Genomic DNA, 129,761 nt, shown 5'->3' with positions numbered 1-129,761 from the left:
TTCCCTTTGTCCCCTTACTTTTTCCTTCGCCTCTCCATTGTTCTGCTGCTCGTATCTTTGTGGGGAAATGGTACACAGTTTGTTCCATTTATCTCCACCCGAGTGTCCCGCTTTCTCTTCCTGATCTGAAACACCACCTGGACTCCTTGCCGGAGCCTGTGCTCCTGCTGGGTGATTTCAATTGTCGTCATTCTCTTTGGGGTGATGTTCTGACGAATACCCGAGGTCGCCTTCTTCAGCCGTTTATCCTCTCTTCTTCCCTGTCTCTTCTGAATTCTGGTGAGCCCACTCATTTGGACTCTCGGACTAGCACCCTTTCCTGTCTTGATCTTTCTCTTTACTCTTCTTCTCTTTACTTAGATTTCACGTGGCAGGTTCTTGATGACCTCCATGGCAGTGACCATTTCCCCATCCTTATTTCCTTTTTCTCTTTTCGTCCTTCCCTCTCCTTCCCAAGGTGGCAGTTTGCTAAAGCGGACTGGAACCTATTTACCCTCAGTGCTGCTCTCTCTGACCTCTCCCTTCTGCCTCTCCCTTCTACCTCTCTCTCGCGCTCTCCTCCTTTTTCATGACACTGTCTTCGAAAGCTGCCCTCCGCTCTATTCCTCGCTCTTCCTCTCGGGGTCAGCGGAAGTGCGTTCTCTGGTGGAATGCAGACTGTGCTCGAGCTGTCCGCTGTAAGCATGCAGCCTGGAAGAGGCACCGCCGTCGGCAGACGGCCTATTCTTTTCTTTTCTTTCAGAGAGCGAGTGCGGTGGCCCGTAGGGGCCACCGCACTCGCACTCTCCGAACTCGTGAGCCCAACATTCACGTTTAGCCATCCGTATGGCTAAACGTGAATGTTGGGCATCTTATGTCTCCACAATTACGTCTGAAACTCCGCTGCCACAGATCTGGAAGCGTATCCGCAAGATAGCGGGTAAGTTTGTTCCGGATGTTTCACCGGTCCTTCACCTCCTTGGTACTCTTGTGGCGGACCCGTTGCAGGTCGTTACCGAACTGGGTTCCCACTTTTCCTCTGTTAGCTCTGGTCTTCATCTTCCCCAATCTTTCCTTCTTCGTAAACCTGTCCTTCAGTCTCGTCCTTTAGATTTCTGCACTCGTCTTCGACTTTCCTATAACGATCCCTTCTCTCTCTCTCTGAACTTCGTTCTGCCCTGGCCCTCTGCAGTTCAATGGCGGCGGGCTCCGATGGTATTCATTATGAGATGCTTCGCCATCTCCCTCCGAGCACGTCTCAGTATTTACCGAGTCTGTATAATCAGATCTGGGAGTCGTCGTCAGTCCCTGAGGACTGGCTGGATGCTGTTGTCCTCCCTGTTTGCAAATTAGGGTCTCTAGGAACTTCCCCTAAAGACTTTCGCCCTATTGCCCTCACAATTTGTGTCTGCAAACTCTTTTGAACGTATGGTTAACGTTCGTCTGATGTGGTTCCTGGAACACCATCACCTCCTCTCCCCTTCTCAATTTGGTTTCCGCAAGTGCCGCAGCACGACAGATGTCCTGGTGAACTTGGAGGTCTATATTCGTACGGCTTTTGCTGCGAGGACCTCCGTTGTTGCCGCCCTTTTTGACCTGGAAAAGGCTTATGACATCACTTGGCGATATCCTATTCTATCCCAGCTTCATTCTTTAGGCCTTCGTGGTCTTCCCTCTTTCTCCGCAGCTTCCTCTCTCGTCGTTCCTTTCGGGTGCGCCTTGGTACCGCTCTCTCTGCCTCTTTTCATCAATACGTAGGTGTGCCCCAGGGTAGTGTTGTGAGCACTACACTTTTTCTGGTTGCCCTCAATGGTCTTCTTTCCTCTCTTCCTTCTGGTGTCTTCTCCGCTCTCTATGTCGATTATCTTACTGTTTGCTGTCAGGGTGAGGATTCGCCTCTCCTTCAGTGCCGGCTTCAATTTGCGATTGATGCCGTGTGTTCTTGGACCACCGATCATGGCTTCAAGTTCTCTACTACTAAGCCTTGTGCCATGACTTTTACTCAGAAACGGGTCGTTCTTCGTCACTATTTGTCACTTTATGGTCATCCCCTTGAGTATAAAGATTCCGCGAATCTTTTGGGGTTATTCCTTGACACTTGTTTGTCTTGGTCTCCCCATATCTCTTACCTCCGTGTTGAGTGCTCTAAGGGCCTTACCCTCCTTCGGGTATTGTCCTATACTTCTTGGGGGGCGGATAGGCGCACTCTCCTTGCTTTACATTCCTCTCTCGTCCTGTCTAAGCTCGATTATGGTTGCCCTGCTTACTCGTCTGCTTCTCCTTCTACTCTTCGCCGTCTTGATGCTTTGCACCATACTGGGTTGGGTCTCAGTTCTGGTGCCTTTCGTTCGACTCCCGTCTTTAGTTTGTATGTTGACACTGGCTTCCTGTCTCTCCAGGACCGCCGTGATCGCTACCTTCTTTGCTATCTTGCGCTGTCCTTACAACATCCTTCCTCTCGCCTCTGTCGTGCTTTAACTTTTACCCCTCCTGTGGTTCTTGTTCCTCTTCACCACCTCCCTCTTTCTGTCCGGCTATCTCGCTTACAGGATTCTCTTTCCGTTCGTGTTTCCAATGTTTTTCCTCGTGTTGTTCCTTCTTTGTCCCCGTGGAGTCCCCCCCCCCACCCCTTCTGCAATTTTGTACATCCTTGACCCGCATCACTAAAGCTTTTACTCCTCCTACTGTTCTAAAACGCCTTTTCCTTGAGCACTTTTCTTCTCACTCCCGCTCCGTTTCTGTCTTCACCGATGGGTCTAAGTCTGCGGACGGTGTTGGCTACTCTGTTGTTTTTCCTGGTCGCAATTATGTGTCGCTTATCTCCGGAGACTAGCATCTTTACAGCGGAGCTTTATGCTATTCTCTATGCTTTTCAACTCCTGCTTTCTCGTTGTCAGTCTTCCTTTGTAGTTGTTGTTGACTCTCGTAGTGCCCTCATGGCTCTTGGGTCCTTTAATCCGGTTCATCCAGTAATTGTCGAGATCCAGCATTGGCTGTTTCTTGTTCACAGTAAATTTAAGTTGATTGAGTTTTGTTTGGTTCCCAGCCATATTGGTGTGTCTTTAAATGAGCGTGCGGATGCTGCCGCCAAGGAAGCTGTCCACTCTTGTCCCATCTCTCATAAAGGTATTCCATATTCCGACCTTTACCCGGTTATCTATTCCTCCATCCTTACCCGTTGGCAAGCTTCTTGGCCGTCTGTTGCTGGTAACAAACTACGTACTCTTAAATGTTGTTTTTCCTCGTGACCGTCCTCCTATCACCGTAAACGGCGATGGGAAACAGCTCTGGCGAGGTTGCATATTGGCCATACTCACTTAACCCATGGTCACTTGATGGAGCGCCGCCCTGCTCCTTATTGTCCTAGTTGCATTGTCCCTCTTACGGTCGTGCATGTCCTTCTTGAATGTCCTGACTTCCAGGACGAGCGTGTCTTGCTTTCCGACCGCCCCTCGCGGTCGCCTGTCCCTCAATAGAATTCTTGATGACTTGGATACTTTTGATATCGTTCGCCTTATGCATTTTTGTTCTCGTATTGGCATCCTTGGTGATATTTAACGCCCTCTGATTATTCCACACATTTGATGGTGCTACATAGCCTTCCCGGTTTGGTGCCTTCTCTTGATAATCACTTATTTACTTCTGCTAGTTCCAGGGAATCCCTTGCTTCAATTGTATAATATGAGCTATGTAACTGGGGAGCTTCCAAAGTCATGGACCAACAGTCTTTTTATTCCCATTCCTAAACCAAACCAGCCGAGTGCTTTTCGCCCAATCTCATCCCTCTAGTTGTCTGTCTTGAGAGGATGGTTCTCAACCGTCTCCTTTACAGAATTAGTGACATGTTGTCTCCCCAGATATATGGCTTTACGCATGGAAAGAGTGTACATCACTGTATTACCACATTCCTCACCCTTCATACTGATAGGTCATATACCACTTTCCTAGATCTTAAGTCAGCCTTTGACATTGCTAACCCACACGTCATTCTGAGCGAACTTGCTAAAATGAATGTTGGAGGATGGCTTCTACGGTGGATAAGAGGCTATCTATCCAACACGAAGTCATCTGTACTGTTCCAAGGGCATAGGAGTGTAACGAGAGATTTTGAACTTGGCACTCCACAGGGAGGTGTCCTCAGTCCTTCTCTGTTCAATGTCTTAATCAATGTACTTTTAAACTTAGTAACTAGAAGGCCCAGATCATTAGCTATGTGGATGATATACTGATCCACACCAATAGGTATACCAACACCCAAAATGTTCTGAACTTTGTATTGTACACATGTCAGGAACTATGCTTAGTCATCTTAGTAGAGAAAACAAAGATCCTGAACCGACGCCCACCCAGACGAGGTGGAGCCGTTCGTAAAATGCAGTTGCATGATGGCTCTCTGCTCGAGTATGTAACCAGATACAAATACCTTGGTCTTGAGGTTCCACTGTACCGCAATGTTGTAGCCAGACTGGGTCGCCAATGTAGAGAGAGGCTTCGTGCTCTCAAGGCTGTGGCAGGCTACCATCCAAGCTATGGCGCAAATGTGAGAATTGGAAAAATGACGTATCTCTCATATATTAGGTCTCTGATTGATTATGCTGCACCCATGCTTGCTCTAGTGTCTGAGAGAATGCTTGAAGGGCTGGAAAAGATGCAAAACGAAGCCATGAGGATAATCCTCGGATGCCCCCGTACAACTAAATTACTAAATTTGAGGAAGGAACTGAATATTTCATGTGCAAGTGATCGTATCATTGAAATTAATGCATTGATTGGTATCAAGATGCTTAGGCTAACCCACCCTAACCCTTGCACTGAAGCCCCCCAAGCCTTCTTCCTTGAAGGTCAGCATCCCTCCAAATAGATTACCAAAACTGTCATTATGCTGAGAATGTATAATATTCATCACCTCTACCAAGAGAGACAACAACACTACTTTCTTGCCCCATTGGAGATCACTCCTTTCGAAATTACTGTCCCACTCAAGAAACTGATTAAAGAACAAGCCTTGCTTCGACAAGAAGCAAAGTACAATGCCTTAAGCCAAATTGATGTTTTAGTCAGAGAGCGCTCCCTTTCCCAGATTATTTACACTGATGGATCCTTGCATCAGTCCTATGGTGCAGCTGGAAGTGCAGTTGTTGTGACAGGGAGAGATGGTTCCTTCTCCCATGAGTGTGGAGCGCGTCTCAGTAACTGGGCCTCCACTCTGCATGCAGAATTTGTTGCCATAATCCTTGCACTCGAGCGCGTATATGAATCCAAAGTTGACACGCTAATTGTAAGTGACTCCTTGTCATCCTTGACTGCCCTCAGCTCCCCAAGGCATAACTGTGACGTGCTTATCTCTGAAGCTAGACACAGATATAATGAAATAATCAATGATGGAAACAGAGTCCTTCCCATATTGGTCTCCGAATGCATGATAGAACTGATGAGTTGGCGAAGATTTTTGCTCATAAAGAGGGAATTGATTACCAACTTAGACTGCCCCTGAGCAGCCTGAGGGCAGTAATATTCCGGGAACATCAACTGAATTTCGGAGACTTGAGGCAAAGTGAAATTCACACCAGTTTCTCCATCTATCATCATTCTATTACGCAGGATGTACCGCACGTCTATGGGCCATCCAATAAGGTTAGCAGACTTCTAGATGTTACCACTGTTAGGTTTAGGCTCGGCTACAAGTACCTCTGGGAGTTTGTAACATCTGTTTATGTAGAGCTGACTGAATGTAAACTCTGTCAGCGGAACTACTCGCATACTTTGCATCATTATATAATGGAGATAACACCATCAATGGTGTACAAGAAATGTGTAAGTGCTTCATTCATAATGATGTGCTGCCCGAAATCCGAAATCTTAGCGAAGTATCCAAAATTTGCTTACTGTAAGTAATGCATGCACATGACTGTAAAGCTGCCGCCCAGTTACCTGGTACCTGGTTGATACCTGGTTGATGGCGTTCTGGGAGTTCTTCTACTCCCCAAGCCCGGCCCGAGGCCAGATTTGACTTGAGAGTTTGGTCCACCATGCTGTTGCTTGGAGCGGCCCGCAGGCCCACATACCCATCACAGCCCGGTTGGTCCGGCACTCCTTGAAGGAAACAATCTAGTTTCCTCTTAAAGATGTCCACGGTTGTTCCTGCAATATTTCTGATGCGCGCTGGTAGGACGTTGAACAACCGTGGACCTCTGATGTACATACAGTGTTCTCTGATTGTGCCCATGGCACATCTGCTCTTCACTGGTTCTCTTCTGCATTTTCTTCCATATCGTTCACTCCAGTACGTTGTTATTTTTTCTGTGCAGATTTGGGACCTGTCCCTCCAGTATTTTCCATGTATATATTATTTGGTATCTCTCTCGTCTCCTTTCTAGTGAGTACATTAGGAGAGCTTTGAGACGATCCCAATAATTTAGGTGCTTTATCTCGTCTATGAGTGCCGTATATGTTCTCTGTATTCCCTCTATTTCAGCAATCTCTCCTGCTCTGAAGGGGGGAAACATCATATTATTTTCTGCTGCCCAGTAGAAAACTTTGTTAATATCTGTTTGTGGTTTATCAATGACTTCAGCAAAGGTAATTTTCATGCTGATTTTTGTATCATCTGCAAAGGATGACACGAAGCTGTGACTTGTTTTTGTCTATATCTGATATGAGAATTAGGAACAGCAGTGGTGCAAGGACTGTACCTTGAGGTACAGAGCTTTTAACTGCGCTCGGACTCGATTTTACTTGATTGACTGTTACTCTTTGTGTTCTGTTCGACAGGAGATTGAGTATCCAGCGTCCTACTTGACTAGTTATATCCATTGACCTCATTTTGTGTGCAATCACTCCATGGTCACATTTGTCGAATGCTTTTGCAAAATCTGTGTATACGACGTCTGCATTATGTTTTTCCTCTAATGACTCGGTGATTTTGTCATAGTGGTCAAGTAGCAGTGAGAGGCATGATCTTCCTGCTCTAAATCCATGTTGGCCTGGGTTGTGGAGGTCATTGGTTTCCATGAATCTAGTGACCTGACTCCTGATCACTCTCTCATACTTTTTTTTATGTGGGACGTTAGCGCAACTGGTCTATAATTCTTTGCCAATGCTTTGCTCCCTCCCTTGTGTAGAGGGGCAATGTCTGCTACTTTAAGTGCATCTGGTATCTCCCCTGTGTCCAAGCTCTTCCTCCACACTATACTGAGTGCCTGTGCTACTGGCACTTTGCATTTCTTTATAAATATTGAATTCCATGAGTCTGGACCTGGGGCCGAGTGCATGGGCATATTGTCAATTTCTTTCAAAATCTGCCACGCTCGTGTTGATATCAGTTATATTTACAGGTGTTTGAGTATCATTCATAAAGAAATTGTCCGAATCTTCCACTTTCATGCTGTGTATCGGAGTGCTAAACGTGTCCTCATACTGCTTTTTTAGGATTTCACTAATTTCTTTGTCACCCTCAGTGTATGAACCTTCACTAATACGAATAGGTCCAATACTGGCAGTGGTTTTCGCTTTTGATTTAGCATATGTGAAGAAATATTTTGGGTTTTTCTTTATTTCTTGAATTGCTTTCTGTTCTAGTTGCCTTTCTTCAGTCTGATAGGAATGCTTCAGTCTCTGTTCGATTTCTTCAAACTCCCTGTTTAAATTATTTCTTCTTTGTATGGAGAGTCGTGTCTGCTTAAGCATTTCCGTTAATTTCTTCCTTCTTTTGTAATGTCGTCTGCGTTCTCTTTCTATACTTGACCTCTTTCTGGCTTTCCTCAAAGAAACATGTTTCAGACAGACTTCATACGCTTCAGAAGTCAGTTTTTCTATTCCTTGTGTAGGATTTTTATTTCTTAGAACATTTTCCCAGTGAATGTTTGTAAGTTCCCTGTTTATTTTCTCCCAGTCTATCCTCTTATTATTAAAATTGAATTTATTGAATAACCCTTCTCGCTTGTTGTTTCTCTTGGGCCTATTACCGTTATTAATGTTAGTTTGTACGTCAATGACCTTGTGGTCCGAGTACGTAGTGTCTGAGAGAGTAATGTCTCTGATTAGCTCCTCATTGTTCGTGAATATCAAGTCCAGCGTGTTTTCGTTCCTAGTTGGTTCTGTAATCTGCTGACTGAGCGAGAATTTGTCACAGAATCTCAGTAGTTCTCTGACCTGTGGTTGGTTATTTCCAGGTTGATTTCCTGCTATAATGTTATCGTTTACTATTCTCCATTTTAAACTGGATAGATTGAAGTCTCCGAGGAAGATGATATCTGGTACTGGGTTTCCTAGGTTATCAAGGATATTCTCCAGTTCGGTGGGTGTGGAGCACATGACTGTAAAGCTGCCGCCCAGTTGGGTGGGTGTGGAGGACACGACTGTAAAGCTGCCGCCCAGTTGGGTGGGTGTGGAGCACATGACTGTAAAGCTGCCGCCCAGTTGGGTGGGTGTGCAGCAAAACTAGTAACTGTGTGACTCACCATAGATGTAATGTGCCTTGTATAGTGACTGTTGTGAGCCTCTTGTTGAATCACTTGTGATACAAAAGATTATTGATGTGTGCATTTGTGTAGGTGATTGAATATGTTTGTGTATGTATATATATATGTATATGTATATATATGTACATGTATGTATGAGTATGTGTACATGTATATATAACATTAATAATTGTGAAACTAGCGTCAAAAGATTATTTGCTTAGCTCAACGAACTAGAGGGTTCAGTTCCTGAACCGATTATGTGCCTCTGTAATCCTTTACACCACCGCCCACGGGATGGGTATGGGGTGCATAATAAAGAAAGACATTGAATTGTAACTTACCTTATCTCTTAAATGTCAACATGTCAGTTCAGTTCATGCTATTGATCTCAATTAGTCTTAAGTCTTAGTTTTTAAGGTTTTTCCCAGATCTTGCCCAAAACGCTGTGCGTATTAGTGCTTTAGGCATTGTATATACTTGTTCTTTCTTGAAATTCAACATTCTACTTGTAACCCCCAACCACTCCCAACACCGCGTGGGAAGTAGTGGAATTCATATCTATTCTTGAGCTGTAGTTGACCCCATACCCTATCTCGTGAGCTGTAGTTCCCCCCATACCCCAGCCTGTGAGTGATAGTGGACCCCATAGCATTCCTGTGGAAGGGAGTGGACCCAATATACTCATCGTGTTGGTGATAGTGAACCCCATGCCCATCCTGTTTGCGGTAGTGGACCCCATACCAATCTTGTGGGCAGTATTGGACATCATACCCATCCTGTGGGTGCTAGTGGACCCCATCCCCATCTTGAGGGTGCTAGTGGACTCCATACCCATCAAGTGGGTGGTAGTGGACCCCATACCCATCTAGTGGGTGCTAGTGGACCTCATACCCATTTAGTGGGTGGTAGTGGACCCCATACCCATCCTGTGGGTGATACTGATCCCCAAACCCATCCTCTGGGCGGTAGTGGACCCCATACCTATCCTGTGGGTGATAGTGTTCCCGAAACCCATCCTGTGGGTGGTAGTGGACCCTATATCTATCCTGTGGGTGGTAGTGGACCCACATACCCATCTTGTAGGTGGTAGTGGACCCCATACCCATCGTGTAGGTGGTATTGGACCGGATACCCTTCCTGTGTTTGGTAGTGGACCCCACACCCATCTTGTGGGTGCTAGTGGACCCCATACCCATCTTGTAGGCGGTAGTGGACCCCCATACTCATCCTGTGGGCATTAGTGGACCCCGTACCCATCCTGCAGTCGGTAGTGAACGCCATACACATACTGTGTATAGTAATGGACCATATACCCATCCAGTTGGCGGTAGTGGACCTCATACCTATCTTATGGGTAGTTATTGGGCCCAGACCCATCATACAAGTGGTATGGACCCCGTACCCACCTAACAGGTGGTAGAGGACCCTATATCCATCCTACAGTTGGTAGTAAACATTATGCCATCCTATTTGCAGTAGTTTACCCCATACACATTTCAACACAACATCGTTTTCTGTTGACATTCCTTTAAATACATTCTTTAAAGATTTTTAAAGCACAAACTAGTGTATATAATGTTGATTGGTGAAGCACTATTAATTTTTTTTTGTTTTTTGAGATATATACAAGAGTTGTTACATTCTTGTAACAACTCTATATACATAATTATTCTATGTAATAATTTATAGTGCTTCTTATAATTTACTCAGAAAAACTAATATTTCTTAAAACAAAACTACGAGCCTTCAATAGGATGTAGCTGGTCTGTAATATTCTAAGAGCATGGACAATAGCAGGTAAATTTCACAACCCATGTGGAACCTGAAAACTACAATTTTCATTATAATTGAACCAATCACGACTATTTTGCTGTCTAAGGCGATGGACGGGTACTGTGAGACGTAAATTGGTATATGAGGAAGAGTTTGGGCCTTGAAAAAAATGTAACTGGGAATATACCACATAAGTACTAATTCATATTCAACATATTGACTTTAAACAATAAGTCATAAATGTGCTGTCATGTGCAAGAGCGGGTTGAGGAGTGACCGTCGCTCACAGTATCACACAAGTGACTCTCTCTCACAGTACCATAAGGGGTGACTGTCCCTCACAGTACAACAAGGAGTGACTGTCCCATACAGTACTTCACGGGGTGCCTCTCTGTCACAGTACCATAAGAGGTGACTGTACCTCACAGTACCACAAGGGGTGACTGTCCCGCACAGTACCACAAGGGGTGACTGTCCCGCACAGTACCACAAGGGTGTGACTGTCCCTCACAGTACCACAGGGTGTGACTGTCCCTCACAGTACCACACGGGGTGACTGTCCCTCACAGTACCACACGGGGTGACTGTCCCTCACAGTACCACACGGGGTGACTGTCCCTCACAGTACCACACGGGGTGACTGTCCCTCACAGTACCACACGGGGTGACTGTCCCTCACAGTACCACACTGGGTGACTGTCCCTCACAGTACCACACGGGGTGACTGTCCCTCACAGTACCACACGGGGTGACTGTCCCTCACAGTACCACACGGGGTGACTGTCCCTCACAGTACCACACGGGGTGACTGTCCCTCACAGTGCCACACGGGGTGACTGTCCCTCACAATGCCACATGGGGTGACTGTCCCTCACAGTGCCACACGGGGTGACTGTCCCTCACAGTACCACACGGGGTGACTGTCCCTCACAGTACCACACGGGGTGACTGTCCCTCACAGTACCACACGGGGTGACTGTCCCTCACAGTACCACACGGGGTGACTGTCCCTCACAGTACCACACGGGGTGACTGTCCCTCACAGTACCACACGGGGTGACTGTCCCTCACAGTACCACACGGGGTGACTGTCCCTCACAGTACCACACGGGGTGACTGTCCCTCACAGTACCACACGGGGTGACTGTCCCTCACAGTACCACACGGGGTGACTGTCCCTCACAGTACCACACGGGGTGACTGTCCCTCACAGTACCACACGGGGTGACTGTCCCTCACAGTACCACACGGGGTGACTGTCCCTCACAGTACCACACGGGGTGACTGTCCCTCACAGTACCACACGGGGTGACTGTCCCTCACAGTACCACACGGGGTGACTGTCCCTCACAGTACCACACGGGGTGACTGTCCCTCACAGTACCACACGGGGTGACTGTCCCTCACAGTACCACACGGGGTGACTGTCCCTCACAGTACCACACGGGGTGACTGTCCCTCACAGTACCACACGGGGTGACTGTCCCTCACAGTACCACACGGGGTGACTGTCCCTCACAGTACCACACGGGGTGACTGTCCCTCACAGTACCACACGGGGTGACTGTCCCTCACAGTACCACACGGGGTGACTGTCCCTCACAGTACCACACGGGGTGACTGTCCCTCACAGTACCACACGGGGTGACTGTCCCTCACAGTACCACACGGGGTGACTGTCCCTCACAGTACCACACGGGGTGACTGTCCCTCACAGTACCACACGGGGTGACTGTCCCTCACAGTACCACACGGGGTGACTGTCCCTCACAGTACCACACGGGGTGACTGTCCCTCACAGTACCACACGGGGTGACTGTCCCTCACAGTACCACACGGGGTGACTGTCCCTCACAGTACCACACGGGGTGACTGTCCCTCACAGTACCACACGGGGTGACTGTCCCTCACAGTACCACACGGGGTGACTGTCCCTCACAGTACCACACGGGGTGACTGTCCCTCACAGTACCACACGGGGTGACTGTCCCTCACAGTACCACACGGGGTGACTGTCCCTCACAGTACCACACGGGGTGACTGTCCCTCACAGTACCACACGGGGTGACTGTCCCTCACAGTACCACACGGGGTGACTGTCCCTCACAGTACCACACGGGGTGACTGTCCCTCACAGTACCACACGGGGTGACTGTCCCTCACAGTACCACACGGGGTGACTGTCCCTCACAGTACCACACGGGGTGACTGTCCCTCACAGTACCACACGGGGTGACTGTCCCTCACAGTACCACACGGGGTGACTGTCCCTCACAGTACCACACGGGGTGACTGTCCCTCACAGTACCACACGGGGTGACTGTCCCTCACAGTACCACACGGGGTGACTGTCCCTCACAGTACCACACGGGGTGACTGTCCCTCACAGTACCACACGGGGTGACTGTCCCTCACAGTACCACACGGGGTGACTGTCCCTCACAGTACCACACGGGGTGACTGTCCCTCACAGTACCACACGGGGTGACTGTCCCTCACAGTACCACACGGGGTGACTGTCCCTCACAGTACCACACGGGGTGACTGTCCCTCACAGTACCACACGGGGTGACTGTCCCTCACAGTACCACACGGGGTGACTGTCCCTCACAGTACCACACGGGGTGACTGTCCCTCACAGTACCACACGGGGTGACTGTCCCTCACAGTACCACACGGGGTGACTGTCCCTCACAGTACCACAAGGTGTGACTGTCCCTCACAGTACTACACGGGGTGATTGTCCCTCACAATACAACATGGGTTACTATCCCTTACAGTACCACACGGGGTGACTGTCCCACACAGTACCACAAGGGGTAAATGTCCCTCACAGTACCACAAGGGATAACTGTCCCTCACAGTTCCACATGGGGGTGACTGTCCCTCACAGTACTACACGAGGTGACTGTCCCACAAAGTACCACATGGGGTGACCCCTTCAAAGTCTCCCCGTGTTAGCGTGTATTAGTATTCATCAGTACTACGGCTTATCTTCAGTGTTGTATGTAATGTTGGTGTTCATGTATGGTATATACACACACCCCTGACAGGCGCCTGACAGCTGGGTGGACAGAGCTTAGGATTCGTAGTCCTGAGGTTCTGGGTTCGATCCCTGGTGGAGGCGGAGACAAATGGGAAAAAATGTATCTTTCACCTTGATACCCCTGTTACCTAGCAGTAAATAGGGACCTTGGAGTTTACCAGCTGCTATGGGCTGCTTACTGGGGGTGTGTAACAAAAAAAAGGACCTTGTTGAGGACCGGGCCTCGGGGACGCTAAGCCCCGAAATTATCTCAAGGTAACCTCAAGATAACCCCGTACTCCATGTACAGAGTTTATGTTTGGTATACACTAGTTGTTGGGATGAAGTGCCAGCTGAAACAGATTTTTCCAACCCAGTCACTGCTGTCACTTCGGGTTTCCTGATAAATTTTTCTATTATTCTGATTTGGAGTTAACGGGTTCTTATGGCAGAATTTGAAAATAATTTCAAAGTTCATAGAAGTTTCTTGTAGAAAAATTCAGTGGCAAAATCTGCTCCCGTCTTACTGAGAATAAACTCTATGGTCATAAACAGATATTTTAGACTGTAGGCTTTTAATTCAATTCTTACACACGAGTATATTTCTATATAAGTAAAAAAAGATACCATTACCCATTCCCTCTATTCTCCGCTCCACCTGTTCCGACCTTACCTCGCACCCCCTCTCCCACTCCTTTGCCAGACGCCGCCAAGCCTACCTCACCCTTGCAGGTGTCACCACTACAATCCTAACTTACCATCGCCATAGTATCAGGCCCGCTACTCCCCCTTCCTGCTTTTCCTATTCCTACCTTACCTCTCACCTCGCACCTTACCTACCTTACCTCGCAGGGAGCCGGTCGGCCGAGCGGACAGCACGCTGGACTTGTGATCCTGGGTTCGATCCCAGGCGCCGGCGAGAAACAATGGGCAGAGTTTCTTTCACCCTATGCCCCTGTTACCTAGCAGTAAAATAGGTACCTGGGTGTTAGTCAGCTGTCACGGGCTGCTTCCTGGGGGTGGAGGCCTGGTCGAGGACCGGGCCGCGGGGACACTAAATAGCCCCGAAATCATCTCAAGATAACCTCAAGATAACCTCACCCTCTTCCTCCCTCCCTCCATTGTTCTTGCATATTTTCGTACAGCTCTTTATATCAATCTACATTTTAGACATCGTAATGTAAGTTCCTTTTACACCAAAACATATCAAACGATTCATCAGAGCTGTGTTTTACGCAGGTGCAGACCATGCGAGACATCGTTATCAATATGTCCCTCAGGCTACCTGTCCCGAGGCCTTCAACACCTGACCCATTAGGCTACCTGTCAGCAGTCAGTCATTGCCAGCATTCAGTAGTGTATTCATTTATATATTCAATAGGAATTAATAAAACGTATTTATTTATTTATGAATGTATTCATATAATTTTAGTTTACACAAGATATAAAACAGTAATAATAAACAGTTCTTTTATCCTGAAGTTAACAGCTCTCTTCAATCCGCGTGTATAATAGCCATCTTGTTCAGTCCTCATCTCTGCAAAATAGAAGAATAACAGTTTAGATAGTGTTTACACCGGTACAATATTCATCAAACGCACAAAATCTCAAAACAAAAGTACTCACCATTGAAAGATAGTTATTTCATATGTAGACTCATTTAGCCTATCATCTCCGAGCACATTTTCTGGCAACTATTGCTCTTATCGTTACGTAATATTTCATAGCAGTTCGGCATATTTTCAAATATAGCATAAGGTAGTTTCATTACGGTCCTATCATTCTGCAAATAAGATCCATAAGTTAAACTAGCTTCAAATAGCTATAATGCATCTTTTAGATCCTTGTTAGAGAGATGAAACAGAAAAGTATCGCATATAGCCCTCATACGTATGTATTTAGACTCTGGAGTCATTCTGTAAACGTATATGCATTGCGGTCTTTATAATAATTTTAAAATCTCCGAAATGTAGGGCGAATAAACATTTATTCCATAAGAATCTAGTGTAAATATTTTCCTTTTAGATTTGTACCCCCCTCCCCATCCGGCCCGTTGGCGCCGTGAGGGGGGCTTAGTGGACGGCTGCTGGAATGTGATGCTCCGTGGGACAGTCCTCTGTCCTTTTGTGGCCTTGCACTCCTGCTGCTGTCTAATCTAATTATGCCGGATCGCTTTTCCTTTTCCTTTTGTTTCGTTTTTCTCCCCCATCTTCTCCTATCTGCCCCCTCCCCGCTCAGCTCGTTGTTGCCGTGTGGGGGCTTAGTGGGCGGCTGCCGGAGTGTGATGCTCCTTGGGACAGTCCTCTGTCCTTTTCTAGCCTTGTGCTCCTGCTGCCGTCCTCTCCAATTCTGCTGGGCACCTTTTCCTTTTCCTTCTGTTTCGTTTTTCTCCCCCCCTCTTCTCCTATCTGCTTGCCGTTTCCTGCCGACCTTTTGCTTGTTCTGGTTCTTCCCTTGGACTTCTATTTTGACGTCTGGGTGCTTGAGGAGGCATACTCTTGCACCCGTAGAACAGTAGTACCCAACGTCTCGAGCGAGGGGAACCTTTTATTGTCAATCTCCCTTTCGTCGCTGAACCCGATCTCGACGGACTGACGGTTCTTAAGGTGGCGTTTGTGGGGCGTATACTCACGACGCACCCCTAGGGGGCCCTGGCATGATCGGCGATAGCTTCCTGTTGGGTGTCCTGCCTCAAATTGTGGCTCCATTGTGGGTATGGGGGCACATTCGTGGATGAATTTTTCTCTTCGTTTCTATGTCGTTGAATGTTTCCGTTGTTCCCTCTCAGGCTCGTGGGGTGGGCGACCAAGCCCCCGAGTCGGCCTGTATTGGAAGACCAGGCTCTGTAGCTCCCGCTGCGTTGGGCCCCGACCTTGCTCCTCCTTTGACCGTCCTGACTTCTTCCCCCAGCTCCCCTCCTTCCTCTGTGGTTGGGTCGAGCCTCCAGCCCCCGGTGGTGACCACTTCGTCCCTTGGTGCGGCTAAGTCTCTCGTTGTGACTACTGCGCCTTTTGACCCCTCTCTCTCTAGGGGTTCTCAACGCCGTTCGCGCCCCAGCCGCACTCGCTCGATTCCTTCCCGTGCTGATGCGTATCAGGCCTTGTTTGGTCCTGCTTCATGGACCAAATACTTTGATCTCCTCCCTCTTGATTCTGCGCCTCCTGACGATTTCTCCCTCCATCGGCATCTTGTAGATTCCGTGGATGCGTCTGTTACTTTCAAACCCACTCGTCTCGCTACACGTGTCGTTGCTGCTCCTTCTCAGGATGCAGCTTCCCGTTTGGCTGCCTTATCTTGGCTTGGCGAGATCCCTGTTCGGGTCTCCAATAACGTTCAGATGAACGCCAGTGTTGGCACTATTCTCCTACCACCCCATGTTGCAACCGGTGTTCGGAATCTGCAGGATTGCCACGATGATATTCGGCATATCCTTGATGCCCAAGGCCATTCTGTCCTCCAGGTCGATTCGTTTACTCGTCCCCCTCGTGGTCGTCGCCGTCAACCCCATCGCGTTGTGAAGATCACCTTTGATGGTAGGACCCTTCCATCCTCGGTCATTCTTGCTGGTGCTAGGTGCTCTGGCCAGGAGTATATTCCTTCTCCTCGACATTGTAACAAGTGCTGGAGGTTTGGGTATGGTGCCCTCCGCTGCTCTGGGACTGTCTTTCTCTGTCCTTTGTGTGAGGGTGAAGGTCACTCTAAGTCGGAGTGCACTTCTCCCCAAGCTCGCTGCCTCAACTGCGGTGAGGCCCATCCTACCTTCTCCCGTGCCTGTGTCCATTACAAGCTTGAGGCAGCCGTCCTCAACCTGAAGCACCGGGAGCGTTTATCTTTTCCTGAGGCGAGGCGCCAGGTTCGCCGGCTCCCGCCTTATACTAACATCTCTTATGCTTGCGTGTTGCGCTCTTCCTCTCCTCGTCCTTCCCTCCTTCCTCAGACTCACAACCGTTTCCGGGCCTTGGACCCTGATACGCCCACTGCCCCCTCCTCTGTCCCGAGGGGTCCCCCTCCTGGTCCTCTGTCTGGGGTTCCCCTTCTTTCTACCCGGTCTGTCATGTCTCCTGTGTCTTCTTCCTCGTCCTCCTCCGATCCTCCTTTCCATCCTCTTCCTCCATCTATCGGCTCTCCCCGCCGCCTGTCGGTGCAGGCGGATGTCCATCGCTCTCCTAACGGCCGTCGTGTGTGCTGTCGTTCAGCTTCTCCTGTTGAGACACTGGAATCCGTTACCCGGTACGTAGTTGCCAGGACACCAGTCTTTTTAAGTCAGAAGCGTTAGCCTGGCTCGTCCTCTTCCTCCTCCCTGGCAGGTAAGAAGGCTTCGCTTTCTTCCTCAGCTCCTACTTCTGGCTCTTTTGCTCCTTCCCCTCCCGTTTCAGTGATTGCACCCCCTGTTAGTGCTATGGAGGTTTCTTTGGCCCCTGCTTCCCTTTCGGTTGCTGCTCTTGCTGGGGTGCGCTCCCCTCTTTCTACTGCCCCTCTTCCTGCTGCTGTCCTTGACTGCTCCTCTCCGTTGTCTCCTCCTCTTCCTCCTCCTCCTCCGGACCCCGCCCGCCCACCTCTGATCTGTTCTCCTGTTTCCTTCCCTCCGTCTTTGCTCAATTTACCCATGCCCCCTAACCCTGACTTTGCTGACCCTGATCCCGACCCTGATATTCTTTAACGTGCTCTGTTGCTCTTTTGCCTTTGTTTCTTCCTTGTTCTCTGTTTTTGTCCTTTCTCTTCTCGTCGTTGTCCATTCTTCAATGGAACGTTCGAGGTTATTATGCCAATTTCCTCGAACTCCAACTTCTGATTTCGCAGTTTTCGCCCCTTTGTGTCTGTATCCAGGAGCCGATGCTTGGTGCTCGTTCTGGTCGTTTTCGTGGCTATTCCTTTCTCTCCCCCCCCCTCCGTCCCCGGCTGTTGCTGGGGCTCCTAATTCTTCTGCTCTCTTGATTCGTGCTGATGTTCCCTTTGTCCCCTTACTTTTTCCTTCGCCTCTCCATTGTTCTGCTGCTCTTATCTTTGTGGGGAAATGGTACACAGTTTGTTCCATTTATCTCCACCCAGTGTCCCGCTTTCTCTTCCTGATCTGAAACACCACCTGGACTCCTTGCCGGAGCCTGTGCTCCTGCTGGGTGATTTCAATTGTCATTCTCTTTGGGGTGATGTTCTGACGAATACCCGAGGTCGCCTTCTTGAGCCGTTTCTCCTCTCTTCTTTCCTGTCTCTTCTGAATTCTGGTGAGCCCACTCATTTGGAATCTCGGACTCGCACCCTTTCTTGTCTTGATCTTTCTCTCTGCTCTTCCTCTCTTTACTTAGATTTCACGTGGCAGGTTCTTGATGACCTCCATGGAAGTGATCATTTCCCCATCCTTGTTTCCTTTTTCTCTTTTCGCCCTTCCCTCTCTTTCCCAAGGTGGCAGTTTGCTAAGGCGGACTGGACCCTATTTACCCTCAGTGCTGCTCTCTCTGACCTATCCCTTCTGCCCCTCTCTCGCGCTCTCCTCCTTTTTCATGACACTGTCTTCAACGCTGCCCTCCGCTCTATTCCACGCTCTTCCTCTCGGGGTCCACGGAAGTGCGTTCCCTGGTGGAATGCGGACTGTGCTCGGGCTGTCCGCTGTAAGCGTGCAGCCTGGAAGAGGCACCGCCGTAGGCAGACGACCGATTCTTTTTTTTTCTTTCGGAAAGCGAGTGCGGTGGCCCGTAGGGCCATCCGTACAGCTAAACATGAATGTTGGGCTTCTTATGTCTCAACAATTACGTCCGAAACCCCTCTGGCCCAGATCTGGAAGCGTATCCGCAAGATAGCGGGTAAGTTCGTTCCCGATGTTTCACCGGTCCTCCATGATACTCTTGTGGCGGACCCGTTGCAGGTCGCTTCCGAACTGGGTTCCCACTTTTCTTCTGTTAGCTCTGGTCTTCATCTTCCCCAATCTTTCCTTCTTCGTAAAACTGTCCTTGAGTCTCGTCCTTTAGATTTCTGCACTCATCTTCAGATTCCCTATAATGATCCCTTCTCTCTCTCTGAAGTTCGTTCTGCCCTGGCCCTCTGCGGTTCTACGGCGGCTGGCTCCGATGGTATTCATTATGAGATGCTTCGCCATCTCCCTCCGAGCACGTCTCAGTATTTACCGAGTCTGTATAATCAGATCTGGGAGTCGTCGTCAGTCCCTGAGGACTGGCTGGATGCCGTTGTCCTCCCTGTTTGCAAATTAGGGTCTCTAGGAACTTCCCCTAAAGACTTTCGCCCTATTGCCCTCACAAGTTGTGTCTGCAAACTCTTTTGAACGTATGGTTAACGTTCGTCTGATGTGGTTCCTGGAACACCATCACCTCCTCTCCCCTTCTCAATTTGGTTTCCGCAAGTGCCGCAGCACGACAGATGTCCTGGTGAACTTGGTCTATATTCGTACTGTTTTTGCTGCGAAGACCTCCGTTGTTGCCGTTCTTTTTGACCTGGAAAAGGCTTACGACACCACTTGGCAATATCATATTCTATCTCAACTTCATTCTTTTGGCCTTCGTGGTCATCTCCCTCTCTTTCTCCGCAGCTTCCTCTCTCGTCGTTCCTTTCGGGTGCGCCTTGGTACCGCTCTCTCTGCCTCTTTTCAGCAATACGAAGGTGTGCCCCAGGGTAGTGTTCTGAGCACTACTCTTTTTCTGGTCGCCCTCAATGGTCTTCTTTCCTCTCTTCATTCTGGTGTCTTCTCCGCTCTCTATGTCGATGATCTTACCCTTTGCTGTCAGGGTGGTGATTCGCCTTTCCTTCAGCGCTGGCTTCAACTTGCAATTGATGCCGTGTCCTCTTGGGCCACCGATCATGGCTTCAAGTTCTCTACTTCTAAGACTTGTGCCATGACTTTTACGCGGAAAAGGGTCGTTCTTCGTCCCTCTTTGTCACTTTATGGTCATCCCCTTGAGTACAAAGATTCCGCGAAGCTTTTGGGGTTATTCCTTGACACTCGTTTGTCTTGGTCTCCCCATATCTCTTACCTCCGTGTTTAGTGCTCTAAGGCCCTTACCCTCCTTCGGGTCTTGTCCCATACTTCTTGGGGGGCAGATAGGCGCACTCTCCTTGCTTTACATTCCTCTCTCGTCCTGTCGAAGCTCGATTATGGTTGCCCTGCTTACTCGTCTGCTTCTCCTTCTACTCTTCGCCGTCTTGATGCTTTGCACCATACTGGGTTGCGCCTCAGTTCTGGTGCCTTTCGTTCGACTCCCGTCCTTAGCTTGTATGTTGACACTGGCTTCCTGTCTCTCCCAGACCGCCGTGATCGCTACTGTCTTCGCTATCTTGCGCGGTCCTTACAACATCCTTCCTCTCGCCTCTGTCGTGCTTTAACTTTTACCCATCCTGCGGTTCCTGTTCACCACCTCCCTCTTTCTGTCCGGTTATCTCGCCTACAGGACTCTTTCCGTTCGTATTTCTAATGTTTCTCCTCGTGTTGTTCTTTCTTTGCCCCCGTGGAGAGTCCCCCTCCCGCGGTTTTGTACATCCTTGACCCGTATCACTAAAGCTTTTACCCCTCCTACGGTTCTAAAACGCCTTTTCCTTGAGCACTTTTCTTCTCACTCCTGCTCCGTTTCTGTCTTCACCGATGGGTCTAAGTCTATGGACGGTGTTGGCTACTCTGTTGTTTTTCCTAATCGCACTTATATGTGTCGCTTACCTCCGAAGACTAGCATCTTTACAGCGGAGCTTTATGCTATTCTCTATGGTCTTCGTCTCCTGCTTTCTCGTTGTCAGTCTTCCTTTATAGTTGTTGTTGACTCTCGTAGTGCCCTCATGGCTCTCGGGTCCTTTAATCCGGTTCATCCAGTAGTTCTCGAGATCCAGCATTGGCTGTTTCTTGTTCACAGTAAATTTAAGTCGGTTGAGTTTTGTTGGGTTCCCAGCCATATTGGTGTGTCTGTAAATGAGCATGCGGATGCTGCCGCCAAGGAAGCTGTCCGCTCTTGTCCCATCTCTCGTAAAGGTATTCCGTATTCCGACTTTTACCCGGTTATCCATTCCTCCGTCCTTACCCGTTAGCAGGCTTCTTGGTTGTCTGTTACTGGTAACAAACTATGTACTCTTAAATGTTGTGTTTCCTCGTGGACGTCCTCCTTCCACCGTAACCGGCGGTGGAAAACAGCTCTGGTAAGGTTGCGTATTGGCCATACTCGCTTAACCCATGGTCACTTGATGGAGCGCCGCCCTGCTCCTTATTGTCCTAGTTGCATTGCCCCTCTTACGGTCGTGCATGTCCTTATTGAATGTCCTGACTTCCAGGACGAGCGTGTGTCTTGCTTTCCGACCGCCCCTCGCGGTCGCCTGTCCCTCAATAGAATTCTTGGTGACTCGGATACTTTTGATATCGTTCACCTTATGCGTTTTTGTTCTCGTATTGACATCCTTGGTGATATTTAGCGCCCTCTGATTATTTTGCGCATTTGATGGTGCTACATAGTTTTCCTGGTTTGGTGCCTTCTTTTGATAATTACTTGCTTACTTACTTACTTCCGACCGTCCCTCGCGGTCACTTGTTCCTCGATAGAATTCTAGGTGAATCGGATACTTTTGATATCATTCGCCATATGCGTTTTTGTTCTCGAATTGGCATTCATGGTGATATATAGCGCGCTCTGATTATTTTGCACTTTGATGGTGCTTCATAGCCTTCCCGGTTTGGTGCCTTCTTTTGATAATTACCTTACCTTACGATGCGACGACGTTCGGGAGGGGGCGGGGGGTTCTACAGTGTTTCTGGCTTGGGTTGGGGGTTCCTGGTTGATGGACCAACAACAGTACGGGCAGGCAGTAGAACCATGAACTGAAATGAGAATATCATATATAAAATGTCTGTCTGTCTGTATACATGTACGAATGCATGTACATTTAACTAACCAGATACATATCTATAATAGTTTATTGCACATATGACAATGTAAAATACGAGAAATTGATGAGGTACTTACGGTTTGCACAATAAAGTTGTCCGCATCTAGCGCAGGTAACGTCGAAATGTCCTGGTGGATTTGATCCATTACATTGAATGCAATATACGCGGCATTCTTATAACGGGTTTATGGATATTGCTGTTGAACAGGACATGCAACGAGTTTTACACAAGTGCACTCTTTCGCTGTTTAGAGGCAGGAAACAGAGAGCATTGATCCATGTTGAAGGGAGATGCGAACAGGTTGAAGAATGTATATTGACTGAGAGCAGAGGTCTCGTAGATTTGACTTAAGCGGACTGAGGTGCCCTGAACAGGCATAATAACGTTAGTGCGCTGGAGTGCCCCTGAGCGAGTGTTTTGGATGTTTTTCTATTATTAGCAATATTGTGTGGTAAATACTGGGGATTAAAATACTGTAATATACTTGTGTAAATTAATATTAGATGAATAAATACATAAATAATAAATAAATAAATAAATACATTTTATTAATACCTATTAAATATATAAATGAATACACCAGTGAATGCTTGCAATGACTGGCTGCCGGTAGGTAGCCTATGGGAACCTAATTCGTCAGGTGTTGAAGGTAGCCTATGGGAATATGTAGTATATGTCTACATATGTATGTATGCCTAGGGGTATATGTCCCCTAGGCTACCTGTGGACAGGTAGCCTAGGGGACATATTGATAACGATGTCTCGGATGGTCTGCACCTGTATAAAACAGAGGTCTGATGATTCGTTTGATATGTTTTGGTGTAAAAGGAACTAACATTAAGATGTCTGAAATGTAGATTGATATAAAGAGCTGTACGAAAATATAAAAGAACGATGAGGGAGGGAGGGAGGGAGGGAGGGGGTGTGAGGTAAGGTCGGAACAGGTGGAGCGGAGAATAGGGGAAATGGGTAATGGTATCTTTTTTACTTATATAGAAATATACTCGTGTGTAAGAAAGAATTTACTTAAACAGATATTTTAGACTGTAGGCTTTTATGAACATAGTTTATTTTAAAGAGACGGGAACGGACTTTGCCACTGATTTTTTCTATAAGAAACTTCTATGAACTTTGAAATTATTTTCAATTGCTGCCATAAGAATCCGTTAACTCCAAATCGGAAAGCTAGTAAATTTATCAGGAAACCAGAAGACCCAGCGCTGACTGGGCTGGAAAAATATCAGTTTCAGCTGGCACCTCATCCCTACTACTTACTCACCACGTGTACAGTGTTTTTATATATATATACACTCAACCTGTGTACAGTGTTCATGTATGTATACACCCACCCCCGTGTACACTGCTCGTGTATAATATACACTGAACTAATTACTGTCCGCTAATACTGAGAACAAATATAATAATAATAATAATAATAATAATAATCCATATTCACAAGAATGTGTGTACAAAGAAAATGAGAGTAAAATACAATTGTAGGGAGAGGAGTCACACATACGAACGAAGCCACTAGTACACAAAGGGTTTCCTGCAAAACATGAAATAAATACAACAAAAAATTACCTAACAGTGAAAGGGGGTAAAAATCTTAAAGCTAAATGAGAAGTTAATAAAATGTGTACGTTCATGGAAAATTACGAATGATTGCAAAATAATAATAATTAAGGAAAACAGGCAGATACTATTTCAGTTTGTCGTTATCATATACATGTTAACAGCAGTAAATTTAAGAGCAAGATACCACTCACATGTAGTAATGCATTCTGAATTAGGTGTAATAATTCTAAACGCAATATGAATCTCTTGTTAACCTCTAGAGGGTTATTACGGCCACCACTGTAACATATTAAACTCTGTGTATATCAAGATAAATTCTCAGAGTATATTAAGGTAAACTTTCAGTGTATATTCACCGAGAGATACAGTACAGGTTTGGTTGTACCGCATTCTAAGTGCACTTCCCCCACTCCCCCTGCTCCTGTGGGTGATGTGTGGCTCTTCACCTCAGTGAATCTTAGGTCCTGTTATCATGATACAAGTGTTCAAAAATTTCATATTATAATACAATAATTTGTTTAATAAATGCATGAAATAGAATTTGTTGAAAAATGTCAGAATAATGCCGGACTTAAAATGATGACAACTCCAAAACTAGTCAATTAAACAATTACAGATGAGTATAAATGCCTGTTATGATTAGATGTATAACTGGATATTGCCAGATTTATTATATATAACGTATATTATGTGTATACACTATGTTAGACCGGCGTATAGCTTGTCTGTGTGCGCCACTCACCCGTCTGTACCCCCCCCTCACCCATCTGCATGCATCTGCTCACCCACCTATCTCTCTGTGCTCCTCACCCACCTTTCAGTTTCCTTTACCTACTTGTCTGTATCTTTTACCCACCTGTCTGTGTCCCTTGCTTCACTTGTGTACCTCACCCACCTGTATGTACCCCCTCACTCACCTGTCTGTGCCTCTCACCCACTTGTCTGTACCACTCACACATCCTTCTCTACCCCTCACTCACCTGTCTGTACCCCTCACCTACCTGTCTGTGCCTCTCACCCACCTGTCTGTACCCCTCACCCACCTTTCAGTACTCCTCACCCACCTGCATGAACCCCCCTCACCCACCTATCTGTGTGGGAAATTTTACCCACTATAATATTTTTGTCTAAGATACGTATTATTTCTATATCATACCAGAATTATATCGGAATCACTACAGATTCATTATATCCTACATCTGGATCCTACATGACAATGCCACGTATGATCACGTACGCCATAGGGTCTAAGGTCTCTAATTGACTTGGTGGATGATTTCTCAAGGATCTAGAAGCTTCTGGAAGAATATCATAATTAACTGTTGGAACAATCAATCGATTTCCGGTAAGGAAATCAAATCCTTAATAAGAATCAGTAGTACTATCAGGTTCTGCAAATATTCTTTAAATCCTGTATCTAATTATATTATAATCACATCTTATCTCAATCATATGTCTAGACAGTAAAAATAATCAATAGGCATTGAAGGCTACCTTGCTCAAGAAGAAGGTGGAGCCAACTCGGGAGTAAAGCGACCTACGGGGCTCCCCGAGACGGAAAGTGTTTGTTTACAAACAGAGTGAACAAGTGTGACTGTGCCTTGACAACAATTTTCGGTATAGGACACCATACTAAATTATCTTTATCACCAGTGATTACTCTCTAGAACTGAGGGAGTACCTTGACTATATCTATAAGGAAAAATTCCTAGTACTTTATGTAAATAAGAGTGTAGAGTGAAGCATACCAAGTGACGCCGCCTCTACCTTCACCGCCAACTTCATCGTATCCTACAGCAAAGCTATTAAGGGCATAATCAATTAGCTATGCTACCAGAATAATAAACAGCAAAGCTGTGACGTAAAATATAGTGCCTGAACTCTACAAGAGAGTTATCAGTCTGGCAACTTGTCAGTGGGCACTCAGACATAAGTATATTGAGTTATTTTGGTGTGTTAATTGGATAACCTTGATATATCAAATAAGTCTGTTTGTAATTACAGGGTGAGGCAATGCCTCATATTTCAGTAGGTTTTTATTAATCTTTAAGTAACTGAACCCTTTCAAAATATCTAGACACTCATGAGTTCCAATATCAGTCATTGAAAGTCAAGCTTAACTGAAACTCATAATATAAATTTAATATATATCTATATATAATTGATCATATACATTAGGTAACAATTGTTTGCTCAGTTATCTTTAATTTATCATATATGTTTATCATATTGAATTTAATCTCTTGTACTTAGTTACCAGAACATGGACCACATTTAAGGTCACTTGATTACATATTCACAAATATCATACCTCTATAATACTAATTGTTGTGTTTATTAGTATATGAATATTGACTGTTATAGATACGGTGCTAGGCAGGATTGTGTACATGTTCAGATCCTTGATTTAAACAGAACACGTGTTCAGTTATAGAACTGAGTTTATTAAATCTTGTCCTTGTATTAACAATACAAGCTGATGTGTTGAATTGTCTACAGGTGGATTGTGGATCTTCAATCAACTTCGCCTTTCACCCTTAGGGACCCCACCTGCCCATTACAGCCCACAGTCTGTCATTAGGAAAAGAGGAGCTAGGATTTATGACCCTAGCTAGGGACTTTAGATGAGTTAATTTTGCATCCAGTAATATTTTGTATTTAGTACAGTACAAGTCCCTAATAGTTTTCCTCATTGTATCAATTCCAACAATTTTCCCACAGTCTGTGCCCCACACCCACCTGTCTGTGCCCCACACCCACCTGTCTGTGCCCCACACCCACCTGTCTGTGCCCCACACCCACCTGTCTGTGCCCCACACCCACCTGTCTGTGTCCTTCACCCACCTGTCTGTGCCCCACACCCACCTGTCTGTGTCCCACACCCACCTGTCTGTGCCCCACACCCACCTGTCTGTGCCCCACACCCACCTGTCTGTGCCCCACACCCACCTGTCTGTGCCCCACACCCACCTGTCTGTGCCCCACACCCACCTGTCTGTGCCCCACACCCACCTGTCTGTGCCCCACACCCACCTGTCTGTGCCCCACACCCACCTGTCTGTGCCCCACACCCACCTGTCTGTGCCCCACACCCACCTGTCTGTGCCCCTCACCCACCTGTCTGTGCCCCACACCCACCTGTCTGTGCCCCTCACCCACCTGTCTGTGCCCCACACCCACCTGTCTGTGCCCCACACCCACCTGTCTGTGCCCCACACCCACCTGTCTGTGTCCTTCACCCACCTGTCTGTGCCCCACACCCACCTGTCTGTGTCCTTCACCCACCTGTCTGTGCCCCTCACCCACCTGTCTGTGTCCTTCACCCACCTGTCTGTGCCCCTCACCCACCAAACTGTGCCGCTCACCCACCTGTCTGTGCCCCTCACCCACCTGTATGTGCCCCTCACTCCACTTGTCTGTTCCCCTCAGTCCCCCTGCCTGTGCCACTCACCCCACCTGTCTGTGCCCCTCACTCCACCTGTCTGTTCCCCTCAGTCCCCCTGCCTGTGCCCCACACCCACCTGTCTGTGCCCCACACCCACCTGTCTGTGCCCCACACCCACCTGTCTGTGCCCCACACACACCTGTCTGTGCCCCACACACACCTGTCTGTGCCCCACACCCACCTGTCTGTTCCCCTCACCCCACCTGTCTGTTCCCCTCACCCCACCTGTCTGTTACCCTCAGCCCCCCCTGTCTGTTACCCTCAGCCCCCCCTGTCTGTTCCCCTCAGCCCCCCCTGTCTGTTCCCCTCAGCCCCCCCTGTCTGTTCCCCTCAGCCCCCCCTGTCTGTTCCCCTCAGCCCCCCCTGTCTGTTCCCCTCAGCCCCCCCTGTCTGTGCCCCTCAGCCCCCCCTGTCTGTGCCCCTCAGCCCCCCCCAGTCTGTGCCCCTCAGCCCCCCCTGTCTGTGTTCCTCACCCCACCTGTCTGTTCCCCTCACACCACCTGTCTGTTCCCCTCACACCACCTGTCTGTGCCCCTCACCCCACTGTGCCCTTGACTGTGACTGTGTGTGTCCCGCAGGTGTACGAGAAGGGAGGAGAGGGCCGCGCCCCGAGGAGCCACTCTGGAGTGCACGTGGTGGTGCTGGAGTCAGGTGGGGGCCACACCATGCTGGCCCGTCACTTCCTCACTCACCAGCCGGCCGAGCACCGCAACCTGGCCTCCTGCCTCCTGGCCCTCATGCCTGGCCGCGTCCTCATCGTTGTTGCCGTCGTCAGTCTCACAACACATGGGGCACCATGTTACCTTTATTGGTTCTCTCATGTATACATATGTTTCACATGCTTATACACTGTTTATAAACAATGGCAAACATATGTTTATGTGGGTGAACATGTTTTCATTTATAACTTTACATGTATGTTGGTAAACTAATACATGCACACACGCTTGCGACTTCACGCAGTTAAAGAGCCGCAATATTTGCAATATATGATGCATTACTGATGCAAGTAAGTAGATGTGCCTATGGGAGGGTAAGATTTAGGTCATGGGCCTCGCTCTCTGAGTAATGGCTGGTGCCTAGTGTAATGCCTGACAACTTCCTCGCGGCGTGAAGGTGGCTTCCAGTCACTGCTCTACACGCTGCTCACTCTTGTCTGTGCTTCATCTTGAGGGTTCATGCCGTGAACGTCTGCCCCACCTTTTTTTTTATTAATACATGAGGTACATCTGCATTTGTGCAGCTACCCTAGACTATATGAAGTGGAGTACAGTGCGTCAAAAAAGCTAGCTACGTGGTCCTAAAAAATCTCCATCACACAGGATGGTTAGTCATTCAGAGGCATGTGATAGGAAGACTGTACTGGCAGACTCCGGATGCATTTTGAGGATATCTTCAACACAAGAGTGAATAAGGTAGCAGTGGTAATAAAAGTCCCCATCTCGCAGGATGGTTAGTCATAAGGAGCCGGTCGGCCGAGCGGACAGCACGCTGGACTTGTGATCCTGTGGTCCCGGGTTCGATCCCTGGCGCCGGCGAGAAAAAATGGGCAGAGTTTCTTTCACCCTATGCCCCTGTTACCTAGCAGTAAATAGGTACCTGGGTGTTAGTCAGCTGTCACGGGCTGCTTCCTGGGGGTGGAGGCCTGATCGAGGACCGGGCCGCGGGGACTCTAAAAAAGCCCCGAAATCATCTCAAGATAACCTCAAGGGCCATATGTTTACTAGCCTGCACTGGCAAATTTCGGGTACACTGTGAGGATATCTTCAAGAACACGAGAGTGAATAAAGTAATTGCAAAGCTCCAGGTACCTCATGCCAACGGGTCTGAATGGTCTAATAACCGGGCAATCGGTGATGTAGTGTGGGAGATCGTGCCGCAGTTCCTGCTCACAGAGTTTGCACCTGGGGTGCTCAGGATTGGGAGATCCGTCACCTGTAGCCACCTGCCACAGGTAACGGTAACCCAACCTGATCCTGGCAACCACTGTGTCACACAGTCTGGTCGCCGTTTTGTTCTGCCCATATATATGTTTCAGATATGAACAAATCATAGGTTTTTATACTAGTACTTTCAGGTCGTTGGAGTCGGTTATTTCTTTCCTATCAGACCTGAGTGTTTGGACCAATACAGTTTTTACAGCAGAGATGGGTTACCTAGATCTAATTCAACTTCATCTTTGTTGCAAATTACGTCTCCCCCCCCCCTCCCCCACAGCCCGATGCGGTGGCCTTCCTGGGTCAAGACGCGATGGAGCAGCTGGAAGTGATGGGGTCCTCCATGGTCCGTAACCTGGCTTCCTTTGAGGCCTGGGCTATGGTGGCCCAAACGCCGTCCGCCACTCCAATACCTGCCACAGCCCACCACCCACGCCCTCTCGCTCACACGCCCTCAGCCGCCCACATGGTGTCCAAACACCGCACGCCTTCAGGACACCGCCGCCCTCAACCACACCATCAGGTACATCCTCAATGATAAGTGATTTCTTCATTATTTATTAAATATTACAAACTTGATCCTTGACTTCAGCCTGTCTATGTCCTGCTAGTACTCTACCCTGAAATACATCCACGTGTGTAAAGTTGTGTAAAGTGAAGGAATGTGTAAAGTTCATATGTTGGCAACAATTTGTGTATTTACTATTCTTGTGTCAGCAGAATCCAGCTATTAACTCTTGGACCCCGATTTTCTAACCGAACTATTTTTCTCTTAAATACACACACACACAACTCCCCAGGAAGCAACCCGTAACATATGTCTAATTCCCAGGTACTTATTTACTGCTAGGTGAACAGGTGCACCAGGGAGAAAGAAACTCTGCCCATTTATTTCCGCCTTGGCCGGGAATCGAACCCGGGCCCTTATAATTACAACCCCAGAACGCTGTCCACTCACCCGCGAGTGTGTGAGCGTATTCACACACCAACTGTGTGCAACTCACCTAATCGTGGTTGCTGGAGATATTTGGTCCCGCCTCTCAATTCTCTCATTCAATTGGTGTACAGATTCCTGAGCTTACTGTGCTCAATCATTTCTACGTTTGAAACTGTGTATGGAGTCAGCCTCCACCACATCATTGCCTAATGCATTCCATTTGTCAACTACTGATACTGAAAACGTTCTTTCTAACGACCCTGTGGCTCATTTGGGTTCTCAGTTTCCACCTGTGTCCCCTTGTTCGCGTACCACCCGTGTTAATCAGTTTATCCGTATCTATCCTGTCAATTCCGCAGAAAATTTTGTAGATAGTGATCATGTCTGCCCTTACTCTTTTGTCTTACAGTGTCGTGAGGTGCATTTCACGCAGCCTTTCCTCGTAACTCATGCCTCTTAGTTCTTGGACTAACCTAGTGGCATGCATCTGAACATTTTCCACCTTCGTCTTGTACTTACAAGGTACGGGCTCCACGCTAGGGCCGCATACTCCAGGATTGGTCTTTCATATGTGCTATACAAGGTTCTGAATGATTACTTACACAGGTTTCTGAAGGCAGTTCTGATGTTAGCTAGCCTTGCATACGCCGCAGATGTTATTCTTTTGGTGTGAGCTTCAGAAGATAGGTTTGACGCGATATCAAATCCTTGATCTTTCGCTCTGTCCAGTTTCATGAAGGACTTCACCTCCCATTCTGTATCCTGTGTCTGGCCTCCTGTTTCCACCACCTAGTTTCATTACCTTTCATTTACTCAGGTTGAACTTTAGTAGCCATTTGTTGGACCATTCATTCAGTCTAAGTCATCTTGTAGCCTCGTACTATCTTTCTCTGTCTGAATCCTACTCATAATTTTTCCATCATCAGCAAATGCAAACAATGAGAGGAACGATTCTATACCGTCTGGGAGATCATTTACATATATCACAAACAGTGTAGGTCCAAGGACTGACCCCTGCTCTCATCATTTTTTCCTCTAATCTATTGTGTGGTACTGTGTCAAAGGCTTTCTGGCAATCCAAAAATATGCAGTCCGCACACCTCTCTCTTTCTTGCCTGATTTGTGTTGCCTGGTCGTAAAATTCATTTAATCCTGCGAGACATGACTTACCATCCCTGAACCCATGCTGATGTGTTACAAAGTTCTTTCTCTGCAGATGTTCCACTAGCTTTTTCGCACAATTCTCTTCATTACCTTGCAAGGTATACAAGTTAGGGAAACTGGCTTGTAGTTCGGCGCCTCTTGCCTGTCACCCTTTTTGTATATTGGGACTATATTAGGTGTGTTCCAGCTTTCTGGTAGGTCTCCTGTTTCCAGTAACCTGTTATACACCATAGAGAGTGGGCCACTTCGTGCTTCTGCATCTTTTTTTTAGTATCCTCGGTGAGATTCTGTCAGGCCCAACAGCTTTTTTCCCATTCAGCTCCAACAGATTCCTTTTGACGTCATCACTGGTGAGGTCAAATACCTCCAAGGTTGCTTGGTTTGCCTCCTCATTTAGTGTAAGGACTTCTCCTTGTTCTATTGTGAAGACCTCCAGGAATCTCTTGTTGAGTTCTTCACACACCTTGTCATACTCTGTATATCTGTTCTTCCCTTTTCTCAGTTTCATCACATGTTCCTTCACTGCTGTTTTCCTCCTGATGTGGCTGTGGAGCAGTTTTGGTTGGGTCTTAGCTTTACTTGCCATGTCATTTTCATAATGTCTCTGTTTCTCTTCTCACTCTGAGGTACTCATTTCTGGCCCTCTGGTATCTCTCTCTGCTCTCTGGTGTTCTGTTATTGCTGTAGTTTCTCCATGTTCTTTTACTCACTTGTTTCGCTACCGTACATTGAACCATGATAGAACCACGGATTCTACTGTTAATTTCCATTTTTCTCTTTTTGGACTGGGATAAACCTGTCTGCAGCTTCCTGGCACTTCTGGGTGACATAACCCATCATATCCTGTACAGTCCTTTCTCTGACTTCTGTTTCCCATGGTATTACCATTAGGAAGCTCATCATCTCGTTATATTTTCTTCTTCGGTAATTTAGTCTTTTCCCTTTCAATCCCATCCTTGGATAGATGATCCCAACCTCTACCAGATACTCAAATGTCAATACACTGTGGTCACTCATTCCTATGGGAGCTTCAAATTTGACTTCCCTTATTTCTGACTCATTCAGGGTGAATATCAGGTCGTCTTGCTGGTTCGTCATTCCCTCTCATTCTTGTTGGTCCCTTGACATGTTGGCTCAGAAAGTTCAATGTTGTCACTTCCAAGAGTTTAGCTCTCCATATATCTTCACCTCCACATGGGTCCCCATTCTCCCAGTCTATCTTTCCATGGTTGAAATCGCCTATGATTAAGAGTCGGGATCCATTTCTGCAGGCAACTGAAGCTGTTCTCTCTATTATATTATTGGTTGCCATGTTGGGTCTGTCGAACTCCTGGCTGGGTCTTCTGTCACTTACTGGAGGGTTGTAAATGACTGCCACTATTATCTTAGCTCCACCCATTGTCATAGTTCCTGTTATGTACTCTCTGAATCCATCACAGCCCGGAATTTCCGTCTCTTCAAAGCTCCAGTCCTTCCTTATCAGGAGGGACACTCCTCCTCTCCATTCCCTCTCTTTCCTTACTATCTAGTAGTCCTTTGGAAACACGGCATTTGTTATGACTAATGACAATGTTGTTTCTGGGAGTCCTATTACATCTGGGGTTTCTTCCTGGGCTCTTTCTGCCAGCTTACTTGCTTTGCTGGCAATCCCATCGATGTTTGAGTACATTACCTTGAAACTCGCTTTCCTATATGCATTTTCACCCACCCTCTCCACGAGAGTAGGAAGCTGTTTCATGGGCATTGCTACTTGAGTAGGCTCTTTTTTCCTGTGGGGTACTTACCAGGGGTTCGGGGAGAGGTCTCGGGGAGGTGGGGGGGGAGGGTCTCAGAAATTGTTCAGACTTGTTTGGACCAGGAAGAATTCCTTGGGGTGTAGAACAGGGAGTGCTCGGGGTTGGGGGTGGGGGGGCAGGGAGGGCTCAGGGTTGGGGGGGGGGGCAGAGAGTGCTCGGGGTTGAGGGGCAGGGAGTGCTCGGGGTTGGGGGGCAGGGAGTGCTCGGGGTTGGGGGGCAGGGAGTGCTCGGGGTTGGGGGGCAGGGAGTGCTCGGGGTTGGGGGGCAGGGAGTGCTCGGGGTTGGGGGGCAGGGAGTGCTCGGGGTTGGGGGGCAGGGAGTGCTCGGGGTTGGGGGGCAGGGAGTGCTCGGGGTTGGGGGGCAGGGAGTGCTCGGGGTTGGGGGGCAGGGAGTGCTCGGGGTTGGGGGGCAGGGAGTGCTCGGGGTTGGGGGGCAGGGAGTGCTCGGGGTTGGGGGGCAGGGAGTGCTCGGGGTTGGGGGGCTGGGAGTGCTCGGGGTTGGGGGGCTGGGAGTGCTCGGGGTTGGGGGGCTGGGAGTGCTCGGGGTTGGGGGGCAGGGAGTGCTCGGGGTTGGGGGGCAGGGAGTGCTCGGGGTTGGGGGGCAGGGAGTGCTCGGGGTTGGGGGGCAGGGAGTGCTCGGGGTTGGGGGGCAGGGAGTGCTCGGGGTTGGGGGGCAGGGAGTGCTCGGGGTTGGGGGGCAGGGAGTGCTCGGGGTTGGGGGGCAGGGAGTGCTCGGGGTTGGGGGGCAGGGAGTGCTCGGGGTTGGGGGGCAGGGAGTGCTCGGGGTTGGGGGGCAGGGAGTGCTCGGGGTTGGGGGGCAGGGAGTGCTCGGGGTTGGGGGGCAGGGAGTGCTCGGGGTTGGGGGGCAGGGAGTGCTCGGGGTTGGGGGGCAGGGAGTGCTCGGGGTTGGGGGGCAGGGAGTGTTCGGGGTTGGGGGGCAGGGAGTGCTCGGGGTTGGGGGGCAGGGAGTGCTCGGGGTTGGGGGACAGGGAGTGCTCGGGGTTGAGGGGCAGGGAGTGCTCGGGGTGAGGCCTCGTTCTCCTGTGGTGTAGTTAACAGGGGTTTGGAAGGGGGTGGGGTGGGGGATGGAGAACTTAGATCTTGCCGGGGCCTGCTTGGGGCAGGAAGAAGACCAGGGGATGGGAAGGCAGGGGGTACCCGGCATAAGGAGAGAGAGGTTAGTTTGGGTAATATGGTGGGCATTGTGTCGGGACAAGGAAGGATTTGTACTTGGGTAATTTGTGATTTGTGTGTGTGTGTGTACTCGCCTATTTGTGTCTGCAGGATCGAGCATTGACTCTTGGATCCCGCCTTTCGAGCATCGGTTGTTTACAGCAATGACCCCGGTCCTATTTCCCTATCATACCTAGTTTTAAAATTATGAATAGAATTCGCTCCACAACCTATAAGTGATTCCATTTTTCCACTACTGTCACGCTAAAAGAAAACTTCCTAACATCTCTGTGACTCATCTGAGTTTCCAGCTTCCATTCATGTCCCCTCGTTCTGTTATTATTACGTGTGAACATTTCGTCTATGTCCACACTGTAAATTCCCCCGAGTATTTTATACGTTCCTATCATATCTCTGTTCCTATATATGTACGTTCCTATGTGTGTGTGTGTGTGTGTGTGTGTGTGTGTGTGTGTGTGTGTGTGTGTGTGTGTGTGTGTGTACTCACATATTTGTGCTTGCGGGGGATGTGCTTTGGGTCTTTGGTCCCGCCTCTCAACTGTCAATCAACTGGTGTACAGATTCCTGAGCCTACTGGGCTCTATCATATCTACATTTGAAACTGTGTATGGAGTCAGCCTCCACCACATCACTGCCTAATGCATTCCACCTGTTAACTACTGACACTGAAAAAGGTCTCTCTAATACCTCTGTGACTCATTTGGACGCTCAACTTCCACCTGTGTCCCCTTGTTCGTGTTCCACCCGTGATAAAGAGTTTGTCTTTGTCCACCCTGCCAATTTCCCTGAGAATTTTGTAGGTAGGTATCATGTCTCCCCTTACTCTTCTGTCTTCCAGGACGTGAGTTTTAGTTCCTTTAGCCTTTCCTCGTAACTCATACCTCTCAGTTCCGCGACGAGTCTTATGGCATACCGCTGAATCATCTCGAACTTTGTGCGTGTGGGTGTGTTTGTACTCACCTAGTTGTGCAGAGGGTTGAGCTCTGGCTCTTTGGTCCTGCATCTCAACTGTCAATAAACTGGTACTTACCTAGTTGTGCTTGCAGGGGTTGAGCTCTGGCTTTTTGGTCCCGCCTCTCAACGGTCAATCAACTAATGTACAGGTTCCTGAGCCTATTGGGCTCTATCATATCTACACTTAAAGCTGTGTATGGAGTCAGCCTCCACCACATCACTTCCTAATGCATTCCATTTGTCAACCACTCTGACGCTAAAAAAGTTCTTTCTAATATCTCTGTGGCTCATTTTGGCGCTCAGTTTCCACCCGTGTCCCCTAGTGTGTGTGCCCCTTGTGGCAAATAGCCTGTCTTTATCTACCCTATCAATTCCTCTGAGAATCTTGTATGTGGTGATCATGTCCCCTCTAACTCTTCTGTCTCCCAGTGACGTGAGGTTTAATTCCCGTAGTCTCTCCTCGTAGCTCATACCTCTCAGCTCGGGTACTAGTCTGGTGGCAAACCTTTGAACCTTTTCCAGTTTAGTCTTATGCTTGACTCGATATGGACTCCATGCTGGAGCCGCATACTCCAGGATTGGTCTGACATATGTGGTATATAATGTTCTGAAAGATTCCTTACACAAGTTTCTAAAGGCCGTTCTTATGTTAGCCAACCTGGCATATGCCGCTGATGTTATTCTCTTGATATGAGCTTCAGGGGACAGGTTGTCTGGCGTGATATCAACCCCCAGGTCTTTCTCTCTCGCTCTGACTCTTGAAATATTTCATCTCCCAAATGATACCTTGTATCTGGTCTCCTTCTCCCTACAACTATCTTCATTACATTACATTTGCTTGGGTTAAACTCTAATACCCCATTTGTTCGACCATTCCTTCAGTTTGTCTAGGTCTTCTTGAAGCCTCAAACAGTCCTCTTCAGTCCTAATCCTTCTCATAATTTTGGCATCGTCCGCAAACATTGAGAGAAATGAATCTCTTTCAGTACCCATGGCGAGATCCCGTCTGGACCAACAGCCTTTCTAACATCCAGATCCAGCAGGTGTCTCTTAACCTCCTCTCTCGTAATTTCGAACTCTTCCAAGGCCGCCTGGTTTACTTCCCTTTCTCCTAGCATAGTGACCTCACCTTGTTCTGTTGTGAAGACCTCTTGGAACCTCTTGTTGAGTTCATCACACACCTCTTTGTCATTCTCTGTATACCTGTCTTCGCCTGTTCTAAGTTTCACTACCTGTTCGTTCACTGTTGTTTTCCTTCTGATGTTACTTTGGTTCGGTCTTGGCTTTGTTTGCTATATCATTTTCATAACTTTTCTCTGCTTCTCTTGTCACCCTGACCTACTCATTCCTGGTTCTCTGGTATCTCTCTCAGCTTTCTGGTGTTCTGTTATTCCGGAAGTTCCTCCATGCCCTTTTGTTCAGTTTCTTTGCTTCCATACATGCCCTATTATACCATGGATTCTTCTTTTGCTTCTCGGATTTTTCCTTTTGGGCCGGGATTCATCTGCTTCCTGACACTTTTGGGTGACATAGTCCATCATATCTTGTACAGACTTATCTCTGAGGTCTGTGTCCCAAGGTATTTCCCTTAGAAAGTTTCTCATCTCCTCATCATTTCCCTTTCGGTATGCCAGCCTTTTGTTTTCTAGTTCTTTTTCGGGGTGGATAATTCCTAGCTCTACCAGGTACTCAAAGTTCAATACACTGTGATCACTCATTTCCAAGGGTGCTTCTATCTTGACTTCCCTTATATCCCACTCATTTAGGGTAAATATCAGATCAAGCATTGCTGGTTCATCTTCTCCTCTCATTCTTGTTGGATCCTTGATGTGCTGGCTTAGAAAGTTTCTTGTTGCCACGTCCAGCAGCTTAGCTCTCCATGTTTCTGGTCCTTCATGCTGGTCTCTGTTCTCCCAATCTATCTTCCCGGCTACAGGGAGCCGGTCGGCCGAGCGGACAGCATGCTGGACTTGTGATCCTGTAGTCCTGGGTTCGATCCCAGGCGCCGGCGAGAAACAATGGGCAGAGTTTCTTTCACCCTATGCCCCTGTTACCTAGCAGTAAAATAGGTACCTGGGTGTTAGTCAGCTGTCACGGGCTGCTTCCTGGGGGTGGAGGCCTGGTCGAGGAACGGGCCGCGGGGACACTAAAAAAAAAAAAAAGCCCCGAAATCATCTCAAGATAACCTCCCATGGTTGAAGTCACTCATGATAACTACTCCAGATTCATTCCTGCTAGCAACAGAAGCTGCTCTCTCTATTATGTTAATGGTGGCCATATTGTTTCTATCATATTCCTTTCTGGGTCTTCTGTCATTTGGTACTCGCCTAATTGTACTCACCTAATTGTGCTTGCGGGGGTTGAGCTTTGGCTCTTTGGTCCCGCCTCTCAACTGTCAATCAACTGGTGTACAGATTCCTGAGCCTACTGGGCTCTATCATATCTACATTTGAAACTGTGTATGGAGTCAGCCTCCACCACATCACTTCCTAGTGCATTCCATTTATTAACTACTCTGACACTGAAAAAATTCTTTCTAACGTCTCTGTGGCTCATCTGGGTACTAAGTTTCCACCTGTGTCCCCTTGTTCGTGTCCCACCCGTGCTGAAGAGTTTGTCTTTGTCCACCCTGTCAATTCCCCTGAGAATTTTGTAGGTGGTAATCATGTCTCCCCTTACTCTTCTGTTTTCCAGGGATGTGAGGTTCAGCTCCTTTAGCCTTTCCTCGTAGCTCAATCCTCTCAGTTCCGGGACGAGCCTGGTGGCATACCGCTGAATCTTCTCTAACTTTGTCTTGTGCTTAACTAGGTATGGACTCCAGGCTGGAGCTGCATACTCCAGGATTGGTCTTACATAAGTGGTATACAGGGTTCTGAAAGATTCCTTACACAAGTTTCTGAAGGCAGTTCTTATGTTGGCCAGTCTAGCATATGCCGCTGATGATATTCTTTTGATGTGGGCTTCTGGGGACAGGTTCGGTGTGATATCAACCCCCAGATCCTTCTCTCTATTTGATTCTTGCAGGATTTCCCCTCCCAGATGATACCTTGTGTTCAGCCTCCTGCTCCCTTCGCCTAATTTCATCAGCTTACACTTTCCAGAGTTGAACTTCAGCAGCCATTTTCTAGACCATTCCTCCAGTTTATCCAGGTCATCCTGTAGTCTCTGTCTATCTTCATCCGTCTTGATTCTTCTCATAATTTTTGCATCATCAGTAAACATTGAGAGGAATGAGTCTATACCCTCTGGAAGATCGTGGTATATTGGTGGTGGATTATATATGACTACGACTATAATTTTTTGCCCTCCAGTTATGGTACCTGCTATGTAGTCACTAAAACCTTCGCATCCCTGAACAACCAACTCCTCAAAATCCCAGCCTTTTCTTACCAGCAGGGCTACACTACAGGGCTGCGTGTGCGTGCGTGCGTGTGTGCATGTGTGTGTGTGAATGTGTGTGTGTGCATGTGTGTGTGTGTGTGTGTGGGCGTGCGTGTGTGTTTGTGTGCGTGTGTGTGTGTGTGTGTGTGTGTGTGTGTGTGTGTGTGTTTACTAGTTGTGTTTTTACGGGGGTTGAGCTTTGCTCTTTCGGCCCGCCTCTCAACTGTCAATCAACTGTTTACTAACTACTTTTTTTTTTTTTTTTTTTCCACACCACACACACACAAACACACACACACACACCCCAGGAAGCAGCCCGTGACAGCTGACTAACTCCCAGGTACCTATTTACTGCTAGGTAACAGGGGCATTCAGGGTGAAAAACTTTGCCCATTTGTTTCTGCCTCGTGCGGGAATCGAACCCGCGCCACAGAATTACGAATCCTGCGCGCTATCCACCAGGCTACGAGGTGTGTGTGTGCGAGCGCGCACGCGCGCGAGCGAGTCCGTGTGTTCTGTCGTGGAATAATGAGTGCTCTTAATGTTAACACCTGAGTATGCCGGGGTGGTGACTACCGTCGGTGTTCAGTACACCGATGGATGGGGTCTACGGTGTTCAGTACACCCATGGATGGTGTCCATGTATGTATGTCCACTGTGGAGGGATCATAAGTGCTGTACCACTCTCACACATGAACAACAAAGTCTTCACGTCGAGCAGGAGGAACACTGAGCCGTTTGCGTTTAAAAGTCTCACCGGGCAGGACGGTATTTCCGATACTGTCGGGAAACCGACACACACACACAAATAACACAGTCTCCCCTAGTCTATACTCCCTTCAGGATGGAAAATGGGAGACTCCGTGACGTCATCGACTCCGTGACGTCATGGAAGTCATCGTATATTTACATTATGAAACATTGTTAATAGACTAGTTTAGTCTCTAAAGTTAACAAAAAAGTAATCACTAAGAATGAATATAATTATTTACATCAAATAGTAGCTAGGTTCCCTTGTTAATGTAAAATTACTTTGAGTGAAGAACCAGAGCATAAGAGCGTCACCCGGAGAGGAAGGCGTCCATACTACACACAATAACAACAAAACAGGGGATCAGCATACCACGCTGTCTTAACTGGTGTAATCAGCTAGACACCCCATTTACGTGTCAACACCAGCCACACAGCCTAACAACATCACAACAACGACTGTATCCGTCTACCAAGTATTGTTTATTATTCAAGTGCACTGATTAATATAAATAGGTAGATGGTTATATCGTAGGACATCCCCAAATACAATGTACGTGTACCCCATTACAGCCCTCACAGTTCATGTCATACCTGTAATTGATATGTTTAGGGAACTTTGATTAATTCCTTGCATCCCATACAGGTAAATTGTGAGAGGAGCATCAAGAATCTGTGCAGACAGTTGGTTCATACACATAATTAACTACTTGTTTGCCAAGCCTTGCCCTTCCCACCAGCCGCCATTACGTGGCACAAAGAGGCAGGGCCACACCCATTCTGAGGCTACACCTACACGCCTTACTAGGCCCATTCTACTGGCTCAGCTAAGACATTTTTGTATAGCAGTAGCAGTAGATATAATTAATTACTTATAATGAAGTAGATTAGACCACTACATGTGAAATAACTAAAATAACAGTTTTAAAGGTAAACAATTGGTAGTTTAAGAAGGAACCATAACAAAGTGGTTTAGGCTACCAATTGTCCCTCCCAATGGTGTGTAAGAAGATTTCAGGCAGTTTACCAGTACATACAGTCCACTTAATTAATACTTACTAAGAAAATAAATAAGACATAACTTTATTTTATTAAATCAATTTGAAAAAGAGAGATTAGCTGCCTGAAATTTTCCCCACAGATACATAGAGAAGTCAATCTAGGGTAATGACCTGACAACAAATGTGCACCAGACGTGAGACATTGGAACCAACACAGAGGTCTAGAATGCCTCCACAAATATGCGTGGGTTCAAGGTCGCCCACAATCTGCACATCTTGGTGACTATTTAGTAGCGACAGCAGTTGATTCCCATTACCGTTACTGAAGCAAGAGCCACCAATGTCCTTATGTCTAGCATTGTAGTCACCAAGAATGATGGTGGGCTCAGCTTGAGTGCTGGCTGGAAGATCAATATAATTTAACTTTCCTGCTGGAGCATACAGATTAAATACATTGAGGATAGAGTTGCCGACATAGATCCTCACATCGTCCTGTTTGTCCAGTTGTAATCGAAAAAATACATAATATTCTGAATTATCATCATCATTACAGCAATTATTAAAATTAATATCTTCGATCCTTATGTATTTCATATAATAATTATTTCATATTGCCTCGAGCCGATAGGATGTCCAGCAGGCGAGGCGAGGGTGGGTGTGGGCCGAAGCCGCCGCCATCATCCGAACACCTCAAGGCGTGGAGAGTGGGCCGCTCCATATGCACGCCCAGCTGCCCCGCACACCAGGTACGTACTGGGCCCAGCTGCCCCGCACACCAGGTACGTACTGGGCCCAGCTGCCCCGCACGCCAGGTACGTAGTGGGCCCAGCTTCCCCGCACGCCAGGTACGTAGTGGGCCCAGCTTCCCCGCACGCCAGGTACGTAGTGGGCCCAGCTTCCCCGCACGCCAGGTACGTACTGGACCCAGCTGCTCCACACACCAGGAACGTAGTGGGCCCAGCTGCCCCGCACGCCAGGTACGTACTGGGCCCAGCTGCCCCGCACACCAGGTACGTACTGGGCCCAACTGCTCCACACACCAGGTACGTGCTGGGCCCAGCTGCTCCACACACCAGGTACGTACTGGGCCCAGCTGCTCCACACACCAGGTACGTGCTGGGCCCAGCTGCTCCACACACCAGGCACGTGCTGGGCCCAGCTGCTCCACACACCAGGCACGTGCTGGGCCCAGCTTCCCCGCACGCCAGGTACGTACTGGGCCCAGCTTCCCCGCACGCCAGGTACGTACTGGGCCCAGCTTCCCCGCACGCCAGGTACGTACTGGGCCCAGCTGCTCCACACACCAGGTACGTACTGGGCCCAGCTGCTCCACACACCAGGCACGTGCTGGGCCCAGCTTCCCCGCACGCCAGGTACGTACTGGGCCCAGCTGCTCCACACACCAGGTACGTACTGGACCCAGCTGCTCCACACGCCAGGTACGTACTGGGCCCAGCTGCACCACACACCAGGTACGTACTGGGCCCAGCTTCCCCGCACGCCAGGTACGTACTGGGCCCAGCTTCCCCGCACGCCAGGTACGTACTGGGCCCAGCTTCCCCGCACGCCAGGTACGTACTGGACCCAGCTGCTCCACACACCAGGTACGTGCTGGGCCCAGCTGCTCCACACGCCAGGTACGTACTGGACCCAGCTGCTCCACACGCCAGGTACGTACTGGACCCAGCTGCCCCGCACGCCAGGTACGTGCTGGGCCCAGCTGCTCCACACACCAGGTACGTACTGGGCCCAGCTTCCCCGCACGCCAGGTACGTACTGGGCCCAGCTGCTCCACACACCAGGTACGTACTGGACCCAGCTGCTCCACACACCAGGTACGTGCTGGGCCCAGCTGCTCCACACACCAGGCACGTGCTGGGCCCAGCTGCTCCTCACACCAGGCACGTGCTGGGCCCAGCTGCACCACACACCAGGCACGTGCTGGGCCCAGCTGCTCCACACACCAGGCACGTGCTGGGCCCAGCTGCACCACACACCAGGCACGTGCTGGGCCCAGCTGCACCACACACCAGGCACGTGCTGGGCCCAGCTGCTCCACACACCAGGCACGTGCTGGGCCCAGCTGCTCCACACACCAGGTACGTGCTGGGCCCAGCTGCCCCGCACGCCAGGTACGTGCTGGGCCCAGCTGCTCCACACACCAGGTACGTGCTGGGCCCAGCTGCCCCGCACGCCAGGTACGTTCTGGGCCCAGCTGCTCCACACACCAGGCACGTACTGGGCCCAGCTTCCCCGCACGCCAGGTACGTACTGGGCGCAAGCCACGACGGGAAGGGCTCTTCAATATCTTATGTCAGGTTCCTTTGACCTAAAACATAAGTGTATTTCGTTAATAAATGTTAAGATGGTTTAATAATTTTTAAGTTTTGTAAAAGTTAACAGACTTGTACATACTTTGTCTATGCCCCTCATGCAGCCACCTGTCTGTGCCCCTCATGTAGCCACCTGTCTGTGCCTCTCACCCACCTGTCTGTGCCTCTTACCCACCTGTCTGTGCCTCTCACCCACCTGTCTGTGCCCCTCACCCACCTCTGTCCTCCTCACCCACCTCTGTCCTCCTCACCCACATGTCTGTGCCATCTTATAAGAGTTAATAAGCGTATTATGAGGTTAAACGTGTTTTATAAGGGTTAACAAAGGTTATTTTTATTAACAGGGTTTAATAAGTGTTTTCAGGCTCACATAAGTTGACAACGATTACTTAATATTTGTAAGGTGTTGACAGGTCAACAGGTGTTTGAATGGTGTTGACTGGGCATATATTTGGTGTTGACAGGTGTACGGTGCAGCTGGCACGAGGACCCAGCGATGAAGGAGCAGCGGGACTTCTGTAACACCTACGAGGGCTACCTGCAGCTGTGCACCTGCGCCTCCCCTCTCACTCCCGCCCTCAGGCACTCTGCTGTAAGTCTCCACCTTAGTCACAATAGTGTGTGTGTGTGTGTGTGTGTGTGTGTGTGTGTGTGTGTGTGTGTGTGTGTGTGTATGTATATATATATATATATATATATATATATATATATATATATATATATATATATATATATATATATATATATATATATATATATATAATATGTCGTACCTAGTAGCCAGAACGCACTTCTCAGCCTACTATGCAAGGCCTGATTTGCCTAATAAGCCAAGTTTTCATGAATTAATTGTTTTTCGGCAACCTAACCTACCTAACCTAACCTAACTTTTTCCGCTACCTAACCTAACCTAACTTTTTCCGCTACCTAACCTAACCTAACTTTTTCCGCTACCTAACCTAACCTATAAAGATAGGTTAGGTTAGGTTAGGTAGGGTTGGTTAGGTTCGGTCATATATCTACGTTAATTTTAACTCTAATAAAAAAAAATTGACCTCATATATAATGAAATGGGTAGCTTTATCATTTCATAAGAAAAAAAATAGAGAAAATATATTAATTCAGGAAAACTTGGCTTATTAGGCAAATCGGGATATGAATAGTAGGCCGAGAAGTGCGTTCTGGCTACTAGGTACGACATATATATATATATATATATATATATATATATATATATATTTATATATATAATATATATATATATATATATATATATATATATATATATATATATATATATTTATATATAATATATATATATATTTATATATAATATATATATATATTTATATATAATATATATATATTTATATATAATATATATATATTTATATATAATATATATTTATTTATATATATATATATATATTTATATATAATATATATATATTTATATATAATATATAATATATATATATATATATATATATATATATATATATATATATATATATATATATATATATATATATATATATATAATGTTGTTGAATATGACCGAAAGGGTAAGATTACGTTAATCTTACCCTTTCGGTCATATTCAACAACATATTTTTACAGGAAAGACGCCTACCAAAATACAGTAATATATATACAGTCACACACACATATATATATATATATATATATATATATATATATATATATATATATATATATATATATATATATATATATATATAATGTTGTTGAATATGACCGAAAGGGTAAGATTACGTTAATCTTACCCTTTCGGTCATATTCAACAACATATTTTTACAGGAAAGACGCCTACCAAAATACAGTAATATATATACAGTCACACACACATATATATATATATATATATATAATATACAATATATATATATAAATATATATATATATATATATAATATATATATATATGATATATATATATATATAATATATATATATAATGTTGTACCTAGTAGCCAGAACGTCGTACTCGGCCTGCTGTATTTGAAAATATAAATGCTATATATTTTCTCTAATTTTTTTCTTATGAAAAGATAAAGCTACCCATTTCATTATGTATGAGGTCAATTTTTTTTATTGGAGTTAAAATTAACGTAGATATATGACCGAACCTAACCAACCCTACCTAACCTAACCTAACCTATCTTTATAGGTTAGGTTAGGTTAGGTTTGGTAGGTTAGGTTGTCGAAAAACAATTAATTCTTGAAAACTTGGCTTATTAGACAAATCGGGCGTTGCATAGTAGGCTGAGAAGTGCGCTCTGGCTACTAGGTACGACATATATATATATATATATATATATATATATATATATATATATATATATATATATATATATATATATGTATGTCGTACCTAGTAGCCAGAACGCACTTCTCAGCTTACTGGAAAAGAAGTTCCTGTAAAATAGTCTAATAGGGGGTATAGGTGTTGTGTTAGTTGTCTCTTCAGAGGTTGCATGGCGTAACACAACAACTAACACAACACCTATACCCCCTATTAGACTATTTTACAGGAACTTCTTTTCCACAGCTCATAAAACGGAGGAAAGGGTCCTGAAAGATATTGTCAGTAGAAACGTTATCCCTACAGACAAAAATCAGAAGATCAACTGACGATTTACTATAAAACCAGAAAAACGGCCAGCCTACTCATGAGAAACTCTCCAGACACAAAGCAGAACGCTTTAAAAGAGACCAACGTCTTCTATGCCTTCAAATGCCCTCTTGGGGACTGTAAGCCTCAAAAATACCAGTATATAGGCAAGACAACAACATCTCTTTCCAGGCAACAGGACTCCATTAAGGAACATATAATCTCTTCCCACAAACAAACCATCACCAGAGAAATCCTAGCAAACAACACAGAAATCATCGATAGATACAGCGATAGCAGATGGCTGGACGTCTGCGAGGCACTACACATCAAGAAGTCAACACCAGCAATCAACAGCCAATTAATGCACAACTATATTCTACCCACTTCAAGACTCCGCTCCAATATAGAAGCATCAAGAAATATGGACCAATAGGCTTTCTACAATTACTTCCATTCAATACCCATTGTTTCGTGTTCTGTCTTGTGTTGGAATTTAATACCCATTGTTGAAAGTTCGTTTTTCACCTCATCCACCTCACCCAAATGTAGATATAAACCTCGATGTGTAAAGCTCTATTCAGTTTCAGTTGTGTGTTTGTAAACTAAAGTCTTTGAAAATGTAATAAGTTTTACGAAACGCGCTCAAGTGTCGCGTCAGACTAGAAATAAAAATGAATTTTGGAGGATTGATCTTTGAATTACCATCAACAGTGAAAAGAAATGTAAGAAAGATAGAGAAAATTCGTGTTAGAATTATTAATCTTACTTTTTCGGTCATATTTAATAATATATGTCTACAGGAAAGACTGCTACCAAAATATACTAATATATATATATATATATATATATATATATATATATATATATATATATATATATATATATATATATATATGTCGTACCTAATAGCCAGAACGCACTTTTTGGACTACTATGCAAGGCCCGATTTGCCTAATAAGCCAATTTTTCCTGAATTATTATATTTTCTCTATTTTTTTTCTTATGAAATGATAAAACTATCCATTTCATTATGTATGAGGGCAATTTTTTTTTATTGGAATTAAAATTAACGTAGATATGACTGAACCTATCCAACCCTACCTAACCTAACCTAACCTATCTTTATAGGTTAGGTTTGGTTAGGTAGCCGAAAAAGTTAGGTTAGGTTAGGTTAGGTAGGTTAGGTAGTCGAAAAACAATTAATTCCTGAAAACTTGGCTTATTAGGCAAATCGGGCATTGCATAGTAGGCATAGAAGTGCGTTCTGGCTACTAGGTACGACATATATATATATATATATATATATATATATATATATATATATATAATATGATGCAGGTAAAGTAGTTCATCAACCATACGCGTCAGTTTCACATACTCATATTTTTCCCTGTTGACCTTGTTTATCACAATGTTGACCTTGATTATCCCCCATGTTAAATTGTTTATATCTATATACTCTGACCTTTTCCCCTGGTGCCGCCCGCCTGCAGCCGGAGATCAAGATGAGGGAGGTCATACCTGTGGCTATGCTCACTGCCGTTAAGCCGTTTAACTTCTACAGGTCAGTAACCGGTCCGCTACATGTACCAAATATATAAATACTTCTTATGTTGTTCTTCACTTGGGAAGGAAGTTGAAAAATTAACTCCAGAGGTTACCAATGTGCATGTAAAGTAGGCGTACACGGAGGACATGTCAGCACTGTGGAGCACATCACTTTCCTCCTCCCGGCAAACGAGAAAAAAAGTTACCACAAAGTGCTCTCGGCGTTTCGGGCGATCGATCGGCAACACTGAAAAGTGTATACTCTTTTCACTGTCCTGACCTTAATTTTCGATGGACATATTTCATTTTTGTACCAATGTGTTCGCAATAGAATGTTCTAGAAGAACATATGTATAAAATGTCACACAAGGATGCGTTAGACCGGCACCAAATATAGAAACTTCGTCGATTACTCATGTTGTGTCAACAATACAATCGTTTTACCACGAAGATACAAGACAATTCCGTTCTCCCAAATAGGCTATGTGGCTATTAGAGAAAACGTAAATTTCATGGCAAACATCTTCATACTATACCCAACTTGATCGGATAAGAATTGAATATTATAGAACTATTTGTTCGTCAGACATAAAAATATGTCGCGCGCTCACATTCAAGAGAAAAATAGTTGTCCCGTTTTTGTGTCCGAATGGGAGGAAAGTGCTAATTAATAATTAGGCTTGCGATTAGGGTCACTTGCGATATGTTAGTTCCATAATTTCTTAAAAAAGAAAGCAAGCTACTAATTCAGCTGTTGTCTTGACGGCAATATGATGTAGTGTTTGAGCCATCGCAGATCTTATCTATTGTAATTTTTAAAAAAATAAATAATAATAGGTCTCTGACAACATGATCCAGAGACGCAGGTATGATTCGGGATGATTTCTTCTGAAATATATATAGCCTGCTCTTTTCCACGACTCGTTTATAAATGTGCTTATTTGTGCTCTTTCTCGTGCAATTATCTTGAGTGTTGTCTTTAGTTTTTGTGTATCAAATTTTGTCTGTTATATTTTTATTAGAATATAAATATATGTCATACTGCCCCTGATGCCGCTCCCACAGACAGCTGGTGAACCTGTTGGAGACGCCAGGAGCCGCCCAGACCCCCATCCTGGTGATGGTAGACGGACCCAACACTGAGATCCTCAGACTGGCTCGCATCTTCGGGTAGGTTCCAATAGCCTGGTCGGTGGGTTGCTAGCCTGGTTGGGTGGGTTCCTATAGCCTGGTTGGGTGGGTTCCTAGCCTGGTTGGTGGGTTCCTAGCCTGGTTGGTTGATTCTTAGCTAGCTGATCTTGCCTAGTTATTACTACAGCAAGATACCTGGTACCTGGTTGATGGGGTTCTGGGAGTTGTTCTACTCCCCAAGCCCGGCCCGAGGCCAGACTTGACTTGTGAGAGTTTGGTACACCAGGCTGTTGCTTGGAGCGGCCCTCAGCCCCACATACCCATCACAGCCCGGTTGGTCCGGCACTCCTTGAAGAAAACAATCTAGTTTCCTCTTGAAGATGTCAAGATAACAATAATGTCAACCTAGCGGTGTGCCGTTTTATCTGTATGTATTGTCAGTGTTGCAGGTGCTGGTGCTCCACAAGAGTGTTGCAGGTACTCCAAAAGAGTGTTGCAAAGGCTAGTGCTCCACAAGAGTGGGTTATAATGTTAGATAATGTTACCCCCGGACGCGCTCCTGAGGGTGGGACACCTTCCTGCTGTCGTGTTTCTTATTTTGGGTGTAAACCACATCATGAATAATGTATTTAGCAAATACTTATCCAGGTATATGGTCTTCAGGTGTTGTCTTTTCACTCCGGCTCTTTTTCTTTGTTTGATTACTCACCAGATAATTTTCAAACGGTCTCTTCATACTTGAAGAGTAGGGACACAAAATTCTTCTCCACTTACTCATTTTGTCTAAGTAACAGTTAATAACAGTTGTTAGTAAATACAGTTTCCTCAGGTTAACACTGGGTAAGCCACCCTGAAATATCACTCAACTTTACTGAGAAATGATGACCAAACCACAACTCAGAATATGGAGAAGCGACGATGTATCGGTCCGTCGTGTACCATTATGAAGTTTGCAGAGGCAAAAAATTACAGACCGATAGCACTAACATCGCACATCATAAAAAATTTTGAGAGTGCTAAGAAGTAAGATCACAAAATACATGGAATCACAGCATCTCCATAACCCCGGACAACATGGTTTCAGAACAGGGCGCTCTTGCCTGTCGCAGTTGCTGGACCACTATGATATGGCATTAGATACAGGCATTTACACAGATTTCGCAAAGGCTTTTGATAAATGTGACCATGGTGTTATTGCACATAAAATGCGTTCAAAAGGAATTACCGGAAAAATAGGCAGATGGATCTACAATTTCCTGACCAACAGAACCCAATGTGTAATAGTCAACAAAATAAAATCCAGCCCATCAACCGTGAAGAGCTCAGTCCCCCAGGGTACTGTGCTTGCTCCAGTACTTTTTCTCATCCTCATATCGGACATAGACAAGAATACAACCTATAGTACTGTATCATCCTTTGCAGATGACACTAGGATCTTCATGAGAGTAGGCAACATAGAGGACACGGCAAACCTCCAGTCAGATGTAGATCAGGTCTATGGGCTACAGAAAATAATATGGTGTTTAACGAAGATAAGTTCCAGCTCATGCGCTATGGAAAAAATTAAAATATAAAAACGGAAACCACGTACAAAACTCAGGCAAATCATAACATAGAACGAAAAGGCAATGTAAAGGATCTGTGTGTACTCATGTCGGAAGACCTTACCTTTCAAGAACACAATAAAGTAGCCGTCACAACTGCAAGAAAAATGACAGGTTGGATAACAAGAACTTTTCACACTAGAGATGCTATACAGATGATGATACTTTTCAAAACGCTTGTGCTCTCTAGAGTGGAGTACTGCTGCACAATGACAGCCCCTTTCAAAGCTGGAGAAATTGCTGACCTGGAGAGCGTGCAGAGATCCTTTACTGCTAGAATCCACTCAGTAAAACATCTAAACTATTGGGACCGACTAAAGAGCCTAAATCTGTACTCCCTTGAGCGCAGGCGGGAGAGATACATAATAATTTACACGTGGAAAATATTAGAGGGGCTTGTCCCAAACCTGCACAAAGAAATAACATCGCATGAGACCAGAAGACATGGCAGGAAGTGCAGAATACCCCCGTTGAAAAGCAGAGGTGCAACAGGTACTCTGAGAGAGAGAACTCTATCAACATCAGAGGCCCGAGACTGTTCAACACGCTTCCGCTACACATAAGGGGCATAACTGGCCGACCCCTCACAGTGTTCAAGAGAGAACTGGATAAGCACCTCCAAAGGATACCTGATCAACCAGGCTGTGACTCATACGTCAGGCTGCGAGCAGTCGCGTCCAACAGCCTGGTTGATCAGTCCAGCAACCAGGAGGCCTGGTCAACGACCGGGCCGCGGGGACGCTATGCCCCGGAAGCACCTCAAGGTAACCTCAAGGTGTTTGACGTCATCACACGACTTGATAATGGTCCACTACGGACCGAAACGTCGTCGCTTCTCCATCTTCTGAGTTGTGGTTTGGTCATCATTTCTTCTGCTCCGTTATTGTGACTCCGTTATTGTGACTCATCGTCTTCAAGTGGGAATTTTACAGTGGGTGTGCCAGAAGTAACTCTGCAAATTGCTATCGAGACTGAGTGAGAGTCTGGCCAAAGGTCAACCTCAGGCAAGAAACCTAACACTTCTTCATATCAGACTCTACTCAAGGAAAGACTTGCAATAGACATAAACACCTGTGTCATTTGACTGTCATTTGATCGTCTCTTCCAATTCAAAGTAGTTATTTTAGTTCATTTAATATGCACCATGACCATCTTGTGGATAGTAATGGGAAAGATCACAGAGGCACATAATGGGCTCAGAACCTTCAACCTTGACATATGTAGCATATGACTAGTCCTACCCACTTGGGTGAGGTAATATATGCAGATTTACGACAACACAGCTAACTTGCTTGATATTCTTGTATTGTGACGCCAGACGACAAGTGCATCATGTTATCACAGCCCTTAATGCTATCATGTTATCACAGCCCTTACTGTTATCATGTTATCACAGACACCTCCTGCACATTCCTTCCCTCCCAGACACTTCCTGCAGTCTCCTCCCTCCTGCCTTCACAGACACTTGGACTCTCCTACCCTCACAGACACTTGGACTCTCCTGCCCTCACAGACACCTGGACTCTCCTGCCCTCACAGACACCTGGACTCTCCTGCCCTCACAGACACCTGGACTCTCGTGCCCTCACAGACACCTGGACTCTCCTGCCCTCACAGACACCTGGACTCCCCTGCCCTCACAGACACCTGGACTCTCGTGCCCTCACAGACACCTGGACTCCCCTGTCCTCACAGACACCTGGACTCTCGTGCCCTCACAGACACCTGGACTCTCGTGCCCTCACAGACACCTGGACTCTCGTGCCCTCACAGACACCTGGACTCTCGTGCCCTCACAGACACCTGGACTCTCCTGCCCTCACAGACACCTGGACTCTCCTGCCCTCACAGACACCTAGACTCTTCTGCCTTCACAGACACCTGGACTCTCGTGCCCTCACAGACACCTGGACTCTCGTGCCCTCACAGACACCTGGACTCTCGTGCCCTCACAGACACCTGGACTCTCGTGCCCTCACAGACACCTGGACTCTCGTGCCCTCACAGACACCTGGACTCTCGTGCCCTCACAGACACCTGGACTCTCGTGCCCTCACAGACACCTGGACTCTCGTGCCCTCACAGACACCTGGACTCTCGTGCCCTCACAGACACCTGGACTCTCGTGCCCTCACAGACACCTGGACTCTCGTGCCCTCACAGACACCTGGACTCTCGTGCCCTCACAGACACCTGGACTCTCGTGCCCTCACAGACACCTGGACTCTCGTGCCCTCACAGACACCTGGACTCTCGTGCCCTCACAGACACCTGGACTCTCCTGCCCTCACAGACACCTGGACTCTCGTGCCCTCACAGACACCTGGACTCTCGTGCCCTCACAGACACCTGGACTCTCGTGCCCTCACAGACACCTGGACTCTCGTGCCCTCACAGACACCTGGACTCTCGTGCCCTCACAGACACTTGGACTCTCGTGCCCTCACAGACACCTGGACTCTCGTGCCCTCACAGACACCTGGACTCTCGTGCCCTCACAGGCACCTGGACTCTCCTGCCCTCACAGACACCTGGACTCTCGTGCCCTCACAGACACCTGGACTCTCGTGCCCTCACAGACACCTGGACTCTCGTGCCCTCACAGACACCTGGACTCTCGTGCCCTCACAGACACCTGGACTCTCGTGCCCTCACAGACACTTGGACTCTCGTGCCCTCACAGACACCTGGACTCTCGTGCCCTCACAGACACCTGGACTCTCGTGCCCTCACAGGCACCTGGGGTGTTAGGGAGGTGGGGAGACTGACCAGTTGTGTTGCTACAGGCTGGAGGTGTTGGTCCACCGGCCCCAGGGCGCGCCCGGCTCCACTACCCTCCTCAACATGCACTTCAGGTAATGATTGTTTTCTTCTTCACTTAATTACTGTATTATACGCTTTATAATTGCATTATATCTCATAATGACTATATTATTCAATAAAATCGCAGCAATGTACATCATATAATGTATAAATTATCTATCACATAATGAATGCGTTTCAATTCAAATAAATGAGTATTTTAGACTAACTGAACATTACAGCCTAATGATGTTCTTACGTCTCAAGTGCATAGTTGTTATTATTCCTTAGATCCTTTAACTTGGTAATCTAAGCTCCAGTACCATGGAGGAGGATCAGCTTCATGATTTTCACTTCGCAAATCAGATAGAGGGAGGTCACTCTCTCCCTGAGCCTCCTCTCCCTGAGCCACCTCTCCCCGAGCCACCTCTCCCCGAGCCACCTCTCCCCGAGCCTCCTCTCCCCGAGCCCCCTCTCCCTGAGCCCCCTCTCCCTGAGCCCCCTCTCCCCGAGCCCCCTCTCCCCGAGCCCCCTCTCCCCGAGCCCCCTCTCCCTGAGCCACCTCTTCCTGAGCCCCCTCTCCCCGAGCCCCCTCTCCCCGAGCCCCCTCTCCCTGAGCCCCCTCTCCCTGAGCCCCCTCTCCCTGAGCCACCTCTCCCTGAGCCCCCTCTCCCCGAGCCCCCTCTCCCTGAGCCCCCTCTCCCTGAGCCCCCTCTCCCTGAGCCAACTCTCCCTGAGCCCCCTCTCCCCGAGCCCCCTCTCCCCGAGCCCCCTCTCCCTGAGCCACCTCTCCCTGAGCCCCCTCTCCCTGAGCCCCCTCTCCCTGAGCCACCTCTCCCTGAGCCACCTCTCCCCGAGCCACCTCTCCCCGAGCCCCCTCTCCCTGAGCCACCTCTCCCCGAGCCACCTCTCCCCTCTCCCCCTCTCCCCTCTCCCCCTCTCCCCTCTCCCCCTCTCCCCCTCTCCCCTCTCCCCGAGCCCCCTCTCCCCGAGCCCCCTCTCCCCGAGCCCCCTCTCCCTGAGCCACCTCTCCCTGAGCCCCTCTCCCTGAGCCACCTCTCCCTGAGCCACCTCTCCCTGAGCCCCCTCTCCCTGAGCCCCCTCTCCCTGAGCCCCCTCTCCCTGAGCCCCCCTCTCCCTGAGCCTCCTCTCCCTGAGCCTCCTCTCCCTGAGCCTCCTCTCCCTGAGCCTCCTCTCCCTGAGCCCCCTCTCCCCGAGCCCCCTCTCCCTGAGCCCCCTCTCCCTGAGCCCCCTCTCCCTGAGCCTCCTCTCCCTGAGCCTCCTCTCCCTGAGCCTCCTCTCCCTGAGCCTCCTCTCCCTGAGCCTCCTCTCCCTGAGCCTCCTCTCCCTGAGCCTCCTCTCCCCGAGCCCCCTCTCCCCGAGTCCCCTCTCCCTGAGCCCCCTCTCCCCGAGCCCCCTCTCCCCGAGCCCCCTCTCCCTGAGCCCCCTCTCCCCGAGCCCCCTCTCCCTGAGCCCCCTCTCCCTGAGCCCCCTCTCCCTGAGCCCCCTCTCCCTGAGCCCCCTCTCCCTGAGCCCCCTCTCCCTGAGCCCCCTCTCCCTGAGCCCCCTCTCCCTGAGCCCCCTCTCCCCGAGCCCCCTCTCCCCGAGCCCCCTCTCCCCGAGCCCCCTCTCCCCGAGCCACCTCTCCCTGAGCCCCCTCTCCCCGAGCCCCCTCTCCCTGAGCCCCCTCTCCCCGAGCCACCTCTCCCCGAGCCTCCTCTCCCTGAGCCTCCTCTCCCTGAGCCTCCTCTCCCTGAGCCCCCTCTCCCTGAGCCCCCTCTCCCTGAGCCCCCTCTCCCCGAGCCCCCTCTCCCCGAGCCCCCTCTCCCCGAGCCTCCTCTCCCTGAGCTCCCTCTCCCTGAGCCCCCTCTCCCTGAGCCCCCTCTCCCTGAGCCTCCTCTCCCTGAGCCTCCTCTCCCTGAGCCTCCTCTCCCTGAGCCTCCTCTCCCTGAGCCTCCTCTCCCTGAGCCTCCTCTCCCTGAGCCTCCTCTCCCTGAGCCTCCTCTCCCTGAGCCCCCTCTCCCTGAGCCCCCTCTCCCCTCTCCCCCTCTCCCCGAGCCCCCTCTCCCCGAGCCCCCTCTCCCAGAGCCTCCTCTCCCTGAGCTCCCTCTCCCTGAGCCTCCTCTCCCTGAGCCTCCTCTCCCTGAGCCTCCTCTCCCTGAGCCTCCTCTCCCTGAGCCTCCTCTCCCTGAGCCTCCTCTCCCTGAGCCTCCTCTCCCTGAGCCTCCTCTCCCTGAGCCTCCTCTCCCTGAGCCTCCTCTCCCTGAGCCTCCTCTCCCTGAGCCCCCTCTCCCTGAGCCCCCTCTCCCTGAGCCCCCTTTCCCCGAGCCCCCTCTCCCTGAGCCCCCTCTCCCTGAGCCCCCTCTCCCTGAGCCCCCTCTCCCTGAGCCCCCTCTCCCCGAGCCCCCTCTCCCCGAGCCCCCTCTCCCCGAGCCCCCTCTCCCTGAGCCACCTCTTCCTGAGCCCCCTCTCCCCGAGCCCCCTCTCCCTGAGCCCCCTCTCCCTGAGCCACCTCTCCCTGAGCCCCCTCTCCCCGAGCCCCCTCTCCCTGAGCCCCCTCTCCCTGAGCCCCCTCTCCCTGAGCCACCTCTCCCTGAGCCCCCTCTCCCCGAGCCCCCTCTCCCCGAGCCCCCTCTCCCTGAGCCACCTCTCCCTGAGCCCCCACTCCCTGAGCCACCTCTCCCTGAGCCACCTCTCCCCGAGCCACCTCTCCCCGAGCCCCCTCTCCCCGAGCCACCTCTCCCCGAGCCACCTCTCCCCTCTCCCCCTCTCCCCTCTCCCCCTCTCCCCTCTCCCCCTCTCCCCTCTCCCCGAGCCCCCTCTCCCCGAGCCCCCTCTCCCCGAGCCCCCTCTCCCTGAGCCCCCTCTCCCTGAGCCCCCTCTCCCTGAGCCACCTCTCCCTGAGCCACCTCTCCCTGAGCCCCCTCTCCCTGAGCCCCCTCTCCCTGAGCCCCCTCTCCCTGAGCCCCCCTCTCCCTGAGCCTCCTCTCCCTGAGCCTCCTCTCCCTGAGCCTCCTCTCCCTGAGCCCCCTCTCCCCGAGCCCCCTCTCCCCGAGCCCCCTCTCCCTGAGCCACCTCTCCCTGAGCCCCCTCTCCCTGAGCCCCCTCTCCCTGAGCCTCCTCTCCCTGAGCCTCCTCTCCCTGAGCCTCCTCTCCCTGAGCCTCCTCTCCCTGAGCCTCCTCTCCCCGAGCCCCCTCTCCCCGAGTCCCCTCTCCCTGAGCCCCCTCTCCCCGAGCCCCCTCTCCCCGAGCCCCCTCTCCCCTCTCCCCCTCCCCCTGAGCCCCCTCTCCCTGAGCCCCCTCTCCCTGAGCCCCCTCTCCCTGAGCCCCCTCTCCCTGAGCCCCCTCTCCCTGAGCCCCCTCTCCCTGAGCCCCCTCTCCCCGAGCCCCCTCTCCCCGAGCCCCCTCTCCCCGAGCCCCCTCTCCCCGAGCCCCCTCTCCCCGAGCCCCCTCTCCCTGAGCCACCTCTCCCTGAGCCCCCTCTCCCCGAGCCCCCTCTCCCTGAGCCCCCTCTCCCCGAGCCACCTCTCCCCGAGCCTCCTCTCCCTGAGCCTCCTCTCCCTGAGCCTCCTCTCCCTGAGCCCCCTCTCCCTGAGCCCCCTCTCCCTGAGCCCCCTCTCCCCTCTCCCCCCTCTCCCCGAGCCCCCTCTCCCCGAGCCTCCTCTCCCTGAGCTCCCTCTCCCTGAGCCCCCTCTCCCTGAGCCCCCTCTCCCTGAGCCCCCCTCTCCCTGAGCCTCCTCTCCCTGAGCCTCCTCTCCCTGAGCCTCCTCTCCTGAGCCTCCTCTCCCTGAGCCTCCTCTCCCTGAGCCTTCTCTCCCTGAGCCTCCTCTCCCTGAGCCTCCTCTCCCTGAGCCCCCTCTCCCTGAGCCCCCTCTCCCCTCTCCCCCTCTCCCCGAGCCCCCTCTCCCCGAGCCCCCTCTCCCCGAGCCTCCTCTCCCCGAGCTCCCTCTCCCTGAGCCCCCTCTCCCTGAGCCTCCTCTCCCTGAGCCTCCTCTCCCTGAGCCTCCTCTCCCTGAGCCTCCTCTCCCTGAGCCTCCTCTCCCTGAGCCTCCTCTCCCTGAGCCTCCTCTCCCTGAGCCCCCTCTCCCTGAGCCCCCTCTCCCCGAGCCCCCTCTCCCCGAGCCCCCTCTCCCCGAGCCCCCTCTCCCCGAGCCCCCTCTCCCCGAGCCCCCTCTCCCCGAGCCCCCTCTCCCCGAGCCCCCTCTCCCTGAGCCCCCTCTCCCCGAGCCCCCTCTCCCCGAGCCCCCTCTCCCTGAGCCCCCTCTCCCTGAGCCCCCTCTCCCCGAGCCCCCTCTCCCCCTCTCCCCGAGCCACCTCTCCCCGAGCCACCTCTCCCCGAGCCCCCTCTCCCCGAGCCCCCTCTCCCTGAGCCTCCTCTCCCCGAGCCCCCTCTCCCCGAGCCCCCTCTCCCCGAGCCCCCTCTCCCCGAGCCCCCTCTCCCCGAGCCCCCTCTCCCCGAGCCCCCTCTCCCCGAGCCCCCTCTCCCCGAGCCCCCTCTCCCCGAGCCCCCTCTCCCCGAGCCCCCTCTCCCCGAGCCCCCTCTCCCCGAGCCACCTCTCCCCGAGCCACCTCTCCCCGAGCCACCTCTCCCCGAGCCACCTCTCCCCGAGCCACCTCTCCCCGAGCCACCTCTCCCCGAGCCTCCTCTCCCCGAGCCCCCCCTCCCTGAGCCCCCTCTCCCTGAGCCCCCTCTCCCTGAGCCCCCTCTCCCCTCTCCCCCTCTCCCCGAGCCCCCTCTCCCCGAGCCCCCTCTCCCCGAGCCCCCTCTCCCCGAGCCACCTCTCCCCGAGCCACCTCTCCCCGAGCCCCCTCTCCCCGAGCCCCCTCTCCCCGAGCCTCCTCTCCCCTCTCCCCCTCTCCCCGAGCCCCCTCTCCCCGAGCCCCCTCTCCCCTCTCCCCCTCTCCCCTCTCCCCCTCTCCCCGAGCCCCCTCTCCCCGAGCCCCCTCTCCCCGAGCCACCTCTCCCCGAGCCACCTCTCCCCGAGCCACCTCTCCCCGAGCCACCTCTCCCCGAGCCACCTCTCCCCGAGCCCCCCCTCCCTGAGCCCCCTCTCCCTGAGCCACCTACCTGTGAGCCACCTCTCCCTTGGAGGGTAGAGCGACGGTCTCGCTCCATGCAGGTCAGCGTTCAATCCCCGACCGTCCAAGTGGTTGGGCTCCATTCCTTAGCCTCCGTCCCATCCTAAATCTTTATCCTAGTGACCCCTTCCAAGTGCTATATAGTCATAATGGTTTTGCACTTTCCCTGATAATTCCCTTCCCCTTCCACGCTTTTACTGCCTGATATATGCAAAATTATGGAATGATCACAGTGATTAAAATTCGCCATTTGGCAACAGGCTGGCACCCGAGCAATGTATTAATAACTTCACAACAGAATTCAATAACTACCTAGAAGCCCGTATTACTACAGATAACTATAGACTCAGAGTTTCTTGTAGTTATTAGGGGTTACCTTGAGCTACTCAGGCTCAAGTAGCTCAGAGTAGCTCAGGCTACTCAGTGGAGCTGGTCGGCCGAGCGGACAGCACACTGTACTTGTGATCCTGTGGTCCCGGGGTCGATCCCGGGCGCAGGCGAGAAACAATGGGCAGAGTTTCTTTCACCCTATGCCCATGTTACCTAGCAGTAAAATAGGTACCTGGGTGTTAGTCAGCTGTCACGGGCTGCTTCCTGGGGGTGGAGGCCTAGTCGAGGACCGGGCTGCGGGGACACTAAAGCCCCGAAATCATCTCAAGATAACCTCAAGATACTCAGGCTCCCCTGTGGCTTCTCGAGAAGCCACAAGAAGGTAGCTCACCTTCTTGAGCTACTCAGGTTCCCCTGTGGTTGCTCGAGACTACCTTGAGCTACTCAGGCTCCCCTGTGGTTGCTCGAGACTACCTTGAGCTACTCAGGCTCCCCTGTGGCTGCTCGAGACTACCTTGAGCTACTCAGGCTCCCCTGTGGCTGCTCGAGACTACCTTGAGCTACTCAGGCTCCCCTGTGGCTGCTCGAGACTACCTTGAGCTACTCAGGCTTCCCTGTGGCTGCTCGAGACTACCTTGAGCTACTCAGGCTCCCCTGTGGCTGCTCGAGACTACCTTGAGCTACTCAGGCTCCCCTGTGGCTTCTCGAGACTACCTTGAGCTACTCAGGCTCCCCTGTGGCTTCTCGAGACTACCTTGAGCTACTCAGGCTCCCCTGTGGCTGCTCGAGACTACCTTGAGCTACTCAGGCTCCCCTGTGGCTGCTCGAGACTACCTTGAGCTACTCAGGCTCCCCTGTGGTTGCTCGAGACTACCTTGAGCTACTCAGGCTCCCCTGTGGCTGCTCGAGACTACCTTGAGCTACTCAGGCTCCCCTGTGGCTGCTCGAGACTTCCTTTAGCTTCTGGGGTTTCGTTGAACTGGGACCATCCAGGAACGGTTACATCTCCCTTTCCATTCTTATGTTCCTATTCCAACCAATTTATTAATATATTCCTGGTAATACCCGTGTATGCTAAGGGCGACCAAGTCACTCGTAGCTGGCCTGCAACTGTTATCATCATTGACACTGTCCTCCTTTTTTTCCCGGCACCTTCACCGCCCGCTTGGTGCTGCTGCTCGAACAGGTTCTCCGTCCACAACGTCTTCAATTACTTCCCCGAGGTGGACAAAGCCATCATCCTCGAAGACGACCTGCTTCTCTCACCTGACTTCCTCTCGTGAGTCAAAGTTTGATGTTGATAATGTATCATATGTATTCACCTAGTTGTGCTCGCGGGGGTTGAGCTCTGCTCTTTCGGCCCTCCTCTCAACTGTCGATCAATGATAATTTCTCTCTCTCTCTCTCTCTCTCACACACACACACACACACACACACACACACACACACACACACACACACACACACACACACACACACACACACACACACACACACACACACACACACACACACACACACCCACACCCACACACACACCCACACACACACACATACACACACACACACACACACACACACACACACACACACACACACACACACACACACACACACACACACACACACCCACACCCACACACACACACACACACACACACACACATACACACACACACACACACACACACACACACACACACACACACACACACACACACACACACACACACACACACACACACACATCTGTTGGAAGAAATAAGAAATGGGCATTTCTTACACCATGATACCTCTGTTCACCTAACAGTAAATAGGTACCTGGGAGTTAGACAGCTGTTACAGGCTGCTTCCTGTGTGTGTGTGTACTCACATAATTCACCTCATATGAGGTGAATTAGGTAAATATACACTCAGCTGCAATGTCCTGAAACCGTTGAACCATTGTGTGTGTGTACTCACCTATTTGTACTCACCTATTTGTGCTTGCAGGATCAAGCATTGACTCCTTGATCCCGCCTTTCTAGCTATCGGTTGTTTACAGCAATGACTCCTGTCCCATTTCCCTATCATACCTAGTTTTAAAAGTATGAATAGTATTTGCTTCCACAACCTGTTCCCCAAGTGCATTCCATTTTTCCACTACTCTCACGCTAAAAGAAAACTTCCTAACGTCTCCGTGACTCATCTGAGTTTCCAGTTTCCACCCATGTCCCCTCGTTCTGTTATTATTACGTGTGAACATTTCATCTATTTCCACTTTGTCAATTCCCCTGAGTATTTTATATGTCCCTATCATATCTCCTCTCTCCCTTCTTTTCTCTAGTGTCGTAAGGTTCAGTTCCTTCAGCCGCTCTTCATATCCCATCCCTCGTAACTCTTGGACAAGCCTCGTCGTAAACCTCTGAACCTTCTCCAGTTTCTTTATGTGTTTCTTCAGGTGGGGGCTCCATGATGGCGCGGCATACTCTAAGACGGGTCTCACGTAGGCAGTGTAAAGCGCCCTAAAAGCCTCCTCATTTAGGTTTCTGAATGAAGTTCTAATTTTCGCCAGTGTAGAGTACGCTGCTGTCGTTATCCTATTTATATGTGCCTCAGGAGTTAGATTAGGTGTCACATCCACTCCCAGGTCTCTTTCTCGAATCGTTACAGGTAGGCTGTTCCCCTTCATTGTGTACTGTCCCTTTGGTCTCCTGTTACCTGATCCTATTTCCATAACTTTACATTTACTGGTGTTAAACTCCAGTAGCCATTTCCCTGACCATCTCTGCAGCCTGTTTAAGTCCTCTTGGAGGATCCTACAATCCTCGTCTGTCACAACTCTTCTCATTAATTTTGCGTCATCCGCAAACATTGACATGTATGATTCCACTCCTGTAAACATATCATTTACGGAAATTAGAAAGAGGATTGGTCCCAGCACCGATCCTTGAGGTACTCCACTTGTTACTGTTCGCCAGTCCGACTTTTCGCCCCTTACCATTACCCTCTGGCTCCTTCCTGTTAGGTAGTTCTTCACCCATACTAGGGCCTTTCCGCTTACTCCTGCCTGCCTCTCAAGTTTGTATAGCAGTCTCATGTGCGGTACCGTATCAAAGGCCTTTTGGCAGTCCAGAAATATGCAGTCTGCCCAGCCTTCTCTGTCCTGCCTTATCCTTGTTACTTTATCATAGAATTCTAAAAGGTTTGTTAGGCATGATTTCCCTGTCCAGAACCCATGTTGGTGCTTGTTTACAAACCCAATGCTCTCCAGGTGCTCAACAAGTCTTAGCCTAATTATTCTTTCAAGTATTTTGCAGGGGATGCTTGTCAGTGATACGGGTCTGTAGTTAAGTGCCTCCTCCCTATCACCTTTTTTGAAAATCGGTACGACATTTGCCTCCTTCCAGCAACTGGGCAATTCTCCCGACATAAGTGACTCATTAAAGATCATTGCCAGAGGCACGCTGAGAGCCTGCGCTGCCTCTTTAAGTATCCACGGTGATACTTTGTCTGGTCCAACAGCTTTATTTGCATCCAGTGTTGTCAACTGTTTCATTACATCCTCTGCTGCCACCTCTATATCTGATAGTCTTTCATCTTGGGTAATCTCTTCTAACAATGGGAGCTGCTCAGGCTCGGTTGTGAACACTCCATGGAATTTTGCATTCAGTACCTCGCAGATTTCCTTGTCGCTTTCTGTATATGCCCCTTCTGTTTTCCTCAGTCTTGTCACTTGGTCATTTACCGACATCTTCCTTCTTATATGGCTATGTAGTAATTTTGGTTGCTTTTTTGCTTTGACTGCAATATCATTCTCATAATTTCTTTCCGACACTCGTCTTATGTTAATGTAATCATTCCTAGCTCTGTTACATCTAATCCTGTTGTCCTCTGTCCTTTGTCTTCTGTACTTCCTCCACTCCCTCCTGCTTCTCACCTTTGCTTCCTGACACTGTCTATTAAACCATGGGTTATTATATTCCCTCCTGCTTTTTTCCTTTATTGTTGGAATAAATCTCTCTTCAGCCTCCTTGCATTTCAATATGACTTGGTTCATCATACCATGCACTGTTTTTCCTCTAAGTTCTTCCTCCCACTGCACTTCTCCCAGGTAGTCCCTTATCCTTCTGTAGTCCCCTTTTCTGTAATCAAGTCTCCTTTCCCGGACCTCTTGTCCTTTGGTCACAATTTTAAGCTCCATCATGTAGTCAAAGAATAGGACACAATGGTCACTAGCTCCTAGTGGTATTTCATGTTCCAACTGCTCGATGTCTTCTACATTCTGAGTGAAAATGAGATCTAATAGGCTGGGCGTATCCCCTCCTCTTTCCCTAGTATCTTCTTTCACATGCTGTGTTAGGAAATTCCTGTCAATAACGTCTACCAGCTTCGCTCCCCAGGTCTCCTCCCCGCCATGGGGATTCCTCGATTCCCAATCTATCTCTCCGTGATTTAGGTCCCCCATGACCAGCAGCTTCGCTCTCATTCTATGCGCTAAATTTGCTGCCCTCTGCAGTTCATCTATACATGTCTTGTTGCTGTCCTCGTACTCCTGCCTGGGCCTTCTACTGTTTGGTGGGGGATTGTAGAGTATCAAGATTACAATCTTCTTCCCATCCACTGTCAGAGTTCCATGTATGAAGCTCGTGCTTTCATTGGTACCCGGATTTTCCAGCTCATCAAACTTCCATTTCCGCTTTATTAGTAGTGCCACTCCTCCTCCCTGTCTCTGTGTCCTTTCTTTTCTTATCACCTGGTACCCCTCTGGAAAGATTGCATCCGAGATCATGCCATTTATTTTAGTTTCCACTATTGCCACTATGTCTGGATCTGCCTCACTAACTCTTTCTTTTATCTCTTCTGCTTTATTGGCTACCCCATCAGCATTGGTGTACCAAACCTTGAGACTCTTCTTGGAAACTTGGGTGTCAGAGTTCCCCCTTTCACCAGGGGTCTGGGGGGAACTGGGGGGTGTCTGGGGGGGCAAGTGGGGGCTGTGGGGGTGAGTGGGGGTGCTAGGGGGGTGCCTGGGAGTGCCTGGTAGGCGAATGGGGTCTGGGCATCTAGGGGGGTAGGAAGGGCATAATGGGTCTGAAAGTTAGGGGTCTGAATAGCATAGGGGGGTTGAGAAATAGTGAGACTGAGAGTCAGATAGAGGTTGAGAGGTTGGGGGGGAGAGGGATACTGAGGGCGGAGGGCTCAGATGAGAATGGAGCATGGGTGCTGGGAGTGGAAGAGAGGGTATATTAGTTAGGGGGGAATCGGGGGTAGGTGGGGGTTTTGGGGTAGAAGAGGGGAAGAGGGAGATGGGGGAAGGTGGTAGGGGGTCACAAGGTGAGGGGGTTAAATGTGGGCTGGAGGTGCATAGGAGGGGTGAGGGTTGGGTGGGGTTTGGGGGTGAGTGGAAGAGGGGTGCAGTGGAAGCTGGGATGGAGTAGATGGAATTGAAATCAATGGGGTAGAAGGGGCAGGGGAGTAGGAAGGGGTAGTTGGGGAGGGGGGATGGGAAGGTGGGTTTGGGGAGGGCATGGCTTGACCCACTGGGGTCGTTGACAGGTGTGATGTAGCAGGGGCAGGGGAATCGTTGGGGAGGTGCAAATGTGGAAGGGACAGGGGGGTTTTGGGAGGCTGAGGCAGGGGGGAGGTATAGGAGGGCTGAGTTGGTGAGGATGCGACCTGGGAGGTGACCTGGGATGTGACCTGGGATGTGACCTGGGAGGTGAGACTACCTGAGAGGCTAGTTCGGTGTCGTTGTTGCCATCTATTCTTGTGGGCTATTTGCTCATCTTTCGTCATAAACCTCTCTATAAAAACATTGTAATGGGTTTACCTCTCTATAAAACCTCTCTATAAAAACATTGTAATGGGTTAATTTTTACTATATGTGTGTGTGTGTGTGTGTGTGTGTGTGTGTGTGTGTGTGTGTTTGTGTTTGTGTGTAGTTACCTAAGAGTAGTTACAGGATGAGAGCTACGCTCATGGTGTCCCGCCTTTCCGGTACTCTTTGTCATATAACACTTTAAACACTACTGACGGTTTTGACCTCCATCGCCTTCTCACTTAACTTGTTCCAACCGTCTACCACTCTGCTTGCAAAAGAAAACTTTATAATATTTTTTTGGCACCTTTGTTTCCTTGAATCTATTTTCTCTTGTTCATGAAGTTGCTGGTTTCAGGAATTCCTCTTTGTAAATTTAGTCGATTCCTGTTAGTATTTTGTAAGTGATGATTATATCACCTCCTTTTCTTCTATCTTCTATTTTTGGCATGTTTAATGCCTATAGTCTCTCCTTGTAAATCTTGTTTTTCAGTTCCGGAAGCCTTTTTGTAGCATGATTTTGCACCTTTTTCAGTTTATTTATGTGCTTATTCAGATTTGGTCACCATACAACTGCAGCATATTCCAATTTTGGTCTCACAATAGTCATAAACAGTTTCTTTAGTATTTCACCATCTATATAATTAGGAGTAAGTCTGAAGTTGGAAAGCAAGGCATACGCTCCTCTCACACTGTTTTTTGTGTGTTCTAAGAAAATCTACTGGTGATTAATTTATGATTATTTATGAGTAGCTAAATCTAAAACAATAGCAGCAACAGGCACGAGGAATGGTGACTGGGAGGGTAAGGAGGGACGTAGTCAGGTGTGGTGTGGGGAAGATATGGGGGCTGGGAGCTGAGGGGTGATGGGGGGGTGGGGTTGGGGAAGAGGTGAAAGGTTGCACAGTTGGACTGGTGGGGGAGGGGAAGGTGAGGGAGTGGATGGGTGCTGGGTAAATGGAGGGAAGGATGGGGAGATAAGTGGTGTGTGACCGTGTGATAATTACCTGGCGGTGTTTATTTACACAGGTGTGATGAGGGTATGGGTACTCGTGTTTCGTTGATGTTGATGTTGATGATCTGGAATATTATGCTTGATAAACATTGAACTAGGGCAGAGAACAAGAGTTGGCGATTGGTAAGTGCTCTGATCTATTTTACTAAGTACGAAATGCAGTGGTTTTTAAACTCTGGAAAATTGATCCGTTATTAATGAAGTTGTACGAACGAACTAAGGCGGGGGATGGGAGATGAAACTCAGTAACTGCCCTGATCTTATTTACTGCATCAGAAGTACAGGGTTTAAATCTCAGGGAAATTGATCTGTCAACTCCAGTTGATATTGGAGTTGTAGGAGTAAATTAAGGCGAGAACAAGAGCCAGAGCTCAGTAGCTAAATTGTTGTTTTTTTACTATGTCAGGAATAACTGTTTTAATTTTTAGGGAAATTGGGTAGATACTAATGAAGTTTTACGAATAAACAAAGGCGGGAACAGAAGCTAGAACTCGGTAACGCTATTTTCATTTCTTACTACGTCCGAAATATGACTGTTTTAAATTGGGCTAAAATTAGGTTACTAGTAGCGAAACTATACTTATAAACGCATAGAGGCCGGTCCTAGAACAAACTTCTGATAAACTTTTTCAAAACAGAAACTTAAGTCCGTTGAGTCTATTTTTCTCAATAAGAACGCTTTAATACCACAGCAGGAACTAAAACTTGGAAATAAATAGAGCCGGGTCCAAGACCTAAAATGTGATGATCTTTTTAAAATATCTGCTTAATTTTGTAGAGTTTATTTTTTCCATAAGAACTCTTTAAGACCGCAGCGACGACTTTTGGAACTGAAGTTTCCCCATGAGATCTCTTTAAGACCGAAGCTATAACTTTTGCTCTGAATTTATCCTATAAGAAGTCATTAACAAACTTCTATGAACCTATTTTCTGAACATGGGTACTCTGAAATATTTTCCTAAAACCATGGCAACATCTCGGAGTGGGGGACTGTCAAAATTCAGTCTTAAACAGGTGACCACATAGCACTGACTTCCGCCCCCACCCCCCACCCCCCAAAAAAAATGTGGTCTATTTTCGTAGATATAGGATCTATTTTCTGCGATAAACACAAAATCATAGATTTGGGGTCTATTTTCCTGGACCTGAAAACCAAAACTTACTGTTAAGTGGTCTATTTTCCTAAAGTCAAACCCAAACCGAAAACTTACTGCCAAGGGGTCTATTTTCCAGGACCCAAAACCAAAACTTACAGCTGAGATGTCAAACCCACTACTCACACAGCCCCTCTGTGCAAGTCTCTTATCATGGTAAACATACAGTCACTCCAAACATTCTCATGTGCTATTTACATGTATAAAACCTTGTTCCTAAATGCTAAACTTGATCTGACAATTTTCCTTGGTAGGTGAAATGGAACCCATGTGGACCACACCAGAAATAAATGTCTTTTTCGTATCACCAGAGTCAGAATAAATCTGTGCAAACACTCCATGCAAATTAAAGGGACTAGTCTTTGGAACTCATTCCCTGATGAATTAAAAAAATTCTTCAACCCATCCCTTGTTCAAATGTAAAACCAAACAGTACATAATTTCATCCTCACAGTTTCCTACATTATGCTTCAAACTCCCACTGTATCTTGTACTACCCACTTCCCCAATATTAGTACTTAAGACATATATCCTTACCAGTGTTATCACATCTGTCAACTTATATTGTAGTTATTTGTTGATATAAAACCTTGTTCCAAATCTTAACCTGAATGCAGTCTCCGTGGTGTAGTGGTAAGACACTCGCCTGGCGTTCCGCGAGCGCTATGTCATGGGTTCGTATCCTGGCCGGGGAGGATTTACTGGGCGCAATTCCTTAACTGTAGCCTCTATTTAACGCAACAGTAAAATGTGTACTTGGATGAAAAAACGATTCCTCGCGGCAGGGGATCGTATTCCAGGGACCTTAGGATTAAGGACTTGCCCGAAACGCTACGCGTACTAGTGGCTGTACAAGAATGTAGCAACTCTTGTATATATCTCAAAAAAAAAAAAAAAAAAAGTTAGATTTAGGACCTGCCCAAAACGCTGTGTGTGTGTTAGTGGGGTTTGCGTGAATGTAAAAATAACAATCTTATGTAATCACACCAACCCATTGTACATTCTTGCAAATAAATTATTATTATTATTATTATTATTATAGTTGGTGCTAACCTTGCCAGAACAATACCACAGACCCAGCCACATGTAACTACATATCTCACAGGCAGCTATCCTAACTCTCTCTTCCTTTTACCACCCCCTCCCCGCTCAGCTCGTTGTCGCCGTGTGGGGGCTTAGTGGGCGGCTGCCGGAGTGTGATGCTCCTTGGGACAGTCCTCTGTCCTTTTCTAGCCTTGTGCTCCTGCTGCCGTCCTCTCCAATTCTGCTGGGCATCTTTTCCTTTTCCTTCTGTTTCGTTTTTCTCCCCCCTCTTCTCCTATCTGCTTGCCGTTTCCTGCCGACCTTTTGCTCGTTCTGGTTCTTCCCTTGAACTTCTTCTATTTTGACGCCCGAGTGCTTGAGGAGGCATACTCTTGCACCCGTAGAACTGCAGTACCCGACGTCGAGAGCGAGGGAACCTTTTATTGTCAATCCCCATTTCGTCACTGAACCCGATCTCGACGGACTGTCGGTTTCTTAAGGTGGCGTTTGTGGGGGCGTATACTCACGACGCACCCCTAGGAGGCCCGGCAAGATCGGCGATAGCTTCTTGTTGGGTGTCCTGCCTCAAATTGTGGCTCCGTGGTGGGTGTGGGGGCACATTCGTGAATGAATTCTTCTTTTCATCATGATGATATCCTGGGTAGCACACAGCATTGATTAGCACACAGCATCGTTTAGCACACAGCATTGGTTAGCACACAGCATCGGTTAGCATACAGCATCGGGTATGGCGCTCACAGCTTCTCTTCCTCCTCCAGGCAGCATGCTTCTCCCTTGTGTTTGAAACTGAACAAATACCTGCGTTCACAGTTCATCCTCGTCGCCAATGTGGTGTTTGTGTGTTACTGAGGAAGTCTTGGTTGTAGGGTTGATGTAAAGTCATGACTTGGTTACTGACTTTAATACTTAATATGATTACATGACTAGTAGCTACCAAGCTTGGCGGGCGTCCTGTACGCTCTCTTGTTTACCTCCAATCTCTCTCTGGCGTCCCAGCCGCCGCACATAGAAAACGGATGGTACCATTTTCTGTGAACATGACACCCTGTTTCGGCTGCTTCTGGTTTACCTTCTCAGGCTTGTGGGGTGGGCGACCAAGCCCCCGGGTCGGTCCGTATTGGAAGACCGGGCTCTGTAGCTTCCGCTGCATTGGGCCCCGACCTTGCTCCTCCTTTGGCCTCTCTGACTCCTTCACCTGGCTCCCCTCCCTCCTCTGTGGTTGGGTCGAGCCCCAAGCCCCCAGTGGTGACTACCTCGTCCCCTGGCGCGGCTCCTTCTCTAGTTGTAACTACTGCGCCTTTTAACCCCTCTCTCTCTGGGGGTTCTCACCGCCGTCCTCGTCACGGCCGCCCTCGCTCGATTCCTTCCAGTTCTGATACCTATCAAGCCTTGTTTGGTCCCGCTTCGTGGGCCAAATATTTTGATCTCCTCCCTCTTGATTCTGCGCCTCCTGACGATTTCTCCCTCCATCGACATCTCGTTGATTCCGTGGATGCCTCCATTACTTTCAACCCCACTCGTCTCGGTACACGTGTCGTTGCTGCTCCTTCTCAGGATGCTGCTTCCCGCTTGGCTGCCGTATCCTGCCTTGGCGAGACCCCTGTTCGGGTCTCGAAGAACGTTCAGTTAAATGCCAGTGTTGGCACTATTTTGCTCCCCCCCCCCCATGTTGCGACCGGTGTTCGGGACCTGCGCGACTGCCACGACGATATTCAACATATCCTTGCTGCCCAGCGCCATTCTATTCTCCAGGTGGACACGTTTACTCGTCCCCCTCGTGGTGGTCGTCGTCAACCCCTCCGGGTTGTGAAGATTACCTTTGATGGTAGGACCCTTCCACCCTCTGTCATTCTTGCTGGTGCCAGGTGCTCTGTCCAGGAGTACATTCCTTCTCCTCGGCTCTGCAACAAGTGCTGGAGGTTTGGGCATGGTGCCCTCCGCTGCTCCGGGACTGTCTCTCTCTGTCCTTTGTGTGGTGGCGAAGGTCACTCTAAGTCGGAGTGCTCTTCTCCCCAGGCTCGTTGCCTCAACTGCGGTGAGGCCCATCCTACCTTCTCCCGTGCGTGTGTCCATTACAAGCTTGAGGCAGCCGTCCTCAACTTGAAGCACCGGGAGCGTTTATCTTTTCCTGAGGCGAGACGCCAGGTTCGCCGGCTCCCGCCTTGTGCTAATATCTCTTATGCTTGCGTGTTGCGCTCTTCCTCTCCTCGTCCTTCCCGCCTTCCTCAGACTCACAACCGTTTCCGGGCCTTGGACCCTGATGCGCCCACTGCCCCCTCCTTTGTTCCTTTTGGTTCTCTCCCGAAGGATCCTCCTGGTCCTCTGTCTGGGGTTCCCCTTCCTTCTACCCGGTCTGTCGTGTCTCCTGTGTCTTCTTCCTCGTCCCCCTCCGATCCTCCTTCCCATCCTCTTCCTCCATCTATCGGCTCTCCCCACCGCCTGTCGGTGCGGGCGGATGTCCATCGCTCTCCTAACGGCCGTCGTGTGTGCTCTCGTTCGGCTTCTCCTGTTGAGACACTGGAATCCGTTGCCCGGTATGTAGTTGCTGGGACACCGATCTCTTTAAGTCAGAAGCGTAAGCCTGGCTCCTCTCCTTCCTCTTCCCCGGCGGGTAAGAAGGCTTCGCTTTCTTCCTCAGCTCCTACTTCTGGCTCTGTTGCTCCTTCCCCTCCCGTTTCAGTGATTACGCCCCCTGTTCCTGCTATGGAGGTTTCTTTGGCCCCTGCTTCCTTTTCGGTTACTGCTCTTGCTGGGGTGCGCTCCCCTCTTTCTACTCCCCCTCTTCCTGCTGCTGTCCTTGACTGCTCCTCTCCGTTGTCTCCTCCTCTTCCTCCTCCTCCGGACCCCACCTGCCCTCCTCTGATCTGTTCTCCCGTTTCCTTCCCTCCGTCTTTGCTCAGTTTACCCATGCCCCCTAACCCTGACTTTGCTGACCCTGATCCCGACCCTGATATTCTTTAACGTGCTCTGTTGCTCTTTCGCCTTTGTTTCTTCCTTGTTCTCTGTTTTTGTCCTTTCTCTTCTCGTCGTTGTCCATTCTTCAATGGAACGTTCGAGGTTATTACGCCAATTTCCTCGAACTCCTACTTCTGATTTCGCGGTTTTCGCCCCTTTGTCTGTCTCCAGGAGCCAATGCTTGGTGCTCGTCCTGGTCGTTTTTGTGGCTACTCCTTTCTCTCCCCCCCCAGCCATTGCTGGGGCTTCTAATTCTTCTGCTCTCTTGATTCGTGTGAATGTTCCCTTTGTTCCTTTGCTTTTTCCTTCGTCTCTCCATTGTTCTGCTGCTCGTATCTTTGTGGGGAAATGGTACACAGTTTGTTCCATTTATCTCCCCCCGAGTGTCCCGCTCTCTCTTCCTGATTTGAAACACCTCCTAGACTCCTTGCCGGAGCCTGTGCTCCTGCTGGGTGACTTCAATTGTCGTCATTCTCTTTGGGGTGACGTTCTGACGAATACCCAGGGTCGCCTCCTTGAGCCGTTTCTCCTCTCTTCTTCCCTGTCTCTTCTGAATTCTGGTGAGCCCACTCATTTGGACTCTCGGACTCGCACCCTTTCTTGTCTTGATCTTTCTCTCTGCTCTTCTTCTCTTTACTTAGATTTCACGTAGCAGGTTCTTGATGACCTCCATGGGAGTGATCATTTCCCCATCCTTGTTTCCTTTTTCTCTTTTCGCCCTTCCCTCTCTTTCCCTAGGTGGCAGTTTGCTAAGGCAGACTGGACCCTATTTACTCTCAGTGCTGCTCTCTCTGACCTCTCCCTTCTGCCTTTCTCTCGCGCTCTCCTCCTTTTCATGACACTGTCCTCAACGCTGCCCTCCGCTCTATTCCTCGCTCTTCCTCTCGGGGTCCACGGAAGTGCGTTCCCTGGTGGAATGCGGACTGTGCTCAGGCTGTCCGCTGTAAGCGTGCAGCCTGGAAGAGGCACCGCCGTATGCAGATGACAGATTCTTTTCTTTTCTTTCGGAAAGCGAGTGCGGTGGCCCGTAGGGCCATCCGTACGGCTAAACGTGAATGTTGGGCATCTTATGCCTCAACAATTATGTCCGAAACCCCTCTGGCCCAGATCTGGAAGCGTATCCGCAAGATAGCGGGTAAGTTCGTTCCCGATGTTTCACCGGTCCTTCACCTTCATGATACTCTTGTAGCGGACCCGTTGCAGGTCGCTTCCGAACTGGGTTCCCACTTTTCTTCTGTTAGCTCTGGTCTTCATTTTCCCCAATCTTTCCTTCTTTGTAAACCTGTCCTTGAGTCTCGTCCTTTAGATTTCTGCACTCATCTTCAGCTTCCCTATAATGATCCCTTCTCTCTCTCTGAACTTCGTTCTGCCCTGGCCCTCTGCGGTTCTACGGCGGCAGGCTCCGATGGTATTCATTATGAGATGCTTCGCCATCTCCCTCCGAGCACGTCTCAGTATTTACTGAGTCTGTATAATCGGATCTGGGAGTCGTCGTCAGTCCCTGAGGACTGGCTCGATGCTGTTGTCCTCCCTGTTCGCAAACCGGGGTCTCTGGGTACTTCCCCTAAGGACTTTCGCCCTATTGCTCTCACCAGTTGTGTCTGCAAACTCTTTGAACATATGGTTAACGTTCGTCTGATGTGGTTCCTGGAACACCATCTCCTCCTCTCCCCTTCTCAATTTGGTTTCCGCAAGTGCCGCAGCACGACAGATGTCCTGGTGAACTTGGAGGTCTATATTCGTACTGCTTTTGCTGCGAAGACCTCCGTTGTTGCCGTCCTTTTTGACCTGGAAAAGGCTTACGACACCACTTGGTGTTATCATATCCTATCTCAACTTCATTCTTTTGGCCTTCGTGATCATCTCCCTCTCTTTCTCTGCAGCTTCCTCTCTCGTCGTTCCTTTCGGGTGCGCCTTGGTACCGCTCTCTCTCCCTCTTTTCAGCAATACGAAGGTGTGCCCCAGGGTAGTGTTCTGAGCACTACTCTTTTTCTGGTTGCCCTCAATGGTCTTCTTTCCTCTCTTCCTTCTGGTGTCTTCTCCGCTCTCTATGTCGATGATCTTACCCTTTGTTGTCAGGGTGATGATTCGCCTCTCCTTCAACGCCGGCTTCAACTTGCAATTGATGCCGTGTCGTCTTGGGCCACAGATCATGGCTTCAAGTTCTCTACTTCTAAGACTTGTGCCATGACTTTTACGCGGAAACGGGTTGTTCTTCGTCCCTCTTTGTCACTTTATGGTCATCCCCTTGAATACAAAGATTCCGCGAAGCTTTTGGGGTAATTCCTTGACACTCGTTTGTCTTGGTCTCCCAATATCTCTTACCTCCGTGTTGAGTGCTCTAAGGCCCTTACCCTCCTTCGGGTCTTGTCCCATACTTCTTGGGGGGCAGATAGGCGCACTCTCCTTGCTTTACATTCCTCTCTCGTCCTGTCTAAGCTCGATTATGGTTGCCCTGCTTACTCGTCTGCTTCTCCTTCTACTCTTCGCTGTCTTGATGCTTTGCACCATACTGGGTTGCGCCTCAGTTCTGGTGCCTTTCGTTCGACTCCCATCCTTAGCTTGTATGTTGACACTGGCTTCCTTTCTCTCCAGGACCGCCGTGATCGCTACTGTCTTCGCTATCTTGCGCGGTCCTTGCAACATCCTTCCTCTCGCCTCTGTCGTGCTTTAACTTTTACCCCTCCTGCGGTTCCTGTTCCTCTTCACCACCTCCCTCTTTCTGTCCGGTTATCTCGCCTGCAGGATTCTCTTTCCGTTCGTATTTCTGATGTTTCTCCTCGTGTTGTTCCTTCTTTGCCCCCGTGGAGGGTCCCTCTTCCGCGGTTTTGTACATCCTTGACCCGTATCACTAAAGCTTTTACCCCTCCTACGGTTCTAAAACGCCTTTTCCTCGAGCTCTTTTCTTCTCACTCCCGCTCCGTTTCTGTCTTCACCGATGGGTCTAAGTCAGCGGACGGTGTTGGCTACTCTGTTGTTTTTCCTGATCGCACTTATGTGTCGCTTGCCTCCGGAGACTAGCATCTTTACAGCGGAACTTTATGCTATTCTCTATGCTCTTCGTCTCCTGCTTTCTCATTGTCAGTCTTCCTTTGTAGTTGTTGTTGACTCTCGTAGTGCTCTCATGGCTCTCGGGTCCTTTAATCCGGTTCATCCTGTAGTTGTCGAGATCCAGCATTGGCTGTTTCTCGTTCACAGTAAATTTAAGTCGGTTGAGTTTTGTTGGGTTCCCAGCCATATTGGTGTGTCTTTAAATGAATGTGCGGATGCTGCCGCCAAGGAAACTGTCCGCTCTTGTCCCATCTTTGGTAAAGGCATTCCGTATTCCGACTTTTACCCGGTTATCCATTCCTCAGTCCTTACCCGTTGGCAGGCTTCTTGGTTGTCTGTTACTGGTAACAAGCTACGTACTCTTAAATGTTGTGTTTCCTCGTGGCAGTCCTCCTTCCACCGTAACCGGCGGTGTGAAACAGCTCTGGCGAGGTTGCGTATTGGCCATACTCGCTTAACCCATGGTCACTTGATGGAGCGCCGCCCTGCTCCTTATTGTCCTAGTTGCATTGTCCCTCTTACGGTCGTGCATGTCCTTCTTGAATGTCCTGACTTCCAGGACGAGCGTGTGTCTTGCTTTCCGACCGCCCCTCGCGATCACCTGTCCCTCGATAGAATTCTTGGTGACTCGGATACTTTTGATATCGTTCGCCTTATGCGTTTTTGTTCTCGTATTGGCATCCTTGGTGATATTTAGCGCCCTCTGATTATTTTGCGTATTTGATGGTGCTACATAGCCTTCCCGGTTTGGTGCCTTCTTTTGATAATTACTTACTTATATGCATCAGTGATCTGCCTAATGTCCCTAACATTCTTAAATCTATACTATTTGCCTACGATACTACCTTCATCTACTCAGAACCCGACCCCACACACTAAATAATGTTGTAAATTACGAATTACAAAAGTCCCCTCATGGATTTCAACCAACAAACTCGCTCAAAACATAAAAAAGACGTACTACATTTTATTTGAAAGCAAATCATCATATGAAATTCAGCTTCACATTGACAATGTCAACATCAGCAATAAAAATGATGGCAAGTTTCTTGGCCGACACATTGACAAGAGACTCAACTTCAGCACCCACATACAACACACAACCAAAAAGTCTCAAAAACGGTCGTTATACTTTCTTAAAGCAGATATTATGTTCTAAATTCTGATCTTCTCTCATTATATTACGCGCTAATCTATCCCTATCTTACATACGGTATCTGTGCATGGGGGTTCAACTACTGCAAACTACCTCAAGCCCATCATCATCACCCAGCAAAAATCTGCTATCAGAGCAATAACAAACTGTTTTCAGACAACACACAGCCCCTCTGTTTAAATACCTGAACATGCTAAACATGATCTCACTCCACACATTCTCTTGTTCCATTTACATGTACAAAATCTTGTTCCTAAATGTAAATCTTGATCTGAAACTCTTTCTTGATAGATGTAATAGAACCCATAATCACCTCATGAGAAATATATATATCTTTGATATCCCCAGAGTCAAATTATATCTGTGTAAACACTCAATGCAAATAAAGGGACCTAGTCTATGGAACTGAATCCCTAACGAATTAAGAAACTGTCCAACCTATGCCTTATTCAAAAGCAAACCCTAAAAAGTACCTAATTTCATACTCATAGTTTCCTACCCAGGGCTTCACACTCGCACTGTATCTTGTGTTACCCACTCCCCCAATATATGCTCCTAAGCCATACAACTTCACCATTGTAATCACTGCTATCAACTTGTATTATGGGTTTTATGTAGAATGCAAATTTTACTACAATGTACCTGTTACTAATACTCAAATTATGCTACAATGTACATGTTGATAGTCCTCAAATTTTCTACAAATTACCTACTTAAAATTATCTGTTAGATTAAGGACCTACCAAAAACGCTTTGCGTTTTAGTGGCGTTACAAGAATGTAAAATCATCAATGCTATGTATTCTCACAAACACAATGTACCTTCTTGTGTGTGTGTGTGTATATAATATATATATATATATATATATATATATATATATATATATATATATATATATATATATTGTACTTAGTAGCCAGTATGCAGTTTTTGGCCTACTATGCAAGGCCTGATTTGCCTAATAAGCCAAGTTTTCCAGAATTTCAATGTTTCTCAATTTTTTTTCTTATGAAATGATAAAGCTATCCATTTTATTATGTATGAGCTAATTTTATTTAAATATGAGTTAAAACTAACGTAGATATAAGATCGAACCTAACCAACCCTACCTAACCTAACCAAATCTAACTTAACCTAACCTAAACTAACATAACTAAATCAGTAATTCATGTTCTTAATATAATATAATAATATTTAAAATAAACCAATAGGAAACAATTTATTGAAAATAAAGAAAATCACTCGGCCTATTAGGCAAATCGGACCTTGCATAGTAGGCCGAGAAGTGCGTTCTGGCTACTAGGTAAGACACACACACAATTATATATATATATATATATATATATATATATATATATATATATATATATATATATATATATATATATATATATATATATATGTCGTACCTAGTAGCCAGAACGCACTTCTCGGCCTACTATGCAAGGCCTGATTTGCCTAATAAGCCAAGTTTTCCTGAATTAATATATTTTCTCTAATTTTTTTCTTATGAAATGATAAAGCTACCCATTTCATTATGTATGAGGTCAATTTTTTTTAATGGAGTTAAAATTAACGTAGATATATGACCGAACCTAACCAACCCTACCTAACCTAACCTAACCTATCTTTATAGGTTAGGTTAGGTTAGGTAGCCGAAAAAGTTAGGTTAGGTTAGGTTAGGTAGGTTAGGTAGTCGAAAAACAATTAATTCATGAAAACTTGGCTTATTAGGCAAATCGGGCCTTGCATAGTAGGCTGAGAAGTGCGTTCTGGCTACTAGGTACGACATATATATATATATATATATGTCGTACCTAGTAGCCAGAATGCACTTTTCGGCCTACTATGCAAGGCCCGATTTGCCTAATAAGCCAAGTTTTCCTGAATTATTATATTTTCTTTAATTTTTTTCTTATGAAATGATAAAGCTACCCATTTCATTGTGTATGAGGTCAATTTTTTTTATTGGAGTTAAAATTAACGTAGATATATGACCGAACCTAACCAACCCTACCTAACCTAACCTAACCTATCTTTAGAGGTTAGGTTAGGTTAGGTAGCCAAAAAAGGTAGGTTAGGTTAGGTTAGGTAGGTTAGGTAGTCGAAAAACAATTAATTCATGAAAACTTGGCTTATTAGGCAAATCGGGCCTTGCATAGTAGGCTGAGAAGTGCGTTCTGGCTACTAGGTACGACATATATATATATATATATATATATATATATATATATATATATATATATATATATATATATATATATATATATATATATATATATATATATATATAAACACTCCACACATTCTCGTATGCTATCAACATGAACAAAACCTTGTTCCTGAATGCTAATCTTGATCTGAAACCTTTCCTTGATAGGTGTAATATAACCTATGATCACCATTCCAGAAATAAATATCTCTTTGATATCCCCAGAGTCATACTAAATCTGTGCAAACACTTTATGCAAATAAAAAGGCCCAGTCTTTGAAACGCAATCCCTGATGAATTAAAAAATTGTCCAACCTATGCCCTATTTAAAAGTAAAACCAAAAAGTACCTAATTTCATCCGCATAGTTTGCTACCTTGTGCTTAAAACTCACACTGTATCTTGTACTACCCACTTCCCCAATATTATTACTTAAGACAAATCTTTACTAGTGTAATCACCGCTGTCAATTTATACTGTGGTTATTTGTTGATATATAAAACCTTCCTAAAATGTATCTTTTTATTTGACCTGATATGTTAGATTAAGGACCTGGCAGAAACGCTATTTGTGTCAGTGGCTTTCCAAGAATGTAAGAATATTACTCAAATGTAATCTCACCAACCCATTGCACCTTCTTGTGAATAAAAGTGTTAATAATTTTCACTACATTATTCAACAATAATTATTATTATTATAAATACATAAATAAATAAATAAATAAAATGTTAAATAATATTATATATAAGATAATGAATTCATACATTCATTACCAAACGGGTCCATAACAAAGCCCCCTTCCAGTTTCTTCCAGCAGACATCCTGGTTACTGGACGTCGACCCGACCATCTTCTGTGTGAATGCCTTCTCCATCAACAGCTACCCAGGGGTGGCCCACGACCCCACGGTGCTCCGACGCTTCGAGATGATGCCTCAGTTTGGCTGGATGGTCACCCGCCGGTGGGCGAGGGAGCAGCACCACGCCTGGATACCGGAGAAGGTGCGGCCAACAGCCTTAGTGCTCCTTCCTCTATATTTCTTTACACACATGATCTGTACCTGTTCTTTTTTTTGTTAATCATTCTTCTTTTTAACTTTCACAGCTGGTTTTCGCATTATATTGGTGAGCATGGCATTGTGAGGGTGCGTAGTTACTGAGTTCAATCATGTTCACTTGTTCATGAACTCTAATTAGTCCCACATTGTGACTTTCGAGTTTTGGCAATAGTTTTCAACATTGCATAATACTTATCATTAGTTCGTGACTCGACACGCACCGCCGTCAACATAGCGGGGCTCACCGTCCCTAAGTACCAAGATTTACCTCGGACAAAAACAATCAATCATTAGTTGTTTACACAGTGTTTATGAACAATTGTAATAAGTAAATGAGTATTTTTGTTTTAGTAAGCATGAACTCAAGATGAGTATGCTGGAATACTTACGCTGTTACAACTGAGCATTAGTATACTGGTATTTGATGGTGATGGTATATACTATTATGTCATCACATATGAAGGTTAATACACTAGTATACGCATGATGACATGACTGAGAATTAGTATACTGGCATATATATGCTGTCACGACTGATGGTTAGTATAATAGTATATGTATGCTGTCATGACTGATGATTAGTATACTGGCATACATATGTTGACACTACTAAGGATTGGTATATAGGTATACATATGCTGACACGACTGAGGATTAGTATGCTGTTATTCATATGCTGACACGACTGATGTTTAGTATACTGGCATATGTAAGCTGACACAACTAAGGATTAGTATTCTGGCATACATATGCTGACACGACTAAGGATTAGTATACTGGTTTGACCTGCAGTCATGACAGCATGTGTCTCAGTATACTAACCTACAGTCGTTACAGCATACGTATACCAGTACATTACTCTTCAATAGTAATGGCATATTTATACGAGTATACTAACTTTCAGTTGTGAAAGCATACGTATATCAGTATACTATCCTTCAGTCGTGATAATACATATATGCCAGTATACTAATCCTCTATCGTGCGAGCATATGTATGCCAGTATACTAATCCTCTGTCGTGCCAGCATATGTATACCAGTATACTAATCCTCAGTCGAGTCAGCATATGTAAACCAGTATATTAATCCTCAGTCGTGTCAGCATATGTATGCCAGTATACTAATCCTCTGTCGTGTCAGAGATACAGAGATATATGATGGTGATATATCATCATCATGTATACCTGGATACTAATGCTCAGTTGTATCAGCTTAAGTATACAAGCATAACTTCAATATGCTTGTATATCTTCATAACTTCATATCTTAACTTCACGCTTACTAAGACAAACACGCAATTACTTTATATATATATATATATATATATATATATATATATATATATATATATATATATATATATATATATATATATATATATATATATATAATATATACTGTCATGACTAAAAGTTAGTATAATAGGCTGCATATGTTGTCATTGATGAAGGTTAGTATACCTGTATGCATATAATGTCATGACTGAATGTTAGTATATTGGCATACGTATCTTGTCACGACTGAAAGTATACTGGTACACATGCTGTCACGATTGAAAGTTAGTATACTAGCATACTTTTGCTGTCACGACTGAAAGTTAGTATACTGGCATACATATGCTGTCACGACTGAAAGTTAGTATACTGGCATACATATGCTGTCACGACCGAAAGTTACCTGTATACTGGCTGTTGTTGTTGTTGTTGTTAAAGATTCGCTACCTGGAACAAAGTTCCAAGTAGTACGGGCTACGGTGAGCCCGTAGTGCCTTGTATACTGGCATACATATGCTGTCACGACTGAAAGACAGTTCGGCAATTATATTGTTTTATAACACCTTGATAAACTCGTACAGAAGGCTGGGAAGAATTGTTAGTAAAATCTTCTCTGATGTTTACCTCGCCCCCAGGAGACCGCGGACTGGGACTGGTGGCTGTTCTCCCAGACGTCCCTGCGGGGGCGCCACGCCCTCGTGCCGGAGATTGGACGCACCTTCCACGCCGGGGCGGCCGGCGCCCACGTCTCGGGCTGGGAGCAGGAGCACCTCTTCAGCCACATGATATATAATCAAGACCCGGACGTTAAGCTCCAGGGGCTGGAGGAGTAGGTTGTCCACCGTGGGGGTCTTGTATGAAACTGTCCTACACTAGCCAGTTATTCACACGCTTTTCAACGAGCTTCATCAACAAACATGTTGTTTGTGTTTGAGAATATTTAGGTTAACTTTTTTCGAGAATACCTCTGTGTTTACATACAGCCTTTTTTGTATATATCCAGTCAAGTGCATATCCAGATTGATTGTATATGACCTATACACTTGCCTGTATATAGACAGTCGTCTATAACAGCTGTCCTTGTTCGTTCATCATGTGAACAAAATATTGTCTAAAACATGTCTGTGATCACTCCCGCTCAGCCTCACACTGGAGCGCTACGAAGCCAAGTTCAAACGCGAGATACTGACGGCTGAGGACCTGGAGGTTATACCCCACCCCTGTACACGCCCCTTCCTCCCCCAGCATAAGGTAAGCTTTATCCTTCCTCCTCCATCACAAGGTAAGCTTTACCCCTCCTCCAGTATAAGGTAAACTTTATTCTCCCTCCCTTCCCCCAGGACAAAGTAAGCTTAGCGTCCTCCTTTTTCATCAGGAACTAACTGTACAGTAGTCTCTTGAAAGGGCCAGGCCTGAGAACAGATTGAGCGGTGACCCTCCCCAAGACGCACTCATCATTTTTAACGTATTGTATATTTAAAATAGATTTGTTGTAGGCGATGAGTCACAATAACGTGGCTGAGGATATGATGACCAAATCACACACATCAGAAAGTGAAGAAACGACGATTGATTGTTGCCGCCGAAGGCGGCTAGATTATTGTGCACCCCATACTCATCCTGTGAGCGGTAGCGCAAAAGCATTACAGAGGGCACAAAAGGTCTTTATCAGACCTCATCTTAGATTATTACATAAACAACGTTTCGCTCCGTCCTGGACCATTATCAAGTTGTGTAATTACAAGACTTGATAATAGTCCAGGACGGACCGAAACGTAGTCGTGTTTTTCACTTTCTGATATGTGGCATGGTCATCAATAGATTTGTTCTCAAGTTAACATCAAGTTAATAATAACAAGTTAATACGCCAGATATAAGTTAATATCTATCTATATAAATAAAATAGAAATGTTCGTTTGTTCAAAATCGCTAAACTCCGAAAGTTCTATACCGATTGAATTGAAATTTTCACACAACGTTCCATTCGCACCCGAGCAGGTTTTTATATAAATGCTGTATGGATGTTACGTCTGTGATGGGGAAAAAAACATATTTTTTTGTTGAAAAGCTGTGTTTTTTGTGTGTTTTTCAAGTGAGGGAAATCTTCGAAACCTCTACCGATTGCTTTGAAATCTTGACACAACATTGCATTCGAATAGGTGAGTGTTTTATATACCTACTATATACATGCCTCACTTGTGACAGGAAAAAACATACTTTTTTTTTAAAAACAGCGCCATCTGTTGGACGTAAGAGCAACAAACGCTGTAATCTCCGAAAGTAAGTAATTGTCAATAGAAGGCACCAAACCGGGAAGGCTATGTAGCACCATCAAATGTGCAGGATAATCAGAGGGCGCTAAATATCACCAAGGATGCCAATACGAGAACAAAAACGCATAAGGCGAATTATATCAAAAGTATCCGAGTCGCCAAGAATTCTATTGAGGGACAAGCGACCGCGGGGGACGGTCGGAAAATAAGACACACGCTCGTCCTGGAAGTCAGGACATTCAACAAGGATATGCACGACCGTAAGAGAGACAATGCAATTTGGACAATAAGGAGCAGGGCGGCATTCCATTAAGTGAACGTGAGTTAAACAGATATGGCCAATATGTAACCTAGCCAGAGCCGTTTCCCACCGCCGGTTACGGTAGCAGGAGGAAGGCCACTGGGACACACGACTCTTAAGAGTACGCAGTTTGTTACCAATAACAGAAGACCAACAACTCTACCAGCAGGCAAGGATGGAGGCATGAATAACTGGGTAAAAGTCGGAATAAGGAATACCATTATGGGAGATGGGACAAGTGTGGATAGCGTCCTTAGCGGCAGCAACCGCATGCTCATTTAAAGAGACACCAACATGGCTGTGAATCCAGCACAACGCAACCGACTTAAATTTACTGGTGATAAGAAACAGCCAATGTTGAATCTCGATGACCACCGGGTAGACTGGATTAAAGGACCCGAGAGCCATGAGGGCACTACGAGAGTCAACTACCACCACGAAGGAGAATTGACACCGGGAAAGCAGGAGACAAAGAGCATAGAGAATAGCATAGAGTTCTGCTGTGAAGATACTAGCCTCCGGAGGAAGGCGACACATATAAGTGTGGTCAGGAAAAACAGCAGAGTAGCCCAGCACCGTCTTCACCCGTCGGTGAAGATGGGAACGGAGTGGGAGTGAGAAGAAAAGTGGTCAAGGAAGAGGCGTTTCAGAACTGTAGGAGGGGTAAAAGCTTCAGTGATGCGGGTCAGAGAAGTACAAAATTTGGGAAGGGGGACCCTCCACGGGGGCAAGGATGGAACAATACGAGGAGAAACATTAGTAATACGAACCGAAAGAGAATCTTGTAAGCGAGACAAACGGACAGAAAGAGGAAGGTGGTGAAGAGGAACAGGAACTACAGGAGGGGTAAAAGTCAAAGCACAATAGAGGCAAGAGTGAGGATGCTGTAAAGATCGCACAAGGAGGCGAAGACTGTAGCGATCATGCCGGTCCTGGAGAGACAAAGCCAGTGTCAGCGTACAAGCTGAGGGTAGGAGTTGAACGAAAAGCACCAGAGCTGAGGCGCAACCCAGTATGGTGCAAAGGATCAAGACGGCGAAGAGTAGAAGGAGAAGCAGAAGAGTATGCAGGGCAATCATAATCGAGTTTAGACAGGATGAGAGAGGAATGCAAATAGAGGAGCGTGCGTCTATCTGCTCCCAAAGAAGTATGGGACAAAACCTTAAGTATGTTAAGGGCCTTAGAGCATTCAACACGGAGGTAAGAGATATGGGGAGACCAAGACAAACGAGTGTCAAAGAATAACCCCAAAAGTTTCGCAGAATCTTTGTACTCAAGGGGATGATCATAAAGTGACAAAGAGGGACGAACAACGACCTGCTTCCGAGTAAAAGTCATGGCACAAGTCTTAGAAGTAGAGAACTTGAAGCCTTCATTGGTGGCCCAAGATGACACGGCATCAATCGCAAGTTGAAGCCGCCGTTGAAGGAGAGGCAAATCATCACCTCGACAGCAAAGAGTAAGATCGTCAACATACAGAGCGGAGAAGATGCCAGAAGGAAGGGAGGAAAGTAGACCATTGAGAGCAACCAGAAAGAGTAGTACTAAGAACACTACCTTGGGGCACACCTTCATACTGCCGAAAAGAGGCAGAGAGAGTGGTACCAAGTCTGACTCGAAAGGTACGACGAGAGAGAAAGCCTTGAAGGAAGAGAGGGAGATTACCACGAAGGCCAAAAGAACGAAGTTGGGACAGAATATGGTATCTCCAAGTCGTGTCATAAGCCTTTTCCAGGTCAAAAAGGACAGCAACAACAGAGGTCTTCGCAGCAAAAGCAGTACGAATATAGACCTCCAAGTTCACCCGAACATCAGTCGTGCTGCAGCACTTGAGAAAACCAAATTGAGAAGGAGAGAGGTGGTGATGGTGTTCCAAGAACCACATGAGACGGACATTTACCATACGCTTAAACAGCTTGCAAACACAACTCATGAGAGCAATAGTGCAGAAGTCCTTAGGGGATGTACCAAGAGACCCTGGTTTGCGAATAGGGCGTACAACGGCATCGAGGCAGTCCTCAGGGACAGACGACGACTACCAGACCTGTTTATACAGACTCAGTAAATACTGAGACGTGCACGGAGGGAGATGGCGAAGCATCTCATAATGAATGTGTGACGATAATCTCTTTCAAGAGAGATTGAGCCTGCTCTTCCCTACATCATTACGTCGTTAAGTACAAGATACTATATAGAAGATACGTCCACCAGTATCACCAAACGTTTTGCCCAGGAAGCAAATCGTACCATGCACACCCCTACACCAGCCACAGCCGCCGTAACCAGCAAACTGCTCATCCTCAGCCTGCCTGTTGCTGATTGGCTGATGTCTCGCCGCACCTGCACTCGCCACCGAGAGTCGACGACTGGGCAGCAGCACGCCGTACTCGTCAGAATATCTCTGTGCTCCTTAGAGTTGACATCTCTCGCTAGTAGACTAAGCCTTGGCTTTCGTGTACTAAGGGAGGTGGCAGCTTGAAGCCAGTATTCCAGCACCTCATATATTGCTATCAATATTTTTGCATTCTGGTCTTAGAGTAATTTTTCATTACCAGTTAATATTCATGTTATTTTGTTTGTTGACCAGTGTTGAGTTTTATGAGATTGTCTTTATTCATGTCTTGTTTTCTAGAGTAATTAAAATTTCATTGTTTATATACTTGTGTTTTGTGTGTCTTCCCATTACCTTACCACAGACGAAAGGACCAACTTTTCTCTTTTTTTTTTGTGATGTGACGAGGCCCTGCCCCCAGCTTTTGAAACAGCCGAACACCAATGCTTTACCGTCACAAATGTCATCCGTGCCCGCCGCCGTAGATCCGCAGAGGGCCAGGGCAGACTAAAGTTCAGAATGAGAGAACGGATCGTTATAGGGAAGGCGGAAATGAGTGCGGAAATCTAAAGGATAAGATTCAAGAACAGGCTTACGAAGAAGGAAGGATTGAGGAAGATGAGAACCAGAGCTAACAGAAGAAAAGTGGGAACCCAGTTCGGTCGCGACCTTCACTGGATCCGCCATAAGAGTACAACAGAGGTGGAGAACCGGCAAGACATCTAGAACGAACTTGCCTGCAGTCTTGCGGATCTTCTTCTAGATCTGTAGCAAGGGAGTATCAGATGTAATGGTGGAAACATAAGATTTTCAACTCTCACGTTTAGCTGTACGGATGGTCCTACGGGCCACCACACTTGCAAAGTGGCGAAAACTGTGTAATTAGAAGTTGGAGTTCATTGAAGTTGGCATAAAATCCACGAATATTTCACTGAAGAATAGACATTACCAAAGAGAAAGGACAGTAACAGAGAACAGGAAAGAAATAAAGGTATAGAAGAACACAGTTTATTAAAGAATCTCAGGAGCAGGGTCAGGATCAGGAGTAGGGTCGGCAAAATCAGGGTTAGGGGGCATGGGTAAACTTAGTAAGGATAGAGGGAAGGGAGCAAGAGGACAGACCAGAGGCGGACTGACGGAGTCTGGAGGAGGAGGAGACAACTGAGAGGGGGCAGGCAAGGACAACTGGAGGAGCCCGCCTTATGTTTCTGACTCGAAGAGACAGGCGTTCCAGTAACAACGTACCGGGCGACAGACTCAATGGTCTCAGCAGGAGAAGAAGAACGGGAGAGAACAACACCAAGTTTGCTGGGAGGATGATGGCTATCACCCTGGACAGTCAGGTGGTGTGGAGGGTCAAGGGACTGGGGGAAGGGTCGGGAAGAAAGAGAGGGGGGAGATGGGGTTAGAAGACAAAGGAGATATGGTGGACTGGGTAGGAAGGGGGGAAACCCCAGATGAAGAACTGGGAGGGAGATCAATCAGGACAGGAGGCAAAGGAATAGGGGAGGAGGTGGTAGGTTTGGATGGGTTTAAGGCCTGGAAACGGTTGCGAGTCTGAGGAAGACGGGAAGAACGAGGAGAGGTAGAACGCAACACGCGAGCGTAAGAGACGCCCACGAAAGGGGTGAGATGACAAACTTGGCTTCTCGCTTCAGGAAAAGACAGACGATCGCGATGCTTCAATTTGAGGACGGCTTCCTCGAGTTTGTAGTGCATACACGAGCGTGAGAAGGTAGGGTGGGCCTCACCGCAATTGAGGCAGCGAGCCTGGGGAGAAGTGCACTCGGACTTAGAATGACTATCGTCCCCACACATGGGGCACAGATACACAGTACTGGTGCATTTGAGGACACCGTGCCCGAACTTCCAACACTTATTGCAAAGTCTAGGAGAGGGAATGTACTCCTGAAGGAGCATCTGGCACCAGCAAGAATAATAGAGGGCAGAAGGGCCCTACTATCAAAGGTAATTTGTACAACTCGAAGGGGTTGACGGCGACGACCACGAGGGGGTCGAGTAAAAGTGTCCACCTCGAGGACTGAATGGCCTTGGGCTTCGAGGATATGTTTAATATCCTCATGGCAATCTTTGAGGTCCCGAACACCAGTTGCAACATGGTGTGGGAGTAGAACAGTGCCAACACTGGCATTTAGCTAAGAGTTTTTGGAGACCCAAACAGGGGTCTCTCCAATGCAGGACAAAGCGGCTAAGCGAGTAGCTGCGTCCTGAGAAGGAGCAGCGACAACACACGTACCATAACTGGTGGAGTTAAAAGTAACAGAGGCATCTATGGAATCAACAAGGTGTTTATGGAGGGAGAAATCGTCAGGAGGAGTAGAATCCAGATTGTGGAGATCAAAGTATTTAGCCCACGTAGCAGGACCAAACAAGGAGTTGTAAGTACTATTACGGGAATGGAGCGTGCGAGTCCAGCCGTGGCGGGGACGGCGGTGAGAACCCCCAGAGAGAGAGGGGGGTAAAAGGCGCAGTAGTCACAATGAGAGACGAAGCCGTGCCAGGGGACGAGGTGGTCACCACTGGGGGCTGCGGACTCGACCCTACCGCAGAGAAGGGAGGGGAGCTGGGGGGAGTAGTCAGGTCGTCGGGGCCCAGTGCAGCGGGGGCTACAGGGCCTGGTCTTCCAACACAGTCCGACTCGGGGGCTTGGTCGCCCACCCCACGAGCCTGAGAAGGAACAAGGGAAACATTATCAGCCATGAAAACGAGGAATAAACTTTATATCACGAATGTGCCCCCACACCCACCATGGAGCCACAATTAGAGGCAGGACACCCAACAAGAAGCTATCGCCGATCATGCCGGGGCCCCCCAGGGGTGTGTCGTGAGTATACGCCCCACAAACGCCACCTTAAGAACCGTGAGTCCGTTGAGATCGGGTTCAGTGACGAAAGGAGGATTAACAATAAAAGGTTCCCCTCGCTCTCGACGTTGGGTACTACAGTTCTACGGGTGCAAGAGTATGCCTCCTCAAACATCCGGGCATCAAAATAAAAGAAGTCCAAGAGAATAATCAAAACAGGCAAAAGGTTGGCAGGAAATGAAAATTAGAACAGAGAAGAGGGGGGGGGGGGGGGGGAGAAAAAAGAAACACAAGGAAAAGAAAAGAGTTCTGGCCAAAATTGGTAAAGACAGCAGCCGGAGCATAAGGCCTCAAAAGGACAGAGGACTGACCCATGGAGCATCACACTCCGGCAGCCGCCCACCAAACCCCCTCACGGGGACAAGGAGCCAGAAAGGGAGGGGGTAATCTCCGAAAGTTCTTCACCGATTGCTTTGAAATTTTGACACAACGTTCCTTTCGAATACGTACATGTTTTGATTTATCTATTATTTAGATGCCACACCTGTGACAGGTGAAAACATGCATTTTTTGAAAAACAGTGCCATCTGTTGCACGTAGGAGCAACATTTGATATACAAAATGTTGCGATTCCATTTCAATGTTTCCAATTGCATTGATATATTGAATTTTCATATTGATTTATTTTCATTTTGATTTAATTATTGTGTGTGACGTTGCATTGGAATTGAGCTGTGTTCTTAACCATACTATTCATTTCGTGGGTATAGACTATTTGTTTTTGTTTTTATTGTTTTCATTTCGTTTTTTTTTTAACTTCTTTTTTTCAGTGCAATTGGTGGTGAAATTGAGCAGTGTCGATTAATCTGCGTTTGAATTGAAATATTTCGTTAGTATTTTTTGTTTTAGTTTGAAAACAAGAAAATGGACAACATGTTTATTTTACAGCTGCAAATGTGCAACAAACAGCTATGAATCCACCGGCTACAATGTTAACTGCTTTCTTCACATTGTCAAAATGAAGCGTTTGCAAAAACATTGCTGAATTCGGAAGTGTCTACATATTACACATGGAATGCAAGTAGAAAATCATTTGAATGACGTAAACAAGGAAAGTGAGTCGACGGACAACCTGGCATATTCAAATAAACTATGATACGCAGACTGTACACCATGCATTCCAATCCAGATGAATGCTTCTTTCTTCGCAAACTGTTAGTAAATGTGCCCGGTCTAACGTCTTTCCAGCCATTGAGATTTGTCAGCAGTGTAACACATGCCACTTTCCATAGTGCATGTCAAGCACCGAGTTTATTGGAAAAAGACAGACACTAGCATAAATGCATTAATGACGCGTCCAGCACGTCACATCCAAATCAGATTCGTGCATTGTTTGCAGTCATATTGACCACCTGCTCTCCTTCATCTCCAACAGAGTTGTGGGTGAAATATAAATCGCACAGGGCTGAAGATATACGTCGAATACGCAAGGAAAATTAAAATATGAACATGTATTTCACAGCAAAAATCTACAACGAAGCGTTGATAATGATTGAAGATTTGTGCTTAGAAATCGTGAACAAAATTCCCAATCAATTGGAAATGCCATCACCGAATCGATCTGATGCAGCTACGTTCGATGTAGAATTGCGTCGTGAACAAAATTACAGATCAAAAGGGTGATCTGTTGTCATATGTGCAATCAAATATTCCTAAGCTAACACTTGACAAAAGAGGCATTTACAATCAAATAATTCCAACTGTCAAAATAACGAGATTGAAGAAATCTACTTAGATGCACCAGGAGGAACTGTAAAACTTATCTAATTAGATTGATTTTAGCAGCATTTCGATCCTAAAATGGCATAACCTTAGCTCTTGCACCGTCCAGAATAGCTGCGACATTGCTACCAGGTGGAAGAACTGCTACTTCGGCTTTGAAATTGCCATTGAACATGTAATTCATTGAAACTCTCACGTGCAACATTTCCAAAGCATCTGGCATGGGAAAAGTATTGCAGAAATGTTAACTTATTGCTTGGGATGAATGCACAATGGCTCACAAAAAAATCGCTGGATGGCTCTTGATCGATCATTGCAAAATTTGCGTGGAAACATCAGATCATTTGGGAACGCGTTAATAATGCCTGCAGGAGATTTCGGGCAAACATTACCTGTAATTCCTCAATCGACACCAGGGAACGAAATTGCCTGAAATAATCTACTTTGTGGCGCCACGTAAAGACGTTAAAATTAACTAAGTTCTAAGTTAAGTGGTTCTAATACCATCGAACAGAAGGTCTTAGTCGACATGAACTTGAAACCGGCCATATACTGCAGGTATGTTGACATTTTTAAACAGGTACCGGATGTCAGACATCTGCAGGAGCTGAAGGAGGCATTCGAGCGGAATTCTGTGTTGCGTTTCACTTACGAGATGGAGAAGGATGGGAAGCTGCCCTTTCTAGATGTAACAGTCATGGAAAGGAACGGAGGTTTCCACACTGCAGTCTACACTAAGGAAACAAACATAGGAATGTGCCTCAATGCCAACAGTGACTGCCCAGACAGGTACAAGAGGAGTGTTGGTAACGCTAATGTCGACCGTGCTCTCAGCCACAGCTCAGGATGGAAGCAAGTCGATGAAGAACTCTGTAGGGTAAGGCAGGTCCTAGTCAACAACGGCTTCTCCAATGGTTTAGTTGGAGACATCATAAGAAGGAAGGTGAAATGCCATGCAACCTCTGAAGAGACAACTAACACAACACCTGTACCCCCTATTAGACTATTTTACAGGAACTTCTTTTCCACAGCTCATAAAATGGAGAAAAGTGTCCTGAAAGATATTGTTAATAGGAACGTTATCCCTACAGACAAAAATCAGAAGATACAATTGACGATTTACTATAAAACGAAAAAACGGCCAATCTACTCATGAGAAACTCTCCAGACACAAAGCAGAACGCTTTAAAAGAGACCAACGTCGTCTATGCCTTCAAATGCCCACTTGGGGACTGTAAGCCTCAAAGAACTCAGTATATAGGCAAGACAACAACATGTCTTTCCAGGCGATTAACGATGCATAAGCAACAGGGCTCCATTAAGGAACATATAATCTCTTCCCACAACCAGACCATCACCAGAGAAGTCTTAACAAACAACACAGAAATCATCGATAGATACAGCGATAGCAGGCGGCTCGACATCTGCGAGGCACTACACACCAAGAAGTCAACACCAGCAATCAATAGCCAATTAATGCACAACTATATTATACCCACTTCAAGACTCTGCACCAATATAGGAGCATCAAGAAATATGGGTCAATAGGCCCTTTGCAGTTACTTCCATTCTTCCCTTTAATTTATCCAATTTATACCCAATGCACCATGTTCTGTCTTGTGTTGAAAGTTTGCTCTGTCTTGTGTTGAAAGTTTTGTTCACCCCATCCAAAATTGTTGTAACATATCACCTCACCCAAATGTGAGTATATAAGACGAAAGCTGTTTAAATGATAGCATAGTAAAAAACTGTTTAGTGTTTGCAGGTTATAGTTGTGTGTGTGTGTAAACTAAAGTCTTTGAAAATGTAATAAGTTATTACGAAACGCGTTCAAGTGTCGCATCAGACTAGAAATAAAAATGAATTTTGGAGAATTGATTTTTCAGTTACCATCGACAGTAAAAAGAAACATAAGAAATATTGAGAAAATTCGTGTTAGAATTATTAATCTTACTTTTTCGGTCATATTTAATAACATATATATACACACACACACACACACTTTATAGATGTCACGTCTGTGACGGTAAAAAAACATGCTTTTTCTGATAAACTGTGTATTTCATGTGAGGGAAATCTTCAAAACCTCTTTACTGATTGCTTTCAAATTTTGACACAACGTTGTATTCGAATTGTTGCGTCTTTATATATCTACTATATACATGCCTCACCTGTGACTGGAAAAAACATGTTTTTTTTTAAAAACAGCGCCATCTGTTGGACGTAAGAGCAACACATGCTGTAATCTCCGAAAGTTCTTCACCGATTGTTTTGAAATTTTGACACAATGTTGCATTCAAATAGGCGCGTCTTTTTATACACCAACTGTATAGATGCCACCCCTGTGACAGGTAACAACATGCGTTTTTGAAAAACAGCGCCATCTGTTACAGATAATAGCAACATGTACGCTATTTTATATATGTCACAAATTCCATTTTAATGTTTCAGATTGCATTGATAAATTTTATTTTCATAGATTTCGATTTATTTTATTTTTTATTGAATTATTTTGTGTGACATTGTGTTGGAACTAGGCTGTGTTGTTTACCATACAGTTCATTTCGTAAGTATAAGTATAAATACCACACCTGAGACAGGTAAAACTGTTTTTCTTGAGAAACAGTGCCATCTGTTGCACGTAAGAACAACACCCACACATGCTTTACTAAATATGTTACATTTCCATTTCAATGTTTCTGATTGCATTGATAAATTTAATTTTCATAGATTTTGATTTATTTTCATTTTGATTTAATTATTTTGTGTGAATTGCGATGGAATTGAGCTGTGTTGTTTACCATAATGTTCAATTCGTTAGTATAGTTTATTTTTTTATTTTTTCATATTTTAATTTTTTGTAACTTTTTCTTATCTCAGTGATGGGAACATCATATCACTTTATGTTCCCAATTTTCTGATAGGAACATCACACCATTTGGGAAGGCATCGGATGAGGGAGTGGGGAATGGTGAGGGATGACGAGGGGATGGAAGTGAGAGATGGTGGGGAGGACGAGGGAGTGGGGAATGGTGAGGGATGACGAGGGGATGGAAGTGAGAGATGGTGGGGAGGACGAGGGAACAAAAGAGGGGGTAATGGTGGGGAAAGACGAGGGGACGGGGGAGTTTGAGATGGTGGGGACGAAGAGATGGTTGAATGGAGAATGGTGGGGAGGACAAAGGGACAAGGGAAGTGGGGCATGGTGGGAAGGAAGATGGGATGGTGGAGTGGGGAATGGTTGGGAAGCCGAGGAGATGGGTGAGGGGGGAATGATTGGGAGGACGGGGGAGCAACCCGTTCTCGCACTTGCTTATAGCCAATATCTTGCTTATGAATAAGTGCATATGTGACATACTAATTTATTGTGAGTATTTCAGTTTACCTTGAAAAGTTGAATAGAAAACCACAACCTAACCTTCTTGGTATGTTAAGATATTACAATTAGTACTGAACCTATACCTGTATTGATATTAGTTTTATAAAAAATAATAAAACAAAGCTAAAATATTTAAATAAATTGTAAAGTAACTCAGGATATTGTCAAATTTTGTATAAAATCTCCATTTTTAATAAAACTGAGGGAAAAAGTTAGTGCCTTAAAAAAATGGCTTCGAATATGTTACATATGTACTTATAAGCGAAATAGTGACTATAAGCAATAAGTCACATATGTGCTGTCTTGTGCAAGAGCAGGTTGGGCAAAGAGGGAAGGTTGCTGATGTTCAGCAACGCATGTGCGTTGCTGTGGTGGAATATGTGACATACATGCTTATTTGTAAGCGAAATAGTGACTATAAGCAATAAGTCACTTATGTGTTGTCTCGTGCGAGAGCAGATTGGGGGAAGAGGGAAGGTTGCAGTGACTCAGCAACGCACATGCGTTGCTGAGTCACAGCATCGTGTAGCCGGGTACTGCTAGTTATTAAATATTAAAGTTCTCTGTATAGTTAGGCATAGGATAGGTTAGGTGTTTATAGGTTCTGTAGGCGATTAATTGTATTTGTCAACTTGTCCTCGTCTCAAGTCCATTACATCCAGCGGGCGACCCCACAGACGCATTCAAAAATTTTGACATGCTGTTCATTCAAAACAGGAATTTTCCAACCCGCCCTCTAAATTGACAGTATGTTTTAATACTAAGTGCAATAAGTACATTTCCTGACTGTCATACATAGTACATGATTGCACTTATGGGGCTGTTACATTTAGCTTCCCATTTAATTCTTCTCGTTTTCTGTTAAGACACTCAGAATTTTAGGATGAAATTTTAAAATTCAGTTTGCTGTACCAAAGTTTCAAAGATCAGGAATTTATTTTTCAGTTTAATTAAACAATAGAGATTTTATGCAAAATTTGAAAATATCCTGAATTACTTTACAGTTTATTTAAATATTTTAGTTTTGTTTTATTTGTTTTATAAAACTGTAATATCAATATAGCAATAGGTTAAGTAGTAATTGTTATTTAGAAGCAATAAAATGCTTATCTTCAAAAACTAAGAAGGTTAGGTCATGGTTTTCTATTCAGCTTTTCAGGTAAACTCAAATATTCACTATATATGACTATGATTTAATACTAAGTGTAAATAAGTACATTTCCTGACTGTCATACATTGTATAAAATTGCACTTATGGAGCCGTTACATTTACCTCCCCATATGTGGAGGACGGGCTGGATTTTCTCGTGTATAAATTAATACTGTAATATATTAGCATATTGTGCACATATAAGCATAGGATAGGTTAGGTTAGGTGTTTAGGTGCTGTTGACGATTATTTGTATTTCTACTACATGGGTGAAGCATTTACAGTGTTGTGGTTCAAACAAAATTCGTCACTGAAACACTTGTTCCAGAAGTGTTCAAATGCTCGAAACGTTATGCGTGCTGGTAGCTGTACAAGAATGTAAGAGCTCTTGTATATATAAATAAAAAAAAATCATCAGCTGTGTGTGATGTATAAACCGTTTTTCATTCATAAACAGGGGGTTTAGTGGGTGCATGGAATTGACTTTGGCCTTTGTTTATGGAGTCGGCTGCATTTACGGAGTTAAGATTCGAAAGAGGTCGTCAGGGAAGCACAGTTCGTGTCATCCAGCCCGTTCTCATAAACAAAGGCTAAAAGTTATTCCATGCACCCGCCAAACTCCCTGTTTATGAATGAAAAACGGTTTACACACAACTCGCAACTGATTTCGTTCGAAATCCGGTACAAGTGCTTCACTGACGAATTTTGTTCGAACCACAACGCTATAAATGCTTCACCCTACGTACTACAAATACAAATAATCGCCAAAAGAACCTAAACACCTAACCTAACCTAACCAATGGCTATATATACACAATATGCTAATATAATATTAATTTATATTTGAGAAAATTCCCATTGGGAATGAACAGTATATTAAAATTTATGAATGCGTCTGTGGGGTCGACCGCTGGATGTAATGGACTTAGTCGAGGACGGGTTGACAACACCCACCACCACCCAAGTGGGTCCTTGACCCTTTTTTGGTTAAAAAATTTGAATGAGTAAAGCAGTTTAGAGATACACCCAAACGAATCAAATCACAAGAAGATTTACATGCATTTCTTGTCACAAATAGAGAGGTGAGAGACATGAGCAATGTTATACGAAATAAACATTGGGAAGAGTTCCTGCTAAGTATAAACGAGCAAACATCTCTTGTTAAAGTTTGGGAAAAGAAACGAAAAATCTCTAAGCAACCCAACCAAACCACTGTACCACAGCCTACTAGAACAAGTAAACATTCTCCTTGATCAACGGGCACTAACATCAAGTTATAACTCGCTCCCAATTAACATACATACATAAACTTAAGGACACACATTGGTTAGATTCAGAATCATTCAGAACCTTATACACCACATATGTAAGTCCAATCCTGGAGTATGCGGCCCCAGCATGGAGCCCGTACCTTGTCAAGCACAAGACGAAGCTGGAAAAAGTTCAGAGGTATGTCACTAGGCTAGTCCCAGAACTAAGAGGCATAAACTACGAGGAAAGAAAGGCTACGTGAAATTCACCTCACGACACTGGAAGAAAGAAGAGCGAGGGGAGACATGATTAATACCTAAAAATTCATAGAAGAATTGCCAGGGTAGATAAGGATAAAGTGTTGAACACGGGTAAAAGGGGACACAGGTGGAAACTGAGTACCCAAATGACCCACAGGGATATTAGAAATAACTTTTTCAGTGTTAGAGTAGTGAACAAATGGAATGCATTAAGCAGTGATGTGGAGGCAGACTCCATACACAGTTTCAAATGTAGATATGATAGGCCCCAGTAGGCTCAAAAATCTGTACACCAGATGACTGACAGTTGAGAGGCGGGACCAAAGAGCCAAAGCTCAACCCCCACAAGCACAATTAGGTGAGTACAACGAGGTGAGTACAAACGAAAATGTATATATGCTGATTAGCATTGTAAATGTGTGGCCACGTCTCTTGGGGGGGGGGGTAAAGCGTAGCCACTCCCCAACTATTTATACATTTTTTTCTTTATATTGATAAAGCACAATAAATATAAATAAAACTGTCTGGCAAAAAACGCACAAGCAGAGATCCATAAAGCACAAAAGCAAAACATGAGAACAACAAAGAATGGAAAGAGAAATCTGAAAAACAAAACAAGCAGATAACAGGAAAACAAAACAAAAACACTGAACTGATATGGTACAGAATAACACTTACATATCTAGTTACACAAGCCTGTCTGTGTGAAGGGCCACACAGACAGAACAAAAAGCCAAGACAGACAGTAATGCATAACCGGAACCCGCTGGGACCGGGAAAAATATAAGGAAATGACACCCACACATGCAAACAAGAACAAAACAAGCACTGGAACATGCAGGAACCGGCAAAAAACATACACACACACACACACATCAAACGGCACCAGAAACAACACAAGCAACTGAACGCAAAGGACTCACAGGAAAGAAACATTACAGCACAACCAAAAAGTCAAACTGAACACACAAACAAACACACCGCCCAACAGGGCGAAACAAAACACGGAGACAAACATACATAGTACAACAAACACGGTAACAAAAGCAAAGACAGGAAGCATACAATCAAACACAAGTACTATTGATATTTTTCCAGAACTCCCGCCCCGGGAAGCGCAGGCAGTAAGCCTCCCAAATCAGCTAGACATCTTCGAACACCTGTCGACCAGGAGATGCACAAGACCGAGGCATCAAATCAGGCACCCCATATATAAACCCCCTTTATCCACAACACCCAAATAGTTGAACACCACGTGACCAGACGCACCTTCTGTTATCCCAAGTGAGGTCCAAATGCTGCGACTAAGGGACCACGCCCCCGTTGGCCGTGATTACAGGGAAGAGTTCCACACCAGGGGGTTCCGCACCAGAATCCGGACTTGAAGTCGCACTGGGCGTAACGCCGGGCACTGCACAGGGCACCGCACAGGGCTTCGTACTGGCCTCCTAACGAGGCTTCTCACGGGGCAACAAACTGGGGGAACCTGCAGAGGACACAGACTTTTCAAGGACCCCACCACTGGGCACAGGAGCAGAGGCACCCTGGTGCACATCCTTCCTTAAGACCACGACGAGGTCCTGCGCAGCAGGAGCAACCTCCCATCATGGGGAGCCAACAGCAGTAGGCGCAGAGGGCGCCACAGGAGGTAGCACAGAGCCCCCTCACAGCACCGCCAACCATGGCGGGAGACGCCGGATCAACATACTCTCCTATATCCACCCAAAGCAGACCGCAAAGGGGGGGACACACTCGGAACCCGCCTCGAGTGCTTGGAGACAGGCTGCCGGTCGTCCGAGCTATCACCCTCATCATCCCATAACACAGTAGAGCTCTTCGATGGGCGTGCCTTCAAAGCTCGGCCCCTGAGAACCACAGCCTCCACGACCGGGGGGCACCGGACTACACGCCACAGGAGACAGCTCCTCGTGGACATCCAGAGGGACAAGAGACGCCGTATGCAGGGATGGAACAGGCAGGGGCGGCCGAGACGGGGCGTCAGGGGCAGGGACGACTCAGGCGGAGAAGCCGGCGGCGGGGGTGGGGCCGCCCCAACCCCGACGACAACATCCACACTACCACCCACATCCACACTCAGGCGAGCCGCAGGATCCAACACCGGGGCAGAAGCTTGCAGGGAAGTAACACACATTCCAGCACTTGGAGACAGGTCTGGAGCCGACAACGGGGGAAAAATCTTCCCCCGTTGATTTCCCTCTTCCTTCCTCCCTTAAGAGGTTAACAAGGGTGACCCGGTGCTCCTCACACCCCACAGCCTGGTTACCCAGTAGACCGCACCTGAAACATGTCCTAGGTTATCCTGCGTGAAAGACACGAATCGGGAACCCCAACAGCATGATGGAGGACGGTATTGAATCCCTGAGGCACATGGCAAGAGTGCGGGTCCCACACGGGACCCCCTTCCACCTCCTGGAAGGGACGGCATTCATTCTCACATTCCCACCCAAAATGGGCAAAGTACCGACGTAGAAGATTCTCAGGGAACTCGAAGGGCTTTCCGTGCATTGCTACATACATCGTGGCACCACAATGGTCAGAAAGGGTCACTGACCCACCATCTCCAGGAATATTGAACGAGTGTCCATCATAGCACATGACGAGATCTTGGTAAATCACCAGGGAGCCGAACTTGACAATCGCCCGCCGTCCGGCAAGCAGCTGAACCCCACACACAGACTCCACAGGGACACGTAGCATATCAATTAGCACCACCTCTACAGCGTGGTAGGAAGCATTCCCAGAGAACTCCAGGCCAATGGAGGCCTGCCTGGTGACAAGAAGCACAGGTCCCCCATGATTGCAGACCGTCACGGCCCCAGGGCCCCCACAGTAGAAACACGGGACGCAAGCCACGTGAGCAGCGACACCCAGATCCACACACCTTGCCGGGTTAACAACAACTCGACTATTTATACAGGTCGTTCCCCCCACACCACCTTCCTGGTGAAGCAGGAAGTGCAGTTGTGGTGACAAGAGACGGCGTTTATCGATGGAGCAGCTCATATTAAATAATTAGGGTTACACTCTTCAGACAATTGTTTGCCATACTCCTTGCACTCAAACGAGTATGTGTTCAAAGTTGACACGTTAATTGTGAGTGACACTATTCATCCCTGACTGCATTTCACTTCTCAAGACATAACTGTGACGTGTTTGTGTCTGAAGCAAATCACATATATAATAAAATAATAAGGGAATTAAAGGCTGTCTCATTTGAATCCTATCCCGTCCCTTATTGTCCTCCGAATGCATGACAGAACTCATGAGTTAAAGACTGTGCTCTTGATTATAAAGAGGGACTTCATTACCGCCGTGGAATACCTTTGAGTGGCCTGAGGGCAGTAATATACCAAGAACTGCATTAAAATTTAGTAAACCTGAGGCAAAGTGAAATTCACGGTAGTTATTATATTATCATACTATTATGCAGGAAGAGCCACATATATGTATGGATTATCCAGTAACGTCTACAATTTCTACACACTACTATTGCTAGGTTTAGGCTCGGCTATAAGTACCTCTGAGAGTTTGCACCTCCTGCTGAAGTAAATCTGACTAAATGTAAACTGTCACCAGAACCTGGAAGAGGCAGAAAACTGCCTCTTCCAGGTCATTGGAAGACATGACACTCATGACACTACAACACTTCCTCCGGAACTACATACTCCATAAAACGTCCAGTATGGAGATGATTGGCTGCTTGCACCCCGTTGGGTGAGGTGGTGGCACTTGCGCTCCCCAGTTGTTGGTTGCCCCGCCTAGCAAGTGGTTCTTGGAGGTGCTGATGGTGGCGGACCTGTGCCTGGCTTTCCCTATGATGAGGGGCCACTTGCCCACTTTTCGTTTTGGCCACTGACATCGCGAACGTTTTTGGTGTTCAGTTAATAACGAGGCATCAGGCTGTGATCAAGCTGTGTAATGTCGAGGCATATCGAGACTTTCTACACTTGTTTGATGGGCTCACGTTCCAGTTACCGGGTGCTGCCGAGTCAGTAGTTATTTCCTACCGAAGTGGCACTACTACTTACGTCAGCATGCACGGCTCCCTCATCGAGTTCTGGGAAGTGCTGTCAAGACGGTATTTTGGTCAATTTGGCCAGGTGATGGCCGTCAGGATGAATGCGATCTCCTCTGGTCGCCTGAAGGGCGTTCCGAATGGCATTAGGACTTTGGAAATGCGGCTTTGGTCTGACATACCGTCGTCTGTAAAGTTGATAGGATCCTATATCCATGTGTATTATGCTCATCAGCCACAGTCCTACTTCCGTTGCGGATTGTCAGAGCCCCAGGTTATGGACTGCAGTGCGGATGTCGTGGCCAAAGTGAACCTTTTCTACGAAGGAGATTTCCCTCCGTTCGTTGCTCCTGATGTTTCTGAGGTTTCCGTTGATGGGAGTGTCGAAGTGGTGGTGGCTGCTGTGCCTCCGCATCCGACTGTCGTTGCAGATGCGACCGATGGTGGCTGTGCGGCGGTCCCTGTGCCTTCATCGTCTGTGCTCTCTGAGGATGTTGTGTGTGGTCCAGGCATGGTGGTGATGAGGAGTGTGAACCCTCCCCTGTCTCCATCTCCTGTGTACTCTTGTGGCATGCTTCGTAGTGTTGGGGGCGTGTGTGTGGACTCTGTCGCACTGGTGGATTTGTGGTCTTTTGTTATACATGGGTCCATGCCTCCTGATTCAAAAACGGTTTACACACGACTCACAACTGATGATGTTCGAACACTTACGGAACAAGTGCTTCACTGACTAATTTTGTTAGAACCACAACACTGTATATGCTTCACCCACATACTACAAATACAAATAATCACCAACAGAACCTAAACACCTAACCTAATATGTGCCTAAAAATGTAAAATATCGAAATATAAAATAATAATAATTTATATTTGAGAAAATTCCTGTTTTGAATGTATAGCATGTTAAAATTTATGAATGCATCTTTGGGGTCAACCGCTGGATGGAATGGACTTGGTCTGAGGATGGGTTGTTAAAACAACAATGCTGTAATATTACGATGCTTGTCTCCAGACACTTCATGTACAGGTCTTAGTGAATTGTATATATTATTGTCACCCATATTTTGTGTTAACATAAGTTTGTTTATGTGTTATTCTTCTCTTATTCTTCGCAATAAGTGCAGTTTGCATGAAGGTTTTCCTCCCGATGATTACACGAGTGGTGATGTTGATAGATGCGGCTCGTATAGTGGCGCATCAATGCTCATAATTTGGAAGTTATCGATGTCTTCTATTTGTGTGAGGATTATAAAAAAACAGACATATAAGTAGAAATGGACTTAGGATGACAAAGATGAAGGGTGGTGTTAATGGTGGTATCCAAATGTTGCTGTTTTATGAAAAGTGAGGATTAGTCAAGAGACAGATTGTGAGAAAGTATGTTTGGGAATTGGTCACAATTTAGATAAGTTAGGGTAGATTATGGTAGGGAGTTAGAGTACATTAAGTAACATGGGGTTAATGTGTATAAGGTTAGGTTAGGTTGGGGTAGGTTAGGTTAGGTTTGGGTTGGTTAGGTTAGGTTAGGTTAAGGTTTGGTTGGGGTAGGTAGGTTAAGGTTTGGTTAGGGTAGGTTAGTTATAGAAGGGTTGTTATGTTGTCGTATTTTGGATGTTTACGTCTGGAATGTGATTACATCAGTCTTCTTTGACGTGCCAGTAATACACCGTGTTGAATATCTGGGAGTGGTTGGAGAAAGTGCCAGGTCGTTGGGAAGCTTATACAGCTGAGGATTTCTTACTCCTGGTGCCGGTGGTTGGGGTTTGTGGCAAATCTGCCTAGGTAGTGACTTTGGTAAGGCGTGCTAAGAAGTTATTTAGAAGTTTTTCCATTTTCAGTTCAAACAACGTGTATCCGGCAATGGTAGTTGTGTTTGGGCGGATGTCATTGTCTGTAGATGTCGACGGAATGTCTGTTGGGTCAGCCTCGGTGATGAGATACTTGGTAAAGAATTTAGTTAGAAGTCGGTCCAGCGTCTTTTCTAGTGAATTTTCAATGCGAGTGACAAGAGTTTCAACAAGATCGGGATTTGGTTGCATATTTTGTGGGAGAGGATTGGAGTCTGGGGGTGTAGGATTGTCAGTGACAGACATATCAGGTACACGCAAAGGTTGTGACTGAGTGTGAGGCAGCGGTTGATGTGAGTTAGGTTGTTTCAATGCATGACTGTATTGCAGGTTGGTGGTATGGAGAACCTTAGTTTTTGTAGCTGCTGCTATGTATGAAGGACATTGTTTGAATGTAATGTCATGATTGCCACCACAGTTTGAACAAGTGAGTATATCTGATACTCACTTGTCTTGTCTCATTACTGGTCTTGTGTGTAATGGGAACCAGAGCATTTCCCACACTTAATGTCCTTGGTGCAGCCTTTCGAGGTATGGTTAAAACCTTTACATTTAAAATACTGTACTCACCTAATTGTGCTTGCGGGGGCTGAGCTTTGGTTCTTTGGTCCCACCTCTCAACTATCAATCAACTGATGTACAGATTCCTGAGCCTACTGGGCTCTATCATATCTACATTTATAACTGTGTGTGAAGTCAGCCTCCACCACATCACTGCCTAATGCCATCTGTTAATAACTACTCTGATACTGAAAAAGTTCTTTCTAACGTCCCTGTGGCTCATTTGGGTACTCAGTTTCAACCTGTGTTTCCTTGTTCGTGTACCACCCGTGTTAAACAGTTTATCTTTATCTACCCTGTCAATTCCTCTGAGAATTTTGTAGGTAGTGATCATGTCTCCCCTTACTCTTCTGTCTTCTAGTGTCGTGAGGTGCATTTCTCGCAGCCTTTCTTCGTAACTCATTCCTCTTAGTTCTGGGACTAGCCTAGTGGCATATCTCTCAACATTTTCAAGCTTTGCCTTGTGCTTCACCAAGTACGGGCTCCATGCTGGGGCCGCATACTCCATACTCATACTGTGGGACGTGGTACGTACACCAATAGTTTATGGAGGAAGCCGTTAAACCAAACCCTATTGGGAGTGTAGTTAAAATGTAAGCAGGGCAATGCCTGTATCACTCAGTTGTCCATTTGTTCTTCGCATAATTGTTTTATCCCGAAGATTGGAATGCCATCTGCCGGAAGTTGTGCGTTGATGTCGTCTGCACTAATGTCTACAACATGTCGGATTACATATTTTGCTAATCGGTCTCATAGGGGTTTGTAGCATTTGACTTTGTATCCACAGATATCAGTGACGCCTGAACACTCTAGTTCCTCGCTATGTTTGTAGTCAACTGCAATTAAGTTCCTTTGTTTATGAGGTCTAATATCGTGCACTTTGATCTTAAATATATTGGGAATGGCATGATACAAGATACTTTGTGCCTTGCTGTTTCCGAAAACATTCCGATTTTCGACATCAAAGGCAATAATTAAAGTCGGCAAACCAGGAGAACTTGTCCTACCCTGGTTGAGTGGTGGATGTTGATACTCAGGCCGCCTGGGGCAGTGATAGTCTCTGTTTACCTCTGTATGATGGCGGCGTTGCACCTCTAATCGGTTTGCCTTACTGTGATGTTTACTGTCTTGGAAGCCTCCATCTGGATCCTCCTCTATGGCCGGGTGACAATCATGATCTATATGTGCGCCATGTGACAGTGGTTTCCTAAAACCCTGAAAGGAATCGTGAATGTTTGTAGGAGAGATGCTGTGCGCACCTCCACCCATCCTCATGTCGGTTTGTTGGCCAATTTTATTCTTGCTTTTGTGTGTTAGCCAAGTGTGTCAAGTCAAGGGTTTTTGTGTATTTCAGACGTTATTTATCTTGATTATAAAGTAAATTGTCATAATTTTTGGACTGAATTTCAATTGAACTATCAGGGGAAAGCGCCAAGCCATTATGACTATATAGCACTTGGAAAGGGTCAGGTTAAGGATTTGGGATTGGACGGGGGGAAGGAATGGTGCCCAACCACTTGGACGGTTGGAGATTGAACACCGACCTGCACGAAGCGAAACCGTCGCTCTACCGTCCAGCCCAAGTGGTTGGCTTTTTGACCTTTACTCCTGCACAATTTTCACACTGCAAAGGCCTATGCGTTTTTTTTTTTTAGTGTTATGCGAGTGCCACCTTCCATCTGGCCGGTACAGCCGCAGTACCATATCACGTCACAGTATTACTTATAGTAGCGATGAGAACCATCCTACACATTTAAAGTCAATTAGAGAGTATTAAGTAGTACTATTGAATTTGGGCTAATTGGAATATTTTGGACCAAGGCATATTTAAGTTCGGGTTTTTAGCTTAAATTTTTGGACTCTGCGAAATTCTACTATGTAAATGTTAATTACGTCTATTAATGCACGATGGTCCACATAGTTACATAAAGTACTATCTAAACCAGAGAATGGGTTGTATTTAGGGCTCCTTACTGTATGGTATTGGGAATTGGAGGATGTGTGGTGAGTATTGTAGTGTACATCTGTTTTAGTGTACATCTGTTGTAGTGTATATATGTGGTGTATTGTAGCGTACATCTGTGGGGTGTGTTGTAATGCACATCTGTTGTAGTGTACATCTGTGTTGTAGCGAACATCTGTGGGGCGTGTTGTAGTGCACATCTAAAAATGTATATCTGCGGTGTCTGTTGTAACATACATATGTTGTAGTGTAGATCTGCTGTGTTTGTGTACATTTGTGGGGGTGTGCTGTAGTGTTCATCTGTGGTGCGTGTTGTAGTGTACATCTGTGGTGCATGTTGTAGTGTACATCTGTGGTGCATGTTGTAGTGTATATCTGTCGTAGTTCACATCTGTGATTTATGTTGTATTATACATATGTTGTAGTGAACATCTGTAGTGCTTGTTGTAGTGTACATCTGTTGTAGTGCACTTCTGTGATGCATGTTGTAGCTCCTGTGCATAGATGCACTATGCACAGGAGCCCACTGCATACAGAGTACCTCCATCAGACTAATATAATTCCTCCCGGCAGGCTGGACCGTTCCGGGTGTTCGTGGTGTCGGAGACCCAGAGCGACGAATACGGCGCCTATTATGTCATGCAACTGGTGAGTGTCTGGCTCATAATGCCACACTACAATTGTTGTGGTTCATTTGACACGTAGTTATTAACAGTACGTGGTACAGGTTTAGTTATTAATGAAGGCAATAACAGCAAACACAGGCTGACATGTGGAATGATAAAAGGTGAGTAAGGTAGTTTCCAGTCAGCTCTTAATTACGAAGTTTTTTATTTTCTCGTTTAAACTGGATGAGAGAAAAACAAATCTTTAATATGACTAGGGAGATCATTCCAACGTTTGGGACCCTTGATTTACAGAACATATCTGCTTTAGTTGAATCCCACACTTAGAATATCAAAAAAATATTTTTCTCCTGTGTGCCTATGAGCTCAATTACAGCCTTCTAGGAAGCACTTAAGGTCAGGAATAACACCACAGGACAAAGAAACAGCTGCACTACCAGTGGTGGTAGCATGGCTAATGTTATTCCCGCCACGTGTAGTACTTTTTCTATTACCCTACGCGGTCGTCTGGCCAAAGCAGTTTCTGGGTAGATGGGGACAACAGCTTGAGCTTGGCAACAACGTATGTCTGGCAGCACACTTACTTCTTCCAGAGGGCAACAAGATAAAAGATGGTGAATTGGTTTAATTTGGGTTGGTCTGGACGTTAGATTCAATTACATTTGGGTCTCTGTGTACATGTACCTGCCTACTGGTAAGCCATTTAAAGGTCGCTATGAGCGGTAAAATCAGCTGATAAATAAAGGGGGGGGGGGGTGCAGGCATCAGTCAGTGTTGACTAGTCAGCGTTGGTGACAGTATTTGTTGGTATTTTGCTGGTGACTTTGCTGATGACTGTTGACTTTTCTAGTGACTTTACCGGGGACTGTTGAAGACTTTGCTGGTGACTGTTGATGACTTTGCTGGTGACCTTGCTGGTGACTGTTGATGAATTTGTTCATCAACAAATTTGATTTTGATTTTGATTTTGATTTTGAATTTGATTTTGCCGGTGACTTTGCTAGTGGCCTTGCTGGTAAGTTTGCTGGTGACTTTGCTGGTAACTTTGAAGTTAGGTAGAATGTGCTTCTTATTCCCAAATTTTCAAAGCACGGGGGAACCCAAATACTTACTACTGAACATTTAGAAATTAGGCAAATGCTGCAGTCTCTTGAGGTTATCTTGAGATGATTTCGGGGCTTTAGTGTCCCCGCGGCCCGGTCCTCGACCAGGCCTCCACCCCCAGGAAGCCAGCTGACTAACTCCCAGGTACCTATTTACTGCTAGGTAACAGGGGCATTCAGGGTGAAAGAAACTTTGCCCATTTGTTTCTGCCTCGTGCGGGAATCGAACCCGCGCCACAGAATTACGAGTCCTGCGCGCTATCCACCAGGCTACGAGGCCCCCATAGTCGGGTTCGTTCTCGACACACAATCCGGAATTCCGCGATCGAATCCCAGGCGGGACAGAAATGGACCGAATTTAGGTCCTATCACCTAATACCCCTGTTTACCTAGCAGTAAATGGGTACCCAAGAGAGTGTCAGCTTGTTGGGGGGTGAGTAGTTCCCCCTTGGGGTAGCGGGGACCGCCATGACACCCTAACATGGCTCTCTGCCCTCCAACAAAATGAATTATTAATTTAAATATTATGTACTTCTAAGTTTACTAAAATGTCAAAGTCGTTAAAAGCAAAGTCGTTAACAGTCCTCAGCAAGGTCACTAGTAAGGGTATCAACGGTCACCAGCAAAGTCATCAACTGTCAACAGCATAGTCATCAATAGTCATTAGCAAAGTCATCAACAGTCATCAGCAAGGTCACTAGCAAAGTCATCAGGAGTCACCAGCAAGGTCACTAGCAATTTCAAGTCACCAGCAAGGTCACTAGTAAAGTCATCAACACTCAATAGCAAAGACATTAACAATCACCACCAAAGTCATCAACAGACACCAGCAAAATCATCAACAGTCACCAGCTAGGTCATCAACAGTCACAAGGAAAGTCATTAACAGTCACCAGCAAAGTCAACAACAATCACCGGCAAAATCAACAGTCACCATGTAAGTCATCAACAGTCACCATGTAAGTCATCAACAGTCACCATGTAAGTCATCAACAGTCACCATGTAAGTCATCAACAGTCACCATGTAAGTCATCAACAGTCACCAGCAAAATCATCAACAGTCACCATGTAAGTCATCAACAGTCACCAGCAAAATCATCAACAGTCATCATGTAAGTCATCAACAGTCACCAGCAAAATCATCAACAGTCACCATGTAAGTCATCAACAGTCACCAGCAAAATCATCAACAGTCACCATGTAAGTCATCAACAGTCACCAGCAAAATCATCAACAGTCATCATGTAAGTCATCAACAGTCACCAGCAAAATCATCAACAGTCACCATGTAAGTCATCAACAGTCACCAGCAAAATCAACAGTCATCATGTAAGTCATCAACAGTCACCAGCAAAATCATCAACAGTCATCATGTAAGTCATCAACAGTCACCAGCAAAATCATCAACAGTCATCATGTAAGTCATCAACAGTCACCAGCAAAATCATCAACAGTCACCATGTAAGTCATCAACAGTCACCAGCAAAATCAACAGTCATCATGTAAGTCATCAACAGTCACCAGCAAAATCATCAACAGTCATCATGTAAGTCATCAACAGTCACCAGCAAAATCATCAACAGTCATCATGTAAGTCATCAACAGTCACCAGCAAAATCATCAACAGTCATCATCAAAGTCTGCGGGGAAAATCTCCCAGAAGGAATATATTTATTTATTTAATGTTTATTTAATTATTTATTATATTAATTTATTTCTTAAGTATTTATTTTTTAATTTAAGCAGACTGTATTTTCATAGTTGTCCTGCTAGGAACTTCCCTTCACAACCTGTGGGGGGGGGGGGAGGTATTTAATATCCTAATCGAAATTAATCGATTGGTTTAATTACACTACTAAGGGTTAGTCTACTAACAATGGCTTATTTTGAAAAGGAGTACAGCTTAGCTGTTACGTAGAATGTTGCTTATTTAATAAGCCATGCACATGTCCTGATCAAATAAGCCACATCGTCTCGAGGTCAAGCAATCATGGAGTCAGGGCAGCCCGTCCTCCAAATAAAGATCCGAAGTTCATTCCATGCACCCGCCAAACCCCGTTTATGGATGAAAAACGGTTGACACACGCAACCCGTCCTCGACTCAAGTCCATTACATCCAGTGGTCAACCACACAGACGCATTCATAATTTTGTACATGCTGTTCATTCAAAACAGGAATGAACTCAAATATATATTAATATTATATTAGCATATTTTGCATATATACAGGCATAGGTTAGGTTAGGTGTTTAGGTTCTCACACGTTCTTCAATTTTAACATCCTGTTCATTCAAAACAGAACTTTTCTCAACTATCAAATAATAATATTATATATTAGCATATTGTGCATATGTAGCCGCTGGTTAGGTTAGGTTAGATGTTTCTGTTGGCGAGTATTTGTATTTGTAGAACGTGGGTGAAGCATTTAGAGCGTTGTGGTTCGAACAAAATTGGTTAGGGAAGCACTTGTTCCGGAAATATTCGAACGTCAACAGTTGAGTCGTGTGAAACCGTTTTTCATTTATAAAGAGGGGGTTTGGGGGGTGCATGGAATCACTTTTGGGTCTTCGTTTGGAGGACGGGGTGACACACGACACACAACTGATGACGTCCGAACACTTCCGGAACAAGTGCTTTGCTGACGACTTTTGTTTGAACCACAACGCTGTAAATGTTTCACCCACGTACTTCAAATACAAATAATCCCCAACAGAACCTAAACATAGAATGAACAGAATGTTAAAATTGATGAATGCGTCTTTGGGGTTTACCGCTAGATAGAATGGACTTGACCGAGGACGGGTTGGTCAGGGCGTGTTTCGATATTTTTTCGAATCTCCTCACGTTGTGGGGCCACGTGAGCAACACAGATGCGAACACGCTTGAATGCTTCCCTTGCCAAAATGCAACTGAAAACCACCTCACTCCAGAAGGATTCGAACCCAGATAGCCAGGAACGCTATGCACCTTGGCGTACCTGGTACCTTAACCAATAGACCATACAACTGTACAAAAATCTTGATAGTCATGAGACTATTTCACCCAAGATCCGACAGCGCTCGATGGTCATCTCGGGCATAGATATTTCATCGAATCACCTCACTTTGTGGGACCACTTGAGCAACACAATTACGAACACGCTTGAATGTACTTACTAATCTTCGTCAAATTTTCTTACAATGTACCAGTTAACTTTCTTTAATTTTGTTACAAATTACCTACTAAAAATTATCTGTTAGATTAAAGACCTGCCTAAAATGCTATGCGTGTTAGTGGCTTTACAAGAAAAAATGTAAAAACATCAATGTTAAGTACTCTCATGAACCCAACACACCTTCTTGTATATATATAAATAAATCATTTAATATATATCAACATTCATCAGCAAGGTCAATAGTAAAGTCATCAACAGGCAACAGCAAAGTCATCAACTGTTACTAGCAAACTCATCAACAGTCACCAGCAAAACCATCAACAGTCACCAGCAAGGTCACTAAAAATGGCATCAACAGTCACCAAGCACAGTCATCAAAGGTCGCCAGCAAAGTCATCAACAATCGCAAACAAGGTAACCAGCAGTGTCATTAACAATCACCAGTAAAGTTACCAGTCAAGAGCAAGGTCACTAGCAAAGACATCATGAATCACCAGTGAAATCCCCAACAGTCACCAGCAACGTCACTAGAAAAGTCATCAACAGTCGCCAGCAAAATCATCAATAGTCTCCAGCAAAGTCATCAACATTCTCAAGAAAGGTCACTAGAAAAGTCATCAACAATCAACAGCGAAAGCATCAACAGTCACCAACAAGGTCACTAGCAAAGTCGTGAAACAATCACCAGTAAAGTCACCAAAGTCACAAGCAAAGTCATCAAGATTCACCAGGAAAGTCATCAACAGTCACGAGCAAGGTCATCAACAGTCACGAGCAAAGTCATCAACAATCACCAGTAAAATCCTCATCAGTCACCAGCAAATACATTGTCACCAGCAGTCATCAACAGTCACCAGCACGGTGACTAGCACAGTCATCAACAGTCACTAGCAAAGTCATCAGCAGTGACCAGCAAACACATCAACAGTCACCAACATCATATGTCACCAGCAAGGTCACTAGCAAAGTCATCAAAAGTCACCAGCAGAGTCATCACCAAATATTGCCATCAACATAATGAATGAATAAATACAGTGAAGGACTCACACTTGAAAATTTCTTTATAAAATGTACAAATTAAAACAAAGAAGAACATACATAAGGGCCAAATAACAATGGCAACATTCTGCCAGCAACGAGCACATGTTATAAAAGATGGTTACTGTATTTCTTAGAATTATATTTGCAGTTCAATAAACAATGAATAAATTGTCACATTATCCTAGTGGCTTATAATATCTACTGTCAATAAATTACTCTCGCTCCACCCATATTTTTGTTTACAAGCATGGAAGTTGTATTATGAGATGTTCCTATATATTGGTTGGTTCTTGTAACCTGTATTATGTAACTATACGCCTGCGTGTATTCCACAGTGCTTGCACGGGTTCAGTGAAGAAAGTCGAGAGAAGTTCAACGCTGTAGTTCGTTTCAACATTGAAGGTCGCATCCTTTACATAATTGGCTGCCCAGCCTCCCCGTACTGGTGAGTAATACACCATATTGGTGAGTAATACACGTTACTGGTGAGTAATACACGTTACTGGTGAGTAATACACCATACTGGTGAGTAATACACCATACTGGTGAGTAATACAGGTTACTGGTGAGTAATACACCATACTGGTGAGTAATACACCATACTGGTGAGTAATACACCATACTGGTGAGTAATACACCATACTGGTGAATAATACACCATACTGGTGAGTAATACACCATACTGGTGAGTAATACTCCTTACTAGTGAGTAATACACCATACTGGTGAATAATACATCATACTTGTGAGAAATACACCATACTGGTGAATAATACACCATACTAGTGACAAATACACTATACTAGTGAGTATTACACCATTCTGGTAAGTATTACCTCCTTGCACCATCTGGTAAGTAGTACCACCTTCTGGGAAGTATTGCCACCTCCCGGTTAGTAATACCACCTTCTGGTGGGAACATACTTTTCTTAGGACTAATATATATTAGTGAGTAATTCACCCTACGGCTGGGTAGCAATCTTACTGGAAAGAAATACCCCGGGTAGTTATTCATTCTATTGGTGAGTAATATTCTTCATTGGCAAGATGCAAAGTAGTGAGTATTACAGACATGATGAGTAATATTTGAGAGCGATTCAGTAAATATTAGATGACTGGCAATTCATTTTAAAATCGACAAAATGCAAGACCCTGGTTGACATGGCGAGCTTGCTATGGGTAGCCCCCTTCCTCCTGTTAAGCGCGTGAACTCCGTGGACATGGAGTTCACTGGTCGTGCTAGATATGCGGATATAGAGATGGTTATGTGCGACATGCTCCGTATCCCTGTGATGGCCATTTAAGATATTGAGCTTGTAACTGCCCTCCGCGTTGAGTGCTCTAAGGCCCTTACCCTCCTTCAGGTATTGTCCCATACTTCTTGGGAAGCGGATAGGCGCACTCTCCTTGCTTTACATTCCTCTCTCGTCCTGTATAAGCTCGATTATGGTTGCCCTGCTTACTCATCTGCTTCTCCTTCTACTCTGTGCCGTCTTGATGCTTTGCACCATACTGGGTTGCGCCTCAGTTCTGGTGCCTTTCGTTCGACTCCCGTTCTCAGCTTGTATGTTGACACTGGCTTCCTGTCTCTCCAGGACGGCCGTGATCGCTACTGTCTTCGCTATCTTGCGTGGTCCTTACAACATCCTTCCTCTCGCCTCTGTCGTGCTTTAACTTTTACCCCTCCTGCGGTTCCTGTTCCTCTTCACCACCTCCCTCTTTCTGTCCGGTTATCTCGCTTACAGGATTCTCTTTCCGTTCGTGTTTCTAATGTTTCTCCTCGTGTTCTTCCTTCTTTGCCCCCGTGGAGACTCCCCTTTCCGCAGTTTTGTACATCCTTGACCCGCATCACTAAAGCTTTTACCCCTCCTACGGTTCTAAAACGCCTTTTCCTTGAGCACTTTTCTGCTCACTCCCGCTCCGTTTCTGTCTTCACCGATGGGTCTAAGTCTGCGGATGGTGTTGGCTACTCTGTTGTTTTTCCTGATCACACTTATATGTGTCGCTTACCTCCGGAGACTAGCATCTTCACAGCGGAGCTTTATGCTGTTCTCTATGCTCTTCGTCTCCTGCTCTCTCGTTGTCAATCTTCCTTTGTGGTTGTTGTTGACTCTCGTAGTGCCCACATGGCTCTCGGGTCCTTTAATCCGGTTCATCCAGTAGTTGTCGAGATCCAGCATTGGCTGTTTCTCGTTCACAGTAAATTTAAGTCGGTTGAGTTTTGTTGGGTTCCCAGTCATATTGGTGTGTCTTTAAATGAGCGTGCGGATGCTGCCGCCAGGGAAGCTGTCCGATCTTGTCCCATCTCGCGTAAAGGTATTCCTTATTCCGACTTTTACCCGGTTATCCATTCCTCCATCCATACCCGTTGGCAGGTTTCTTTGTCGTCTGTTACTGGTAACAAACTAAGTACTCTTAAATGTTGTGTTTCCTCGTGGCCGTCCTCCTACCACCGTAACCGGCGGTGGGAAACGGCTCTGGTGAGGATGCGTATTGGCCATACTCGTTTAACTCATGGTCACTTGATGGAGTGCCGCCCTGCTCCTTATTGTCCTAATTGCATTGTCCCACTTATGGTCGTGCATATTCTTGTTGAACGTCCTGACTTCCGGGACGATCGTGTGTCTTGTTTTACGACCGTTTCCCACTGTCGCTTGTCTCTCGATAGTATTCTTGGTGACTCGGATGCTTTTGATATCGTTCACCTTATGGGTTTTTGTTCTCGTATTGGCATCCTTGGTGATATTTAGCGCCCTCTGATTATGCAGCACATTTGATGTTGCTACATAGCCTTCACAGTTTGGTGCCTTCTTTTTGATAATTACTTACTTTGTCAACACCGGACTCCGATATAATTGAGTCCGGTGTTGACAAAGGCCCAGATCGGCCAAAACGTTCATCTCTCTTTCCTATTTCTCTGTGGATTTTCCGCATACAAATGATCAGTGTTTAGTGGTCGTCAATTGTATGTATATGTATATATATATATATATATATATATATATATATATATATATATATATATATATATATATATATATATATATATATATATATATAATATAATTATATATAAGTATATTTTGGTAGCAGTCTTTCTTGTAAACATATGTTGTTGAATATGACCGAAAGGGTAAGATTAATGATTCTAACACGCATCTTCTCAATATTGCTTATGTTTTTCTTTACGGTCAGGGGTAGTTGAAAAATTAACTCTCCAAAGTTCATTTTCACACTTTATGGTATGACTCCTAGAAGCATTTTGCAAGAACACTTCTTACATTTTCTAAGACAATTTTACATACACAGATCTTGCTTATATTCGTTTTGGGTGGTGACAGGTCTCTAATCAATGAGAAAAGACAGAACACGAAAGAATGGGTATTTTGCGTGTTTTATTTTCTTGCTTCTGTGCTGGTTCGGTGTCTTGAAGTGGGTAGAATGTAATTGTGTGTTAACTGGTTGTTGGTTGCTGGTATTGACTTTTTGATGTGCAGGGCCTCGCTTATGTCGAGTCTCCTGTTATTGTTGTATCTGTCGGTAATTTCTGTGTTGCTTGTTAAGAATTCTTCACATTACACATTGCCAAAAAAGTAGCACTACACTATACAGTACTTACAATTAACTTATTGTATGTTAAAAGTACTGCCTTTGTCATATACAATAAATTCTTGCAGCACGCTGTTCCCTAAAGGCATATCAATGATGAAGCCACCGAGCCCGGAGCTGGTACAGTCAGCAGAGGACCAGGTACGGGAGTGGCAGAGGCGCAACTACCCACCATACTTTCTTCAACGCTCCGACATACAATATCCCTACCAAGAATTTCTGATGGAGAATCTGTTACATATCTATTGGAATGGCTCACTAGTGAAGATGTAGCATGCATATTTATGTAACAAGGTTCAATATTAAATAAACTGAACAATTTACAGTGGCATTTTTTATGAATTCCTCACTGAACAATAATGCAATAAATTAATAACTTGTTATATTTACACTGTAGCATAACTGACTTTAGGATCTTTCATGAAAACCAGATCCCATCCAGAAATGTGGCTTTAATGATCACAACATATATATGTGACAAGTAGACACATTACAGATGTGCAAATCTTACCTGAGAGTTACTAACACTAGTGACCTCGATGAGGACAGGAAGCCGACGGCTTGTCGAAGGTCCCCTTTTGTGCCTTGATGATCCTTTCGAGTTGTACTAGAAAAGTTAACAGATTTTGGCATTTACGGTTTTCGCGGGTACACGGTTCCATTGGTTTATAACCCTATGGTTGAAGAAACATCTCCTGTTCTCAGTCCTACACTGTGACTTGTTGAGTTTGAAGTAAGTAATTATCAAAAAAAAGGCACCAAACCGGGAAGGCTATGTAGCACCATCAAATGTGCGGGATAATCAGAGGGCGCTATATATCACTAAGGATGCCAATACAAGAACAGAAACGCATAAGGCGAACGATATCAAAAGTATCCGAGTCACTAAGAATACTATCGAGAGACAGAGCGACCGTGGAGGACGGTCGGAAAAAAACACACACCTCGTCCCGGAAGTCAGGACATTCAACAACGATATGCACGACCGTAAGAGGGACAAGGCAATTAAGACAATAAGGAGCAGGGTGTCGCTCCATCAAGTGACCACGAGTTAACGAGTATGGCCAATACGCAACCTCGCCAGAGCCGTTTCCCAACGACGGTTACGGTGGTTGGAGGACAGTTACGAGGACACAACTTTTAAGAGAACATAGTTTGTTACCAGTAACAGACGGCCAACAAGCCTGCCAATGGGTAAGAATAGAGGAATGGATAACCGGGTAAAAGTCGGAATAAAGAATACCTTTACGAGAGATGGGACAAGAGCGGACAGCTTCCCTGGTGGCAGCATCCGCACGCTCATTTAAAGACACACCAATATGGCTGGGAACCCAACAAAACTCTACCGACTTAAATTTACTGTGAACAAGAAACGGCCAATGCTGGATCTCGACAACTACTGGATGAACCGGATTAAAGGACCCGAGAGCCATGAGGGCACTACGAGAGTCAACAGCAACTACAAACTACAAAGGAAGATTGACAAAGAGAGAGCAGGAGACGAAGATCATAGAGAATAGCATAAAGCTCCGCTGTGAAGATACTAGTCTCCGGAGGTAAGCGACACATATAAGTGTGATGAGGAAAAACAACAGAGTAGCCAACACCGTCCGCAGACTTAGACCCATCGGTGAAGACAGAAACGGAGTGGGAGTGAGAAGAAAAGTGCTCAATGAAAAGGCGTTTTAGAACCGAAAGAGGGGTAAAAGCTTTAGGGATGCGGGTCAAGGATGTACAAAACTGTGGAAGGGAGACTCTCCACGGGGGCAAAGAAGGAACAACACGAGTAGAAATATTAGAAATACGAATGGAAAGAGAATCCTGTAAGCGAGACAACCGGACAGAAAGAGGGAGGTGGTGAAGAGGAACAGGAATCGCAGGAGGGATAAAAGTTTAAGCACGACAGAGGGGAGAGGAAGGATGTTGCAAGGACCGCGCAAGATAGTGAAGACAGGAGCGATCACGGCGGTCCTGGAGAGATAGGAAGCCAGTGTCAATATACAAGCTGAGAACGGGAGTCGAACGAAAGGCACCAGAACCGAGACCCAACCCAGTATGGTGCAAAGCATCAAGATGGCAAAGAGTAGAAGGAGAAGCAGACGATTAACAGGGCAACCATAATCGAACTTAGACAGGACGAGAGAGGAATGTAAAGCAAGAAGTGCCCGCCTATCTGCTCCCCAAGAAGTATAGGACAATACCCGAAGGAGGGTAAGGGCCTTATAGCACTCAACACGGAGGTAAGAGATATGGGGAGACCAAGACAAACGAGTGTCAAAGAATAACCCCAAAAGCTTCGCGGAATCTTTGTACTCAAGGGGATGACCATAAAGTGACAAAGAGGGACGATGAACGACCCGTTTCCGAGTAAAAGTCATGGCACAATTCTTAGTAGTAGAGAACTTGAAGCCATGATCGGTGGCCCAAGACGACACGGAATCAATAGCAAGTTGAAGCCAGCGTTGAAGGAGAGGTGAATCATCACCCTGACAGCAAAGGGTAAGATCATCGACATAGAGAGCGGAGAAGACGCCTGAAGGAAGAGAGGAAAGAAGACCATTGAGGGCAATCAGAAATAGAGTAGTGCTCAGAACACTACCCTGGGGCACACCTTCGTATTGCTGAAAAGAGGCAGAGAGAACGGTACCAAGCCTCACCCAAAAGGAACGACGGGAGAGGAAACTGCGGAGAAAGAGAGGGAGATGACCACGAAGGCCAAAAGAATGAACCTGGGATAGAATATGATATCGCCAAGAGGTGTTCCAGGTCAAAAAGAATGGCAACAATGGAGGTCTTCGCAGCAAAAGCAGTACGAATATAGACCTCCAAGTTCACCAGGACATCTATAGTGGTGCGGCACTTGCAGAAACCAAATTGAGAAGGGGAGAGGAGGTGATGGTGTTCCAGGAACCACATCAGACGAACGTTAACCATACGTTCAAAGAGTTTGCAGACACAACTTGTGAGGGCAATAGGGCGAAAGTCCTTAGGGGATGTTCCCAGAGACCCCTGGTTTGCGAACAGGGAGGACAACGGCATCGAGCCAGTCCTCAGGGACCGACGACGACTCCCAGATCCGATTATACAGACTCAGTAAATACTGAGACGTGCACGGAGGGAGATGGAGAAGAATCTCTTAATGAATGCCATTGGAGCCCGCCGTCGTAGAACCGCAGAGGGCCAGGGCAGAACGAAGTTCAGAGAGAGAGAAGGGATCGTTATAGGGAAATCGAAGATGACTGCAGAAATTTAAAGGACGACATTCAAGGACAGGTTTACGAAGAAGGAAAGATTGGGGAAGATGAAGACCAGAGCTAACAGAAGAAAAGTGGGAACCCAGTTCGGTAGCGACCTGCAACGGATCCGCCACAAGAGTACCACGGAGGTGAAGGACCGGTGAAATATCGGGAACGAACTTACCCGCTATCTTGTGGATACGCTTCCAGATCTGTGGCAGAGGAGTTTGGGACGTAATGGTGAAAACATAAGATGTCCAACATTCACGTTTAGCTGTACGGATGGCCCTACGGGCCACCGCACTCGCCTTCCAAAAGAAAAGAATCGGCCGTCTGCTGACGGCGGTGTCTCTTCCAGGCTGCCCGCTTGCAGCTGACAGCCTGAGCACAGTCTGCATTCCACCAGGGAACGCACTTCCGTGGACCCTGAGAGGAAGAGCGAGGAATAGAGCGGAGGGCAGCGTCGAAGACAGTGTCATGAAAAAGGAGGAGAGAGAGAGAGAGAGGCAGAAGGAAGAAGTCAGAGAGAGCAGCACTGAAGGTAAATAGGTTCCAGTCAACTTTAGCAAACTACCACCTAGGGAAGGAGAGGGGAGGGTGAAAATAGAGAAAGGTTACAAGGATGGGGAAATGGTCACTGCCTTGGAGGTCATCAAGAACCTGCTACGTGAAATATAAGTAAAGAGAAGACGAGCAAAGAGAAAGATCAAGACAGGAAAGGGTGCGAGTCCGAGAGTCCAAATGCGTGGGCTCACCAGAATTCAGAAGAGACCGGGAGGAAGAGAGGATAAACAGCTCAAGAAGGCGACCTCGGGTGTTCGTCAGAAACTCACCCCAAAGGGAATGACAACAATTGAAATCACACAGCAGGCGCACAGGCTCCGGCAAGGAGTCCAGTAGGTGTTTCAGATCAGCAAGAGAAAGCGGGACACTCGGGGGGGGGGGGGGGGAGATAAATGGAACAAACGGTGTACCATTTCCCCACAAAGATACGAGCAGCAAAACAATGGAGAGGCGAAGGAAAAAGTAAGGGGACAAAGGGAACATCAGAGCGAATCAAGAGAGCAGAAGAGTTGGGAGCCCCAGCAACACCTGGGGGGGGGGAGGAGAGAAAGGAATAGCCACGAAAACGACCAGGACGAGCACCAAGCATCGGCTCCTGGAGACAGACACAAAGGGGCGAAAACCGCGAAATCAGAAGTTGGAGTTCAAGGAAACTGACGTAATAACCTCGAACGTTCCATTGAAGAATAGACAACGGTGAGAAGAGAAAGGACAACAACAGAGAACAAGGAAGAAACAAAGGCGAAAGAGCAACATAGCACGTTAAAGAATATCAGGGTCGGGATCAGGGTCAGCAAAGTCAGGGTTAGGGGGCATGGGTAAACTGAGCAAAGACGGAGGGAAGGAAGCGGGAGAACAGACCAGAGGTGAACGGGCGGGGTCCAGAGGAGGAGGAAGAGGAGGAAGCAACCGAGAGGAGCAGGCAAGGACAGCAGCAGGAAGAGGGGAGCGTACCTCAGCAAGGGCAGCAACCGAGAGGGATGCGGGGGCCAAAGAAACCTCCATAGAAGGAACAAGGGGCGCAACTTCCGGAATGGGAGGGGAAGGAGCGATAGAGTCAGAAGTAGGGGCCGAGGAAGAAAGCGAATCCTTCTTACCCGCCAGGGAGGAGGAAGGAGAGGAGCCAGGCTTACGCTTCTGATTTAAAGAGACAGGTGTCCCAGCAACTACGTACTGGGCAACGGATTCCAACGTCTCAACAGGAGAAGCCGAACAAGAGCACACACGACGGCCATTAGGAGAGTGATGAACATCAGCCCGCACTGACAGGCGGCAGGGAGAGTCGATAGATGGAGGAGAAGAAGGGGAAGGAGGATCGGAGGGAGATGAGGAAGAAGACACAGGAGACATGACAGACCGGGTAGAAAGAAGGGGAACACCAGACAGAGTACCAGGAGGGGGACCCTTCGGGACAGAACTCAAAGGAACAGAGTAGGGGGCAGTGGGCGTATCAGGGTCCAAGGCCCAGAAACGGTTGTGAGTCTGAGGAAGGTGGGAATGATGAGGTGAGGTAGAGTACAACACATGAGCATAAGAGATATTAGCATAAGGCGGGAGCTGGTGAACCTGGCACCTCGCCTCAGGAAAAGATAAACGCTCCTGGTGCTTCAAGTTGAGGACGGCAGCCTCAAGCTTGTAATGGATACACGAACGGGAGAAGGTAGGATGGGCCGCACCGCAGTTGAGGCAGCGAGCCTGGGGAGAAGTGCACTACGACTTAGAGTGACCATCGCCCCCACACAAAGGACAGAGAGACAGTTCCAGGGCAGCGGAGGGCACCATGCCCAAACCTCCAGTACTTGTTACAGAGCCAGGAGAAGGAATGTACTCCTGGACAGAGCACCTGTCACCAGCAAGAATGACAGGGCAGAAGGGTCCTACCATCAAAAGTAATCTTCACAACCCGAAGGGGCTGACGGCGACGACCACGAGGGGGACGAGTAAGTGTGTCTACCCAGAGGACAGAATGGCCCTGGGCCTCAAGGATATGCTGAATATCATCGTGGGAGTCCTGCAGATTCCGAACACTGGTTGCAACATGGGGCGGAAGGAGAATAGTGCCAACACTGGCATTCAACCGAGCGTTCTTTGAGACCTGAACAGGTGTCTCGCCAAGGCAGGATAAAGCAGCTAAGCGGGAGTTGTTGTTGTTGTTAAAGATTCGCTACTTGGAACAAATGTTCCAAGTTGCATGGGCTATGGTGAGCCCGTAGAAAGCGGGAGACCGCATCCTGAGAAGGAGCAGCAACAACATGTGTATCGAAATGGTTGGGGTTGAAGGTGATCGAGGCATCTACGTAATCAACAAGGTGCATATGAAGGGAGAAATCGTCAGGAGGTGCAGAATCAAGAGGGAGGAGATCAAAGTATTTGGCCCACGAAGCGGGACCAAACAAGGCTTGATAGGCATCAGAACAGGAAGGAATCGAGCGAGTGCAGCCGTGTCGAGGACGGCGTTGAGAATCCCCAGAGAGAGAGGGGTTAAAAGGCGCAGTAGTCACAACTAGAGACTGAGCCGTGCCAGGGGACGAGGTAGTTCCCACCGGGGGCTTGGAGCTCGACCTAACCACAGAGGAGGGAGGGGAGTAGTCAGGAGGGTCAAAGGAGGAGCATGGTCGGGGCCCAATGCAGCGGGGGCTACAGAGCCGGGTCTTCCAATACAGTCCGACTCGGGGGCTTGGTTGCCCACCCCACGAGCCAGAGAGGATACAAGAGGAACATTCAGCAACATAGACACGAAAAGAAACACTTTTACTCACGAATGTGCCCCCCACACCCACCATAGAGCCACAATTAGAGGTAGGACACCCAACAAGAAGCTATCGCCGATCAAGCCGGGGCCCCCCTAGGGGTGCGTCGTGAGTATACGCCCCACAAACGCCACCTTAAGAACCGTCAGTCTGTTGAGATCGGGTTCAGTGATGAAAGGGGGATTGACAATAAAAGGTTCCCCTCGCTCTCGACGTTGGGTACTACAGTTCTACGGGTGCAGAGTATGCCTGCTCAAGCACCCGGGCGTCAAAACAGAAGTCCAAAGAAATAACCAAAACAAGCAAAAGGTCGGCAGGAAACGACAAGCAGATAGGAGAAGAGGGGGGGGGGGAGAAAAACGAAACAGAAGGAAAAGGAAAAGTCGTTCAGCACAATTAGAGAGGACAGCAGCAGGAGCACAAGGCCACAAAAGGACAGAGGACTGTCCCAAGGAGCATCACACTCCGGCAGCTGCCCACTAATCCCCCCTTCACGACATCAACGAGCTGAACTGGGAGGGGGGTTGTTGAGTTTGAAATCATTGCTCCTTGTTTGTGTAACATCTGACCTTTTGATGAAATTTTCTGGATCAACATCCTCCAAATTGTTAAGTATTTTATAAGTTTCAATGAGATCTGCCCTGTCATGCCTGGTTTGCAGTTGTCAAGTATTTCGACACTAAGTTACTAACATTACTCACCACTAACTTCATTAGCAGAAAATGGGTTTCAGTGATCTTTCAGAGAGAATGTGAAGCTCAACATGTATCCTTAAATAAATCCTGGGGTCTAAATATGATAAAAAGTTATTCACCAGGACTGGATTTAATTATATAGCAAACAGTTGCATAGTCTACTTCCCTAAGTCGAATATGATGAAGTTTAGAGCTGAGCTCTGAACGCAACCAGAGTGGGAAGGAGACAGAGGCCATTACGTTTGTGTAGTCAGACAGACAACCACAGAGATAGCAGCTCACCTCTCAAGTCGACATGTACAATCTCATACACTTCTCACGAGCTTTGACAAAGGAACCACTAAGTCTCCGATCAACTGAAGATCTCGCAAACCTTGGGAAGTATTGTACCTGGTTGAAATTAATTGTGTATATGTATACATTGATGGCCATTGATTTTATTTACAAATTTTGACAGGTTATGAAGTCTGACCAAAACCCAGAATGGGTAAGCTCTTGTTTCATAATATAGATTTCTTCCCTGATATATACCTGTGTTTAGTAGTGACAGGTTACTACTTATTAGTTACCTGGCAGGTGCAGTTTAAGGGAGGAAGAAATAACATCGAGTCGTCCTAGTGTAATGGGATTTATTCATGGTCACCATTTGGCATTAACTAGTTGATCACCAATTAGTTTCACATACGTGACTGAGGAATATCCAGTGCCTATTACTAGGCTATTCACAACCCAACAGATATAAATTGTATAGTATTATACTAATGCATTGTAGTTGTAGAACTAACATTAACATTGTAACCTATTATATATATAAATAAATTTGATTAGTACTCTCCGTACATAACCCCCCCCCCAAACTTGTGTACAGGTACACCTAGTAGGATAATTTTAATTATATACTTATATACTATGAATTAATAATAATAAATTAAAGTTCAGTAAAATAATAATTTAATATATAATTTAATTAACAAACATATCCTGCTAGGAAAATACCACCCATGTTTATAGTCCTTCAAACCGGATAGTCTAGAGCTAGACTATTATTAAATTAAATAACCTGTGCAATTAACATATATAAATTATTAAATAAAGCAGCAAAAGTAAACTGATATAAATCACTGCAGCCAACCTCAGTCACCCTCAGCCAGCAGTACACAGAAGTTACTGCTAACAACAAGCACCATCATTGTTCCAAGGAATCAACCAAAGAACAAAAATATGTGCTATTAAATAACCAGTGAGTGGAAAAACACTTGAACATAGAGCTACACATTCACAAATTTATCCACCAAATAAGTGGAGTTTTATATCCATAGAGTGTGAAGCCAAACTTAAGACTAACCAAATTTGTGACTGTATTATCCCAAAAATTTAGCCGCTAGACTGGTGTGATTTTTATTTCACAGTCACTAACTAAATAAAATAATTAAATAGCACTGATAGAAATTACTACTGCTAACACAATATTAACAACAGTTCTTGATTTGTCTCATCACTTAATTAACTAATTAACACCATTAAAATACAACCGGAGGTTGAGGAGGCTACTATCCATAATGTATATATATCTCCCTTGAGTCTAGAGAGAAACATTTACCATAATAAATAAAAAACTCATATAAATATTGCACCATTCTTTTTACTGCCTAATATTATACGATTTAATTACTGTCAGCCCTTATATAGGGTAGAATGATATTAGGCTGGTATTGAATTGAGTAATGATTAACTTAGTCTAATCTAATTAATTGTGCAAAACTGATGTAAGGGTAGGATATCACACTTGTCTAGTGATTAACTAAATACTGTTCAGCTTAGCAAGTATTTAAATATTGTGCAGACCCCTATAAGGGACGGGAATCATTAACAATACGAGTTATGTTGTACATAAGTACTTATTTATGTGTAATATTACCATATACTTTATTTCATCATAACTATTTCACCTTTGAGTGTTAAGAAGTGTTACTATCCAACCGACAGCGATAATGATAAGCTAGCTTTAGGTAATTCCTATAGTGACACTGATTTCCACTCAAATCATTTATGTATATATCTACTATTTATCATTTATATGCCAAGTTCCTAGAAAATAGGATATTGTAGCCTAGTGACTGAAAATATACTCCTAGGCTACTACCAACAGCACAAGCCATACAAGGCTTAACCAAACAGCCAGTATTGCTACTTCAGAAAAATTAAAAAGAACGCTAGTAGGTCTTAAAGGCCACCTAACCAGACAGATTATTAAATGCCACGATCTGTCTCAATAATCTTCAGTTGATTATACTGAACTGGAAAGCTATTATCAAGTAGTTGCAAGTAAATTTGAGCAAGTCAAACACCAGATAGAAAAGTATTTGGCTGAACTTGCCAACACCAATTTATCTGAAACGGAATTAGAAGATGCTATGGTTGACCAGGCACAGTTCGAAGGTGTTATTCAAGCCAGGTTACAGCCTTTCCTCAAAATAATTGTCCATTGTAAGGCAACAGTCACAGCTTTTCCTAAAACAACTCAACCAGAAGTCCAACTGCCTTCAATCAGTTTACCTACATTCTCTGGAACAGAGGATGAAAGTTTGGATAACGTCTGGAACAAATTTGTTGACTCAGTGGATTCTAAATCCACTAGTCCTAAAACCTCCAAATTCACTTATTTGCAAGGTCAACTTAAGGGAGAAAGTTTACCACCTTTAAAGGTGGTATCCAATTTAACATTAACTATTGACGGGTATGATCTCGCAGTCCAGCTCCTTAAGGATAATTATGCTGACACAGAGATAGCTGTTATGCACTTAGTTCAAACATTTATGTACTTACCATTAACAGATGGAACCTTTGACTCAATCCAAGCCTTTAGAATGGAGCTTGAGTCATTACTCAAAGCACTCAGCCTTAAGGTTGATTTAATTAGTGCGGATTGGTTAATTAAAGTTATTTTAAGATGCAAATTACCCAGTGAAACACTGGATATATTGCGTACCTTACATAACAAATCATCCCTGACAGTACAGGAGCTCACTGATGGTTAACGCTCCATTGTAGAGAGACAACGAGCAAACACAGATAGTAAACCAACCCCTAAACCCTCATTAACCACCCATAACAAGCAATCAAAGGGTTACTTTGAGGTGCTTCTTCCTTGAGGTGCTTCCGGGGCTTAGCGTCCCCACGGCCCGGTCGTCGACCAGGCCTCCTGGTTACTTTAAGTAACCTGGGTACTTTAAGTACTCCAATAAAATCTAAGACATCTACCTCCACTCTAAAGTGGAAATATAACAGTATGGGCACATATGCAGTAGGTCCCTCCAAACCTACAGTTACTGTGCCACCCAAGGGAGGTGACTCCCAAAGGTGCTGTAAGCTGGATGACATGTTTGTTCTGTAATGAAGAACATTCCATGCACCACTGCCCAAATTACCCTGATCATGCAACACGTGTAAAGCGACTCAAAGAGTTGCATAAATGCATTGTGTCTAAGGTCACAATGACCCCAATACCTGTGCAACCCAACTACACACCTGCAATAGGTGCAATAAGAGTCAGTACCATACAGCACTGTGCAGGGACATACGACCAAGGTCTCCCAAACCCCTGGCAGAGGAAGAAACTTCCACCACTGTACAGTATTGTAAAGTACGTCAGGATGTACGTGTACTAACAACAAAGTCAGACCACAATGCGACTTTGCTCACTGCCCAACTACCAATTAAAAACAAAAGGTCCAAGGTCACCACTCGTGGGTTATTTTACCAAGGATCCCAAATGACATTTGTCACACAGTAAGTGGCAGACGCCTTAAAACTCAAACCAGTAAGACAGGTAAAACTGAACATATCAGTGTTCCTAACAAATATAGGACCCCAAATCTACAAAGTCGTCCAACCTTTGGACCACTTTAGAGTTTAGACCAACAAGTGGACCAACCACTTTAGACCAACAACATACAAAGTCTTACAAGAAAAGGGAATTAATTTGGCTGTTAATTAAATTACGACTGATCACCCTCACCAATATAGGAATATTTGTAGGTGCAGACTATTATCACAAATTCATCACTTGACGAACGAAGGGAATGAACCTGTTATTATCTGCAGAAGGCAATTTGCTCACTGGCCCAGTATTGAATCTGAAGCAGCCCACACATTTGGACAACAAGCACATCAACACAGTGATGGTTGCGTGACTAGGCAGAGAACAGTCACCACTTAAGTTCAGAGACATATCTGAGGATGAACTTGATCCACCTGAACATAAATTGTGGGATCTCGCAACTCTAGGCATAGTCCCTGAGCAACCAAGTCCAGACGATGCATGGACTTACAAACAATACTTAGACTCAGTGGACTACAAAGACAGTCAATACTGGGTCAGATAACCATGGAAGCTGAATCATCCTCAGCTTCCTGTAAATCATTTCATGGCACAAAACCAATTAAGGTCTCAGATGTTATGCATGAATAGACAACCTGAGAACCTGAAATTGTACTATGGTATAATCCAACAACAACTTGATAACAAATTCATCGAAGTTGTAACCAATGATAACCCTAAAGAGGGACACTATTTGCCACACCACGCCATACTGACTCAGTTATAACCCCAATAAAGATAATGTTTAACTGCAGTGCTAAGGCCAAACAAAACAGTGTCTCGTTGAATGACTGCCTTCAAACAGGTTTAAGCCTAATACAGAGGCTCTATGGTGTGCTACTAAATTCCACATAAGAAGTTATACATACACAGCCAACATAAGTAAGGCATTCATTAGGGTAGGTCTTCAGAAAGAAGACCATAACTACACAAAGTTCTTATGGATCAACGATCCTAGTGATCCAAACTGTGAAATAATCCAGCCTGTTCTCGAAATTGCTTATAGTCAATATCTTGCTTATGAATAAGTGCATATGTGACATATTAATTTATTAAGAATATTTGAGTTTACCTTGAAAAGAAGAATAGAAAACCACAACCTAACCTAACCTTCTTAGTATGTTAAGATATTACAATTTGTACTGAACCTATACCTATAATGATCAGGTTACAACATCACATACAGGTTTGCATCAGTTGTGTTAGGTGCTACTTCTTCACTGATTCTGCTCCAAGTAACCTTAGATATGCAATTTAAGAAGTCTAATAGCCCAAATAAAACTAAAATTAGCAACAACCTATATGTGGTCAATTTCCAAGGAACAACTAGCAGTGAAAGTAAACTGCTAAACATATATCAAGAGGACAATCAACAGTTGTTGGGAATAACTATGCCTCTCCAATCGTGGGCCTCCAATAATACTAGCTTAAATCAACTCAACGAATCAGAATTTCCTGACTACAAGGTATCCCAGAAGACAAAGGCACGAGGTTACACACAGAAATCACAATAACGTGATACATCAAACGAACAAATCCACAAGGGCCGAGACTAGGATTTGAACCTGCGTCTGGGAGCATCCCAGATGCTTCCTTGATCGACTGAGCTACAACATGGTTAAAAGAGTTGAAACGGAAGTTCTACTGAACTTACTGGATCCTGCAACCTCTCCAAGACACAAACCAGGGTTTTACACAACTCCCCCATGCACTTGAGCTATGTCAATTGGCCGTTCTCTCTCTTCGCCCTTACATCATTACACACAGAAATCACAATAACGTGATGCATCAAATGAACAAATCCACAAGGGCCGTGACGAGGATTTGAACCTGCGTCCGAGAGCATCCCAGATGGTGCCTTAATCAACTGAGCTACGACATGGTTAAAAGAGTTGAAACCAAAGTTCTACTGAACTTACTGGATCCTGCAGCCTCTCCGAGACACAAACCAGGGTTTTACACAACTCCCCCATTTACACAACTTTTGTGTCTCGGAGATGCTGTGGGATCCAGTAAGTTCAGTCCTAGTAGTTGGGCACCATTCCTTTCCCCCGTCCCATTCCAAATCCTGACCCCTTAAGGGCTAAATAGGCGTAATGGCTTGGCACTTTCCCCTGATAGTTCCCTTCCCTCCCTCCACTTTGAAGTAACAGTGGTATGGTCAGATAATGAGTCAGTGCTGCAGTGGGTGAGAAATAACAATAGTAATACTCTTTACATGAGTAACCACATTAAGGAAATATGAGAGTTGTCAATAGGGTACAAACTAAGATATGTACCCACCAAAGAAAATCCAGCTGACTACCTCTCCAGATGCCTGACTTTATGGCACTTAGCCAAAAGCAGAGATGTGGTTCATAGGACCTCAGTGGCCTTAGGTCAGTGACCTAAGCTCTGGTCAGTGACCAGTGGCCTAAACAAAAGCCACAAGTCATTGTGACCAATGTCACTGCCCCCCACTTAGAAGCCAGAACCACCTCGGACATTGGTAATCGATCCTAATCAGTACTCTGAACTGAATAAACTACTAGGTGTCACACAAAGGGTATTTGATTTCAAAAACAAAATAGGAATCAAATATCAATACCCTAGTCCGTTAAAATATTGGGTCAAAAGAACCTAAACTGAAACGTTTGGGATGAATTTTAAAAAACTCCCTAAGAAACTTGAAAATGATCTGGGTCTGTGGATTGAACTAGATAGTTATTGCATATTAAGGTGCAGAGGTCGCTTACAGCATGCCAAAATAGACCTTGAAGTAAAAAATTCAATGTTTCTTCCTCTTCACCACATAATATGCAGACTAATTGTGTTACACATACACAAACACGGCACTTTACATGGTGAGGTAATAGATACCCTCACTGACCTATGACAACAGTTCTGGCTTCTTCAAGATTGCTAGACCGTAAAGTCCACAATAAAAGCCTGTGTAATCTGCCAAAGGTACGACGCTCAGATGTGTCCTTTTCCAGGACCTCCACCACTCCCTAAGGAACGAGTTGTCCACCTTCGTCCTTTTGAGCTTACTGGTGTTGACTACACAGGAGCTCTAACACTAACAGGCACCAAGGGCAAAGTTCCAGGGAAGGCATACATCTAGCCATTCACCAGTGCCACAACAAGGGAAGTTCATCTAGAAGTGACTTCAGACATGAGTGTTGGAGCATTCATACAGGCTTTCCGGAGGTTTGCTGCCCATTGATCCTGCCCCAAGTTGATGATCTCTGACTATGGCCCCAACTTAGTGGCAGGGAAGCATGTCTGAAGGAAGTCTGGAACCACACAGCAGTACACACTGCTCTGATTCAACGACAGTGCCACTGGAAGTTTATACCCCCCCCCCCCCACACACAGCACCGTGGCACGGAGGCTTCTATAAACGAATGGTGGGCACAGTGAAACGCTGTCTAAGGAAATCCTTCCACCATCAAAACATTGACTTACAGGAGCTACAAACCGTTGTCACTGAAATCAAATCTCGGGTCAATAACAGACCACTGACCTACTTATCTGATGATCTCTCACAGCATGAGCCACTAAGTTCATCGCATCTAATGTATAAACCAAAAACTGGGTTTTTGGTTTAAACCAAAAACTTCTTAGCTCTCTAGCATCTCTAAAGGACGAGGGACCAGAAGATCCTTCATATGTCAGAGTGACTTGGTTCAGAACTATCAACATCTGTCACGAGTAATTAGTCGGTGGAATGATGTTTGGACTCGATAATACCTAACTGCTCTGAGCTAGTATCATTATGGGGCAAACAACCCCTACAACAAAACTGACTTAAACCCTGGTGACATTGTTCTGGTGGACAGTGATGGACCACGCTCAGAGTGGCCTATAGGTCGTATAGTCTCTGTTCATCCAGACAACCCAGGTATCTTTCGAATAGTGAAAGTAAAGTGTCGAGGCAACACTACTCTCAAAACCATAGAGAAACTAGTTCCTTTAGAGCTAGCAGGAAATGAAGTTACTCAAAGGCTTCCAACACTTGCAGCTCAAGTACTGGACATTCATCCAAACAGGACTGCCACACAACAGTGAAAGTTAAAATTAAAACAATATTGTTATTCTGAAGAAGAGGAATGAAGAGGTCGACAGCCCTAAATATTGGACTCCGATCATTGTTTCTCCCCTTCGAAATTATGTCAGAAATGTTGACACTAAATTGCTAACATTACTAACCATCAACTTCATTAGAAGAAAATAGGTTTCAGTGATCCCACAGAGAGAATGAGAAGCTGAACAGGTAACCTTAAAACACCAACGTGGGGACTAAATATGATAAAAAAGTATTCACTGGGACTGGATTTAATTAAATTGCAAACAATTACAGTCAATTTCCCTAAGTCGATAATGATGAAATTTAGAACTGAGCTCTGGACGCATCCAGAGTGGAAAGGAGGCAGAGGCCAGAGGAGTTACAACTACAACAGGCAGAGGCCAGAGGAGTTACAACTACAACAGGCAGAATTTCATCAACAATCAGCACTAGTCAGATCAAACTCGATATGCCCACGCATAATGGACTTGCCAGAAAAGTCTCCAAGAAAAACTACCTCAAATAGAGTAACCTCATTCACCTTTGCCAACATACAAAGACTAAAAACAAGAGCAAAAATCAAAATACGGTTGATAAATGGCCTCCTCACTGGGTCAAATGCAGTATTCGGAGCTTTCACAGATACCCATGCAAGGGAATTCTTGGAGATTGGGATCTGGATACCAGGATATAATCTATACAAGTGTGATATGGTAAACAGGTCACATGGACTAGTGGGTCTGTATATTAGGGAAGACCTTGTTTGCTCGGAGCTCCTTTACTCTACAAATGAGGTGGTAGAGATATTGGGAGTAAAAGTAGGGAAAATAAACTTAGTTATTATTTTAATATACAAACCGCCAGATGCAACTGCTGAGGAATTCACAGAACAGATAAACAATATAGAAAATATCCTTGATAATTTAGCAAACCCAATACCTAATATTCATTAATTTCCTAGGTGAATTCAACCTGCCTAAGATGGAGAATAGCAAACAATAACATTATACCAGGAAATTTATCTGGACATTACCAACCACAGCTTAGAAAACTACTTAGTCTGTGACAAATTTTCAACCAGCAGATATCAGAGCGAACTAGGAACAAAAATATTCTGGATCTGGTCTTCACAAACAATGAAGACATAATTGGGGACATTACGATATCAGATACCACTTACTCAGATCACAATCTCATTGAAGTGCAAACTACAATCAATACTCAGAATAGACCTAAAACAATGATCAAGCGAGAGGTTATTCAGTAAATTCAATTTTAATAATAAAAGGATAGACTGGCAGAAAATAAACAGGAACTTACAAACATTCAATGGGACACTCTTCTGAGTAATACAAATCCTACACACGGAATAGAAAAACTGACTTCTGAAGCATATAAAGTCTGCCTGAAACATGTTCCTCTGAAGAAAGTCAGAAAGAGGTTCAATGTAGAAAGAAAATGCAGACGACACTACAAAAGAAGGAAAAAAATAACGGAAATGCCTAAACAGACACGACTTTCCATACAAAGGAATAATTTAATCAGGTAGATTGAAGAAATCGAGCAGAGACTGAAGCATTCATATCTGATTGAAGAAAGGCAACTAGATCAGAACGCAATTCAAGAAATAAAGAAAAACCCAATATATTTCTTCACATTTGCTAAATCAAAAGCAAAAACCACTTCCAGTATTGGACCTACTCGTACGAGTGAAGGTTCATACACTGAGGTGACAAAGAAATAAGTGTAATCCTAAAAGAGCAGTAGGAGGACACGTTTAGCACACCAATAAACACATGAAAATGGATGCTCCGGACAACTTCTTTATGCGTGATATCCAAACCCCTGTAAATATAACTGATATCAACACGAGCGTGGCAGATTTTGAAAGAGAAATTGACAACATGCCCATGCACTTAGCCCCGGGTCCAGACTCATGTAATTCAATATTTATAAAGGAATGCAAAGGGCCAGTAGCACAGGCACTCAGTATAGTGTGGAGGAAGAGTTTGGACACGGGAAATACCAGATGCACTTTAATCGGCAGACATAGCCTCTCTAAACAAGGGAGGGAGCAAAGCATTAGCAAAGAATTATAGACCAGTTGCACTAACGTCCCACATAATAAAAGTATTTCAGAGAGTGATCAGGAGTCAGGTCACCAGTTTCATGGAGACCAATGACCTTCACAACCCAGGCCAAAATGGATTTAGAGCGGGAAGATTATGCCTCTCACAGTTACTTGACCACTATGACAAAATCACTGAAGCATTCGATAAATGTGACCATGGAGTGATTGGACACAAAATGAGATCAATGGGAATAACTGGTAAAGTAGGATGTTGGCTACTCAATTTTCTGTCGAACAGAAGATGAAGAGTAACAGTCAACCATACGAAGTAGAGTCGAAGCGCAGTTAAAAGCTCTGTACCTCAGGGTACAGTTCTTGCACCACTGCTTTTCCATATTCTCATATCAGATATAGACAAAATTACAAATCCCAGCTTCGTATCATCCTTTGCAGATGACACAAAAATCAGCATGAAAATTACCTCTGCTGAAGACATAGAAAAACTACGAGCAAATATTAATAAAGTTTTCGACTGGGCAGAAGAGAATAATATGATGTTTAATGGTGATAAATTCCAGATACTCAGGTACGGTAA

The 129,761-nt window shown here is 46.2% G+C and overlaps 1 protein-coding gene across 1 annotated transcript; it reads left to right on the top strand.

Annotated features, from left to right (window-relative positions):
• The first annotated feature begins 27,724 nt into the window (after positions 1 to 27,724).
• LOC123763675 (protein O-linked-mannose beta-1,2-N-acetylglucosaminyltransferase 1) lies at positions 27,725 to 112,247 on the top strand. The gene is made up of 14 exons (XM_045750951.2): positions 27,725 to 27,901; positions 29,349 to 29,591; positions 40,873 to 40,990; positions 43,042 to 43,169; positions 46,709 to 46,779; positions 47,829 to 47,933; positions 52,285 to 52,353; positions 58,896 to 58,988; positions 76,900 to 77,095; positions 79,062 to 79,255; positions 79,569 to 79,677; positions 102,962 to 103,036; positions 108,649 to 108,758; positions 111,991 to 112,247. The coding sequence occupies exons 1-14, from the start codon at positions 27,797 to 27,799 to the stop codon at positions 112,193 to 112,195; spliced, it is 1,821 nt and encodes a 606-aa protein (XP_045606907.2). The 5' UTR covers positions 27,725 to 27,796; the 3' UTR covers positions 112,196 to 112,247.
• The last annotated feature ends 17,514 nt before the right edge of the window (positions 112,248 to 129,761 follow it).

This window comes from Procambarus clarkii, chromosome 52 (genome assembly GCF_040958095.1).
Source record: "Procambarus clarkii isolate CNS0578487 chromosome 52, FALCON_Pclarkii_2.0, whole genome shotgun sequence".
Classification (NCBI taxonomy): Eukaryota; Metazoa; Arthropoda; class Malacostraca; order Decapoda; family Cambaridae; genus Procambarus; species Procambarus clarkii.
This window is presented reverse-complemented; position numbering and strand designations above follow the sequence as displayed.

Coding starts and splice junctions, on each gene's coding strand:
- LOC123763675 (XM_045750951.2), top strand. CDS start 27,797: ATGCTGGCCCGTCACTTCCTCACTCACCAGCCGGCCGAGCACCGCAAC. Junction 47,934..52,284: donor AGACTGGCTCGCATCTTCGG/GTAGGTTCCAAT, acceptor GTGTTGCTACAG/GCTGGAGGTGTTGGTCCACC. Junction 58,989..76,899: donor CTCTCACCTGACTTCCTCTC/GTGAGTCAAAGT, acceptor GCCCCCTTCCAG/TTTCTTCCAGCAGACATCCT.